This window comes from Lissotriton helveticus, chromosome 8, assembly GCF_964261635.1.
Source record: "Lissotriton helveticus chromosome 8, aLisHel1.1, whole genome shotgun sequence".
Classification (NCBI taxonomy): Eukaryota; Metazoa; Chordata; class Amphibia; order Caudata; family Salamandridae; genus Lissotriton; species Lissotriton helveticus.
The window spans coordinates 9750698-9894876 of record NC_136069.1 but is presented as its reverse complement, the minus strand read 5'-3'; the positions used below and the strand labels follow the sequence as shown (position 1 = coordinate 9894876).

Here is a 144179-nt window from a genome sequence, read left to right as displayed (position 1 = left end):
TTGGTAGAACTTTCACCTGATGTTGTAGACCAATTTTTTGCGAGTCTGTCTGATATAATGTTCTCTCCAGTCAACGAGAATAACTTTTAAAAACAATGAGCACACAGCGTTCCCTGAACTCTGAATTCGGCCTTCAATTTTGATAAACACAGCCACTGAAAACATTTGGAACTATTTTTCCCCAGAAAGCGAAATTATTTTTTTACTTCCAAAATATTTACCTTTTTCTGGCACATGTACTCTGCTTAAAGTAGAACTATTCTTAGAGAACAGAGCTTCTATTTTAGGAACTCTAGAAACAATATTTTACCTCAGCCTCTAGCACATGTACAGCATTTGTATAAATATGTGATGAAATGGTCTCGACCTTCTTTTTTGTATTCAGAGCCATTTCATGTGTAATTTTCGCAATTCATTCAGCTGATATATATATGCATTTTAACTGAATGATACCACTGCTTGAAAAGCGTACAGTACCAATACTCATTTGCGTGTATTTACCATATACCATTTCAAATGCGATTATGTATTTTGGGGTGGGTTGGAAAACACACATGCATCGTTATATGTTTACTATTGCTTAGTTTTAGTAATGATGGACATTAAATCGTGGAGTGGGTGTTGTATTTCTATCTAGGACCCTAATTCGATATTCCCGATTTATGCCCTTATATGGTTATAACAAACAATATCCTTATAAAGGCATAAGAATCATACCCATATTAAGTCATAGCTAATGCAGTCCAAATACGGCAAGGCTACTCCCATAGACTCCTAGAAAGTACAACGCGTTCTTAAACAAACCAAGACACCATAAGCCCAGGAATCCCCCCTGCTGCTGTATTGATTTGTCCTAGAACTCTTGGATTCCTGAAAGAACTGCGAGTTCTTAGTGACGTCTCATGTCCAACCTTACGTCAAACTCGGCACCTTCCACGTGTAACTATACCAGCATCTGCCGTAGCAAAACACACAGTGGTTTGGAGCAGATCGGCTATCTACTTGCCCGACGCCCTGCCGAAGCGAGTGCTGAAGGAAGCCGACCCTCCCATTGATGCACTGAGAGAGACGCTGTCTTTTCTCCTGCCGAGAAATCCAGCTCCAGTGTTTTCCGGTCACCCTCGTGGGTTGCTGGGAGATCGAGTCCTGAGAGAGAGATACAAGACCTCCTTCATTCTATAACCAAGGTACGGAGCTGATTAGACCCTTAGAGAATTCTTGATTCAGATTCTTGGCAAAAACTATCTTAACTCACCAACATCTCACTTACTCCTTCCCATGTACAAGGCTTAGGTTAGGTACACCGGGGTAGGCGTATTTTAGAAGCACCAGTTGAGTACGTTTAGTCAACTTTTATCATTGTATGTATTTTATCCGTTTTAAGTATCTTATGGCTTAGAAACCATATAAATGCTTTTACAGTATTATTTCATAATACTCCTTTTACTGTACGCACTTTACTTTATGACAAGTATTGCAATTGTGACAATTCACTTCTCTTGCATGAGAAAGAAGAGTGCTCAATAAATAACCACTTTTATTGAAAATGCCCGTTTCTCTATTTCTCTGCACTCCTGGTGAAACTAAGCATGCACGATTGACTGAGTGAAAAAGCCATCTATTGTTTCCGCAACTCTGGAGGTATACTCCTTATTCTGGAGGGAGCAAAGTTGTCATGTTTATGCGGTTGTCAGAAACTAATCCCTTCTTTTCTATTCAGGAAAGTTAACACATTGCTGTTTACTCGAGAAAGTTTCTCGTGACCTCTGAGCTAGCTGGCATTCATAATTAAGTCTAACATATTCAATAGAGACCTAGTCGACCTAAGTCCTACGTCTAAACTATCGTTTATGTTATTCCAATGCGCAGAGCCTATTGGTCATATAGGACCTACACTACAAGCTGTTGTGGCATGTTGCCAGGAAAAGCGTATCTAGTTAGTGTGTCAGCCAGGGTCACTTGTTGTATGCAAGTATTGTATCCAAAAAGTAAGACAGACAGGGAGTCGGCGTTATGGCCTTCACTGAATATCTCTTCTATACGAATTGATATTTTAAGCAGAATGAAAGCCATTCTTTTGCAAAAAACTGTGCCACTGACCTCGTCTAGAGAAACGTATGATCTGAAAGTTGCAAGGACTTCTGCAGAGATACATGCATTATTATCAACAAACTGCCCAGTACATTTTGCAGAAATGTTAGGTCAAATCTTAAACATGTCTGATACCAGCGGAATCGCACATGGATTTAAGACGATTTTTTCGGAACTGTTACCACCATTTGTAGCAGTCCTCGGCATTTTCCCAAAATTCGTGCACTTTGTGTTTGGCGGCCTGCCTCTCATTTTGGGACTCGTAGCAGGAATTCTATTTTTATTCCTTCTGCTCCGATATGGCAAGTCCAGTCACCAGCGATACCCAGACTACCATGGAAAAAGCCCTCCTAGCCATACGGTATCGTGAGAGGATTGCACAGATTCTTGGCTTGGCTCGTTTAAGAGATCTGAATACCACTTGGTTCCTTTCATTCAGACCAATCTGGCAAGATTGCATCTTACTTGTTCTACGATGCCTTCTTTGCGGAGAAGAATACGTGTTAGACATTTGTCTTACACTTCCATCAGTTCTGCCATCGGATGTTGACGCCTTGCTAGGTCTGGTACCGACTCATGCATTGTGTTGCCACCAAGGCTACCAATCCTGCTGACGGCATTTATTGATGTCTCTCCGGCAAGTCTGACTGAGGGTTAGATACGAGGAACAACAGGCACACAGGTACCATCTGATATGAGCATTGCTAATGCAGCAACTGGCGCTGACGGCGATGTTTCTCATCTGTGCACACTTGATCTACTTGATGAAGTAGTTCCACTTTCACTTACTGTGGTACACAATTTCTTTGCCAGCTTCGACGATTTGCTGTTTTCTCCCGACACCGAGAATAACTTTTGAAATTAGCACACAGCGTTCTCTGAACTCTGAATTCGGCCTTCACGTTTCAATAACAGAGCTTCTAACTTTGGAACTCTATTTTACAATACAATTTGAACTTTTTCCAAAATAAGAACTTTTTATGGCACAGAGTATTCTGCTTAAAGTAGAACTATTCTTAGAGAACAAGAATTATTTTGAAGACTTCCTTTAGACAATACTTGGCCTTGTCCTCAAAACCAAAAAAGTTTATATATTCTGCTATGGAATGGTCTCGATTTTTTTCTTCTGTACTTATGAACCATTTCATAAATGTAATATTTCGTGATTCATTAGGTTAGCATTAATCATTTCATGCTATATATATCATATATGTACAAACTTTTCTCAAATGCGTACAGTTTATACTCATTTCATGTACAGCCTTTTTCAAATGCAAATTTTTTATTTTGGGTGGGACTGTAAACACATGCTTTAGATATGTTTCAGTACTTATAATTTAGTAATGTTGAACTTAATAAAGTGGAGTGAGGCTTGTATATGAATTTAGGACCCTAGTGTAATTTTCCCGATTCATGCCCATATATAGGTATAAATCACCCTATCCTTATATAGGCATAGAAATCATAACCATATTTAGACTTAGCCTATGCAGTCCAAATATGGCATGGATACTTGAACTAGTTCCGAGAATCCACAACGATTTCTTGGAAAAACCCACCTTCAGCAGTCAGGGACTTCCCCTTGCTTGAATATTGATTTATCTATGAACTGAAGGAGTTTTCAGAGAACAGAGCACCAGTTGAGTACTTTTAGTCTTTATATATTAATGTATGTATTTCATGTTATTTTATATGGCTTAGAAACCATACCATGCTTTTACAGTATTATTTTATAATACTCTTCATACTGTACGCATTGTACTTTGCAACCAGTATTATGATTGTGGAAGTTCATTTCTTATGCTTGAGAATGAAGACTGTTGAATAAATATTTTTTATTGAAAATGCCCATCTCTCTATTTCTTAGCACCTCTGGTGAAACGAAGCATGCACGATTGACTGAGTGAAATAACTATCTATTGTTTCCGCGACTAGAGATTGATTTCTTATTCTTGGGAAACAAAGTTGTCATGTATATGCGGTTGTCAGAAACTAGTCCCTTCTTGTGAATTCGTGAAAGTTTCTAGTGACCTCTGAGCAAGCTGGCACTCACAATTAAGTCTAATATATGCGATAGAGACCTAATCGACCTCAGTCCTACGTCTAAACTATAGTATATGTTAGTCCAATGCGCACAGCCTATTGGGAATATAGGAACTACACTACATGGCGCCCAACGTTTGGTAAGGCGATAATTTAACGCTAGATACTAGAGTAACTCAGTCGTGCTTTTCACACAGAACCCTTTTTCCCTATAAAAACTCCACGTCAGGTGTGGGTGAAAGGATAATATCCGCCAAAACTGAGTAGGACGAAAAATCCTATGTATTGTTTTTGGTTTGTTCAACGTTGAAGGATACAGTGTTCCAAAATATTGTGCACCTAATCTTTGTTTCCTTGAAACTTGCTCTGCACACTTTCATTAAACAATGTTGGTTAACGGCGACAACAACGCAACCGGTGGAGCTGCGGTAAATGCAAACTAACCGGGTTTAGACGTTACAGGGTTTAATGAAGACGACGATCATGCTATAATCATCCCGGATAACTTAAGGAAAACTATGACTTACAAACTCATAAATAATGGGGTATCATCGAGAGGTTGTAAAGTAATCTTTGTTATAGAGGCACATGAATATCGGCAGACAGAGGTATTCTATTCATGGATTCAGTTTCCTGCAGCAAATGTAGTAACACATGAGTTCCACTACTACAGAGAAGAGGAACCTCCAGTGGAATACGTTCCTTTCAAGGACATTGAAATTACATTAACTTACCAAGAGCATCAGCTCTGGTTTAAAGGCGCCCTACAACATCAAAATCACATTACCAGGCTCGGCCCACTAGGTAGACCAGGAGCAACATGGCCGGTACTAGCCAGCTATACACCACATCCTGACATTGAAAGAATGACAGGTGCAGAACTGTTAGCTCAGCTGAAACAGTTAATTAAAATTCATAGACAGTTGGTCCAATATGTCATGCGGACTTTAACAGTCCAACCAACTGTAAGAACACAAACAAAATTACACCACAGACTATACAATCAGTCATTGGTAAATTGCCCGCAAAAAGGGAACAAATTCCGTTCTGGTTAGCTCAAAAAATTACTCAAATAGAGGCAGTATTTCCTGATAGTACACCTCATGAGAAACACAGAATTCTGACAATCTGTTTACCAATGGGGATTGCACCACACATGGAGGACTGTGAAACTTGAGGTACAGTCTTTGCTTCAATCTACACAAAAACACATGGTGTTCCGTCAATGGCGGTAATACCAGACGTCCTAAGACAGATTCAAAATGAATATGGACCTGAACCTGCTTTAAATCTTGGTATGAAATTACTAAAAGATTTCAAACGGGTCTCGGCTATACTATTAGCTAACATAAAAGGTGAAGCGGAGTCCATGGCAATCCGCCCAAAATTAAAAGAAACTGATATAACAGAGCAGCCATATGAACTTGCAAGAATTATTGAAAAATCTTATGAAGAACTAGGAAGAGATAGTTTGGGAGGGAAACCATTAAAACCCCAACTAACAGAAAATCCTGAAAAAGCTTTTATTAAAAATAATCTCACTACTCCTAAAAAGAAGTGGGAAAACACTAAACAAACATTTCCTAAAGAGAAATATTCTCAGTCGAGAGGAAGATCTCCCCAACGGGAGCCCTCTGAAAAGAGGTATAACCTCAGAAATAGGGATAATTTGAGAAAACCTGATATATATCAAGATACTGATACACGTTTCTCTAGAACCTTTCAGACTTCCTCGCCGAAATCAGAAAGAAGAGGACGATCAGAGCAGAAAGAAGAACGCGTGAAGTCCTAAAAACAAGAAAACTCAATTCACCAAGAAGAAGGTAACAAGCGTAAAGATCAGACATGCCGAGGATCTTGAGGACACAACTCAAGAATGGGGAGTGGGCCCAGACAATGCTGGACAGCGCAGCAGAAGTAGCCATAGCTCGCAAGATCTTGAAGGATCATCTGGAGACAGTGGACTTGAATGAATGCATTAAAGTTGAAACTGCCGACACCAGGGTTAGTGTACCCCATAAGTTATATGAAGTAACACTCCGGATGGAGGGGGACATACATGAAAAATAAAAGCATTCTTTTGGGAGAAGCTACCTAAGGGTTATGACATTCTTCTAGCTGAACAAGACTGGCCACCTGAATTTGTTAGGGAGTGCCCACATGGCGAAGAGATAATTATGCCAGCTTTCTCTGTCATGTATTCCTATAGGTTCTGAATCGATCCCCCTATTCCTGACCCTATTCTGGTTAAACTAACTATCAAGTTAACTAACAGTCAGCCCATGAGGCAAGAAAAGCCCCCATGATGCAGATACCGTTATCTGACGCAGTCACACTACGGCACAGGAACGTGTTATCTGATTAGGTCATAACGCTTGAGATCTAATTAGACAAGCGACATTCCTCCAGCCCCTGATAAGGCATACGACGTTCTCATAACAAATCAAACCTATGACAACCTGGAAAATCCGTGCGGCCATTGTTTTGATTTCACAGAGAACTTCAGTAAAAGAATGTGCTAACGAGCAAGTCGTATGACATCTTTATTGACGTATCTATGTCCATCCTTACGTCAATCTCGGCACCTTTAAGGTATAAATATTGCCGATCTTGCCCTATGCAAACACACGCGTGGTGACGAGACGGAGCAGCCATACTTGCCGAAGCCCAGAAGCAGAGCAGACCCCGCAGGCAGCAGCCCCGCCTTCCTGACGCGCTGAGAGACGCGCTGCTATCTCTTGCCGAGAGACCCAGCACCGGCGCTTTCGGGCGGCCCTCGCAGGCAGCCTGGAATATCGAGAGCAGAGAAAGAGATACCATTCCTCATTCATCCTAACTTCCAGGTACAGAACTGAATAACCCCTCACAGAGAATTCTTTAGTTATTCACTTGGCAAAAACAAACTTAACTTAAACTGTAACTTTCTATTCCCGCCCACGCATTAGACTTAGGTCAGGTACACGGGGTAGGCGTATTTAGAAACACCAGTTGAGTACGTTTAGTCAAATGTATATGTGTATGTAAATATATTTTAATCATTTTAAACATCATATGGCTCAGAAACCATATCAATGTTTTTACAGTATTATTTTATACTATTGCTTTTAATGTATGCACTTTACTTAACTATAAGTATTGCAATAATATCGATCCATTTCTCTTGTACGAGAAAAGAGACTGATCAATAAATAACACCTTTTTATTGAACACGCCCGTCTCTTCCTTTTCTCTACAATCTGATGAGACTAAGAATGCACGTACTGACTGAGTAAAATAATTGCCTTGTGCTCACACGACTCTGGAGATACACTCTTGATTAGGGGAGAGCAAAGTTGTCATGTTCTATGGTTGTCAGAAACTAAATCCCTTCTTGTCTAATCAGGGGAGTTAATTATTTCCTGAACATTCGAGAAAGTTTCTAGCGAACTCTGAGCTACGCTGGCAAACCCAAAACTTAAGTCTAGTATCAACAGTAGTAGACCTAGTTAACGTCTGGCCTAGGCCTTTACTGCTGTAGGTATTATTCCAATGCGCAGAGCCTATTGGGAAGATAGGAACTACACTACATGGCGCCCAACGCGTTTGGAAAGGGCGATAAAACTAACGTAAGACATTTAGAGTAACTCAGTCGTGCTTTCTCACTCAGACCCCTTTTCCCAAATACTCCAAAGACGTCTGGAGTGGGTGAAAGGTAATATCCTCCAAAACCTCGCAGGAGGGAACTCCTATGTAAGGTTCTTGGTTTAGTCAACGTTGAAGGATACACTGTTCCAAAATATTGTGCATCTAATCTTTGTTCCATAAGAAACCTGATCTGCAAACAAACATAATACCATCCTGTCGGTAAAATGGGAGACAGTGATGAAGAAGGAGAGGCAGTTAGATTAGCAACTGAACTCGCAGATGCTGATGCTACCATGCAAGCAGCAGACGCGGATATAATACTCATTCCGGTCATCAAAAGGAAATCTATAACCTTAAAACTTATAGAAAATGGACTGACACCTAGAGGTGGCACAGTCATATTCGTAATTGAGGCACACGAATATCGGCAGACAGAGGTATACTATTCATGGATACATTTTCCAGCAGCAAATGCTGTAACAAAGTACTTCCACTATTACAAAATAGAGGAACCTCCTGAAATGTACACTCCTTTCGAGGAGGTGGAAGTACCACTCAAATTCCAAGAGCATTTGCTCTTATTTAATGGCGCCCTAAAACACAATAATCACATCACCAGGCTCGGTCCTTTAGGTAGACCAGGAGCAACGTGGCCGGTCTTAGCCGGATACACACCACACCCAGACATCGAAGGGATGTCTACAGGAGAGCTGTTAATACAGCTAAAACAGTTACTAAAAATTCATAGACAATTAGTCCAGTATGTAATGCGGACTTCAACAATTCAGCCAGCGATTAAACTTCCACAGCTGACCCCTCACCAGGGGAACACAAATAAAATCACACCACAGAACATCCAATCCTGCCTAGGTAAAGTTCCGGCTAAACGGGAACAAATACCATTCTGGTTGGCACAGAAAATCACTCAAATAGAGGCGGTGTTTCCTGACACCACCCCGCTAGAAAAACACAGGATTCTGACTATATGTCTCCCAATGGGAATCGCACCACACATAGAGGACTGTGACACTTGGGGTACAGTCTTTGCTTCAATCTACACAAAAACGCACGGTGTTCCATCCATTTCGGTAATACCAGATGTGCTAAAACAAATTCAAGATGAATACGGTCCAGAACCAGCTTTAACTCTTGGTATGAAATTACTGAAAGACTTCAAGCAGGTCTCGGCTATATTATTAGCCAATATAAAAGGTGAAGCAGCAAACGTGGCGATCCGCCAGAGGTTAAAAGAGACAGATATAGCAGACCAACCAGCTGAAATTGCCAGGATCATAGAAAAATCTTATGAAGAACTAGGTAGAGATAGTTTAGGTGGAATACCAGTAAAACCGCAACTGACTGAAAGTCCAGAAAAAATATTTTTTAATAATTCACCAAAAAAGAACTGGGATGGAAACAAACAATCCAATCCAAAAGAAAAGAAATTCCAGTCCCGAGGAAGGTCTCCTAGGCGAAGGGAGAAATCTCCGAACCAGAGACACAGGTCACCCCAGAGTGACCCCTCTGGGAAAAGATATAACCTTAGAAATAGGGATAATATTAAAAAACCTGATAGATATCAAGACATTGATACACGTCCCTCTCAATCTTTTCAGACTTCCTCGCAGAAATCGGAAAGAAGAGGACGATCAGAACAAAGAGAAGAGCACGCCAAGTCCAAAGACAAGGAACCTGCTCAACAAAAAAAGAAATTACAATTTCCAAAAAAGAAGGTAGCCAGTATCAAGGTAGTTAACAACGCCGAGAATACTGAGGACACAACTGAAAAACGGAGAGTGGGCTCAGACAATGCTAGACAGCGCAGCAGAAGTGAGCATAGCTCGCAAAGTCCTTATGAATCATCTGGAGACAGTGGACACGAATGAATATCTTCAAGTGGAAACTGCAGACACCAGAGTTAGCAAACCCCACAAGATATACGAGATAACATTACGTATAGAGGGAGATAAGACTAGGAAAATAAGGGGACTATTTTGGGATAACCTCTCCAAGGGTTATGACATCCTTCTAGCTGAAAAAGACTGGCCACCAGAGTTTGTCAGGGAGTGCCCTCATGGCGAAGAAGTAATTATGCCTGCCTTCTCGAATCAAATCCCGATTCATAAAAAATACACACTTGCTAGAAAGTGGGCAGTGGCCTTAGCACCTGCTTTATATAAAAATCATGTAGGATGGGATGAGGATTCTCCTCCTCACAAAATCCAGTTAAAATCACAACCAACTGCACAAAGGCAGTACCCAATTATGCAAGAAGCTAAAAAACAGGTAAATGAAATACTAGATCAGCTAGAATACCAGGGGGTGATTGAAACTTGCACCTCACAAATGAACAATCCTTTGTTTCCGGTCTCCAAACCAGACAATTCATATCGTCTAGTTTTGGATTACCGACACCTTAACACATGTTGCAAAACCTTTGCAGTGCAAAACTCACACAGTGCTGCACTAATGAATAACATAGTGCGCAAAAAATACAAAACAACCTTGGACATCTCCAATGGATTCTTTTGTCAAAATATAGCACCAGAGAGCAGATATTTAACTGAATTCTCAGTAAATGGCACTCAAAAACAATTCTGTCGGTTAGCCCAGGGGTACAAGAACAGCCCGGGGGTATTCTCAGCGAGAGTAACAGAATTACTACAACTATATGATGATGAAGCATTATCTTATGTCGATGACATTTACTTAACAGATGATGACTTGGATACTCACTTGAAAAGAGTGAACACCATAATACTTGGGTTCGCAGCAGAGGGTTACAAATTCAACTTTAAAAAGTCCAGAATTGCCCATCTGACAGTCCTGTTCTTAGGATATGAGTTATCAAGTGAAGGTAAAAGCCTGGCAGACAATTTCCTAGAGAAATGTGCCGTAATCCAAGCTCCTAAAACACTAAAAAACCTACAGTCAATTCTAGGCTTCCTAAATTTCGGAAGAACATACATTGCAAATTACGCAGAAAGGGTCAAACCCCTTTATGATCTAATTAAACCAGACTTTAAAAGATCCAATTGGACTCAAACACACACAGAAATTTTGAGATCCTTACAGACAGACATGCTAATTAAAACAAAATTAGAAACACGTGATAACACACGCAATCTTGTGATTCGAGTCATCCCAGGGAGATGCGGATTCACATACCTGACCTCTAATGAGGAAGAAAAGGTACCAATTGCATTCAAATCACACTTGTACACTAAGGCTGAAATGAAATTTAGCCCAACAGAAAAAATTCTTACAGCAACACAGACAGCTATAGCAAAAGAACGAGCCCTGGCACAAGGTAAACGAATAGTAATCTTGACACCAATACCAGCCTTAGAGGCGGTAACAAAGGCAAGCATTCCAAATGCTAAAGCACTCCATCCAAGATGGATACAATGGGCTAACTCTCTTGCTGCAACAGACGTGGTGTACGAATTTGATCCTTACTTAAAAACACAAGAATTTCTCCAATATGAATTTGAATGTCCTCCGCCAACCGAAATTCTGCCTCTAGATCGCTACGGCTGTATAATATATACAGACGGATCAGCACAACCCGCAGTAGGGGGTAAACAAGCTTACAGTGCTGCGTGCGCGATTGTTAAAGGTCGTTGGCACGAAGGGAAATTTAAACCAACCCTCACTAAAACACAATCCCTAGGAGATTGTACAGCTCAGCGAGCCGAACTACTAGCATTCAAGATGGCGCTTGAAAATACCGATCAAGAATTCCCCACACTCATAGTGTGCGATTCGTATTATTGCGTTCAGTCTTATAATGAATACTTGCAGATCTGGCTTCAGAACGGTTTCAAGGATGCGAAAGGTGGCACAATAAAGCATAAAATGCTCTGGGAACAAGTAGCTCTTTTACAAAAAGAACTACCAAAGACTCACGTGATACATACACTGAGTCATCAACGTGATGGCGTTCACGTTGCAGGGAATTAATTGGCTGATGAGGCCGCGAAGGCAGCTGTGCAAACGGCTTCCGTAGCTGCCGTCACCCGGTCAAAACCAAAAATAGACAGCGAAATATTACAAGCTGTCAGCGCTTCAGAAAAGGTTTCGATAGAACCACTCCCTAAAGGCTTTCCAGTAAAATACTCATACATAACTGATGCAAACAATGTTCCTTTTGCTCGAATCCCTGGAGTGGGGGATAGGGCAATTCCAAACATGGAACATAGGTTAGGACTAATCATAGCGGCACACGAAGGGCTTGCTTCTATCCATGCTGGCGTCTCAGCCACAGTATCATTATTAAAACAGAGATACTGGTGGCCACAAATGAGAAGACAAACAAGGAACTATGTTCTAGCATGTGAAATATGTCAAAAAATGAAAGTATCAACGGTGAGACGTCCAGCGCAGACGCCCCTTCTAATCTCGGATAAACCATTAGCCTGTGTTTATCTAGACCACTGCGGTCCCTTACAAAGGGATGGTAACTATAAATATATCTTGGTCGCAGTGGATTCATGCACGAGATTCATATGGATGTGGCCCCAGCGAACGGCTGACGCCAGAACTGTTATAAAAGATTTGCGAGTCTTTATCGGCACATACGCAATTGGCATGCTGCATTCGGACAATGGTCCTGCTTTTAGCTCTCGGGCTTATAAAGAGGCCATGGTCAGCATGGGCGTGCAATTGCGGTACTCTTGTCCATTTCACCCTGAGGGGAACGGAATTGTTGAAAGAAAAAACCGTGACATAAAGCAATCTATAACGGCAAAGGTATTAGGTTCGGGAGCTGGGTGGGTCAAACATCTAATAAGTGTCCAACGTAGTCTAAATAACTTGCCAAGAAATTCTCTGAAGGGATTCAGTCCGTACGAATTATTATTTGGAACTAGAATGATTATCTCTGACCTCGACAGTCAGACTTCAGTGGTTAAAGAAAAAAGCTTTGATGTCAAAGACCGTTTGGCTATTTTGCAGGACTTAAACAAAACAAGAAAAGACCTGAGCAACATACAGTTGAAACAACAGCCAACAACCACTGAAGAATCACCACCTGTCCCAGCAAGACCTGTCTGGATTCCAAAAGTCGGGGATCTAGTCAGGGAGAAGATCGCGGTAAAGAAGGAATTTGGGCCTTCTTACAGAAAAGCAGTTCCTGTCTTGTCTGTCAACGGGACAAGATCAGTTGTACTACCGCCACTTGCTGGTAAAAAGGAGAACCGAGTTGTATCCATCGACCTGGTAAAACCACAACATGTGGCCGATAACAAACAGTAGGCCAAGTGGACTCCCAATAAGTAGCAGAACACCAAGGTTTGCTACCAGTACAGAGGTCCTAACGAAGAGGCTCATCACATTCGAAACGCCTACAGAAGAACAACAAGGACTATGCAACAATGCAATAGAACTCAGACCTCTGAAAACCTAAATAAAAACATTTAGCAGAGACACACCAATCTACAATGAAGTACCAAGTGAAAATGCAAGAAACAAAAATCCTGAAGCAATTGGAACAATTGACAGAACTGCATCCGGCTACTTCATAAACTTCGATGATTCCTCTGAAAGCCTCAGTGAATCAAAGACACAGCCATCATCAAAAACCTTTAAAGACAAAGCTAAAGAACTTTTGAACCAACTGAAAGAAACATATCTGATTTCTCCATGGATTGAATTTTGGGTGGGTTTTGGTGCATTTATCCTCATACTTTGGCTCATCATGGTATTAACTTTGGGACGCTTCATCGAGGGAAAATATGCTAAAATGGACACAGCAAGTCAGAACATCAACTTGATCCTCAAACCACACACATCTTCACACGTCGAGAAAAGAGAACTTTCTTCAGCCAACTTCACAGCCAATCCTATACCTGGTGGGGTAGCCTGGGACAACACTGACTATGAAATTTATGGTCCGGTCGAGATCCTGAAATATCCACACCAAATTAAGATCTCATTGAGTGACTTTGTAAAACCAAACTCATTTGCTGATGATTGGGACTTCGAAAGCATTAATAACATGATGTCTGACTTAGTAATGTCTGCTAAATTTACAAAACATGATTATTTGCAAGGTTCTACAAATTATGATAGTATGTATTGCTATAACCACTATGGTAACCATTTTTTACATAAATCTGCACAACCTAGAAATGTTTTAAATTATAATCAATGGGAACATTGTGCAACACCTCCAAAAGGGAGCTCAAGAACTGTTTACGACAAATATTCATATTTTTCAGGTTTTAACACAAGTAATGCTGAAACATTTTATTATAAATTGTCAAACAAGACAGGGATGAAAACCATGATAACCAACACAAAATTGATATATTCAGATTCATTCTTCGAAAAAATGAATACCTTTGGATTTGATTATTGGGACAAAAATGTTGATTTGAAAAGTGTTTGGGGTACAAAAGAATGGCAAGTACAGGGTATAGAAGCTTTGTTTAGAGCCTGCATGATCCCAGAACAAATGATATTTTTAAATGACACTGTTCAACAAACCACCTGTCTTGGCCTAGCCAAAATCAAAGATTTAAATAAACCGTCTATTCCAAAGCCAACAATGTTTAGCAATAGCTCTGATACAGATGAAGAGATAGACGTAAACCATATATTATACCAAAACAGAACACATCCTGATTGGAAACGATGGTTGATCTGGCCCACAGATACAAATAACTGTCAAGACAGATTCCTGAATAAAACACAGGGTTTCAAAATGACCAGGCCAGACCCTAGATATCCCCAAAGACATCACCCAGGGATAATAACAACCTACAGTGTGGGCAAATTATGCCTTCAATGGCTACAAACTTCCACACTGCCTGAAATTAAGCAACACCTATCTTTACTTACTGATGGTGCTGACTTGCGTGATTTCATAATGGGACCACGCAAACAGCGTCAAAAGCGTTTCATAGCAGCCTCTCTATATGCAGCATACAATGAGGCCTGGAAGGTTAATCAAATTGAAACAGCAGAGAGAATACGGGAAATTGACCGTATTAATTTGGAAAAATCACTTTCTGTAGTGGACAATGGGTTAATGACTCTGTCCTCCAGAATTTTTTCATTGGACAGCATTGTGTCTTCAGCAATCGATATATTATCGCAAGACTTACTGTTATTACAACATGGTCAGTCACAATTGCGTTCTATTGTACAGCTTGGCTGGACGTTACAAAATCTGCGTTCAGGCTATGTGCCTTGGCGTTTAATCAACACAACGTCACTATTCCAAATCTTTAACCTTACTGATAGACAAATCGGTATGGCGCAAAAGGGTGCTGATTATACAATCTTGAGCATTGAAAAACTAGAAAGATTACCAATGACAATGTCAGAACGACCTGTCAGTGAATGGATAATCCACGGAATCATAAATATTCCAATCTCAACCTTCAGGTTTCAATACTGCCAAAAATATATACAGGCTGGCATGTACGAGAAATTGGGAAAGGGGTACCTTAAAACAACTTGGAACCTGCCCTATTCACATGCATGTGTCAGTAATAAAGGACAGAAAGTGTTTCTTAGTGGCAACAATTGTGCTATGTCACTAAGCGGCACGCTTCTGTGTAACGGAATTAGTTTGCATGGAGCCTGTGAAGGGAATTCATACAACCTTTCATGTCACCCGCAAGGCGCACCTGCAACCGAAATAGAACCATTCTTTCAAAGACTCTATAATGGGAGTTACATTCTTATTGTAGACCGCAAATGTTGTAGTCTTATGCCCGGGACTCCTTATCTAGTCACTACGACTGCGAAGGTCAAGTGCTGTGGACGTTCTTTGTTCCCCAGCTCCTTCCCAGACAGGGAGGCAAGGGCATGGCCCAGTTTGAAAATTACTTCTATTCGAATAGATACTTTAAGCAGAATGAAAACAGTGCTTCTTCAGACGCCTACAAGGCTCTCGTCATCAAAAGAAACGTATGATCTACAAGTCGCAAGGACGACTGCAGAGATACATACATTATTATCAACTAATTCCCCCGTACATTTCGCGGAAATCCTGAGCGAAATCTTAAATATTTCTGATACCACTGGGGTCTCAAAGGTATTTAAGACAGTATTTTCGATGGCATTAACACCATTCAAAGCCATACTGGGTATTTTTCCAGATTTCGTCCATTCGATTTTTGGCGGACTTCCCCTGATACTGGGACTAATTGCAGGAATCCTATTCTTAGTCCTTATTTTTCGTTATGGCAACCCATGTCACAGATCAAACTCTCGCGACAATGGAAGATACAATCCTAGCCATTGGATACCGGGACCGGATATCAAAAATCCTGGGACTATCCCGACTTAGAGACCTGAACATGACTTGGTTTCTATCATTTCGACCAATGTGGCAAAGATGTGTTTTACCTGTATTGAGATGTCTGCTATGCGGAGAAGAATGCGTGTTAGACACCTGTCTGACGCTACAATCGGATGCGCCAGTGGATGCAGATACATTGTTGGTTCCTACCAAGGTTCACGCTTTGTGCTGCCCTCAAAGGCTGCCAATCCTGATGACGGCATTCGTGGAGTCTTCACCACTACGATTGAAGAGTAGTGAAGTTCAAGATGAAAGCAGCATTAATCAGGTACGACCTTCTGTCAGCAATGCGAATCAGAATGTCAATGGAGACAATCATGCGCACGAATGCATGGTTACACCTATTTCCGACTTAGTGGAACTTTCCCATGAAGCTGTTGACAGTTTTTTCGAAAGCCTTAATGATATGATGTTCTCTCCAGAACAGCAATAGAGACTTTTGAGCAAGCTCGCACACGGCGTTCCCTGAATTCGGCCTTCAACTTTAAAAATAAAGTCACATGAACAATTTTTCCCACCAGTTCACGGACAACAATTTTTTAGCAGCCCCAAATTATTTTTGACTAAATTTTCGGGACACTTATCTTCTGCTTAAAGTAAGAAACTATTCCTAGAGAACTAAGATTTCTATTTTTAGATACTTTATAAACTTTAGTTGCCCGCTGGTATGTTCACAAATATTTTATTATGTGATGAAATGGTCTCGAACTTTCTTTCTGTATAGCCATATTAAGAGCCATTTCATGTGTATTTCTCATATACCAAATAAGCAATAATGTCTACAAATGCGTGTTTACTGTAGCGTTTAATTCATAGCTTAAGTGCATACAATATATATGACTGCAATTTTTCAGTATATTTGAAAATTTCAAAATGCATTTATGTATTTTGGGGTGGTAAGGTATACACTATACTCTATAGTATGTTGTACTATGTTATACTATGCATAGATTAGTAAATATGACCATAGTTAGCGTGGAGTGGGTGTCATGTATTCCTATAGGTTCTGAATCGATCCCCCTATTCCTGACCCTATTCTGGTTAAACTAACTATCAAGTTAACTAACAGTCAGCCCATGAGGCAAGAAAAGCCCCCATGATGCAGATACCGTTATCTGACGCAGTCACACTACGGCACAGGAACGTTTTATCTGATTAGGTCATAACGCTTGAGATCTAATTAGACAAGCGACATTCCTCCAGCCCCTGATAAGGCATACGACGTTCTCATAACAAATCAAACCTATGACAACCTGGAAAATCCGTGCGGCCATTGTTTTGATTTCACAGAGAACTTCAGTAAAAGAATGTGCTAACGAGCAAGTCGTATGACATCTTTATTGACGTATCTATGTCCATCCTTACGTCAATCTCGGCACCTTTAAGGTATAAATATTGCCGATCTTGCCCTATGCAAACACACGCGTGGTGATGAGACGGAGCAGCCATACTTGCCGAAGCCCAGAAGCAGAGCAGACCCCGCAGGCAGCAGCCCCGCCTTCCTGACGCGCTGAGAGACGCGCTGCTATCTCTTGCCGAGAGACCCAGCACCGGCGCTTTCGGGCGGCCCTCGCAGGCAGCCTGGAATATCGAGAGCAGAGAAAGAGATACCATTCCTCATTCATCCTAACTTCCAGGTACAGAACTGAATAACCCCTCACAGAGAATTCTTTAGTTATTCACTTGGCAAAAACAAACTTAACTTAAACTGTAACTTTCTATTCCCGCCCACGCATTAGACTTAGGTCAGGTACACGGGGTAGGCGTATTTAGAAACACCAGTTGAGTACGTTTAGTCAAATGTATATGTGTATGTAAATATATTTTAATCATTTTAAACATCATATGGCTCAGAAACCATATCAATGTTTTTACAGTATTATTTTATACTATTGCTTTTAATGTATGCACTTTACTTAACTATAAGTATTGCAATAATATCGATCCATTTCTCTTGTACGAGAAAAGAGACTGATCAATAAATAACACCTTTTTATTGAACACGCCCGTCTCTTCCTTTTCTCTACAATCTGATGAGACTAAGAATGCACGTACTGACTGAGTAAAATAATTGCCTTGTGCTCACACGACTCTGGAGATACACTCTTGATTAGGGGAGAGCAAAGTTGTCATGTTCTATGATTGTCAGAAACTAAATCCCTTCTTGTCTAATCAGGGGAGTTAATTCTTTCCTGAACATTCGAGAAAGTTTCTAGCGAACTCTGAGCTACGCTGGCAAACCCAAAACTTAAGTCTAGTATCGACAGTAGTAGACCTAGTTAACGTCTGGCCTAGGCCTTTACTGCTGTAGGTATTATTCCAATGCGCAGAGCCTATTGGGAAGATAGGAACTACACTATTCCACACATTCCACACATTCCAATTCATAAAAAATACACCTAAGCCAGGAAATGGGCTGTAGCCCAGGCCCCAGCATTATACAAAAATCACTTAGGATGGGATGAGGGTTCTCCTCACCATAAAATCCAGTTAAAAAACAACCTACAATGCAAAGACAATATCCTGTAAAACAGGAAGCTAAAAAACAGGTCAGGGAGATCTTAGATCAACTTCAATACCAAGGGGTGATTGAAACATGCACCTCATCTATGAACAATCCTTTGTTTCCTGAATCCAAACCAGACAATACATATCGTCTAGTTTTGGATTACAGACACCTCAACTCTTGTTGCAAAACTTTTGCAGTACAAAATGCACACAGTGCGGCACTGATGAATAACATTTTGCGCAAAAAATATAAAACCACATTAGACATTTCTAATGTTTTTTTCTGTCAAAACATTGCACCAGAAAGTAGGTATTTGACCGCTTTCTCAATAATGGGGACACAACGACAATTTTGCCGTCTCCCCCAGTGATTCAAGAATAGTCCAGGGTTATTTTCAGCCAGAGTAACAGGGTTACTACAAATGTACGATGATGAGGCATTATCTTATGTCGATGACATCTATCTTACAGACGATGATTTGGACATGCACTTGAAAAGAGTAAACATCATAATACTTGGTTTCGCTTCTGAAGGGTACAAATTAAATTTTAAGAAATCACGAATTGCCCACCTCAACGTCCTATTCCTAGGATACAAACTTTCAAGTGAAGGCAAAAGCCTGGCAGCAAACTTTCTAGAGAAATGTGCGCTGCTCCAACCTCCAAACACGCTGAAAAACTTACAGTCAATTCTAGGTTTCCTGAATTTTGGAAGAACTTATGTTCTAAACTACGCAGAAAGGGTTAAACCTCTCTACGAACTAATCAAACCTGATTTCAAACCAACTAATTGGACTCAAGAACACACAGAAATTTTGCGTTCAGTGCAAACAGACATGTTAACAAAAACACAGTTAGAGACACGCGACAATGTGCGCAATCTTGTGATCCGAATCATCTTAGGGAGATGCGGATCCACATACCTGACCTTTAATGAAGGTGAAAAGGTGCCAATAGCATATAAATCACACGTGTACACACAAGCTGAAATGAAATTCACTTCTACAGAAAAAATTCTGACAGCAGTCCAAACTGCAGAAGCCAAAGAGAGAGCCCTCGCTCAGGGTAAACACATAATGATCGTTACACCTGTACCAGCCTTAGAAGCAGTGACAAAAGCAAGCATTCCTAATGCTAAGGCTTTACATCCAAGATGGATGCAATGGGTTAATTCTCTTGCTGCAACAGACGTTGAAACGTTTTGACCCCTACTTGAAAACACAAGAATTCCTACAATACGAACACGAATGTCCTCTGCCGACCGAGATTCTGCCACTAGAACATTACGGCTGTATAATTTATACAGCTGGATCAGCAGAGCCCGCAATTGGGGGTAAACAAGCCTATAGTGCTGCATGCGCGATTGTTAAAGGTGGCTGGCACGAAGGTAAATTCAGACCAATGGTCACTAAAACTCAATCACTAGCAGACTGTACAGCTCAGCGAGCTGAACTACAAGCTTTCAAGATGGCGCTTGAGAATACCGATCGCGAATTCCCCACACTCATAGTGTGCGATTCGTATTACTGCGTCCAGTCTTACAATAAATATCTGCAGAACTGGGTTCAAAACTGTTTCAAAGACGTAAAAGGTGGCACAATTAAGCATAAAATGCTTTGGGAACAAGTAGTTCTTTTGCAAAAAGAACTACAAAAGACTCATGTGATTCATACACTGAATCACCAGCGTTATGGCGTTCACGTTGCAGGGAATTCATTGGTTGATAAGGCCTCGAAGGCAGAGCTGCAAATGGCTACCGTAGCTACAATCACTCGTTCAAAAAGAGTAATAGACGGTGAAACATTGCTAGCAGTAAAAGCCTCAATGAAAGGTAGCTATGCAGCATTACCTCTAAACTATCCACTCAAGTATACATACATAATTGATGCAAACTCCGTTCCTTTTGCTCGAATCCCTGGAGTGGGGGACAGAGTAATTCCAAAGAGGAACCGGAGAGATGCCTTGGTTCAAGAAGCACATATGGGAGAGGGTCTGACACATCATGAGATCTTAAAATCTCTAATAGAATTAGAAGAGATGTATTGGTGGCCAGGAATGAGCGTCCAAGTTTACGAATTTGGACTCAACTGTGATACCTGTTACGGATATCATAGCTTTGAAAACCACCAGATACCAGACTACAGTGTAGCCAGCCCATTTCAGACACCATTGTTAGACAGCATTAGACTATCTACACGCAGACGTCACCATGGACGTATGCGGTTCCACAACTACTAGGACAAGATTTATTTAGATGTGGCCCCAGCGCTCAGCTGACGCTCGAACTGTTATAAAAGATTTGCGAGTCTTTATTGCCTAATACGCAATCGGCAGGCTACATTCTGACCAGGGTCCTGCGTTTAGCTCTCGGGCATACAAGGAGGCCATGGTTAGCTTGGGCGTTGTATTGCAGTACTCAAGTCTATTCCATCCTGAGGGTAATGGGGTAGTAGAAAGAAAAAACGTGACATAAAGCAATCTATAACAGCTAGGGTATTAGGTTCGGGTGATGGGTGGGTCAAACATCTAATAAGCGTCCAACGTAGTCTTAACAATCTGCCAAGAAATTCTCTGGGTGGAATCACTCCATATGAATTACTGTTTGGTACTAGAATGATAATCAAAGACCTCGATTGTCAAACTTCAGTGGTGGAACAAAAACCCTTTGATGTCAAAGATCGTTTGGCTGTTTTATAGGACTTAAATGAAACAAGAAGTCTGAGTAACATGATACAGAAGCCAACGACCACTGAAGAAAAACCACCTGTCCCAGCGAGACTTGTCTGGATTCCAAAGATTGGGGATCTAGTCAGGGAAAAGATTGCGGTAAAGAAGGAATTGGGCCTTCTTACAGAAAAGCAGTACCTGTCTTAGCTATCCACGGAACAAGATCAGTGTTACTACCGCCCATTGCTGGTAAAAGGGAGAATAGAGTTGTCAAACCACATCATGTGGCCGATAATAAGTAGTAGGCCCAGTGGACTCCCAAGATGTAGCAGACTACCAAATTTTGCTACAATCCAAGAGGTTCAAACTGAAAGACTTATCACCTTTGATAAACCTGCAGTTAGAAAAGAAGGACTATGCAATGAATCCATGGAACTTGTGCGTCTTGAGACCCAAATTACAGTTCGTCAAGAAACTCCTGTCAACAATGATATAGCCTCGGACTATACAAATATGACAAAGGAAGAAGCAGCTACAGCAATTCCAAACAATCCGGATGCAATTCCAACAATTGATAGAACTGCGTCTGGGTATTTCATCAACTTTTATACATTTTCTGAGGATCCCAGTGAACCTGAAAATAAGCCAGCAAATAAAAATGTCAAAGAAAAAATAACAGAACTCTTTCATAAACTTGAAAATACATATCTGGTTTCACCATGGGTTGAATTTTGGATTGTGTTAGGTGTACTCTTTCTCCTACTTTGGCTTATTCTTGTTTTAAGCTTGGGAAAAATGATAGATGGAAAATACAGTACAGTGGACACAGCAAGTAAGAACATCAACTTGCTCCTGAAACCTCACAAATCATCTCATCGTGAACGAAGAGACCTGTCATCAGTAAACATCACTGCCGTTCCTATTTCTGGTGGTATAGCATGGGATACAGCTGATTATGACATTCATGGCCCGGTGGAACTATTGAAGATTCTACACCAGTTTAAGGTTTCTTTGAGTGACTTTGTTGCACCCAGCACATTTTCTGATGATTGGGACTTTGAAACTGTTAATAACATGATGACAGATTTAGAAATGTCAGCTAAATTCACAAAACATGAATACTTAGAAGGTTCATCAGATTATGAACAAATGTATTGTTTTAATCATTATGATCACCATTATTTGTACAAATCTGCAAACCCTAGAAATGTTTTTACTTATAATCAATGGGAACATTGTCCAACGCCGCCAAAAGGCAGCTCAAAAACATTTTATGAAAAGTTTCCATTCTTCTCAGGGTTTAATCTCACAAATCCAGAAACATTTCATTTAAAAAATGTGAATAAGACAGGATTGAAAAACATGTTGACCAATACTAAACAAATTTATTCAGCAAACTTTTATGCTCAGCTGTCTACATTAGATTTTAACTTTTGGAAAGACAACATTGAGACAAAAACTGTTTGGGGCACAAAAGACTGGTAGGTACAAGGTTTAGAAGCCTTATTCAGAACCTGCATTATCCCATAACAAATAATGTTTTTAAATGACACTGTTCAACAAACATCTTGTCTTGGCTTGGCTAAGATAAAAGATTTAAACAAACCGTCCATACCTAAGCCCACGCCTGACAGTAATAGCACTGCATATGAGGAGGTAGACCTAAAACAGATTTTACAACAGAACAGAACTAATCCTGATTGGAAAAAAATGGTTAATCTGGACCACAAACACTAATAACTGTCAAGATAGATTCATGAACAAAACACAAGGGTTCACAGTGAATAGGCCAGATCCAAGATATTCCCAGAGACAACATCCAGGGATAGTAACAACTTACAGTGTAGGAAAACTATGCCTTGAATGGCTACAGAAATCCACACTTCCAGAAATTAAACAACACTTATCTTTACTTAACCCCTTCAGTGCTAATGACAAGGGTAACTCGTCATGGAGTTTCCATTGATTTCAATGGAAATTCAATGGTCCTCCTAGCACACCCCTTAGCATCCAAGTGGTTAAAGAAGGCGTTGATTTACGAGACTTCTTAGTTGGACCTCGTAAGCCACGTCAAAAACATTTCATATACGCTGGTATATACGCTGCTTACAGCGAAACATGGAAAATCACACAAATGGAAACTGCGGAAAGTATACGAGAAATTGATCGTATTAATTTAGAGAAAGCTCTCTCTGTAGTGGACAATGGGTTAACGACTCTGTCCTCCAGAATTTATTCTTTGGACAGCATTGTATCATCTGCCATTGACATAATAGAGCAGGACTTGCTAATGTTACAACATGGCCAGTCTCAATTACGTTCTATAATGCTGCTAGGCTGGACGTTACAAAATCTCCGTTCAGGCTACGTGCCATGGCGTCTAATCAACACCACGTCATTTTTTACTGTATTTAACCTTACAGACAGACAAATCTATTTGGCACAAAGAGGAGCAGACTATACGGTGCTGAGCATTGAAAAACTGGAAAGATTACCATTAACTGTTTCTGAGAAACCGGTCGTAGAATGGATAATACATGGCACCATCACAAAACCAGTGACGATTTTCCAATTTCAGTATTGTCTACAGCGCATACCAGCAGGCATGTACGAAAGGTTGGGTAAAGAATACATTAAGTCGACCTGGAATTTACCATAAGCACACAAATATTGGAGTGGGGGAAAGTAAGTATTTCTTAGTGGTAAAAATTGTAAGAACTAACTAAGCGGTACACTTTTGTGCCAAGGTATTAATTTACACGGAGCCTGCGAAGGTTCTTCAAATAACCTTTCTTGCCACCTGCACAGTTCACCAACTACAGTGATAAAACCAATTTTCAGGCAGATTTCCAATGGCAGCTACGTTATGCTCAATGATCACGGCTGTTGTGGCATGTTGTCAGGAAAAGCGTATCTAGTTAGTGTGTCAGCCAGGGCCACTTGTTGTGTGCAAGTATTGTATCCAAAAAGTAAGACAGAAAGGGAGTTGGCGCAAAGGCCTTCACTGAATATCTCTTCTATACGAATTGATACTTTAAGCAGAATGAAAGCCATATTTCTGCAAAAAACGGTGCCACTGACCTCATCTAGAGAAACGTATGATCTGCAAGTTGCAAGGACTTCTGCAGAGATACATGCATTATTATCAACAAACTGCTCAGTACTTTTCGCAGAAATGTTAGGGCAAAATTAAACATGTCTGATACCAGCGAAATCGTACATGTATTTAAGACGATTTTTTCGGGACTGTTAGCACCATTTGAAGCAGTCCTCTGCATTTTTCCAAATTATGTGCACTCTGTGTTTGGCGGCCTGCCTCTCATTTTGGGACTCGTAGCAGGAATTCTATTTTTATTACTTTTGCTCCGATATGGCAAGTCCCGTCACCAGCGATATCCATACTACCATGGAACAAGCCCTCCTAGCAATGCGGTATCGTGAAAGGATTACACAGATTCTTGACATGGCTTGTTTAAGAGATCTGAATACCACTTGGTTCCTTTCATTCAGACCAATCTGGCAAGATTGCATCTTACTTGTTCTACGATGCCTGCTTTGGGGAGAAGAATGCATGTTAAACATTTGTCTTACACTTCCATCAGTTCTGCCATCGGATGTTGATGCCTTGCTAGGTCCGGTAACGACTCATGCATCGTGTTGCCACCAATGGCTACCAATCCTGCTGACGGCATTTATTGATGTCTCACCCGCAAGTCTGACTGAGGGTGAGATACGAGGAACAACAGGCACACTGGTACCATCTGATATGAGCATTGCTAATGCGGCAACTGACGCTGACGGCGTTGTTTCACCTACTGTGGTAGACGATTTCTTTGCCAGCTTTGACGATTTGATGTTTTCTCCCGGCACCGAGAATAACTTTTGAAATTAGCACACAGCGTTCTCTGAACTCTGAATTCGGCCTTCACGTCTCAATAACAGAGGGCCCGATTCACAGAACTAACTTAAGACAAAATCCTAAACTTACTACTTTTGGTATTCACAGAAGTTAGGATTTTGTCTTAAGACAGACTTAAGACCGACTTAAGACAGTTTTAAGTTAGGATTCTGTCTTAAGTCTGTCTTAAGACAAAATCCTAACTTCTGTGAATACCAAAAGTAGTAAGATTAGGATTTTGTCTTAAGTTAGTTCTGTGAATCAGCCCCACCGCTTCTAACTTTGGAACTCTATTTTTCAATACAATTTGAATTTTTTCCAAAATGAGAACTTTTTATGGCACATAGTAATCTGCTTAAAGTAGAACTATTCTTAGAGAACAAGAATTATTTTGAACACTTCCTAGAGACAATACTTGGCGTTGTCCTCGAAACTAAAAACGTTTATATATTCTGCTATGGAATGGTCTAGAATTTTTTTTTCTGTACTTAACAACCATTTCATAAATGTAATATTTTGTGATTCATTAGGTTAGCATTAATCATTTCATGCTATATATCATATATGTACACACTTTTCTCCAATGGGAACAGTTTATACTCATTTCATGTACAGCCTTTTTCAAATGCAAATTTTGTGTTTTGGGTGGGTCTGTAAACACATTCTTTAGATATATTTCAGTACTTATAATTTAGTAATGTTGAATTTAATAAAGTCGATTGGGGGTTGTATATGAATTTAGGACCCTAGTGTAATTTTCCTGATTCATGCCCATATATAGGTATAAATCACCCTATCCTTATATAGGCATAGAAATCATAACCATATTTAGACTTAGCCTAGCCAGTCCAAATGCGGCATGGCTACTTGAACTAGTTCCGAGAATCCACAACGATTTCTTGGAAAAACCTGCCTTCAGCAGTCAGGGACTTCCCCTTGTTTGAATATTGATTTATGCCAGAACTGAAGGAGTTTTCAAAGAACAGAGTCTCTGATGATGTTATTATGTCCAAACTTACTCAAACTCGGCACCTTCAAGGTATAAATATGCCCACATTTGCCCAGGCAAACAAACAGTGGTTTGGAGCAGTTCGACTATCTACTTGCCTGACACCCTGCTACAGCAAGTGCCGAAGGAAGCCGACCATCCAGCAGATGCACTGAGAGAGACGCTGTCTTTTCTCCTGCCGAGAAATCCAGCTCCAGTGTTTCCAGGCTACCCTTGCGGGTGGCTGGGAAATCGATTCCTGAGAGAGAGAGATACAAGACCTCCTTCATTCTAAACCAAGGTACGGAGATGATTAGACCCTTAGAGAATTCTTGGAGAGATTCTTGGCAAAGAATAGCAAACTTAAGCTACGCCTCACTTACTTCTTCCCTCGTACTAGATCTAGGTTACGTACACCGGGGTAGGCGTATTTTAGAAGCACCAGTTGAGCACTTTTAGTCTTTATTTATTAATGTATGTATTTCATGTTATTTTATATGGCTTAGAAACCATACCATGCTTTTACAGTATTATTTTATAATACTCTTCATACTGTACGCATTGTACTTTGCAACCAGTATTACGATTGTGGCAGTTCATTTCTTATGCTTGAGAAAGAAGACTGTTCTATAAATACTTTTTATTGAAAACGCCCGTCTCTCTATTTCTCAGCACCTCTGGTGAAAAGAAGCATGCACGATTGACTGAGTGAAATAACTATCTATTGTTTCGGCTACAAGCAAAGGCAGCGGTGCAGTGTTACCTAAAGGGTTTCCACTCAAATACTCTTACATAACTGATACAAACAATGTTCCATTTGCTCGAATCCCTGGAGTGGGGGATAGGATGATTCCAAACATGAAACCTAGATTAGGACTAATCCTAGCAGCATATGAAGGGCTCGCCTCTGCTCATGCAGGTGTTTCATCCAAGTATCGTTATGAAAACAGAGATACTGGTGACCAGGCATTAGGAAACATACCAGAAACTTTGTTTTGGACTGTGAAATATGTCAGAAGATGAAAGTCTCTACTGTGAAACGTCCTGCGCAGACGCCTCTGTTAATCTCAAATAAACCATTAGTGTGTGTTTACCTGGACCACTGCGGTCCCTTACAAAGGGATGGTAACTACAAATATATCATGGTCGCAGTGGATTCGTGTTCTAGGTTCCTTTGGATGTGGCATCAGGACTCGGCTGACGCTCAAACTGTTATAAAAGATTTTAAAGGCTTTATCGGCACATACGCAATTGGCATGCTACATATTGACCAGGGTCCTGCGTTTAGCTCTTGAGCTTATAAAGATGCCATGGCCAGTTTGGGCGTTGCATTGTGGTACTCTTCTCCATTCCATCCTGAGGGAAATTCGGTTGTGGAAAGAAAAAAACGGGACATAAAACAATCTATAACAGCTAGGGTATTAGGCTCGGGTGACGGGTTGGTCAAACATCTTTATGGGGTCCAACGTAGTCTTAACAACTTGCCAAGAAGTTCTCTTGAGGGTGTCACTCCATATGAGGTCCTATTTGGGACAAGAATGTTGGCTCCGGACCTTGATTGTCACACAACAGTGGTGGGTAATAAGAAATTTGATATCAAAGATCGTTTGGCTGTTTTATAGGACTTAAATGAACTAAGAAAGAAACAAAGGAACGTGTTCCTGAGCCAACCACCACTAGGGAAAAACCAACTGTCCCAGCAAGGCCTGTCTGGATCCCAAAGCTTGGTGATCCAGTCAGAGAAAAGATCCACAGACAAGAAGGAATTTGGGCCTTCTTACAGACAACCAGTACCTGTCCTAGCAATCCACGGAACAAGAACAGTGATACTGCCACCCCTTGCTGGTAAAAAGGAGAACAGGTTTGTGTCTAGCGACCTGATCACACCACCCTATGTGGCCGATACTAAGCCGCAGGCCAAGTAGACTCCGCCAATGTAGCAGACGCACTCCTCCAGCTACAATCCAAAGGTACAAACTGAGAGACTCATCACCATTGAGAATCTACAGTGAGAAAAGCAGGACTAAGCAACAAAGCTATGGAACTTGTACCTCTTGAGACCCAAATACCAGTTCGTCATAAAACATCTGTCTACAATAAAGTAACACCTATCTACAACGAAGTAACGAGTGATCAAGTGGTTCCAGCGATTTCAACAAATCCAGATGCAATCCCAACCATTGACAGAACTGCCTCTGGCTATTTCATTAACTTTGATACGTTTTCTGAGGATCCCAGCGAACCTGAAACAACACCAGCAAAATGAACTTTCAATGAACAAGCAACTGACTTTTTTCATCACCTGGAAAAAACTTATCTGGTTTCACCATGGAATGAACTTTGGATTGTGTTGGGAATATTTTTTCTTCTACTTTGGTTAGTAATAACTCTGGGTATGCTGATACATGGAAGATATGTAAAAATGGACACAGCAAGTAAGAAAGTCAACTTACTCCTCAAGCCACACAAATCATCCCATCGTGAACAAAGAGACTTGTCAGCAGTGAACATCACAGCCGTTCCTATGCCCGATGGTATAGCTTGGGACAAAACAGAATATGACATTTTTGGCCCGTCTGAGCTGTTGAAGATTCCACACTTATTCAAGATTTCATTAAGTGACTTTATTACCTCTAGTACCTTTTCTTGGGATTGGGACTTCGAGACTGTTAATAATATGATGTCTGATCTAGAGATGTCTGTAGTCTTCACAAATCATGAATATTTAGAGGGTTCATCAGACTATGAACAAATGTATTGTTATAACCATTATGGTCATCTTTCTTGCACAAATCTGCAATGCCTAGAAATGTATATATGTATAACCAATTGGGACATTGTCCTACACCTCCAAAAGGTAGCTCAACAACATTTGCAAATAAGTTTCCATATTTTTGAGGGTTCAATGTATCAAATGCAGAAACATTTTATTTAAAAATGTGAACAGAACAGGAATGAAAATTATGTTAACCAATAACAAACAGATGTATTCTGCAGCCTTTTATGCTCAACTGTCTAGACAGGGTTTCGACTTTTGGAAAGACATCATTGAGACAAAAACTGTCCGGGGTTCAAAGGTTTTGCAAGTGCAGGGGGTAGAAGCTTTGTTTAGAGCCTGTATCATCCCTGACCAAATTATATTTTGAAGGACACTGTCCAACAAATGTCTTGCCTTGGGTTAGCCAAGATCAAGGACATGAACACACCGACCATACCTATACCTGTGAGTAATACCTCTACACGGGGGAAGGTCTACGTACATAATATTTTACATCACAACTGATAAAATCCAGATTGGAAAAAATGGTTGCTCTGGCCCATAGACACAAATAACTGTCAAGATCGATTCCTGAACAAAACTCAAGGTTTCAAAGTCAATAGGGGGACCCAAGATATGTCCAAAGACAGCATCCTGGGGTAATAACAACATACAGTGTAGAGAAGCTATGCCTTGATTGGCTACAGAAAGCTACACTACAGGATGTAAAACAACACTTTCCTTTACTTAAAGATGGTGCAGACCTTAGGGAATTCTTGTTAGGACCAAGAAAACTGCATCAAAAACGTTTCATATATGCCGGTATATATGCTGCATATAACGAAATATGGAAGATTACGCAACCAGAGACTGCAGAACGAATACAAGAAATTGATCGTATTAATTTAGAGAAATCTCTCTCTGTCGTAGACAATGGGTTAATGACTCTGTCGTCCAGGATATATTCATTGGACAGCATTGTGTCTTCTGCCATAGACATCATGGAACAAGACTTGGTCATGTTGCAACATGGTCAGTCTCACCTACGTTCTATTAGGCTATTAGGTTGGACGCTCCAAAACTTGTGTTCATGCTATGTGCCTTGGCGTTTAACCAATACAACGTCACTGTTTTCAGAATTCAATCTCACTGATAAAGAGATCGAACTGGCACAAAGGGGTGCAGACTATACGGTGCTAAGCATTGAAAAACTGGAAAGATTACCATTCACTGTGGCAGAAAAACCAGCTACTGAATAGATAATACATGGAACAATCACTCTGCTGATTATAATTTTCCATTTTCAGTATTGCCTAAAACACATACCAGCAGGCAAATATGAAAGGGTGGGTAAAGAATACATCAAGACATCCTGGGATTTACCATAAGTTCAAGTTCAGGCATTTATAAAGCGCACTACTCACCCAGAGGGTCTCAAGGCGCTAGGGGGAGGGGATCACTGTTTATCGAATAGCCAAGTTTTCAGTTCTTTTCTGAAGGAGATGTGATTCTGAGTAAGGCGGAGGTGGGTGGGGAGTGAGTTCCAGGTCTTGGCAGCCAGGAAGGAGAAGGATCTGCCACCCATGGTGGTTTTTCGGATGCGCGGGACTGCGGCGAGGGCTTGATTGAATGATCTTAGTTGGCGGGTGGGATAGTAGAAGGATAGTCGGGTGTTGAGGCATTCGGGTCCTAGATTATAAAGGGCCTTGTGTGCGTGGGTAAGAAGGCGGAAAGTGATTCTTTTGTTGACGGGAAGCCAGTGGAGGTTTTTTAAGTGACCGGTGATGTGTTCTTGGCGAGGGATGTCTAATATGAGTCTCGCTGATGCGTTTTGAATGCGTTGGAGCTTTTTCTGCAATTTTGTTGTAATTCCGGCGTAGAGTGTGTTGCCATAGTCCAGTCGACTTGTGACCAGTGCATGGGTGACAGTCTTTCTTGTTTCGAGGGGGATCCAGCGGAAGATCTTTTTGAGAATGCGAAGGACGTTGAAGCAGGAGGACGATACAGCGTTGACTTGTCTGGACATTGAGAGAGAGGAGTCTAGAATGAAGCCAAGGTTACGTGCATGGTCTGTGGGTGTGGGCGCTGATCCCAAAGCGGAAGGCCACCAGGAGTCGTCCCAAGCTGAGGGGGAGGATCCAAGGATGAGCACCTCCGTTTTGTCTGAGTTGAGTTTTAAGCGGCTCTGTTTCATCCATTCGGCTACTTCTTTCATACCTTCGTGAAGGTTGTTTTTGGCGGTGTTGGGGTCTTTGGTGAGGGAAAGGATTAGCTGGGTGTCGTCGGCGTAGGAGATGATGTTGAGGTTATGTTGACGTGCGATGGAGGCGAGGGGACTCATGTAGACGTTGAAGAGGGTGGGACTGAGTGAGGAGCCTTGGGGTACGCCGCAGATGACTTCGGTGGACTCGGAGTAGAAAGGGGGGAGTCGGACTCTCTGGGTTCTTCCTGCTAGGAACGAGATGATCCAGTCCAAGGCTTTTCCTTGTATGCCGATGTTGTAGAGGCGTTGTATGAGGGTGTTGTGACAGACAGTGTCGAAGGCGGCGGAGAGGTCGAGTAGAATGAGGGCCACTGTTTCACCGTTGTCCAGGAGTGCTCGGATGTCGTCTGTCGCCGCAATGAGGGCGGTTTCGGTGCTGTGTTTGGCTCGGAAGCCGTTTTGTGAGGGATCCAGGGAGTTGTTGGATTCGAGGAAGGCTGCGAGTTGGCTGTTGACGGCTTTCTCGATGACTTTGGCCGGGAAAGGGAGGAGGGAAATGGGTCGGTAGTTTTTCAGTTCTGAGGGGTCTGCTGTTGGTTTTTTCAGAAGGGCGCTGAGTTCGGCGTGTTTCCATATTTCTGGAAAGGAGGCGGAGTTGAAGGAGCAGTTGATGACATCGCGGAGTTGGGGGGCGATGATGGAGTCAGCTTTGTTGAAGATGTAGTGGATCCGAGGGTGAGCCAGAGTGGATTGAGTTCATGAGGCGAATGGTATCTTCAATGGTGATTGGGTTCCAGGACTTGAGGTAGTTAGTTGGAGGGGTGGGAACAGAAGGGGGTGGGGTGAGTTGGTCATTGGGAGTATTCATGAAGCTGTTGTGGATGTCGGCGATTTTGTTGTAGAAGAAGGAGGATAGCGCATCGCAGAGGCCTTGGGAGTTAGTGATGTCGTTGGATGCTGAGGGAGGGTTGGTGAATTCTTTGACGATATTGAAGAGTTCCTTGCTGTTATGAGAGTTGTTGTTGAGACGGTCCTTAAATGCTGATTTCTTGGCGGATCGAATCAGTTGGTGGTGTTTGCGGGTGGCTGTCTTGAGGGAGGCCATGTTGTCTGAGGTTGGTTCTTTTCTCCAGTTCTTCTCCAGGGTGCGGCATGTCTTACCATACACACACAGATGTTGGAGTGGGGGGCATGAAGTGTTTCTTATCGGTTCAAACTGTGAAAACGCTCTAAGTGGTTATCTCCTTTGTCAGGGTATTAATGTACATGGGGCCTGGGATGGTTCCTCTAACAACTTATCCTGTCACCTGCAAGGTTCACCAGCTACAGTGATTGATCCAATTTTTGGACAACTTTCAAATGGAAGTTACCTCATGTTGAACGATCACAGCTGCTGTGGCACGTTGCCAGGTATTCCATATCTAGTAACTGTGATATCCAGGGTCACTTGCTGTATGCAAGTATTGTTTCCACAAGCCAAGACAGCCAGGGAGTCGCTTTTATGGTCTTCACTGAACATCTCTTCTATAAGAATTGATACTCTAAGCAGAATGAAAGCTATTCTTTTGCAAAAAACTGTGCCACTGACCTCGGCCAAAGAGACCTATGATCTACAAGTCGCAAGGACTTCTGCCGAGATACATGCCCTCTTGAATACAAACTGCCCTATACATTTCTCAGAAATGTTAGGTCGTTTCTTAAATATGTCTGAAACGAGCGGTGTTGTACATGTATTTAAGACTGTGTTTTCCGGACTGTTAGCACCTTTTTAGGCAGTCCTCGGAATCATTCCAAACTTCGTGTTTGGCAGACGTCCCCTACTTTTGGGACTCGTTGTAGGGATATTATTTTTGCTCCTACTGCTGCGATATGGCAAGGCAAATCCCCAGCGACACCCAATTCACCACGGAGAGAGCTCTGCAGGAGATGAAGTGTCATGAGCGCATCGTCCAAATTTTGAATTGACCTCATCTACGATAATTAAATACCACATGGTTTCTGTCATTCAGACCTATCTGGCAAGATTGCATCTTACCTGTTCTACCTTGCCTGCTATGCGGAGAAGAATGCATGCTAGACATCTGTCTAACACTCCCATCAGTCATGCCAACATATCTTGATACTTTGCTAGACCCTGTAACGGCCCATGCTGTGTGTTGTCACGAGCAGCTAACAATTCTGATGATGGCATTCATTGAGATCTTCCAGACGCAAAATCCAACGGCTGAGGTACGAGAGGAAACAACAGGCACACAGGTAACATACGATACGAACATTGCTGATGCGACCAATGCTGAAGGCGATGCTTCTCGTCCATGTGCGGTTAATCTTCTAAACGAGGTAATGCAACTTTCGCCTACAATGATAGATGACTTTTTGTCTCCAGACATAGAAGATTTCATGTTTTCTCCAAGCCCTAACACTGACTTTTGATTTTGGCACACAGTGTTCTGAGAGACTTTGAATTTAACCTTCATTTTTCGAAAACAAGGGACTAACTTTGGAACTTTTTCCTATGAATAATTATTTTTTTCTCAAATTGGTATTGTTCATTTTTTGGCACAAATAATCTGCTTATAGTAAAACTATTCATTGAGAACAAGACTTCTTTGAATACTTCCAGTAACAATATATGACCTTGTCGACAACCAAATGATTATGTAATCTGAAATTAAATGGTTTCGACCTTTTTTCTTCTGTATTTACGAGCCATTTCATAAATGAATATTTTCATGATTCATTCAATTTCAATTTTGGATGTAAACATATGCTTAGAATGAGACATTGCTTTAATGTGTACAGCACCAATGCATGTTTGTGCTTACAACCAGTTCTAATGCATTTTCAATGTATTTTGGACATGTTTTTAGCACTTCATGTGTAGATATATTTTAGATATGTTTAACATGTTTAGAATTTAGTAACGTCGTACATACGAAAGTGGAGTGGGTGTTGTGTATCGATTTAGATGCCATATGAATTTTCCGATTCATGCCCTTAAATAGGTGCATTTCACATTGCCCTTATATAGGCATAGAAATCCAGTCCTTATTTAGGCATGGTCCATGCTAACCAAATACAGGCATGGCTATTTACATCTGTTCATCTACATCACAACGAGTTCCTGGAAAACCAGACTCTTAAGCTTTAAGGACTTCCCCTTGACTGGATATTGATTTCTCCAAGAACTCATTTATTATGCATGAACATCTATTCCTTAGGGGTTCATTCATGACGTACTTATGCCCGACTTGTACGTCAATACTGGCATTCCTAAACACCTTCAAGGTAAAAATATACTTTCACTTGCTATGGCAAGGCACGGTGCGATCCTCCTTGCCGAGAATCCAGCTCCAATGTTTCTGACTCCCCTTGAGGGGTGTTAGACAATAGAGTCCTGGAAAGCAATACCAACCTCTCTCATTCTACGGTATGGAGCTGATTAGAACCTAGAGAAACTTTTGGCAATTCTTGGCAAAACTAAAGTAAACTAAACTATAGCTAAAACAGGCTTTTGTGGCTCACGCATCCAGGAAAACGACAGATCTGTATACATCAAGATTTCCCTATATCCATCAGGATCTCCTTAACTGTTGTTAGCCCCTGAAAACATTACCAAGACCCATGGAACAAACCTAACATCTCCATGTTGTAAATATTAGGAACCTCGCCATGTTGTAAATACTAGGATTATATTAGGGAATGAAAGCTGTATGTAAGAATGTGGGAATGAGCATAATGACAGGAATGAATGTCAAAGAATGAATGCTGTATAAACACTTTGCTGGGTAGGACCGGTCACAGGTTTAGAATTCTGTTTCTCCATTTTATCTTTTCCTTTTTATCATGTATATTTGATGATGTATATACTATGTGTATTCAAAAAAAATGTAAGTTGCTTTTTGTACATTGCCCTTTCGATACATAAAATCAAAATAAACTAATAAATAATATACATACTAAAAAGTCTAAACTCTCCTGATGTATATGTACATTGACTTGCCCTATATTCTGTGCAGTTCTGGTTCCTAGATACACCACTCCTCCAGTATTAGTTGGATCCCACCTGGGACCTTAATATATCAAGGGCAGGGTTGTTCTTTTGTTTTCTCTCTAAGTTATAGCTAAAACAGTACCTACTTCGTCCCTCGTACTAGACTTAGGTTAGGTACACTGGGGTAGGATTATTTTAGAAGCACCAGTTGAGTATTTTAGCCTGTGTTATTTATGTATGTATTTTTATATATGTCATAGCTACAGACCATGCTATTACAGTGTTATTTAATATTACTGTTTACACTGTACGCATTATACTTCGCATTCTGTCTTACGATTGTAGCAGTTCATTTCTCTTGCAGAGAAATAAGACTGTTCAATAAACCCTTTTATTGAAACGTCCATCTCTATATTTCTGTGCAACTCTGTAGAAACGAAGCATGCATGATTGACTGAGTGAAACTGTAATCTATTGTCTCCACGACTCTGAAGATATTGTTCTGACTCTAAAGGAAACAAAGTTGTCATGTTTATGCGGTGTCAGAAACTAATCCCTTCTTGTTCATTCGAGAAAGTTTCTAGTGACTTCTGAGTTAGCTGGCACCCACAAGTAATTAAGTTTAATGCACTCGATAGAGACATACTGACCTCAGTCCTATGTCAAATCTATCGTGTATATTATTCCAATGTGCAGAGCCTATCAGGGATATAGGAACTACACTACACTACTTCTTACCATGTTCTACACTTGGGTTAGGAACACTGGGGTAGAACTTGTTAGAGAAGCATCTTATGAGTACTCGCATTTTTAGCTTATGTTATTTATGTATATGCATATATGTGTCATAGCTAAAAGATAATGCTAGAGCAGTATTATTTCTTTCTGCTGCTTATGCTGTACATAATATATCTCGCATACTGTCTTACGATTGTAACAGCTTATATCTCTTACACGAGAAACAAGACTGTTCAATAAACCCTTTTATTGAAACGCCCATCTATTTTTTCTATGGAACTCTGAAGAAACTAAGCATGCACGATTAGCTGAGTGAAACTGTTATCTGTTGTTTCCACGATTCTGAGAGGGTTCCGATTCTAAAGGGAAACAAAGTTGTCATGTTTATGCGGTTGCCAGAAACGACTCCCTTCTTGTTTACAATGAGTTTCTAGTGGCCTCTGAGTTATCTGGCACAAAGTAATTAAGTTTAATATACTCAATAGGGGCATACTGACCTCAGTCCTATGCCAAATCTATAGGGTATATTATTCCAATGCGCAGAACCTATGAGGGAAATAGGAACTACACTACACCTGAATGCTACTAGTCTGGTAAACCATTTCCCCAAAGCTGGGGTCAAGTGCTCCTCCTGTACCCCCGTTGTCACATGATTCTATACATACTAAAGGATTATTAATTAAAGTGGGCAAAGAGTCCTCTCCATGCATTTCTTAAATAATTAACACTTATTCAGCAACCATACTTTACTAATCTCAGGGTTAAATTGCTCCTCTCTTGCTTTAGGGCACTGCACTGGCCTGGTTGGTCTTTCATTCATCATGTTCAAGCCTACCTTCAAGACACAACTGTTTAAAGAGTACCTCTGCTTGCTTCCAGTAGGCCTGTTCATTCATCCAATCAGAAACATCCAATGCAGCCTATCAGAACACACCACACACACACGCCATGACTCCCGCCCCAGTCTCTGGTGTACATCCCTTTGTGCTAGAACTTCTTCAATTGCTCAAATCTCTTTTGGCGCATTCACCATCACCACCACCAAGCTGATCTGGCGATTGTTGTGCCACAAGTCTGTGCAATGTGTCTGAAGAATAGGGCTTCATGTTGTAGGCAGCTCACAATTGACTGTCCACTTTCCCAAATTATTTGTGACAAGTTCTTTGATTGTCACCTAAGATGTTGGATGCATCTCAAGTCTTTGGCACTCTAAGGTATTAAGTCACCATTTACCCAACACACACTCCTTAGGTGGAAGTAGCAAAGGTGAGGACTGTCCTCGCCACATCGAATGTTTTGGACAAGGGCTTCTCCCAAGAACTCTGCCATATATCCAGAAGTCTCGTGATCAAGAGGAGTCAGACAAAGGAATACTAGAGGACGGAGTTTCACTCCTTAGAAGGAGCATCAGGTCTGTGAATAGGTAGTCTGTGGTGAACCGAGTCAAACATGCAGGTTATGCAAAGGGGAGGTGACAAAGAGAGTGTTGTATGAGTGTCACAGTGGACGGGTTCCGCCTTTTCAGGCACATGTCCTTGGGCTTGTCTTATAGCTTTAGGTGGCTGATCCTTATGTGATGTTGCCCCTTTCAGAAGTTCTCAGAATGAAATGTCTTGTTACCCTCCTGAAAGAGGTTATGGATGCAGCTTGGCGTTTCAATGGAGCTAGCGTCCACCCTGAGGAATAACACATGAATCAAAAATATAGCGTGCTTGGTTCACCAGAAGCAGAGTGTAGAGTAGTAGGCCCAGCGTGTGTCGTTTACGTCGCCATGGGCGACTCGTAGACTTTAACGTTGCTTTTTTTGCTTTAGAATCTCCCTGCGTAGTGGGACCTGGGCTGCCATCCAGTTGGCTGTCATCCGCTTGGCGTCATCCCAGCTATAGCGGGGTTTGTAACTAAAGTCCTTTTGGGCTTTCTTGTAGGAGAAGGTGAACGGGGTGTTGAGCAAGGTGAGCAGATGGCGGTTGGTCGGTGGCACAAATTTCACGAAAGGGCTCAACAAGAGGCTTACCACCTCCATCACAAACGCAAAGGCGTAGAGGAGCGAGAGGGGCATGCAGAGCTTGGGCTCCACCCCAAAGCCGAACTCCTTGCCCAGCTCATGGTTTAAGTCTGAGTAGCTCATGTGCGGCGTGTCGTCTGAGATGTAATAGAACTGGCCAGCGATCCCAGACACGCGCTCTGGGTCCCTCATAGCTTTGGCGGCCTGAAGGTGTGCCCATGCCACATTCCCCACGTAGGCTGGGTTTACAGCAGCCTCCTTCCGGGAGAACCTCTGGAAGACATCTCTGTTCATGATGGCTCCATCCAGGTGCAGCTGCAAGAACTGACTTTCTTCTCCAAAGATGTACATGCAGCGTAAGGCGCAGGTCACCAGGCTGGTGCCGTTGCTCAGTTGTTGTCCGTTGGCCTGCAGCACACACTGCTCAGCGATGCGCTTGCTCTGGCTGTACGGGAAACTGTCGTTACTGTCATACACGAGGTCTTCGCTGCCATTGATGATAGGGTCCCCTCTCATGTTCGGACCGATCGCCTCCACACTGCTAGTATAGACGAAGTACTTCACGTTGTTCTCCGCGCAGGCGTCCAACAGCAGCTGGGTACCTTGAAAGGAAGAGACTGTGGTTATTGGGCTGTGAAAGGCAGCTTCAAATTAACAAAACTTTCTGAGAGTTTCTAGTAAGAGCATAACTTTCACTACCACAAAGTACAGAAGGTTGACATTTGCTCAGCCAATTAGAATGCTCAGATTACTTACCGGTATCTTCATTACTTTCAGCCCTACTCTTCCTTATACAATCAAAACTGTGAGTTGGATCACATCTCCGAGACAGTATTACATGCTGAGGCCACACCTCACCCACCCTACCCAGAACAGCCGTCCAGTATCCAAGCCTCCATCAACGGCTGAACACTGCCCAGGACGCCACGACTGTGCAGCCAACAAGCCATAAAATGTAAGCATAGTGGGCCCGATTCACAGAACTAACTTAAGACAAAATCCTAAACTTCCTACTTTTGGTATTCACAGAAGCTAGGAGTTTGTCTTAAGTTTATCTTAAGACAGACTTAAGACAAAATCCTAACTTAAGTCTGTCTTATGTCTGTCTTAAGACAAACTTAAGACAAAATCCTAACTTCTGTGAATACCAAAAGTAGTAAGTTTATGATTTTGTCTTAGGTTAGTTCTGTGAATCGGGCCCAGTGTGAACAGATGCACACTGGCAGAAATAAACCAGTGGTTTTTGGGATGTGAGAATGCTTCACTTAAGAATGCACTCCACAGCCAACTCCCTTAGTAGCAACAAAGGTCCAGTCAACAGCCCACTACACCCAGAAGGTCAGAGGCAGCACCGCCCTACAGAAGAGAGTCACCTGAATACAGAGGAACCACATTCTGCATCTACCACCAGCGCCTCCACAGAGGCTGACCAGCTCAAGGCCTTCAACCATGCCATTCTCCAAGGAAGGGAGGCTGAGTACCACTGGAGGGGACCCCACTAGCAGCAGTGTGGATAAAAAGATGCCTGAGCAGGGCAGGTAAGCCAACTGAAGATCACAGAAGAGATTATCTGGTGAGGAAACATGAAAATAAGGAGGTGACACCCTCATCCCATGAGAAGTAGAAAGAGGGAATGCATGTGTCACAAGGAGATCAAAAGGTACCTGATCCACCCACTTACCACACCAAGAAGTAGACAGGATCCACCGAGCATAATAAGGGACAGCAGGAAACAGAAACCACTACTGTCAGTCCATTGTTCCCTAAGCACCTTCAAATTCCAGAGACCAACATATGTGCATATGTGCTACTGAGGACCCCACTCAGAACAAGGAGCTGGCAGCACACACATGCAGAACAGCAACTGACCAATGAGCAAACTCAGCTCAGGAGAAAGAGACCTCCTCCACTCCAGCCCACCTCAGCATGAACCAAGGGATGCAACCCAGGGTGACGCAGCACCACTGGCGCCCAGCAGCATGGCCCAGCAGAGCCCGAAGGACTGCACCAATGCCCAAGGAACTCCCTTATAGCGCCACCAAAGGCAGCAGAAATCAATTTCTGAGTCGTTAAAGGGCTACTGTCCATTAAGAACAGTCCTTTCGTGGTCGCAGAGCCCCATGATTTTGCAAATTGCAGGGTTCACAACTTCAAAAGGGCTTTGCATATCATGCTCTATATTATATAAATTATGTTACTAAAATAAAAAGGTCTTGGCTAAGGCCAGACCTAGTAAGTATATGTATAATTTTAATAAAATCAAAAGGTCTTGGCTAACCCTAACTCCAGACCTAAAAATCCAAATGAAGGGAACACATCAATGGCTTGAAGTACATCAAGAAGAGGGGATTTCCCTTCTAGGAGCTAGTATATTTGCTTACCCCTACTTATTTTCCAGGCACTACTTTTTCATTTTGGTTTTAAGACTCCATGAGAGTGAATGTCTTTTCCAGCTGTCTCCCTCGTGTCCCTTTCTTATCCCCCCACTGTGCTCTGCATTGCTTTTTCACACCCATTTCCTGCTCCATGGGCCCCTCGGTGTTGGGCTCACCCTCATGTGCTTCTCCTCCGTTTGTTGCTTTCTTATTCGCTTTCATTTCCCATTTGTCCACTCCCTCCTAACCTTCTGTCTTTTTTATTTATTCATTTATTTATTTATTGACCGTGGGCTGCCAGCCCATCCACCTTAAAAACGTTTTTGCGCCACTACTATTTATTTTCATATTTACTAATCTATGTTGGAAATAGAAAAAAATCAGGCACATGGGGCGTAAGCACAGGTACATGGCATCTATCCACTATTTTCAGGGGGTGGACACCGTCCCCCCTGCCAAGACATTGGGCCCCACAGAAATTATGCTGAACTTGCCCCATTGTAATTTTCAGACACCGAGACATGTTCGGCAGCACCTGTACGCTGTCGGCTTTCCATTCCCAGCAGCTTTTTTTGGTCTTGCCTAGGCAGCACTTGCGCTGTCGCTTTAAGACATGCTGTATTCAGGATATGGGCACGAAGCTCCGCCCACTTTCCCCCATCTTTTTAATTGCCTCCTATCCCTGTCCTTTGTAAATGCTGGCTTTTCATTGGTCAATAAGCTTAGTAGTCCCTCCTTAGTGCCACCTTGCCTCTTCTTGTAACCTTCCATGAGGACACCCCCTGTTACATGTGTTGTTACTCCCTAGGTTTTAATTACAGCCTCAAGGCACTATTTTCTGAAAAGGCTTCAGGCAAAAGACACACTTGGTCCTAAGCAGGGCTGGCAGTGGTTACTTCACTCACTAGAACATCTCACATTTACATGAGACCGTCTATAAATTTCCCTTCATCAGCTGAACACAGAGTACAACCTAATCCGAAATTGATGTAATAATTATTTTGTCACATTTCAAATCTACTAATTGTATATATGGACATAGCTATTTGAATGTATTCGTAATATTGTCTTGCATGCAATGCAATGCATTATGGGTAGGGTGGATTTACTTTATCTTCTGCAGGGTGCAGTACCATATGTGGCCAAAAGAGGTCCCCGGGACAGCTTTTGGCCACATATGGTACTGCACCATGTAACACGGCTAGATAAAAAACATTGCCATTTATAATGCCAATAACTCCAACTGTTTAGACTTGCAGTGCTGGTGCCTTGCCCACTGGGGACCTCTAGGAGAAGCTTGTGGCACTGCACCTAGACATGCATCGCTGGTGCCTTGCTCACTAGGGACCTCTAGGAACAGCTTGCTCTACTACACCTAGACATGCAGTGCTGGGGCCTTGCTCACTGGGGACCTCTAGGAGCAGCTTGTGGTACTGCACCAAGACATGCAGTGCTGGTGCCTTGTTCAAGGGACCTCTAGGAGCAGCTTGTGGTACTGCACCTAGACATGCAGTGCTGGTGCCTTGCTCACTAGGGACCTCTATGAGCAGCTTGCGGTGCTCCACTGAGACATGCAGTGCTGGTGCCTTGCTCACTAGGGACCTCTAGGAGCAGCTTGCTCTACTACACCTAGACATGCAGTGCTGGTGCCTTGTTCAAGGGACCTCTAGGAGCAGCTTGCGGTGCTCCACTGAGACATGCAGTGCTGGTGCCTTGCTCACTAGGGACCTCTATGAGCAGCTTGCGGTGCTCCACTGAGACATGCATCGCTGGTGCCTTGCTCACTAGACACCACTAGGAGCAGCTCGCGGTACTGCACCGAGACATGCACTGCTGGTGCCTTGCTCACTAGGGACCTCTAGGAGCAGCTTGCGGTACTGACAGTGCTGGTGCCTTGCTCACTAGGGACCTCTGGGAGCAGCTTGCGGTACTGCACCGAGACATGCAGTGCTGGCGCCTTACTCACTAGGGACCTCTAGGAGCAGCTTGCGGTACTGCACCGAGACATGCAGTGCTGGCGCCTTACTCACTAGGGACCTCTAGGAGCAGCTTGCGGTACTGCACCTAGACATGCAGTGCTGGTGCCTTGCTCACTAGGGACCTCTAGGAGCAGCTTGCGGTACTGCACCAAGACATGCAGTGCTGGTGCCTTGCTCTCTAGAGACCTCTAGGAGCAGCTTGCGGTACTGCACCTAGACATGCAGTGCTGGTGCCTTGCTCACTAGGGACCTCTAGGAGCAGCTTACGGTACTGCACCTAGACATGCAGTGCTGGTGCCTTGCTCACTAGGGACCTCTAGGAGCAGCTTGCGGTACTGCACCTAGACATGCAGTGCTGGTGCCTTGCTCCCTAGGGACCTCTAGGAGCAGCTTGTGGTACTGCACCAAGACATGCAGTGCTGGTGCCTTGCTCACTAGGGACCTCTAGGAGCAGCTTACGGTACTGCACCTAGACATGCAGTGCTGGTGCCTTGCTCACTAGGGACCTCTAGGAGCAGCTTACGGTACTGCACCGAAACATGCAGTGCTGGTGCATTTGCTCACTTGGGAACTCTAGGAAGGAGCTTGCGGTACTGCACCTAGACATGCAGTGCTGGTGCCTTGCTCACTAGGGACCTCTAGGAGCAGCTTGCGGTACTGCACCTAGACATGCAGTGCTGGTGCCTTGCTCACTAGGGACCTCTAGGAGCAGCTTGCGGTACTGCACCTAGACATGCATCGCAGGTGCCTTGCTCACTAGGGACCTCTAGGAGCAGCTTGCGGTACTGCACCTAGACATGCAGTGCTGGTGCCTTGCTCACTAGGGACCTCTAGGAGCAGCTTGCGGTACTGCACCTAGACATGCATCGCAGGTGCCTTGCTCACTAGGGACCTCTAGGAGCAGCTTGCGGTACTGCACCTAGACATGCAGTGCTGGTGCCTTGCTCACTAGGGACCTCTAGGAGCAGCTTGCAGTACTGCACCTAGACATGCATCGCAGGTGCCTTGCTCACTAGGGACCTTTAGGAGCAGCTTGCGGTACTGCACCTAGACATGCAGTGCTGGTGCCTTGCTCACTAGGGACCTCTAGGAGCAGCTTGCGGTACTGCACCTAGACATGCAGTGCTGGTGTCTTGCTCACTAGGGACCTCTACGAGCAGCTTGCGGTACTGCACTGAGACATGCAGTGCTGGTGCCTTGCTCACTAGGGACCTCCAGGAGCAGCTTGTGGTACTGCACCTAGACATGCAGTGCTGGTGTCTTGCTCACTTGGGACCTCTAGGAACAGCTTGCGGTACTGCACCTAGACATGCAGTGCTGGTGCCTTGCTCACTAGGGACCTCCAGGAGCAGCTCGCGGTACTGCACTGAGACATGCAGTGCTGGTGTCTTGCTCACTTGGGACCTCTAGGAACAGCTTGCGGTACTGCACCTAGACATGCAGTGCTGGTGCCTTGCTCACTAGGGACCTCCAGGAGCAGCTCGCGGTACTGCACTGAGACATGCATCGCAGGTGCCTTGCTCACTAGGGACCTCTAGGAGCAGCTTGCGGTACTGCACCTAGACATGCAGCGCTGGTGCCTTGCTCACTAGGGACCTCTAGGAGCATCTTGTGGTACTGCACCGACACAAGCAGTGCTGATGCCTTGCTCACTAGAGACCTCTAGGAGCAGCTTGCGGTACTGCACTGAGACAAGCAGTGCTGGTGCTTTGTTCACTAGGGACCTCTAGGAGCAGCTTGCAGTACTGCACCGAGACATGCAGTGCTGGTGCCTTTGCTCACTTGGGAACTCTAGGAAGGAGCTTGCGGTACTGCACCTAGACAAGCAGTGCTGATGCCTAGCTCACTAGGGACCTCTAGGAGCAGCTTGCGGTACTGCACCGAGACATGCAGTGCTGGTGCCTTGCTCACTTGGGACCTCTAGGAAGGAGCTTGCGGTACTGCACCTAGACATGCATCGCTGGTGCCTTGCTCACTAGGGACCTTTAGGAGCAGCTTGCGGTACTGCACCGAGACATGCAGTGCTGGCGCCTTGCTCACTAGGGACCTCTGGGAGCAGTTTGCGGTTCTGCACCGAGACATGCAGTGCTGGTGTCTTGCTCACTAGGGACCTCTCGGAGCAGCTTGCGGTACTGCACCTAGACATGCAGTGCTGATGCCTAGCTCACTAGGGACCTCTAGGAGCAGCTTGCGGTACTGCACCTAGACATGCAATGCTGGTGCCTTGCTCACTAGGGACCTCTAGGATCAGCATGTGGTACTGTACCGAGACATGCAGTGCTAGTGCCTTGCTCACTAGGGACCTCTAGGAGCAGCTTGTGGTACTGCACCGACACAAGCAGTGCTGATGGCTAGCTCACTAGGGACCTCTAGGAGCTGCTTGCGGTACTGCACCTAGACATGCATCGCAGGTGCCTTGCTCACCAGGGACCTCTCGGAGCAGCTTGCGGTACTGCACCTAGACATGCAGTGCTGGTGCCTTGCTCACTAGGGACCTCTAGGAGCAGCTTGCGGTACTGCACCTAGACATGCACTGCTGGTGCCTTGCTCAATAGAGACATCTAGGAGCAGCTTGCGGTACTGCACCTAGACAAGCAATGCTGATTCCTAGTTCACTAGGGACCTCTAGGAGCAGCTTGCGGTACTGCACCGAGACATGCACTGCTGGTGCCTTGCTCAATAGAGACATCTAGGAGCAGCTTGCGGTACTGCACCTAGACAAGCAATGCTGATTCCTAGTTCACTAGGGACCTCTAGGAGCAGCTTGCGGTACTGCACCGAGACATGCACTGCTGGTGCCTTGCTCAATAGAGACATCTAGGAGCAGCTTGCGGTACTGCACCTAGACATGCAGTGCTGGTGCCTTGCTCACTAGGGACCTCTAGGAGCAGCTTGCGGTACTGCACCTAGACATGCATCGCAGGTGCCTTGCTCACTAGGGACCTCTAGGAGCAGCTTGCGGTACTGCACCTAGACATGCAGTGCTGGTGCCTTGCTCACTAGGGACCTCTAGGAGCAGCTTGCGGTACTGCACCTAGACATGCATCGCAGGTGCCTTGCTCACTAGGGACCTCTAGGAGCAGCTTGCGGTACTGCACCTAGACATGCAGTGCTGGTGCCTTGCTCACTAGGGACCTCTAGGAGCAGCTTGCAGTACTGCACCTAGACATGCATTGCAGGTGCCTTGCTCACTAGGGACCTTTAGGAGCAGCTTGCGGTACTGCACCTAGACATGCAGTGCTGGTGCCTTGCTCACTAGGGACCTCTAGGAGCAGCTTGCGGTACTGCACTGAGACATGCAGTGCTGGTGCCTTGCTCACTAGGGACCTCTAGGAGCAGCTTGCGGTACTGCACTGAGACATGCAGTGCTGGTGCCTTGCTCAATAGGGACCTCTAGGAGCAGCTTGCGGTACTGCACCTAGACATGCAGTGCTGGTGTCTTGCTCACTAGGGACCTCTACGAGCAGCTTGCGGTACTGCACTGAGACATGCAGTGCTGGTGCCTTGCTCACTAGGGACCTCCAGGAGCAGCTTGTGGTACTGCACCTAGACATGCAGTGCTGGTGTCTTGCTCACTTGGGACCTCTAGGAACAGCTTGCGGTACTGCACCTAGACATGCAGTGCTGGTGCCTTGCTCACTAGGGACCTCTAGGAGGAGCTTGTGGTACTGCACCTAGACATGCAGTGCTGGTGCCTTGCTCACTAGGGACCTCCAGGAGCAGCTCGCGGTACTGCTCTGAGACATGCAGTGCTGGTGTCTTGCTCACTTGGGACCTCTAGGAGCAGCTTGCTGTACTGCACCTAGACATGCAGTACTAGTGCCTTGCTCACTAGGGACCTCTAGGAGCAGCTTGTGGTACTGCACCGAGACATGCAGTGCTGGTGCCTTGCTCACTAGGGACCTCTAGGAGGAGCTTGTGGTACTGCACCTAGACATGCAGTGCTGGTGCCTTGCTCACTAGGGACCTCCAGGAGCAGCTCGCGGTACTGCTCTGAGACATGCAGTGCTGGTGTCTTGCTCACTTGGGACCTCTAGGAGCAGCTTGCTGTACTGCACCTAGACATGCAGTGCTGGTGCCTTGCTCACTAGGGACCTCTAGGAGCAGCTTGCTGTACTGCACCTAGACATGCAGTACTAGTGCCTTGCTCACTAGGGACCTCTAGGAGCAGCTTGTGGTACTGCACCGAGACATGCAGTGCTGGTGCCTTGCTCCCTAGGGACCTCTAGGAAGCAGCTTGTGGTACGGCACCGAGACATGCAGTGCTGGTGCCTTGCTCACTAGGGACCTCTAGGAACAGCTTGCTGTACTGCACCGAGACAAGCAGTGCTGATGCCTAGCTCACTAGGGACCTCTAGGAGCAGCTTGCGGTACTGCACCTAGACATGCAGTGCTGGTGTCTTGTTCACTAGAGACCTCTAGGAGCAGCTTGCGGTACTGCACCTAGACATGCATCGCTGGTGCCTTGCTCACTAGGGACCTTTAGGAGCAGCTTGCGGTACTGCACCGAGACATGCATCGCTGGTGTCTTGCTCACTAGGGACCTTTAGGAGCAGCTTGTCGTACTGCACCAAGACATGCAGTGCTGGTGCCTTGCTCACTAGACACCACTAGGAGCAGCTTGCGGTACTGCACCGAGACATGCAGTGCTGGTGCCTTGCTCACTTGGGACCTCTAGGAAGGAGCTTGCGGTACTGCACCGAGACATGCAGTGCTGGTGCCTTGCTCACTTGGGACCTCTAGGAAGGAGCTTGCGGTACTGCACCGAGACATGCAGTGCTGGTGCCTTGCTCACTTGGGACCTCTAGGAGCAGCTTGCGGTACTGCACCGAGACATGCAGTGTTGGTGCCTTGCTCACTTGGGACCTCTAGGAGCAGCTTGCGGTACTGCACCGAGACATGCAGTGTTGGTGCCTTGCTCACTTGGGACCTCTAGAAAGGAGCTTGTGGTACTGTACCGAGACAAGCAGTGCTGATTCCTAGTTCACTAGGGACCTCTAGGAGCAGCTTGCGGTACTGCACCTAGACAAGCAGTGCTGATTCTTAGTTCACTAGGGACCTCTAGGAGCAGCTTGTCGTACTGCACCAAGACATGCAGTGCTGGTGCCTTGCTCACTAGACACCACTAGGAGCAGCTTGCGGTACTGCACCGAGACATGCAGTGCTGGTGCCTTGCTCACTTGGGACCTCTAGGAGCAGCTTGCGGTACTGCACCGAGACATGCAGTGCTGGTGCCTTGCTCACTAGGGACCTCTAGGATGAGCTTGCGGTACTGCACCAAGACATGCAGTGCTGGTGCCTTGCTCACTAGACACCACTAGGAGCAGCTTGCGGTACTGCACCGAGACATGCAGTGCTGGTGCCTTGCTCACTTGGGACCTCTAGGAAGGAGCTTGCGGTACTGCACCGAGACATGCAGTGCTGGTGCCTTGCTCACTAGGGACCTCTAGGATGAGCTTGCGGTACTGCACCAAGACATGCAGTGCTGGTGCCTTGCTCACTAGACACCACTAGGAGCAGCTTGCGGTACTGCACCGAGACATGCAGTGCTGGTGCCTTGCTCACTAGGGACCTCTAGGAGGAGCTTGCAGTACTGCACCGAGACATGCAGTGCTGGTGCCTTTGCTCACTTGGGAACTCTAGGAAGCAGCTTGCGGTACTGCACAGAGACAAGCAGTGCTGGTTCTTTGCTCACTATGGACCTCTAGGATCAGCATGTGGTACTGTACCGAGACATGCAGTGCTAGTGCCTTGCTCACTAGGGACCTCTAGGAGCAGCTTGTGGTACTGCACCGACACAAGCAGTGCTGATGCCTAGCTCACTAGGGACCTCTAGGAGCAGTTTGCGGTACAGCACCTAGACATGCATCGCTGGTGACTTGCTCACTAGGGACCTTTAGGAGCAGCTTGCGGTACTGCACCTAGACATGCATCGCTGGTGCCTTGCTCACTAGGGACCTCTAGGAGCAGCTTGCGGTACTGCACCTAGACATGCAGTGCTGGTGTCTTGTTCACTAGAGACCTCTAGGAGCAGCTTGCGGTACTGCACCTAGACATGCATCGCTGGTGCCTTGCTCACTTGGGACCTCTAGGAGCAGCTTGCGGTACTGCACCGAGGCATGCAGTGCTGGTGCCTTGCTCACTTGGGACCTCTAGGAGCAGCTTGCGGTACTGCACCGAGACATGCAGTGTTGGTGCCTTGCTCACTTGGGACCTCTAGAAAGGAGCTTGTGGTACTGCACCGAGACATGCATCGCTGGTGTCTTGCTCACTAGGGACCTTTAGGAGCAGCTTGTGGTACTGCACCGAGGCAAGCAGTGCTGGTGCCTTGCTCACTTGGGACCTCTAGGAGCAGCTTGCGGTACTGCACCGAGACATGCAGTGTTGGTGCCTTGCTCACTTGGGACCTCTAGGAGCAGCTTGCGGTACTGCACCGAGACAAGCAGTGCTGATTCCTAGTTCACTAGGGACCTCTAGGAGCAGCTTGCGGTACTGCACCTAGACAAGCAGTGCTGATTCCTAGTTCACTAGGGACCTCTAGGAGCAGCTTGTCGTACTGCACCAAGACATGCAGTGCTGGTGCCTTGCTCACTAGACACCACTAGGAGCAGCTTGCGGTACTGCACCGAGACATGCAGTGCTGGTGCCTTGCTCACTAGACACCACTAGGAGCAACTTGCGGTACTGCACCTAGCCATGCAGCGCTGGTGCCTTGCTCGCTAGGGACCTCTAGGAGCAGCTTGTGGTACTGCACCTAGACATGCAGTGCTGGTGCCTTGCTCACTTGGGACCTCTAGGAAGGAGCTTGCGGTACTGCACCGAGACATGCAGTGCTGGTGCCTTGCTCACTAGGGACCTCTGGGAGCAGTTTGCGGTTCTGCACCGAGACATGCAGTGCTGGTGCCTTGCTCACTAGGGACCTCTAGGAGCAGCTTGCGGTACTGCACCGAGACATGCAGTGTTGGTGCCTTGCTCACTTGGGACCTCTAGGAAGGAGCTTGTGGTACTGTACCTAGACAAGCAGTGCTGATTCCTAGTTCACTAGGGACCTCTAAGAGCAGCTTGCGGTACTGCACCGAGACATGCAGTGCTGGTGCCTTGCTAACTAGGGACCTCTAGGATGAGCTTGTGATACTGCACCTACACAGGCAGTGCTTGTGCCTGGATCACTAGGGACCTCTAGGAGCAGCTTATGGTACTGCACCTAGACATGCATCGCTGGTGCCTTGCTCACTAGAGACCTCTAGAAACAGCTTGCGGTACTGCACTTAGACATGCAGTGCTGGTGGCCTTGCTCATTAGACACCACTAGGAGCAGCTTGCGGTACTGCACTTAGACATGCAGTGCTGGTGCCTTGCTCACTAGACACCACTAGGAGCAACTTGCAGTACTGCACTTAGACATGCAGTGCTGGTGCCTTGCTCACTAGGGACCTCTAGGAGCAGCTTGCGGTACTGCACCGGGACATGCAGTGCTGGTGCCTTGCTCACTAGGGACCTCTAGGAGCAGCTTGCAGTACTGCAGCTAGACATGCAGTGCTAGTGTCTTGCTCACGAGGGACCTCTAGGAGCAGCTTGGGATACTGCACCGAGACTTGCAGTGCTGGTGCCTTGCTCACTTGGGACCTCTAGGAGCAGCTTGCGGTACTGCACCGAGACATGCAGTGTTGGTGCCTTGCTCACTAGGGACCTCTAGGAGCAGCTTGCGGTACTGCACCGAGACATGCAGTGTTGGTGCCTTGCTCACTTGGGACCTCTAGGAAGGAGCTTGTGGTACTATACCTAGACAAGCAGTGCTGATTCCTAGTTCACTAGGGACCTCTAAGAGCAGCTTGCGGTACTGCACCTGGACAAGCAGTGCTGATTCTTAGTTCACTAGGGACCTCTAAGAGCAGCTTGCGGTACTGCACCTAGACATGCATCACTAGTGTCTTGCTCACTAGGGACCTCTAGGAGCAGCTTGCGGTACTGCACCGAGACATGCAGTGCTGGTGCCTTGCTCACTAGGGACCTCTAGGATGAGCTTGCGGTACTGCACCTAGACAAGCAGTGCTGGTGCCTTGCTCACTAGGGACCTCTAGGAGGAGCTTGCGGTACTGCACCTAGACAAACAGTGCTGATGCGTTCCTCACTAGGGTCCTCTAGGAGCAGCTTGCGGTACTGCACCAAGACAAGCAGTGCTGGTGCCTTGCTCCCTAGGGACCTCTAGGAGCAGCTTGTGGTACTGCACTGAGACAAGCAGTGCTGGTGCCTTGCTCCCTAGGGACCTCTAGGAGCAGCTTGTGGTACTGCACTGAGACATGCAGTGCTGGTGCCTTGCTCACTTGGGACCTCTAGGAACAGCTTGTGGTACTGCACTGAGACAAGCAGTGCTGGTGCCTTGCTCCCTAGGGACCTCTAGGAGCAGCTTGTGGTACTGCACTGAGACATGCAGTGCTGGTGCCTTGCTCACTGGAGACCTCTAGAAGCAGCTTACGGTACTGCACCGAGACATGCAGTGCTGGTGCCTTGCTCCCTAGGGACCTCTAGGAGCAGCTTGTGGTACTGCACTGAGACATGCAGTGCTGGTGCCTTGCTCACTTGGGACCTCTAGGAACAGCTTGCGGTACTGCACCTAGACAAGCAGTGCTGATTCCTAGTTCACTAGGGACCTCTAGGAGCAGCTTGTGGTACTGCACCGACACAAGCAGTGCTGATGCCTAGCTCACTAGGGACCTCTAGGAGGAGCTTGCGGTACTGCGGTGAGACATGCAGTGCTGGTGTCTTACTCACTAGGGACCTCTAGGAGCAGCTTGTGGTACTGCACCTAGACATGCAGTGCTGGTGCCTTGCTCACTAGAGACCTCTAGGAGCAGCTTGCGGTACTGCACCTAGACATGCAGTGCTGGTGCCTTGCTCACTTGGGAACTCTAGGAGCAGCTTGCGGTACTGCACCGAGACATGCAGTGTTGGTGCCTTGCTCACTTGGGACCTCTAGGAAGGAGCTTGTGGTACTGTACCTAGACAAGCAGTGCTGATTCCTAGTTCACTAGGGACCTCTAAGAGCAGCTTGCGGTACTGCACCTGGACAAGCAGTGCTGATTCTTAGTTCACTAGGGACCTCTAAGAGCAGCTTGCGGTACTGCACCTAGACATGCATCACTAGTGTCTTGCTCACTAGGGACCTCTAGGAGGAGCTTGCGGTACTGCACCTAGACAAACAGTGCTGGTGCCTTGCTCACTAGGGACCTCTAGGATGAGCTTGCGGTACTGCACCTAGACAAGCAGTGCTGGTGCCTTGCTCACTAGGGACCTCTAGGAGGAGCTTGCGGTACTGCACCTAGACAAACAGTGCTGATGCGTTCCTCACTAGGGTCCTCTAGGAGCAGCTTGCGGTACTGCACCAAGACAAGCAGTGCTGGTGCCTTGCTCCCTAGGGACCTCTAGGAGCAGCTTGCGATACTGCACCGAGACTTGCAGTGCTGGTGCCTTGCTCACTTGGGACCTCTAGGAGCAGCTTGCGGTACTGCACCGAGACATGCAGTGTTGGTGCCTTGCTCACTAGGGACCTCTAGGAGCAGCTTGTGGTACTGCGGTGAGACATGCAGTGCTGGTGCCTTGCTCACTTGGGAACTCTAGGAGCAGCTTGCGGTACTGCACCGAGACATGCAGTGTTGGTGCCTTGCTCACTTGGGACCTCTAGGAAGGAGCTTGTGGTACTGTACCTAGACAAGCAGTGCTGATTCCTAGTTCACTAGGGACCTCTAAGAGCAGCTTGCGGTACTGCACCTGGACAAGCAGTGCTGATTCTTAGTTCACTAGGGACCTCTAAGAGCAGCTTGCGGTACTGCACCTAGACATGCATCACTAGTGTCTTGCTCACTAGGGACCTCTAGGAGCAGCTTGCGGTACTGCACCTACACAGGCAGTGCTTGTGCCTGGATCACTAGGGACCTCTAGGAGGAGCTTGCGGTACTGCACCTAGACAAACAGTGCTGGTGCCTTGCTCACTAGGGACCTCTAGGATGAGCTTGCGGTACTGCACCTAGACAAGCAGTGCTGGTGCCTTGCTCACTAGGGACCTCTAGGAGGAGCTTGCGGTACTGCACCTAGACAAACAGTGCTGATGCGTTCCTCACTAGGGTCCTCTAGGAGCAGCTTGCGGTACTGCACCAAGACAAGCAGTGCTGGTGCCTTGCTCCCTAGGGACCTCTAGGAGCAGCTTGTGGTACTGCACTGAGACATGCAGTGCTGGTGCCTTGCTCACTTGGGACCTCTAGGAACAGCTTGTGGTACTGCACTGAGACAAGCAGTGCTGGTGCCTTGCTCCCTAGGGACCTCTAGGAGCAGCTTGTGGTACTGCACTGAGACATGCAGTGCTGGTGCCTTGCTCACTGGAGACCTCTAGAAGCAGCTTACGGTACTGCACCGAGACATGCAGTGCTGCTGCCTTGCTCCCTAGGGACCTCTAGGAGCAGCTTGTGGTACTGCACTGAGACATGCAGTGCTGGTGCCTTGCTCACTTGGGACCTCTAGGAACAGCTTGCGGTACTGCACCTAGACAAGCAGTGCTGATTCCTAGTTCACTAGGGACCTCTAGAAGCAGCTTGTGGTACTGCACCGACACAAGCAGTGCTGATGCCTTGCTCACTAGGGACCTCTAGGAGCAGCTTGTGGTACTGCACCTAGACATGCAGTGCTGGTGCCTTGCTCACTAGGGACCTCTAGGAGCAGCTTGTGGTACTGCACCTAGACATGCAGTGCTGGTGCCTCGCTCACTTGGGACCTCTTGGAGCAGCTTGTGGTACTGCACCTAGACATGCAGTGCTGGTGTCTTGCTCACTAGGGACCTCTAGGAGCAGCTTGCGGTACTGCACCTAGACATGCAGTGCTGGTGCCTTGCTCACTAGGGACCTCTAGGAGCAGCTTGTGGTACTGCACCTAGACATGCAGTGCTGGTGCCTCGCTCACTTGGGACCTCTTGGAGCAGCTTGTGGTACTGCACCTAGACATGCAGTGCTGGTGTCTTGCTCACTAGGGACCTCTAGGAGCAGCTTGTGGTACTGCACCTAGACATGCAGTGCTGGTTCCTTGCTCACTAGGGACCTTTAGGAGCAGCTTGCGGTACTGCACCTAGACAGGCAGTGCTGGTGCCTGGATCACTTGGGACCTCTTGGAGCAGCTTGCGGTACTGCAGCTAGACATGCAGTGCTGGTGCCTTGCTCACTAGGGACCTCTAGGAGCAGCTTGTGGTACTGCACTGAGACATGCAGTTCCGGTGCCTTGCTCACTAGGGACCTCTAGGAGCAGCTTGCGGTACTGCACCTAGACAAGCAGTGCTGATTCCTAGTTCACTAGGGACCTCTAGAAGCAGCTTGTGGTACTGCACCGACACAAGCAGTGCTGATGCCTAGCTCACTACGGACCTCTAGGAGCAGCTTGCGGTACTGCACCTAGACATGCAGTGCTGGTGCCTTGCTCACTAGGGACCTCTAGGAGCAGCTTGTGGTACTGCACCTAGACATGCAGTGCTGGTGCCTCGCTCACTTGGGACCTCTTGGAGCAGCTTGTGGTACTGCACCTAGACATGCAGTGCTGGTTCCTTGCTCACTAGGGACCTTTAGGAGCAGCTTGCGGTACTGCACCTAGACAGGCAGTGCTGGTGCCTGGATCACTTGGGACCTCTTGGAGCAGCTTGCGGTACTGCACCGAGACATGCAGTGCTGGTGCCTTTGCTCACTTGGGAACTCTAGGAGCAGCTTGCGGTACTGCACCTAGACAAGCAGTGCTGATGCCTTGCTCGCTAGGGACCTCAAGGAGCAGCTTGCGGTACTGCACCGAAACATGCAGTGCTGGTTCTTTGCTCACTAGGGACCTCTAGGAGCAGCTTGCGGTACTGCACAGAGGCATGCAGTGCTGGTGCCTCGCTCACTAGGGACCTCAAGGTGCAGCTTGCGGTACTGTACCTAGACATGCAGTGCTGGTGCCTTGTTCAAGGGACCTCTAGGAGCAGCTTGTGGTACTGCACCTAGACATGCAGTGCTGGTGCCTTGCTCACTAGGGACCTCTAGGAGCAGCTTGCGGTACTGCACCTAGACATGCAGTTCTGGTGCCTTGCTCACTAGGGACCTCTAGGAGCAGCTTGCGGTACTGCACCTAGACATGCAGTGCTGGTGCCTTGCTCACTAGGGACCTCTAGGAGCAGCTTGCGGTACTGCACCTAGACATGCATCGCTGGTGCCTTGCTCACTAGGGACCTTTAGGAGCAGCTTGCGGTACTGCACCTAGACATGCATCGCTGGTGCCTTGCTCACTAGAGACCTCTAGGAGCAGCTTGCGGTACTGCACTTAGACATGCAGTGCTGGTGCCTTGCTCATTAGACACCACTAGGAGCAGCTTGCGGTACTGCACGTAGACATGCAGTGCTGGTGCCTTGCTCACTAGACACCACTAGGAGCAACTTGCAGTACTGCACTTAGACATGCAGTGCTGGTGCCTTGCTCACTTGGGAACTCTAGGAGCAACTTGCGGTACTGCACCGAGACATGCAGTGCTGGTGCCTTGCTCACTTGGGAACTCTAGGAGCAGCTTGCGGTACTGCACCTAGACATGCATCACTAGTGTCTTGCTCACTAGGGACCTCTAGGAGCAGCTTGCGGTACTGCACCGAGACATGCAGTGCTGGTGCCATGCTCACTTGGGACCTCTAGGAGCAGCTTGCGGTACTGCACCGAGACATGCAGTGTTGGTGCCTTGCTCACTTGGGACCTCTAGGAAGGAGCTTGTGGTACTGCACCTAGACATGCAGTGCTGATGCCTTGCTCACTAGACACCACTAGGAGCAGCTTGCGGTACTGCACCGAGACATGCAGTGCTGGTGCCTTGCTCACTTGGGACCTCTAGGAAGGAGCTTGCGGTACTGCACCGAGACATGCAGTGTTGGTGCCTTGCTAACTAGGGACCTCTAGGATGAGCTTGTGGTACTGCACCTAGACAAACAGTGCTGGTGCCTTGCTCACTAGACACCACTAGGAGCAGCTTGCGGTACTGCACCGAGACATGCAGTGCTGGTGCCTTGCTCACTTGGGACCTCTAGGAAGGAGCTTGCGGTACTGCACCGAGACATGCAGTGCTGGTGCCTTGCTAACGAGGGACCTCTAGGATGAGCTTGTGGTACTGCACCTAGACATGCAGTGCTGGTGCCTTGCTCACTAGACACCACTAGGAACAGCTTGTGGCACTGGACCTAGACAAACAGTGCTGATGCCTTCCTCACTAGGGACCTCTAGGAGCAGCTTGTGGCACTGGACCTAGACAAACAGTGCTGGTGCCTTGCTCCCTAGGGACCTCTAGGAGCAGCTTGTGGTACTGCACCGATACATGCAGTGCTGGGGCCTTGCTCACTAGGGACCTCGGAGCAGTTTGCGGTACTGCACCTAGACATGCAGTTCTGGTGCCTTGCTCACTAGGGACCTCTAGGATGAGCTTGCGGTACTGCACCTAGACAAGCAGTGCTGGTGCCTTGCTCACTAGGGACCTCTAGGAGGAGCTTGCGGTACTGCACCTAGACAAACAGTGCTGATGCCTTCCTCACTAGGGACCTCTAGGAGCAGCTTGTGGCACTGGACCTAGACAAACAGTGCTGGTGCCTTGCTCCCTAGGGACCTCTAGGAGCAGCTTGTGGTACTGCACCGATACATGCAGTGCTGGTGCCTTGCTCACTAGACACCACTAGGAACAGCTCGCGGTACTGCACTGAGACATGCAGTGCTGGTGCCTTGCTCACTAGGGACCTCCAGGAGCAGCTCGCGGTACTGCACTGAGACATGCAGTGCTGGTGCCTTGCTCACTAGGGACCTCTAGGAGCAGCTTATGGTACTGCACCTAGACAAGCAGTGCTGGTGCCTTGATCACTAGGGACCTCTAGGAGCAGCTAGCGGTACTGCACCTAGACGTGCAGTGCTGGTGCCTTGCTCACTAGGGACCTCTAGGAGCAGCTTGCGGTACTGCACCGAGACATGCAGTGCTGGTGCCTTGATCACTAGGGACCTCTAGGAGCAGCTTGTGGTGCTGCACCCAGACATGCAGTGCTGGAGCCTTGCTCACTAGAGACCTCTAGGAACAGCTTGCGGTACTGCACCTAGACATGCATCGCTGGTGCCTTGCTCACTAGGGACCTTTAGGAGCAGCTTGCGGTACTGCACCTAGACAAGCAGTGCTGATTCCTAGTTCACTACGGACCTCTAGGAGCAGCTTGCGGTACTGCACCTAGACATGCATCGCAGGTGCCTTGCTCACTTGTGACCTCTTGGAGCAGCTTGCAGTACTGCACCGAAACATGCAGTGCTGGTGCCTTTGCTCACTTGGGACCTCTAGGAACAGCTTGTGGTACTGCACCTAGACAAGCAGTGCTGATGCCTAGCTCACTAGGGACCTCTAGGAGCAGCTTGCAGTACTGCACCGAAACATGCAGTGCTGGTGCCTTTGCTCACTAGGGACCTCTAGGAGCAGCTTGCGGTACTGCACCTAGACATGCAGTGCTGGTGCCTTGCTCACTAGGGACCTTTAGGAGCAGCTTGCGGTACTGCACCTAGACATGCAGTGCTGGTGCTCTGCTCACTAGGGACCTCTAGGAGCAGCTTGCGGTGCTCCACTGAGACATGCAGTGCTGGCGCCTTGCTCACTAGGGACCTCTGGGAGCAGCTTGCGGTACTGCACCGAGACATGCAGTGCTGGTGCCTTGCTCACTTGGGACCTCTAGGAAGGAGCTTGCGGTACTGCACCTAGACATGCATCGCTGGTGCCTTGCTCACTAGGGACCTTTAGGAGCAGCTTGCGGTACTGCACCGAGACATGCAGTGCTGGTGCCTTGCTCACTAGGGACCTCTAGGAGCAGCTTGCGGTGCTCCACTGAGACATGCAGTTCTGGCGCCTTGCTCACTAGGGACCTCTGGGAGCAGTTTGCGGTTCTGCACCGAGACATGCAGTGCTGGTGTCTTGCTCACTAGGGACCTCTAGGAGCAGCTTGTGGTACTGCACCGAAACATGCAGTGCTGGTTCTTTGCTCACCAGCGACCTCTAGGAGCAGCTTGCGGTACTGTACCGAGACATGCAGTGCTAGTGCCTTGCTCACTAGGGACCTCTAGGAGCAGCTTGTGGTACTGCACCGACACAAGCAGTGCTGATGGCTAGCTCACTAGGGACCTCTAGGAGCTGCTTGCGGTACTGCACCTAGACATGCATCGCAGGTGCCTTGCTCACCAGGGACCTCTCGGAGCAGCTTGCTGTACTGCACCTAGACATGCATCGCAGGTGCCTTGTTCACTAGGGACCTCTAGGAGCAGCTTGCGGTACTGCACCGAGACATGCACTGCTGGTGCCTTGCTCAATAGAGACATCTAGGAGCAGCTTGCGGTACTGCACCTAGACATGCAGTGCTGGTGCCTTGTTCACTAGGGACCTTTAGGAGCAGCTTGCGGTACTGCACCGAGACATGCAGTGCTGGTGCCTTGCTCACTAGGGACCTCTAGGAGCAGCTTGCGGTACTGCACCTAGACATGCATCGCAGGTGCCTTGCTCACTAGGGACCTCTAGGAGCAGCTTGCGGTACTGCACCTAGACATGCATCGCAGGTGCCTTGCTCACTAGGGACCTCTAGGAGCAGCTTGCGGTACTGCACCTAGACATGCATCGCAGGTGCCTTGCTCACTAGGGACCTCTAGGAGCAGCTTGCGGTACTGCACCTAGACATGCATCGCAGGTGCCTTGCTCACTAGGGACCTCTAGGAGCAGCTTGCAGTACTGCACCTAGACATGCAGTGCTGGTGCCTTGCTCACTAGGGACCTCTAGGAGCAGCTTGCGGTACTGCACCTAGACAAGCAGTGCTGGTGCCTTGCTCACTAGGGACCTCTAGGAGCAGCTTGTGGTACTGCACCGATACATGCAGTGCTGGTGCCTTGCTCACTAGACACCACTAGGAACAGCTCGCGGTACTGCACTGAGACATGCAGTGCTGGTGCCTTGCTCACTAGGGACCTCCAGGAGCAGCTCGCGGTACTGCACTGAGACATGCAGTGCTGGTGTCTTGCTCACTTGGGACCTCTAGGAACAGCTTGCGGTACTGCACCTAGACAAGCAGTGCTGATGCCTAGCTCACTAGGGACCTCTAGGAGCAGCTTGCAGTACTGCACCTAGACAAGCAGTGCTGATGCCTTGCTCACTAGAGACCTCTAGGAGCAGCTTGCGGTACTGCACCTAGACATGCATCGCTGGTGCCTTGCTCACTAGGGACCTCTAGGAGCAGCTTGCGGTACTGCACCGAGACATGCAGTGCTGGTGCCTTGCTCACTAGGGACCTCTAGGAGCAGCTTGCGGTGCTCCACTGAGACATGCAGTGCTGGCGCCTTGCTCACTAGGGACCTCTGGGAGCAGTTTGCGGTTCTGCACCGAGACATGCAGTGCTGGTGTCTTGCTCACTAGGGACCTCTAGGAGCAGTTTGCGGTACTGCACCTAGACATGCAGTGCTGGTGCCTTGCTCACTAGGGACCTCTTGGAGCAGCTTGTGGTACTGCACCGAAACATGCAGTGCTGGTTCTTTGCTCACTAGGGACCTCTAGGATCAGCATGTGGTACTGTACCGAGACATGCAGTGCTAGTGCCTTGCTCACTAGGGACCTCTAGGAGCAGCTTGTGGTACTGCACCGACACAAGCAGTGCTGATGGCTAGCTCACTAGGGACCTCTAGGAGCTGCTTGCGGTACTGCACCTAGACATGCAGTGCTGGTGCCTTGCTCACAGGGGACCTCTAGGAGCAGCTTGCGGTACTGCACCTAGACAAGCAGTGCTGATTCCTAGTTCACTAGGGACCTCTAGGAGCAGCTTGTGGTACTGCACCGACACAAGCAGTGCTGATGGCTAGCTCACTAGGGACCTCTAGGAGCTGCTTGCGGTACTGCACCTAGACATGCATCGCAGGTGCCTTGCTCACTAGGGACCTTTAGGAGCAGCTTGCTGTACTGCACCTAGACAAGCAATGCTGATTCCTAGTTCACTAGGGACCTCTAGGAGCAGCTTGCGGTACTGCACCGAGACATGCACTGCTGGTGCCTTGCTCAATAGAGACATCTAGGAGCAGCTTGCGGTACTGCACCTAGACATGCAGTGCTGGTGCCTTGCTCACTAGGGACCTCTAGGACCAGCTTGCGGTACTGCACCTAGACATGCAGTGCTGGTGCCTTGCTCACTAGGGACCTCTAGGACCAGCTTGCGGTACTGCACCTAGACATGCAGTGCTGGTGCCTTGCTCACCAGGGACCTCTCGGAGCAGCTTGCTGTACTGCACCTAGACATGCATCGCAGGTGCCTTGTTCACTAGGGACCTCTAGGAGCAGCTTGCGGTACTGCACCGAGACATGCACTGCTGGTGCCTTGCTCAATAGAGACATCTAGGAGCAGCTTGCGGTACTGCACCTAGACATGCAGTGCTGGTGCCTTGTTCACTAGGGACCTTTAGGAGCAGCTTGCGGTACTGCACCGAGACATGCAGTGCTGGTGCCTTGCTCACTAGGGACCTCTAGGAGCAGCTTGCGGTACTGCACCTAGACATGCATCGCAGGTGCCTTGCTCACTAGGGACCTCTAGGAGCAGCTTGCGGTACTGCACCTAGACATGCATCGCAGGTGCCTTGCTCACTAGGGACCTCTAGGAGCAGCTTGCAGTACTGCACCTAGACATGCAGTGCTGGTGCCTTGCTCACTAGGGACCTCTAGGAGCAGCTTGTGGTACTGCACCGATACATGCAGTGCTGGTGCCTTGCTCACTAGACACCACTAGGAACAGCTCGCGGTACTGCACTGAGACATGCAGTGCTGGTGCCTTGCTCACTAGGGACCTCCAGGAGCAGCTCGCGGTACTGCACTGAGACATGCAGTGCTGGTGTCTTGCTCACTTGGGACCTCTAGGAACAGCTTGCGGTACTGCACCTAGACAAGCAGTGCTGATGCCTAGCTCACTAGGGACCTCTAGGAGCAGCTTGCAGTACTGCACCTAGACAAGCAGTGCTGATGCCTTGCTCACTAGAGACCTTTAGGAGCAGCTTGCGGTACTGCACCTAGACATGCATCGCTGGTGCCTTGCTCACTAGGGACCTCTAGGAGCAGCTTGCGGTACTGCACCGAGACATGCAGTGCTGGTGCCTTGCTCACTAGGGACCTCTAGGAGCAGCTTGCGGTGCTCCACTGAGACATGCAGTGCTGGCGCCTTGCTCACTAGGGACCTCTGGGAGCAGTTTGCGGTTCTGCACCGAGACATGCAGTGCTGGTGTCTTGCTCACTAGGGACCTCTAGGAGCAGTTTGCGGTACTGCACCTAGACATGCAGTGCTGGTGCCTTGCTCACTAGGGACCTCTTGGAGCAGCTTGTGGTACTGCACCGAAACATGCAGTGCTGGTTCTTTGCTCACTAGGGACCTCTAGGATCAGCATGTGGTACTGTACCGAGACATGCAGTGCTAGTGCCTTGCTCACTAGGGACCTCTAGGAGCAGCTTGTGGTACTGCACCGACACAAGCAGTGCTGATGGCTAGCTCACTAGGGACCTCTAGGAGCTGCTTGCGGTACTGCACCTAGACATGCAGTGCTGGTGCCTTGCTCACTGGGGACCTCTAGGAGCAGCTTGCGGTACTGCACCTAGACAAGCAGTGCTGATTCCTAGTTCACTAGGGACCTCTAGGAGCAGCTTGTGGTACTGCACCGACACAAGCAGTGCTGATGGCTAGCTCACTAGGGACCTCTAGGAGCTGCTTGCGGTACTGCACCTAGACATGCATCGCAGGTGCCTTGCTCACTAGGGACCTTTAGGAGCAGCTTGCTGTACTGCACCTAGACAAGCAATGCTGATTCCTAGTTCACTAGGGACCTCTAGGAGCAGCTTGCGGTACTGCACCGAGACATGCACTGCTGGTGCCTTGCTCAATAGAGACATCTAGGAGCAGCTTGCGGTACTGCACCTAGACATGCAGTGCTGGTGCCTTGCTCACTAGGGACCTCTAGGACCAGCTTGCGGTACTGCACCTAGACATGCAGTGCTGGTGTCTTGCTCACTAGGGACCTCTAGGCTCAGCTTGCGGTACTGCACCTAGACATGCATCGCAGGTGCCTTGCTCACTAGGGACCTTTAGGAGCAGCTTGCGGTACTGCACCGAGACATGCACTGCTGGTGCCTTGCTCACTAGGAACCTCTAGGAGCAGCTTGTGGTACTGCACCGTCACAAGCAGTGCTGATGCCTAGTTCACTAGGGACCTCTAGGAGCAGCTTGCGGTACTGCACCGACACAAGCAGTGCTGGTGCCTTGCTCACTAGGGACCTCTAGGAGCAGCTTGTGGTACTGCACCAAGACATGCAGTGCTGGTGCCTTGCTCACTAGGGACCTCTAGGAGCAGCTTGCGGTACTGCACCTAGACATGCAGTGCTGGTGCCTTGCTCACTAGAGACCTCTAGGAGCAGCTTGCGGTACTGCACCTAGACATGCATCGCTGGTGCCTTGCTCCCTAGGGACCTCTAGGCTCAGCTTGCGGTACTGCACCTAGACATGCATCGCAGGTGCCTTGCTCACTAGGGACCTTTAGGAGCAGCTTGCGGTACTGCACCGAGACATGCACTGCTGGTGCCTTGCTCACTAGGAACCTCTAGGAGCAGCTTGTGGTACTGCACCGTCACAAGCAGTGCTGATGCCTAGTTCACTAGGGACCTCTAGGAGCAGCTTGCGGTACTGCACCGACACAAGCAGTGCTGGTGCCTTGCTCACTAGGGACCTCTAGGAGCAGCTTGTGGTACTGCACCAAGACATGCAGTGCTGGTGCCTTGCTCACTAGGGACCTCTAGGAGCAGCTTGCGGTACTGCACCTAGACATGCAGTGCTGGTGCCTTGCTCACTAGAGACCTCTAGGAGCAGCTTGCGGTACTGCACCTAGACATGCATCGCAGGTGCCTTGCTCACTAGGGACCTTTAGGAGCAGCTTGCGGTACTGCACCTAGACATGCAGTGCTGGTGCCTTGCTCACTAGGGACCTCTAGGAGCAGCTTGCTGTACTGCACCTAGACATACAGTGCTGGTGCCTTGCTCACTAGGGACCTCTAGGAGCAGCTTGCGGTACTGCACCTAGACATGCATCGCAGGTGCCTTGCTCACTAGGGACCTTTAGGAGCAGCTTGCGGTACTGCACCTAGACATGCAGTGCTGGTGCCTTGCTCACTAGGGACCTCTAGGAGCAGCTTGCTGTACTGCACCTAGACATGCAGTGCTGGTGCCTTGCTCACTAGGGACCTTTAGGAGCAGCTTGCGGTACTGCACCTAGACATGCATCGCAGGTGCCTTGCTCACTAGGGACCTCTAGGAGCAGCTTGCGGTACTGCACCTAGACATGCATCGCAGGTGCCTTGCTCACTAGGGACCTCTAGGAGCAGCTTGCGGTACTGCACCTAGACATGCATCGCAGGTGCCTTGCTCACTAGGGACCTCTAGGAGCAGCTTGCGGTACTGCACCTAGACATGCAGTGCTGGTGCCTTGCTCATTAGGGACCTTTAGGAGCAGCTTGTGGTACGGCACCGAGACATGCAGTGCTGGTGTCTTGCTCACTAGGGACCTCGGGGAGCTGCTTGTGGTACTGCACCTAGACATGCAGTGCTGGTGTCTTGCTCACTAGGGACCTCGGGGAGCTGCTTGTGGTACTGCACCTAGACATACAGTGCTGGTGCCTTGCTCCCTAGGGACCTCTAGGCTCAGCTTGCGGTACTGCACCGTCACAAGCAGTGCTGATGCCTAGTTCACTAGGGACCTCTAGGAGCAGCTTGCGGTGCTGCACCAAGACATGCAGTGCTAGTGCCTTGCTCACTAGGGACCTCAAGGTGCAGCTTGCGGTACTGTACCTAGACATGCAGTGCTGGTGCCTTGTTCAAGGGACCTCTAGGAGCAGCTTGTGGTACTGCACCAAGACATGCAGTGCTGGTGCCTTGCTCACTAGGGACCTCTAGGAGCAGCTTGTGGTACTGCACCTAGACATGCAGTGCTGGTGCCTTGCTCACTAGGGACCTTTAGGAGCAGCTTGCTGTACTGCACCTAGACATGCAGTGCTGGTGCCTTGCTCACTAGGGACCTCTAGGAGCAGCTTGCGGTACTGCACCTAGACATGCATCGCAGGTGCCTTGCTCACTAGGGACCTTTAGGAGCAGCTTGCGGTACTGCACCGAGACATGCAGTGCTGGTGCCTTGCTCACTAGGAACCTCTAGGAGCAGCTTGTGGTACTGCACCGTCACAAGCAGTGCTGATGCCTAGTTCACTAGGGACCTCTAGGAGCAGCTTGCGGTACTGTACCTAGACATGCAGTGCTGGTGCCTTGCTCACTAGGGACCTCTAGGAGCAGCTTGCTGTACTGCACCTAGACATGCAGTACTAGTGCCTTGCTCACTAGGGACCTCTAGGAGCAGCTTGTGGTACTGCACCGAGACATGCAGTGCTGGTGCCTTGCTCACTAGGGACCTCTAGGAGCAGCTTGCTGTACTGCACCTAGACATGCAGTGCTGGTGCCTTGCTCACTAGGGACCTCTAGGAGCAGCTTGCTGTACTGCACCTAGACATGCAGTGCTGGTGCCTTGCTCACTAGGGACCTCTAGGAGCAGCTTGCTGTACTGCACCTAGACATGCAGTACTAGTGCCTTGCTCACTAGGGACCTCTAGGAGCAGCTTGTGGTACTGCACCGAGACATGCAGTGCTGGTGCCTTGCTCCCTAGGGACCTCTAGGAAGCAGCTTGTGGTACGGCACCGAGACATGCAGTGCTGGTGCCTTGCTCACTAGGGACCTCTAGGAACAGCTTGCTGTACTGCACCGAGACAAGCAATGCTGATTCCTAGTTCACTAGGGACCTCTAGGAGCAGCTTGTGGTACTGCACCTAGACATGCAGTGCTGGTGCCTTGCTCACTTGGGACCTCTTGGAGCAGCTTGCGGTACTGCACCTAGACATGGAGTGCTGGTGCCTTGCTCACTAGGGACCTCTAGGAGGAGCTTGCAGTACTGCACCGAGACATGCAGTGCTGGTGCCTTTGCTCACTTGGGAACTCTAGGAAGCAGCTTGCGGTACTGCACAGAGACAAGCAGTGCTGGTTCTTTGCTCACTATGGACCTCTAGGATCAGCATGTGGTACTGCACCGAGACATGCAGTGCTAGTGCCTTGCTCACTAGGGACCTTTAGGAGCAGCTTGCGGTACTGCACCGTCACAAGCAGTGCTGATGCCTAGCTCACTAGGGACCTCTAGGAGCAGCTTGCGGTACTGCACCTAGACATGCAGTGCTGGTGTCTTGTTCACTAGAGACCTCTAGGAGCAGCTTGCGGTACTGCACCTAGACATGCATCGCTGGTGCCTTGCTCACTAGGGACCTTTAGGAGCAGCTTGCGGTACTGCACCGAGACATGCATCGCTGGTGTCTTGCTCACTAGGGACCTTTAGGAGCAGCTTGTCGTACTGCACCAAGACATGCAGTGCTGGTGCCTTGCTCACTAGACACCACTAGGAGCAGCTTGCGGTACTGCACCGAGACATGCAGTGCTGGTGCCTTGCTCACTTGGGACCTCTAGGAAGGAGCTTGCGGTACTGCACCGAGACATGCAGTGCTGGTGCCTTGCTCACTTGGGACCTCTAGGAAGGAGCTTGCGGTACTGCACCGAGACATGCAGTGCTGGTGCCTTGCTCACTTGGGACCTCTAGGAGCAGCTTGCGGTACTGCACCGAGACATGCAGTGTTGGTGCCTTGCCCACTTGGGACCTCTAGGAGCAGCTTGCGGTACTGCACCGAGACATGCAGTGTTGGTGCCTTGCTCACTTGGGACCTCTAGAAAGGAGCTTGTGGTACTGTACCGAGACAAGCAGTGCTGATTCCTAGTTCACTAGGGACCTCTAGGAGCAGCTTGCGGTACTGCACCTAGACAAGCAGTGCTGATTCTTAGTTCACTAGGGACCTCTAGGAGCAGCTTGTCGTACTGCACCAAGACATGCAGTGCTGGTGCCTTGCTCACTAGACACCACTAGGAGCAGCTTGCGGTACTGCACCGAGACATGCAGTGCTGGTGCCTTGCTCACTTGGGACCTCTAGGAAGGAGCTTGCGGTACTGCACCGAGACATGCAGTGCTGGTGCCTTGCTCACTTGGGACCTCTAGGAAGGAGCCTGCGGTACTGCACCGAGACATGCAGTGCTGGTGCCTTGCTCACTAGGGACCTCTAGGAGGAGCTTGCAGTACTGCACCGAGACATGCAGTGCTGGTGCCTTTGCTCACTTGGGAACTCTAGGAAGCAGCTTGCGGTACTGCACAGAGACAAGCAGTGCTGGTTCTTTGCTCACTATGGACCTCTAGGATCAGCATGTGGTACTGTACCGAGACATGCAGTGCTAGTGCCTTGCTCACTAGGGACCTCTAGGAGCAGCTTGTGGTACTGCACCGACACAAGCAGTGCTGATGCCTAGCTCACTAGGGACCTCTAGGAGCAGTTTGCGGTACAGCACCTAGACATGCATCGCTGGTGACTTGCTCACTAGGGACCTTTAGGAGCAGCTTGCGGTACTGCACCGTCACAAGCAGTGCTGATGCCTAGCTCACTAGGGACCTCTAGGAGCAGCTTGCGGTACTGCACCGAGACATGCAGTGCTGGTGCCTTGTTCAAGGGACCTCTAGGAAGCAGCTTGTGGTACTGCACCTAGACATGCAGTGCTGGTGCCTTGCTCACTAGGGACCTCTGGGAGCAGCTTGCGGTACTGCACCTAGACATGCAGTGCTGGTGCCTTGCTCACTAGGGACCTCTAGGAGCAGCTTGCGGTACTGCACCGAGACTTGCAGTGCTGGTGCCTTGCTCACTAGAGACCTCAAGGAGCAGCTTGTGGTACTGCACCTAGACTTGCAGTGCTGGTGCCTTGCTCACTAGAGACCTCTAGGAGCAGCTTGCGGTACTGCACCGAGACATGCAGTGCTGGAGCCTTGCTCACTGGAGACCTCTAGGAGCAGCTTGCGGTACTGCACCTAGACTTATAATAAATCATGTACACGTGTAAATCAATGTACGAGATGAGTGACACGAGACTGGGTTACAAGGTGTAGGAGTCATATGTCCCTATCCCACTGTGCTATTTTAGAAGAATTAAAATTTATGAACTGCAAGAAACAAAAGGATCTCTGTGTTAAAAGCAGTAACCCGCTTACCTATCTACATAATATTAAAATCTGTCTCCTGCATGTTATGTGATGTGCTTCGCAGGAGACACACATTAACCGTATACTACTTTGATTCAAATCTGGGACTTCACAAACAAGAGATCTCTCAAACGAACACGTTTAACTCCAAAGTTATCTCACCATTACTTCTATTCCCTCCGATTTACTGGGCACGTTCACAGCAGATGCCTGAACCCAATCAAACATTTTAAAATGTACACTTTGCAACCAATTAAGCATAACAGATCTACTACCATGTTTCTCCTTGTTGCCAATATCTTTGTGGCAGGGTTTAAAAAAATGTAATGTATTAGTTGAGACCCAGATTTTGGGTAAGGATTGCGCCACTTTTTTTGGCACAACCTCACCGCGAAATCGTATTTGTTAAATCTCATAATGCGCTTAAATGTACTCATAATACACCTGATAAAATATCTGATGTCAATTCTTGTTATGTCACTTCCTGTGATGTCACGTGCAATGTCACGCGTTGTGACATCATGCGCTGTGATTGCACGCGTCATGCTTTCACTTTCATACTACCTAACTAGGTTAGACCCCCTTCTTTATTTTTTAGAACTTGTGCCCTCAAAATAATGAAACCCTCTTTGGTGCCATCGAGCTTGTGAGCACCAACAAAGTGACACAGCCGCAGGGCTGCATCATCATTCTTTTTTAAAAAAACTTACCGATGCTCTACAGCATTGCTAAAAGGCATTGGAAAACACAATAGGTCTCAAAGGCATAACCGCTAAGCTTTGCCAATGCTTGTTTGAAGTTGATATTTAGAGACCGTTTTAATGTAAAATTCCGTATACAAATTCTACAAGTCAATATGACAATTGTGAAAGTACAGTTAAAAAAGATGAGGTTTAAGCAGAGAGATGGCAGCAGAAAAGATATGAACAGCTGACAGCGCCACAAACTGCTGTTGTTGCTGTGCATTCGCTGTAATTTTTACAGCGAATGGCGCAACTCGCTGTAACGCCATCTAACATAAGGTGTATTTGTAAAGCGCACGTTCATCCAGAAGGGTATCTTGATGCTGAAGAACAGATGTTGATTATTACCCAATGGTACTTATGTTATCGGCCTCAGCAGGAGGAAAGGCTGAGTGGTCCCGCTGGGATTTGAACCTGTGACCATGGGATCAAACACAGGCCCTTATAGAGGACACTTCAGTTCACTAAGTCACCAGACCTGGCCTATAATCACACTAAATGGCGTATTGCTGTCATTTTTGAGATTTCGCACAAAGTAATACAGAATTCGCAAAATGACGTGAATTATGCCAATGTAAATTAGATTTTACTAAGGAATATTCCTATTCTGTGCCCATCCACAGTCAAACCCTACTGTACTGTTACTTGTTTTTATCAATTTTACAGTTATTTCACTATTTGCAGATCTAGGCTGCAGACAGCTTCAGCCGCCTGTAGTTAGAACCATTGTTTTACATTCACAGCATATACTTAATCTGGGCGGTGGGTGCATGATTGGATGGCTATGCTGTCTATCTCCGATGCCTGCCCTTGATTGGATGGCTTTGCTGTCTATCTCTGGTGCCTGCCCTTGATTGGATGGCTTTGCAGTCTATCTCCGGTGCCTGCACTTGATTGGATGGCTTTGCTGTCTATCTCAGGTGCATGCTCTTCATTGGCTGGCTTTGCTGTCTATCTCAGCGCCTGCTCTTGATTGGATGGCTTTCTTGTCTATCTCAGTGCCTGCTCCTGATTGGATGTCTTTGGTGTCTATCTCAGGTGCCTGCTCTTGATTGGATGACTTTGTTGTCTATCTCAGGTGCCTGCTCTTGATTGGATGGCTTTTTTGTCTATCTAGGGTGCCTGTTCTTGATTAGACGGCTTTTTTTCCAACCAGAGCAGTTGAGCTCTGCAGTGTCCTGATTGGCTGAGTTGCTCTCTCCTCCGCTTGTTTTCCTGCTCATACTGTCCTTGTTCATATCCCCCTCCCCTGCTTCTCAATGCTCCACAGTTCCACTCCCCATTTTAAATGTTTTTTTTTGTTTTTTACAAGAGCCCAATGGCTGCAATATGCCGCCAATGGCGTGTGCAAGTTGGTGTTTTTGTTCAGGTGGTGTCTGTGGTGTGTTCTGGATGGGGCTGGTTGGTGGGCTGGTGCATATGCTGTAGAAGCTGTAGTGGCAGTGTGTGCAGGTGAAAGGTCCTACCCTGGAGTGAGGGTCGGTACGGTGGCAGAGTATGTTGCGGCTTCTGTGGTCGAGGGTGTAGAGCTCGTTGATGGTGTATCGTTGGGGGTTGGAAGGGTCAGGGGTATGGCACAGGGCATGGTCCAGGCACGGACGGGCAAAGACAGACTTACATTCGGCATACCTTTAGCGCACCTGCAGTGTTTTCATCGCACACATCTGCTGCACGGTCACGCTGCAGCCGGCATTAAGTAGGTCATGGGATTTGGCCTTCTATTGACGGGAAGAACTGTGAGTGGGAAAATCTAGTCCACTGTGGTGTCATCAGATCAGTCTAGAAACAACAAAAACTGGAGGCCACATGCATGGGACAGGTTAGATATCCAGGGGCCCACTCCATGGAAAGTGACCCATATTGTGGAGAAGTGTGGCTCACTGGTTAGAGCGGCAGACTCTGAAGCAGAGATCAGGCACGGGACCAGGGTTCAAGTCCCGACGCGGCGGGTCTTGGGCTCAATGTCGGCAGACTCGATAATTCTCGCATCGGCGACTACTCTAATCACGGGTCCCACTCTGCAACTCTGGGCAATAGCTTGCTTAATCTCCACAACGGCCCCAACAGCGCTGGGGATGCCTGGCTTCACCTTGGGGGTGCCCAGGAGAGGCATCTCACAGGGAGAGCCAGGAGGGTTCCACAGCGTTATACAGCGCCGGGACGCCCCGTTGGGGCAGCTGTGCGCTTTACAAAATACACTACATTTACATTTACATATAGATTAATTATATGTAAGTATGTCTTGTGATTTGGACATCTAGGCCTGATTGTGGACTCCTCTAGTGCAGAAGCAACTTTGCAGTTTCAGGGCCACTGCAATGAAACTCTGCCTCACAAAGACATCAGATGGTTTGATCAATTGATGACGATAAAAGGTTTGATCAATTGATGATGACAGAAGGATTCTCAACTGTAAAGATAATTGACACACACACAGGATTTAGGCTCTAGTCATTAGACAGCCACAAGAAGAGATGGACAGATGTGATAATGAAGAGTGCAGAGTGATGAAATATATATCTGTGGAAAATTGAATATTAAGAACTTATTATTGTACATTTTACTGATCGCTATGAAGAAACAACAAAGAAAACTATGAGAGTTAAGAAAGTGCCTACAGCAATCCCAAAACTACCTTTGACCCAAACTGTAACAACATCTCAAATCTTACATTTAAACAAAGGTCTAATTCCAACTCCCTGACTAGCTAGTGCCCAGATCCTAAATATAGTCACAAACTAAACACAAACAAAAGCACAAAACTAACTCCAGTCTTAGCACTAACCAATTACCCTAGCACTCACAATAGTCCTAATCAGAACCCTAAATGTATCAGAAGCACAACAGTAACTGCACTCTTAACGCTAAATCTAACCATAACACCAACACTGACCTTAACACTCATAAGAGCCTAATCCTAAATCTATCAGAAGCACAGGACTAAGTCCAGTTTTAGCCCTCAACCTAATCATAACCCTAGCATTTACCGCAGCCCACACAACAGTCCCAATCACAACCCTACATCTATCAGAATCACGGCACTAACTCTAGTCTTAGTACTAACCATAATCTTAACACTTACCTAGTGCTCACAACATTGTAATCCAAGTTTTATCAGAAGCACAACACAAAGTCCAGTCTTAGCAGTCAACCTAACCATAGGGTAGATGTATCAAGCTTTTTTCTAGTCGCAAACGCTGCGATTCGCAAAATAGCAGCGTCTGCGACAAGAAAAATGGGAAATGAGATGTATCATGCAAAAAGTTTGCAATATTAAGGAATCGCAAATTTTACGATTCCTTAACATTGCGCAAGCATTTAAAAAATCGCAAATTGCAATTTCTTAAATGCTATGAATGGAACATTTCATTTTAGCGAATTTTGGCTAAGAAATCGCAAATTACCACCAACTTGTAGTTGGTGGTAATTTGCGAATTCTTTTACAAATGCACTTTATGCAATTTGTAAAGGTGCCATGTGACGCTCATACATGCCCTTAGGGCATGTATGTGCGCCATATGCGCACACATGTCGTTTTCAGGGGTGCAGCAGGGTGTCCTTGAGACACCCCTGCACCCTTGAAATTATTCTCAATTTGCGATTAGCAAATTGCGAATCGCAAATTGAGAATAATTTCACATTCATTCCTATGGGCCTCCAGGCCCATAGAAATGAATGGGAAATGATTCCTTATTTGCGATTAGCAATTTGCTAATCGCAAACAAGGAATTTTAAGAAATCGCTAAAAAATAGCGAATTTCTACATAGATGCCATTTTGCAATTCCCAAATAGCGATTCCTTAAAAATCGCTATTTGGAAATCGCAAAAGGGTATGTTGATACATCTAGCCCCATAACCTTAACTCTTACCCTAGCACTCACAACAGACCTAATCCAACCTCTAAATCTATCCGAAGCACAACACTCACTCCAGTCTTAGCACTAACCACCTTAACACTTAGCCTAGCACTCACATAGTCCTAATCCCAGCTCTGAATCTAACAGAAGCGCATTACTAACTCCAGTTTTAGCACTCAACCTAACCGTAACCCTAACACTTACCCTGACCCTCACAACAGTCCGACTCCAAATCCTAAATGTATCAGAAGCACAACACAAACGTCACTCTTAACACTCAACCTAACCATAACCCTAACACTTACCCTGACCCTCACAACAGTCCGATTCCAAATCCTAAATGTCTCAGAAGCACAAAAGAAACGTCACTCTTAACACTCAACCTGACCATAACCTTAACACTTACCCTGGCACCCACAATGGTCCTAATCAACCAATCAATCAAATGCTTGTAAAGCGTGGCTACGCACCCTTAAGGGTCTCAAGGCTTTGGGGGAGGGGTATGGGGACCGGGAGGTCTGTAGATCAGGGTGCCGCATAGGGTGATGTTGGGGTTGGTCTGGATCTGGAAGTGGAGGTGATCCATGCTGGTCACTGGGTCGTATGAGTGGGTGGTCAGGTGGAGCGTGTTTTTTTTTGTTGAACGATGGCGATGCCTCCCCTTGGTTGGCTGGTGCGGTCCTTGCGAATGACCTTGTAGCCGCCTGGGATGGTGGTGGGCATGTCCGGGGCTGAGCTGGGGTTTGTCCAAGTTTCCGTGAGGAAGGCGATGCCGGGGGGATGGAGTTGAGTAGATCCCAGCTAACAAGTGTTAGCTGAGGCAGTCGGGTTCGTTGTTGGTCGGTCGAGTGGTGGAAGTTGCTGTAGTGCGGTGGTGGATGAAGGTGCAGTGGAAGTTGTAGCAGGAGAAGGGGCAATGGGTGTCATTCGGCATCGCAAGGCAACAGGCAGTGGGGCATCCAGGGCTGAGGGCTTGGAGGGTGCTGGTGTCATAAGTGGTGGAGGGCCCGAGGATTTGGGTCCATGGTGCTGGGTGCGGTCCAGGCACAGACGGTGGCCGACAGGCTTGCCTTTGGCAGATTCGGAGTTCCAGCAGTTTAGTGGTGCAGCAGCCATCATTAAGTACTGTGCAGGGGAATGCTGGACAAGTGGAAAATGCTGGGAGCAGGAACGTGGCACTGGAGGGGAGCGGGCCGTAGGGGATTGCAGTTGCGGGGAACAACAGAGAAGAAAATGCCCATGTGTGGCAAAAGTGGCAAGAAGGCAGAGTAAAAAGGTGAAAAAAGGACAGTGACATGGAGGAAGAGAGAGAGGAAGCAGAAAGAAGGCATCAGAGAGACAGAGGGCAGTGAGGCAGCAGAGCATTGAAGCTCTACCACTGGACCACCGGGGATGAGGCTCAGGCGGGAGCCTGTGGGTGGAGGAGGGCCTCGAACCACTGACCAGAGGGTAAACAGCAGCTACAGAGGAGCAGCTACAGAGGAGCAGCTACAGAGGCGGCAGCAGCTACAGAGGCGCAGCAGCTACAGAGGAGCAGCTACAGAGGCGGCAGCAGCTACAGAGGAGCAGCTACAGAGGCGGCAGCAGCTACAGAGGAGCAGCTACAGAGGAGCAGCTACAGAGGAGCAGCTACAGAGGCGGCAGCAGCTACAGAGGCGGCAGCAGCTACAGAGGCGGCAGCAGCTACAGAGGAGCAGCTACAGAGGCGGCAGCAGCTACAGAGGCGGCAGCAGCTACAGAGGAGCAGCTACAGAGGCGGCAGCAGCTACAGAGGAGCAGCTACAGAGGAGCAGCTACAGAGGCGGCAGCAGCTACAGAGGAGCAGCTACAGAGGCGGCAGCAGCTACAGAGGCGGCAGCAGCTACAGAGGCGGCAGCAGCTACAGAGGAGCAGCTACAGAGGAGCAGCTACAGAGGCGGCAGCAGCTACAGAGGAGCAGCTACAGAGGCGGCAGCAGCTACAGAGGAGCAGCTACAGAGGCGGCAGCAGCTACAGAGGAGCAGCTACAGAGGCGGCAGCAGCTACAGAGGCGGCAGCAGCTACAGAGGAGCAGCTACAGAGGCGGCAGCAGCTACAGAGGAGCAGCTACAGAGGCGGCAGCAGCTACAGAGGCGGCAGCAGCGACCGAGGAGCAGCTACAGAGGCGGCAGCAGCTACAGAGGAGCAGCTACAGAGGAGCAGCTACAGAAGAGCAGCTACAGAGGCGGCAGCAGCTACAGAGGAGCAGCTACAGAGGCGGCAGCAGCTACAGAGGCGGCAGCAGCTACAGAGGAGCAGCTACAGAGGCGGCAGCAGCTACAGAGGAGCAGCTACAGAGGAGCAGCTACAGAGGAGCAGCTACAGAGGCGGCAGCAGCTACAGAGGAGCAGCTACAGAGGCGGCAGCAGCTACAGAGGCGGCAGCAGCTACAGAGGAGCAGCTACAGAGGCGGCAGCAGCTACAGAGGAGCAGCTACAGAGGCGGCAGCAGCTACAGAGGCGGCAGCAGCGACCGAGGAGCAGCTACAGAGGCGGCAGCAGCTACAGAGGAGCAGCTACAGAGGCGGCAGCGGCTACAGAGGCGGCAGCAGCGACCGAGGAGCAGCTACAGAGGCGGCAGCAGCTACAGAGGAGCAGCTACAGAGGAGCAGCTACAGAGGAGCAGCTACAGAGGCGGCAGCAGCTACAGAGGCGGCAGCAGCGACCGAGGAGCAGCTACAGAGGCGGCAGCAGCTACCAGGCGGTGCTGCGAGGGAAGGATCCACTGACAGTGTGTTCGTGTGGTTGGAGTGTTTGCCTTTTATTGCAGTATTATCCTTGTACCTGTGTTTGAATCTCTTTTGTAACCTGCACACGCCACTTTTCTCTTGTAACACACTGTATGCTACCTCTCACATTTTGTTTGCTTTTGATACTTGCACAAGTGCCACCTTTGCCTACATAACGTTTGTTCTTGTGCCTGAGTGTCTAGCATATATTGCAGTATACTACCTCTAAATGTACTATGTTTTCTCTGGTAACCTGCACACTTGTCACTCTCTCCTCCTGTATTGCACTGTTTGCTACCTCATGTATTTTGTTTGCTCACAATTGTCACTTTTACCTCATGTAACTTATCGTCTGCTTTTGTAATTTGTTCATTTATAATTTTCTGTTCCTATTGTGAAGCGCTCTGACGCCTTCGGGTAAAGTCTGCGCTATATAAAAACGCATAAATAAATAAATAAACAAGATCGAAACCCTAAATTCAACAGAAGTACAACACTAACTCCAGTCTTAACGTGAAACATAACCATAACCCTAACACTTACCCTGGCCCTCACTACGGTCCTAATTCAAACCCTAAATCTAACAGAAGCACAACTATATATTTGTAGAATAATGAATATGCTACTTACCAGTATGCATCTGTTCTTGGCATGTAGGGCTGCTAACATTCATATCTTAGCATTAGATCGCCGCCTAGTGTTGGGTCCGGATGATCGCACATTGTTGTCCTGGAAGAGTCTTCGAAGTATCCTGAGATAGGTGGCTCCTCCCCTGGACTACAGTGCGCATGGGCATCGGCTCCATCCCCAGATTGTTTTTCGCCATTGTGGCAGAAGATGGAGTGAAAAGTGTAAAGGATGTCCATGCTAATGATTGAATACAATAGTGTATCTGCAGCTGCGACAGGCACCGGGGAGGAGGGTGGGCGATATGAATGTTAGCAGCCCTACATGCCAAGAACAGATGCATACTGGTAAGTAGCATATTCAGTTCGAGGCATGTGGGCTGCTAAATTCATATCTTAGCATAGAATACATAGCAGTCCCTCCATCAGCGGCGGTTGCCCGTGCCAGCTGCAGAAACCTGAAAAAGTGTCTTGAGAACAGCTTGTCCTACAGCAGCTTGCTGCTTTGAATGCACATCAACACAGTAGTGTTTTGTAAAGGTATGTGGTGTAACCCACGTGGCTGCTCTGCAAATGTCCTCTAAAGGAATGTTCCCTAGGAAAGCCATGGATGCCCGCAATTTGCGCGTGGAGTGCGCCCTTGGGGGTATTGTTAAAGTGCGCTTGGCCTTTTGATAACAGATTTGGATGCACTTAACAATCCACCTGGCTATTCCTGCTTTGGAAATAGGGTTGCCTTTGTGTTGTGGTGCGAAGGCAACAAAAAGTTGTTTTGTCTTTCTAAAGGGTTGTGTCCTGTCTATGTAGTACATCAGCGCCCTCCGTACATCTAAGGTATGGAGCATTCTTTCCGCCACCGTTTGTGGGTTTTGAAAGAATGCCGGCAAGTCAATAGTTTGGTTGAGATGAAACTGTGACACCACCTTCGGAAGGAATTTGGGGTTAGTGCGTAGCACTACCCTATTTGGATGAATCTGAATGAATGGCTCTTGGATTGTGAGCGCTTGTAGCTCACTAACCCTGCTCAGTGACGTAATAGCTATTAGGAAAGCTACTTTCCACGTTAGGAACTGGAGTTCACACGAGTGCAGTAGCTCGAAAGGTGGTCCCATCAGTCTGGTGAGGACCACATTGAGGTTCCACACCGGAGCTGGCGGTGTTCTTGGGGGAATGACTCGTTTCAGACCTTCAAGGAAGGCCTTAATGGCAGGCACTCTGAAGACAGAGAGATGTTGCCTGTTCTGAAGATAAGCTGCTATGGCGGATAGATGTATCCGAATGGAAGTATAGGCTAGATTGCACTTGTACAGATGTAACAGGTAGCAAATGATGTTAGGGATAGACGCATCTAGCGGGTTGATGTAATTGGCTGTACAGTAAATGACAAAACGCTTCCATTTCGCAGCATAGCATGCTCTGGTAGTAGGTTTCCTCGCCTCTTTAATGATGTTCATGCATTCTGGAGGCAGGTTAAGGTATCCAAACTCTAGGACTTCAGGAGCTAGATCGCCAGGTTGAGCTGTTGCGGATCTGGATGCTGAATTTCTCCATGGTTCTGCGTCAAAAGTCTGGGCGTGAGGCGCAGTCTTTGATGCGGCACCACCGAGAGTTCGAGGAACGTGGTGTACCATGCTTGGCGCGCCCACGTTGGAGCAACCAGGATGAGAGTCATCGCGTGCTGCCTTAGCTTTCTTGCCACCAGCGGTATCAGAGGGGCTGGTGGAAAAGCGTACGCAAATTTGCCTGACCAGTTCATCCATATCGCATTCCCCTGCGACTGTGGGTGAGGGAACCTGGCGGCAAAGTGTTGGCATTTTGCGTTTTCGCTTGTGGCAAACAGGTCTATCTCCGGATGACCCCACTGCTGGAAGTACGGGTGGAGTACTGATGGATGTAACTCCCACTCGTGCATTTGATGGCTGTATCTGCTGAGCAGATCCGCCATCTGATTGTCCTTGCCCGGGAGGTCTTCTGCCATGAGGAAAATGTTCCTCTGAATGGCCCACTTCCACATGCTCTGAGCCAGATGAGACAGCTGTGGCGAGTGGGTGCCCCCCTGCTTTTGAATGTAGTACATCGCGGTCATGTTGTCCGTCCGGACTAACACTACCTTGTTGCACAGATGTACAATGAAGGACTTGAGCGCCATGAAGATTGCCATCAGTTCCAGATAGTTGATGTGCATCTTCTGTTGCTGCGTCGTCCATAGTCCCTGCACTGTGTAAGTGAGCAGATGAGCTCCCCATCCCTGGAGAGATGCGTCCGTCGTCAGGATAATCTGTGGCACTGGCTCCTGGAACAGTCGGCCCTTGCAAAGGTTGTGTGGAGTCCACCAATGCAGAGAGTCGTATGCCCGACTGGTAACCAACACTAGGTCTGTCAATTGCCCACGAGCCTGTGTCCACTGATTCGCTAAGCACTCCTGGAGCGGGCGCATATGTAGCCGTGCGTGAGGGACTATGAAGATGCAGGAGGCCATCATGCCTATCAACTGCATGAACACTCTCGCTGGAAGCGAGTGTTGTGGTCTGAACTTCTGGATCAGAGACTGCATGCTGTCTATCCTGACTTGGTTTGGTTGAGCCATGGCCGTCAGGGTATTGATCGTCGCACCTAGAAACTGCCGGACATGTGCCGGCTGAAGATGCGACTTTGGGTAGTTCAACGAGAAACCTAGATTGTGTAGGAGGTGAATGGTAGTTGACATGTCTGCGGCGCACTGTTGTTCCGACTTGGCTTGAACGAGCCAGTCGTCCAGGTAGGGGTAGACATGGATGTTCTGCCTCCTGAGGTGCGCTGCTACTGTCGCCAGACACTTGGTAAACACCCTTGGGGCTGTGGTGACTCCGAAGGGTAGGACCTTGAATTGGTAATGCTTGCCTTGGATAGTGAACCTGAGGTATTTCCTGTGGGACGGGTGTAGTGGAATGTGGAAATAAGCATCCTTGAGATCTAAGGTTGCTAAGAAGTCCCCTTGGTTTAACAAGGGAAGAATCTGTTGCAGTGTAAGCATATGGAAATGTTCTGACAGTATGTACAGGTTGAGGGGACGTAGATCTAGAATGGGTCTGAGAGATCCGTCCTTCTTTGGAATAAGGAAGTACAGGGAATATACCCCTGTGCCTTCCTCTCCCACTGGCACGAGCTCGATTGCGTCTTTTTGCAGCATCGCCACTACTTCCTGCTGCAATAAGTGCAAGTGCTCTGCGGACATAGGCCTTTGCCTTGGCGGGATGTTGGGTGGAGTGGATTTCAACTCTAGGCAATAACCATACTGGACTAGTTGTCGCACCCACCTGTCTGTGGTGATGTTTCTCCAGACGGGCAGGAACTGCTGCAGTCTCCCCCCGACAGGTGTTAAGTGGTCGGGGGGCAGTGACAGAGAGTCACTGTTTGCTTGGGGTAGAGGAGCGGGAGTTGTTGTTTCCTCTGCCGCGACCTCTGTTGTTGTTATTTCTGTAACCTCCCTTGTTCTGTTTTGTGAACGAGAATTGTGCTCCACCCCTTGAGAATTGAGATTGTTGACCCATTTGTCCTCTGGTGACTCCACGTGCACCTGAGCGACGAAAATTATTGCCACGAAACTGTTGTGATTGCAGGGCCCCCATGGACTTAGCAGTTTCTGTGTCCTTCTTTATCTTTTCGAGGGTGGTGTCAACATCTGGACCAAACAGTCTATCAGGATTGACTGGCTGATTAAGTATTGTTGTCTGAATATCAGGTTTAAACCCAGATATGCGGAGCCAAGCTTGTCGTCTCAGCATGACGCTAGTGTTGATAGCCCTAGCTGCTGTGTCTGCGGCGTCAAGTGCACACTTGATGGCTGCGTTGGAGATCAGTTTACCTTCCTCTATAAGCAGTTTGGTGCCCTCTTGAAACTGTGGAGGCAGGTGTTGTACAATTTGCTCTAGGGTGTCGTAATGCACCCTATCGTAACGTGCTAAGAGTGCTTGTGTATTCGCAATACGCCAAAAGTTGGCAGCCTGTGCCGCCACTCTTTTGCCCCCTGCCTCTAGCACTTTGGACTCCTTGTCAGGGGGAGGAGCTTCACCCGTTGTCTGGGAGTTGGCCCGTTTTCTGGCATTTGCGACCACAAGAGAGTCTAGAGGCAACTGTCCCCGAATGTATGCAGGGTCCGCAGGTGCAGGCCTGTACTTCTTTTCGATACGTGGATTGACCACTCTCGCTCTGGTAGGTTCTTTAAAGATGTCAGCTGCATGCTTGAGGACTCCCTTGAGCATAGGCAGCGTTTTCACAGTTCTTTCAGAGACTGAAAAAGTGTCAAAGAGAAAGTCCTCTTCCACTGGGTCAGCATGCATGTCCACATCATGATTAGCAGCTGCCCTCTCAATGAGTGCATGAAAACCTGCAGAATCCTCTGTTGGGGATGCACGTGCACTGAAAGGCTGTGGGTCTTGCCCCACACCTTGGGTGCCTTGGTCACCAATGTCATCATATGCATCTGGATGTGCATCTGGTTCATTGACGGGGAAGGTGTATTGGTCATCCTCATCATATCCCTCACCTTCAGAATGTTCTGGTGAGGGAGTAGGGCTTCTTCTTGGAGGAGGCTGGATAGGCTCTATGAGGTTAGAAGCGTCCTGAGGAACCCTTTTCTTCTTTAGTGGGATAACATAGGAGTCCAGAGGCTCTGAAGTGATCCTCCTTTTGTATAGTGTTAATTTGCCTGTGTTGGCGTCGATGAAGTGCTCAGAATCGTCCTCTGATTCGAGTTCTCGACCTGAAGGTACCCCTGCCGTAGAAGAATCCGACTTCTTTGGCGTCGATTTCGTAGAAAAGGCCTTCGGAGCCTCCTTCGGCGGCAGAAGGAAGAGAAGCTTGCTCTTAGGCTTGGCCGGAGCATCCTTCAGCGTCTGAGGCGACGGTAACGGAGCCGACGTAGCAGCGGCCTTGTCCCTGATTCTCTGTAGCGAAGCGACGATGGGAGACGCTTCACCCACAGTGGCTTTTGGCGCTGACGAGGATGTCTTGACCTTCCCCTCGGATCCGACGTGATGGTGGCCTTTCTGAGGTTTGGACGCCGATGCAGTTGTCGCCGACCCAGAGTCCTTGGATCGATGCGCAGATGTGCCAGCCGTCGATCCGTGCGCTTCTGTCGGTTCCGTCTCCACTACGCGACCGACTAACGGAGTCCCAGGCGTAACCGGAGCCGTGCCGCTGGCCTTGGCGTGCTTAGACGGTGTCGCAGCGGTTGATCCGTGCCGACCACCCTTTTTAGAGGATCCCTCCTCCGGCGCCGATTTTGACCCTGTGGAATCGACCGACTTCTTCGACTTCTGCGGACCGGAGGTCGACGGAGCCGATGCGGCGGCGGGTGCAGTAGTTCTCTGTGGTCCGGCCGCCATTTTAGGGACGCTCGAGTCCATAAGTTTCGGTTTCGTTTTCGGGTCGGCCATTTTAGGTGTAGTCGACACCGTAGGTTTCGGTTTCGGTTTCGATCCGGCCTGCCCAGCAAGTATGTCCGTGGCCGGGCCTGATGGCGGGGCCGTGGCTTGCGGCACGGGGTCTTGGGTAAGGCCAACTGGCGATCCCGTGACCCGATCGTGATCTTCGAAACCTTCGGGCATAGCTCGTCCCCAGAGCTATCTGCCGCGGCCCCATAAATCTCTTCGACGTCCCCTACCTCGTCGACGTATTCAAGGTCTTGACCCGCGACTCCGTCGTCGTCCACCGGATCCGCCTCGACCTCCGTTTCGGGTGGGGATATTTGGAGATGATGACCCTGTTCATCTTCTTCTTGGTCGCCGAAGATGTTTTCTGGATCCGGGGCCGCTTGTCTGGCCTCCAGGCGCACCGCGCGCCGGAGCTTGAGAGTCTTTTTGGACCTGAATTGAGCGCAAGCCTTGCACTTGCCGTCGTCATGGTCCGGTGAAAGGCATTTGTTACAGACCGGGTGGAGGTCTATATGTGGGTACTTGGACCCACAGAGCGGACAGTACTTAAACGGGCTCCGCTCCATGCTGGAAAGTTGTAGTCGTGTCGCGATGAGAAGGCCTCGATGTCCGAAGAGTGAAAACTCCGCTGAATCCGACTCCAAGAGTTGGAAGAACCCGAGACCGTGCGCGAACAATACCGACGCTATAAATACAAGGCCTTTTGGCCTTAAAAAGTTAGTTTTTCTCGGTTCCGACAGAGAGAAGTCGAGACCGCATCCGAACCCAATGGCGGAAAAAAACAATCTGGGGATGGAGCCGATGCCCATGCGCACTGTAGTCCAGGGGAGGAGCCACCTATCTCAGGATACTTCGAAGACTCTTCCAGGACAACAATGTGCGATCATCCGGACCCAACACTAGGCGGCGATCTAATGCTAAGATATGAATTTAGCAGCCCACATGCCTCGAACATGAGGTGTATCTCTTGCCACATTGGATTTCAGAAAGCCTCAGAAAAATATATATATATCTAATATCGGATGATGTAAAACAGAGAATGCTAACTAGATCAATATTTATACCTTGATGTGACTGATTCTCTTGGAGTCGAATGGTGTATCTACAAATGTTATTTTATCATAACTGTTGATAAGCTTTTATATGTGTTTAATAAATAATGCATCTTAGTACATCTTTTCAGTGTGTAATAAGTTTTTGTACGCTTACATTTGTTTTTTAATGTGATCGGGGGATTCTTTACTGGTTGTCTCTCTTTGTGACTCTATCTCCTTGGCTTTAAAGCAGTTCCTCTGTATTTTATGGTCTGGCTTGGCAGCATGGGTGTCATCAGAAAATGATGTGAGCATCACTAGAGAGGGGCTTTGACTCCGCCCACATGTTGGGAGTCAGGAGTACATGTTTTGATTGGGTAGAGGTTGTGTGCTTCCACAAAAAAAGTGCTTGCCTCCACTGCACTGGTATTTTATTTATCCAGTTGGTTAAAGTGTAACTTTTCGGAGGACACACATGACATTATGTTTATGTTTCTCTGGCAGCAGCTCAAATGGATGTTGCCAGGCAATAGCCTACAGAGAATTTTAGGTCTGGCTTGAAAGTACAACAGTCACCTAACTTTTTAACCTATACCAATATTATTCAATAGGTCCTTGCTTCCACACAATACATATCTAATCCCATGCTATTTATTCACATTACCATTCAAAAGCAAAAGGAACAAATGATGGACGGAATGCTGAACAATTCAAACATTCACCCCCAGTTACAAAAATCTGGGATTAATCCATAATTCTTTTGCTCACCACACCACCCCAGTATGGACACAGCCATATGCAAATCAGTCTTGACCCTGTGCCTCATGGGAACAGTCCAGCCCAGACTGCAAAGCCAGTTCATCCGTGGACCAGAAACAAACATCCTAGGACCAGTTTCGGGTTATCACCCCTCATCAGCCAGGCTAGCTTGAATCCAGTGGCACAGTGACCCCGGGACTCGCATCTGGAAATACCAGGCGCACTTAGGGCAACGAAGCAAAAGACACATAGGTGATGGACAGAATGCAGAGTAAATCAAACATTCACCCCAGTCACAAAGACTTGGATTTAATCCATCAATCGTTTGCTCACCATGCCCCCAGATATTTCTGACTGGGGATGAATGTTTGGTTTGTTTAGCACTCTGTCCATCATTTATTCCTTTTGCTTTTTCACATTACCATTCAACATTCCTTTAAAGCCAGACTTATTGGCATTGCCAATGCTTGTTGTTTCTGTTTTTAACACTCATCCTAAATATAACTCTAATGCGTAAACTTAAGTCTAACCTTCGCATAGCGCTAATAATTCTAACCCTAACCCCTACCTTCCACTGCTGGAATCATCAATAATGAAAAACTATGTTCCAGCGTTTCATAGGTTTTCTTTTCTGTCACCTAAAAGGGAAATTCTTCTTTGGATGCTGTGTTTAGAAATAACTTATGAGTTTAAGAGCACCTGCTGCAGAGTTCCTTGTGTATAAAGCAGTTTTCAGCAGCAATAAAATGTCAATATAACTCTAGTGATTGATGTTACTGCTGGAGAGAGATCAGAGTTTTATCTAGGGGCAGTTTCCACTCATGATAAAGCAGCACAGAGGGTTAATATGCCTGCTGCAAAGAACCTGTGCAATGCAAGTCACAGACCTGTATTTTCTGTGGATAGCTCAGTGGGTTGCTACTTCTCTCACAGGGATCCTTTTGTTACTCACAGTTCATACGTTTAATCCTAGTATAGAGCATGGACCTGTGAACTGTCATCAAAAAGCTGCGGGCAAACTGCATAGTATAGGTTAGGGCATAATGCTTTTTCCTTAGTCTTTCATTATCTTTTCCCAATGTTGCTGAAAATGTTTCATTTGGGTAGATATGCATTCTTTTTGGTAAGCCAACCCCAACCAGTGCTTTAACACAAATGAAATGTTTGTGAGAGAGGAGCTATGGAGAAATGAGTGGCACTGGTGGAGGGTGGGAGTGAGGGAATCTGAGGAGGAGGTCATGAGGGGGAGGGGCTACGGAGAGATGAGGGGCACTGGGGGAGGGTGGGAGTGAGGGATCCGAGGAGGAGGTCCCGAGGGGGAGGGGCTACGGAGAGATGAGGGGCACCGGGGGAGGGTGGGAGTGAGGGATCCGAGGAGGAGGTCATGAGGGGGAGGGGCTACGGAGAGATGAGTGGCACTGGTGGAGGGTGGGAGTGAGGGAATCCAAGGAGGAGGTCATGAGGGGGAGGGGCTACGGAGAGATGAGGGGCACTGGTGGAGGGTGGGAGTGAGGGAATCTGAGGAGGAGGTCATGAGGGGGAGGGGCTATGGAGAGATGAGTGGCACTGGGGGAGGGTGGGAGTGAGGGAATCCAAGGAGGAGGTCATGAGGGGGAGGGGCTACGGAGAGATGAGTGGCACTGGGGGAGGGTGGGAGTGAGGGAATCCAAGGAGGAGGTCATGAGGGGGAGGGGCTACGGAGAGATGAGGGGCACTGGTGGAGGGTGGGAGTGAGGGAATCTGAGGAGGAGGTCATGAGGGGGAGGGGCTATGGAGAGATGAGTGGCACTGGGGGAGGGTGGGAGTGAGGGAATCCAAGGAGGAGGTCATGAGGGGGAGGGGCTACGGAGAGATGAGTGGCACTGGGGGAGGGTGGGAGTGAGGGAATCTGAGGAGGAGGTCATGAGGGGGAGGGGCTATGGAGAGATGAGGGGCACTGGGGGAGGGTGGGAGTGAGGGATCCGAGGAGGAGGTCCCGAGGGGGAGGGGCTACGGAGAGATGAGGGGCACTGGGGGAGGGTGGGAGTGAGGGATCCGAGGAGGAGGTCATGAGGGGGGGGGCTACTAGAGATGACGGGCACTGGTGGAGGGTGGCAGTGAGGGACTCCGAGGATTAGGGGGAGGGGCTATGGAGAGATGAGGGGTACTGGGGGAGGGTGGCAGTGAGGGAATCCGAGGAGCACGTCAGTACTGGGAGGTGCCACAGAGAGATGAGGGGCACTGGGGGAGGGTGGCAGTAAGGGATCCGAGGAGGAGGTCATGAGGGGGAGGGGCTACGGAGAGATGAGGGGCACTGGGGGAGGGTGGGAGTGAGGGATCCGAGGAGGAGGTCCCGAGGGGGAGGGGCTACGGAGAGACGAGGGGCACTGGGGGAGGGTGGGAGTGAGGGATCCGAGGAGGAGGTCATGAGGGGGAGGGGCTACAGAGAGATGAGGGGCGCTGGTGGAGGGCTGTAGTGAGGGAGTCCATGGAGAAGGAGCTCATTGGGGTGTCAAACACGATTGTTGCACGGGGCGCCACCAGCGCTAAAGCCGGCTCTGAGGCTTGTTGAACTCATGGTTAATGTGGACGTGAGCGGGAGGGTGCAGTTGTACTTCCGGGTCATCGCCTGATGGAGCATCCGCCTCTTAGAGCTCTGACCCCTGGTGCTGACTCTACTATCAGCACCCATGAGATAGGCATGGAGACCCCCCAAGACTCATGGGCACCTACCTCTCACGTTGACCCCCATGACCTTCTCGGCGGGGACCGTCCCCAGGGTGTCGATGATGGCCGCCGTGTGGATGACCAGCGACAGGCCCTGGCAGGCCCTGAGCAGCAGCTCGGCGTCCTGGATGTCCCCCTTCATCAGCTGCAGCTTGGTCTTACCCTGGTACTCTGTAGAAACAGAAGAAGGACACCAGGGTCGGTGTGGAGGCTTCAGAGACCTGGGGTCAGCACACCTCAGACATGCATCACTAGGGAGGCAATGACCAGGCCATGTGCCAATATCAGCAACACTCCCCATCCCGCAAACAGCAACCTCCTGATGAAATAAACAGACAAGACACCTTTATCACTGAGGAGGCGATGACCAGGCAGTGTGCACGGACAAAGAAGGCACTGGCCGTGCAGTGTTTTATTACACACACAATGTTACACAACTAAACATGCAGAGCACATTATAACATACTGTGGCACATGAGACAAAGGCACAGCACAGCTTGGCACACAGCACAACATAAAATGCCAGCTTGACTAAGGTGAACATCACAGGAAAGGGATGGTCTGAAACATACCACAGCCACACATGTCCAACAAGACATTCAAGCCACACACACATATGATAGAATAGTCTCCATGGGTGAGGCAGCGGGAACACCGCACATCCCAGAGGCATTAAATAGATAAAGATGTCCTGCAGCATAATATTCTTACACAAAATACCCCACAAGCATCACTCTCCATCAGACACATCCTACTCATCAACCATCCACCTGTAGTTTTTTAGGTCTCGGCTGGCGGAAGCAGCGCGCATGCGCTGACTCGGCATCCGAGAGCTTCTTGAAATCGATACGGATTCCGAAGCCGTGTCTCAGCTCCGCCTGCAAATTCGATTGGCATGTGTCGTTTGTCGTCACTTATTATTCCGATATGACTTTCCTGATTGTCCTGGACGGTTGTAGCCCCTCCTGGTGGCCACCATGTCCTTTTAGGCCACACCCAGCGGGATTGGATCTTTTACTGGCGGCGTAACACTCTCTCCTTCATTAGTCAGTGTAGGCACTATTTATTTTCTTCAAAAAGAAAGGCTTTCCGCAATAGCAACAGCTTGTTTCCACAATGGCGACAGCTTTTTGTTTAGAGTTGATGGGTATCAATTGTGAATTTCTCTAAATCTAAACGATTAACGATGGATGGTTTTGGTTTTATTGAACAATTGTGTGAATACATTATTTATGGACTAATATGATTTATCAGCGCAGCGCTCGTTTCACGAGCGCCGCATTGGTTTCGCTTTTACTGTTGGGTTACTATTATGATTTATCAGCGCGGCACCCGCTTCTCGAGCACTGCATTGGTTTGCTTTCACTGTTGGGTTCTTTTAACATCTCCAGAGCAGAGCCGGCAGGCGGTCAAGACAGATGGCAGTGCTGCTTGCCTCAGAGCAGGGGGCACTGCTGTTTGGGCCTGCCCTGCTCCTCGCAGCTTCCCCGGCCATGGATTGGCTCTGATCTCCCTGAACAACTCGAGGTTTGAGCTCTATCAGCACGCTCTGTGCTGGTTATGCTTTCGTTGTGTCCCTTTCCTTGCTCCTCCACCCACTCTCTCTGCTCTCACTGCCCCTCCTCCCTTGCAGTCAGTTAACGGGCTCCAGCTTTTATGCTGTGTTTGCCAAGACCGTTCCTGTTTTAATTGTCTCATACCCGCTGCAGTTTTAATGGATTGTTTTGATTGCTTTCTGCCGTCCCGCAATCAGATGAAAGCACACTGTTAGACTCTAAGGGGCATATTATCAAGGACTGGTGTTAAAATTATCGCCGTTTTATCTGCAGGAAACTGCTGATAAAACGGCGGCAATGTGCTTGATAATACACCCTTGTTAATTCCAATAGAAGCCCATGTTAACATCAGAACATGGGCTTCTATGGGAATTAATAAGGGCTTATTATCAAGCCCATTATTGCCGTTTTATCAGCAGTTTCCTGCCGATAAAACGGCGATAATTTTAACACCGGTCCTTGATAATATGCCCCTAAGTTACTTTTTTTCACACAGTATTTTATGTGTTTGGAGATGCACAGGTCTACACTGAAGGGTGGAAAAATTGCAAATTATTTAATGATGGAATAAGGAAGTGGGTTTGGGTTTGGATTGTGCACATCCCTCTACGCATAGATCTGCGTGATAATCAGTATTCGTGCAAGTGAGTGCCGGCTGCTAGTGCGTGTACAGTTTGCTGCTTCCCTACCATGGCTATACAGAGACCCTACAGAGTGTCAGCAAGTGTGGTCAGAGGAATGTGCATGGCTTACGCATCACTCTTACTATTAAGAGAGTAGGTACACAGACAGAAATGCACCAAACAGAGCTCTTTAGTGGAACACTAGAGGCAGGAAACAACCACTCCAGACTGAAGTGTCTGCAGCCTAAGCTGAAAACCTCGCGGTACAAAAGGGGGTGGTGATGGACGGAGCATCCGAATCAATCAAAGACTCACACCCAGTCAAAAGATCTGGGTTTAATCCATTACTGTTCTTTAGCCCACTCTGCCACCCCAGTTCAGACATGGCTATATGCAAATCAGTCTGACCCTGTGCCTCATGGGAACAGTCCAGCCCGAACTGCCAAGCCATGTCTTCCCTGGACCGGAAACAAGCTTCCAAGGACCGGTTTCTGGCATTCCAGCCGTCTTCAGCCCGGCTTGCTTGAATCCAGTGGCAAAGTGAGCAAGGGACTCACGTCTGAGCATACCCTGCCACACTTATGGCGGCCAAAAGCGGTACAAAAGGGGGTGGTGATGGACAGAGCATCCGAATCAATCAAAGACTCACACCCAGTCAAAAAATCTGGGTTTGATCCATCACCGTTCTTTAGCCCACTCTGCCACCCCAGTTCAGACATGGCTATATGCAAATCAGTCTGACCCTGTGCCTCATGGGAACAGTCCAGCCCGAACTGCCAAGCCATGTGTTCCCTGGACCGGAAACAAGCTTCCAAGGACAGGTTTCTGGCATTCCAGCCGTATTCAGCCCGGCTTGCTTGAATCCAGTGGCAAAGTGAGCAAGGGACTCACGTCTGAGCATACCCTGCCACACTTATGGCAGCCAAAAGCGGTACAAAAGGGGGTGGTGATGGACGGAGCATCCGAATCAATCAAACATTCACACCCAGTCAAAAGATCTGGGTTTAATCCATCACTGTTCTCTAGCCCACTCTGCCACCCCAGTTCAGACATGGCTATATGCAAATCAGTCTGACCCTGTGCCTCATGGGAACAGTCCAGCCCGAACTGCCAAGCCATGTCTTCCCTGGACCGGAAACAAGCTTCCAAGGACCGGTTTCTGGCATTCCAGCCGTCTTCAGCCCGGCTTGCTTGAATCCAGTGGCAAAGTGAGCAAGGGACTCACGTCTGAGCATACCCTGCCACACTTATGGCGGCCAAAAGCGGTACAAAAGGGGGTGGTGATGGACGGAGCATCCGAATCAATCAAACACTCACACCCAGTCAAAAGATCTGGGTTTAATCCATCACCGTTCTTTAGCCCACTCTACCACCCCAGTTCAAACATGGCTATATGCAAATCAGTCTGACCCTGTGCCTCACGGGAACAGTCCAGCCCGAACTGCCAAGCCATGTCTTCCTTGGACCGGAAACAAGCTTCCAAGGACTGGTTTCTGGCATTCCAGCCGTCTTCAGCCCGGCTTGCTTGAATCCAGTGGCAAAGTGAGCAAGGGACTCACGTCTGAGCATACCCTGCCACACTTATGGCAGCCAAAAGCGGTACAAAAGGGGGTGGTGATGGACAGAGCATCCGAATCAATCAAACACTCACACCCAGTCAAAAGATCTGGGTTTGATCCATCACCGTTCTTTAGCCCACTCTGCCACCCCAGTTCAGACATGGCTATATGCAAATCAGTCTGACCCTGTGCCTCATGGGAACAGTCCAGCCCGAACTGCCAAGCCATGTGTTCCCTGGACCGGAAACAAGCTTCCAAGGACAGGTTTCTGGCATTCCAGCCGTATTCAGCCCGGCTTGCTTGAATCCAGTGGCAAAGTGAGCAAGGGACTCACGTCTGAGCATACCCTGCCACACTTATGGCGGCCAAAAGCGGTACAAAAGGGGGTGGTGATGGACGGAGCATCCGAATCAATCAAACACTCACACCCAGTCAAAAGATCTGGGTTTAATCCATTACCGTTCTTTAGCCCACTCTGCCACCCCAGTTCAGACATGGCTATATGCAAATCAGTCTGACCCTGTGCCTCATGGGAACAGTCCAGCCCGAACTGCCAAGCCATGTCTTCCCTGGGCCGGAAACAAGCTTCCAAAGACCGGTTTCTGGCATTCCAGCCGTCTTCAGCCCGGCTTGCTTGAATCCAGTGGCAAAGTGAGCAAGGGACTCACGTCTGAGCATACCCTGCCACACTTATGGCGGCCAAAAGCGGTACAAAAGGGGGTGGTGATGGACGGAGCATCCGAATCAATCAAACACTCACACCCAGTCAAAAGATCTGGGTTTAATCCATCACCGTTCTTTAGCCCACTCTGCCACCCCAGTTCAGACATGGCTATATGCAAATCAGTCTGACCCTGTGCCTCATGGGAACAGTCCAGCCCGAACTGCCAAGCCATGTCTTCCCTGGACCGGAAACAAGCTTCCAAGGACCGGTTTCTGGCATTCCAGCCGTCTTCAGCCCGGCTTGCTTTAATCCAGTGGCAAAGTGAGCAAGGGACTCACGTCTGAGCATACCCTGCCACACTTATGGCGGCCAAAAGCGGTACAAAAGGGGGTGGTGATGGACGGAGCATCCGAATCAATCAAACACTCACACCCAGTCAAAAGATCTGGGTTTAATCCATCACCGTTCTTTAGCCCACTCTACCACCCCAGTTCAAACATGGCTATATGCAAATCAGTCTGACCCTATGCCTCACGGGAACAGTCCAGCCCGAACTGCCAAGCCATGTCTTCCCTGGACCGGAAACAAGATTCCAAGGACCGGTTTCTGGCATTCCAGCCGTCTTCAGCCCGGCTTGCTTGAATCCAGTTGCAAAGTGAGCAAGGGATTCACGTCTGAGCATACCCTGCCACACTTATGGTGGCCAAAAGCGGTACAAAAGGGGGTGGTGATGGACGGAGCATCCGAATCAATCAAACACTCACACCCAGTCAAAAGATCTGGGTTTAATCCATCACCGTTCTTTAGCCCACTCTACCACCCCAGTTCAAACATGGCTATATGCAAATCAGTCTGACCCTGTGCCTCACGGGAACAGTCCAGCCCGAACTGCCAAGCCATGTCTTCCCTGGACCGGAAACAAGCTTCCAAGGACCAGTTTCTGGCATTCCAGCCGTCTTCAGCCCGGCTTGCTTGAATCCGGTGGCAAAGTGAGCAAGGGACTCACGTCTGAGCATACCCTGCCACACTTATGGCGGCCAAAAGCGGTACAAAAGGGGGTGGTGATGGACAGAGCATCCGAATCAATCAAACACTCACACCCAGTCAAAAGATCTGGGTTTGATCCATCACCGTTCTTTAGCCCACTCTGCCACCCCAGTTCAGACATGGCTATATGCAAATCAGTCTGACCCTGTGCCTCATGGGAACAGTCCAGCCCGAACTGCCAAGCCATGTGTTCCCTGGACCGGAAACAAGCTTCCAAGGACAGGTTTCTGGCATTCCAGCCGTATTCAGCCCGGCTTGCTTGAATCCAGTGGCAAAGTGAGCAAGGGACTCACGTCTGAGCATACCCTGCCACACTTATGGCAGCCAAAAGCGGTACAAAAGGGGGTGGTGATGGACGGAGCATCCGAATCAATCAAACATTCACACCCAGTCAAAAGATCTGGGTTTAATCCATCACTGTTCTCTAGCCCACTCTGCCACCCCAGTTCAGACATGGCTATATGCAAATCAGTCTGACCCTGTGCCTCATGGGAACAGTCCAGCCCGAACTGCCAAGCCATGTCTTCCCTGGACCGGAAACAAGCTTCCAAGGACCGGTTTCTGGCATTCCAGCCGTCTTCAGCCCGGCTTGCTTGAATCCAGTGGCAAAGTGAGCAAGGGACTCACGTCTGAGCATACCCTGCCACACTTATGGCGGCCAAAAGCGGTACAAAAGGGGGTGGTGATGGACGGAGCATCCGAATCAATCAAACACTCACACCCAGTCAAAAGATCTGGGTTTAATCCATCACCGTTCTTTAGCCCACTCTACCACCCCAGTTCAAACATGGCTATATGCAAATCAGTCTGACCCTGTGCCTCACGGGAACAGTCCAGCCCGAACTGCCAAGCCATGTCTTCCTTGGACCGGAAACAAGCTTCCAAGGACTGGTTTCTGGCATTCCAGCCGTCTTCAGCCCGGCTTGCTTGAATCCAGTGGCAAAGTGAGCAAGGGACTCACGTCTGAGCATACCCTGCCACACTTATGGCGGCCAAAAGCGGTACAAAAGGGGGTGGTGATGGACGGAGCATCCGAATCAATCAAACACTCACACGCAGTCAAAAGATCTGGGTTTAATCCATTACCGTTCTTTAGCCCACTCTGCCACCCCAGTTCAGACATGGCTATATGCAAACCAGTCTGACCCTGTGCCTCATGGGAACAGTCCAGCCCGAACTGCCAAGCCATGTCTTCCCTGGACCGGAAACAAGCTTCCAAGGACCGGTTTCTGGCATTCCAGCCGTCTTCAGCCCGGCTTGCTTGAATCCAGTGGCAAAGTGAGCAATGGACTCTCATCTGAGCATACCCTGCCACACTTATGGCGGCCAAAAGCGGTACAAAAGGGGGTGGTGATGGACGGAGCATCCGAATCAATCAAACACTCACACCCAGTCAAAAGATCTGGGTTTAATCTATCACCGTTCTTTAGCCCACTCTGCCACCCCAGTTCAGACATGGCTATATGCAAATCAGTCTGACCCTGTGCCTTATGGGAACAGTCTAGCCCGAACTGCCAACCCATGTCTTCCCTGGACCGGAAACAAGCTTCCAAGGACCGGTTTCTGGCATTCCAGCCGTCTTCAGCCCGGCTTGTTTGAATCCAGTGGCAAAGTGAGCAAGGGACTCACGTCTGAGCATACCCTGCCACACTTATGGCGGCCAAAAGCGGTACAAAAGGGGGTGGTGATGGACGGAGCATCCGAATCAATCAAACACTCACACCCAGTCAAAAGATCTGGGTTTAATCCATCACCGTTCTTTAGCCCACTCTACCACCCCAGTTCAAACATGGCTATATGCAAATCAGTCTGACCCTGTGCCTCATGGGAACAGTCCAGCCCGAACTGCCAAGCCATGTCTTCCCTGGACCGGAAACAAGCTTCCAAGGACCGGTTTCTGGCATTCCAGCCGTCTTTAGCCTGGCTTGCTTGAATCCAGTGGCAAAGTGAGCAAGGGACTCACGTCTGAGCATACCCTGCCACACTTATGGCGGCCAAAAGTGGTACAAAAGGGAGTGGTGATGGACGGAGCATCCGAATCAATCAAACACTCACACCCAGTCAAAAGATCTGGGTTTGATCCATCACCGTTCTTTAGCCCACTCTGCCACCCCAGTTCAGACATGGCTATATGCAAATCAGTCTGACCCTGTGCCTCATGGGAACAGTCCAGCCCGAACTGCCAAGCCATGTCTTCCCTGGACCGGAAACAAGCTTCCAAGGACCGGTTTCTGGCATTCCAGCCGTATTCAGCCCGGCTTGCTTGAATCCAGTGGCAAAGTGAGCAAGGGACTCACGTCTGAGCATACCCTGCCACACTTATGGCGGCCAAAAGCGGTACAAAAGGGGGTGGTGATGGACGGAGCATCCGAATCAATCAATCAAACATTCACACCCAGTCAAAAGATCTGGGTTTAATCCATCACCGTTCTTTAGCCCACTCTGCCACCCCAGTTCAGACATGGCTATATGCAAATCAGTCTGACCCTGTGCCTCATGGGAACAGTCCAGCCCGAACTGCCAAGCCATGTCTTCCCTGGACCGGAAACAAGCTTCCAAGGACCGGTTTCTGGCATTCCAGCCGTCTTCAGCCCGGCTTGCTTGAATCCAGTGGCAAAGTGAGCAATGGACTCTCATCTGAGCATACCCTGCCACACTTATGGCGGCCAAAAGCGGTACAAAAGGGGGTGGTGATGGACGGAGCATCCGAATCAATCAAACACTCACACCCAGTCAAAAGATCTGGGTTTAATCTATCACCGTTCTTTAGCCCACTCTGCCACCCCAGTTCAGACATGGCTATATGCAAATCAGTCTGACCCTGTGCCTTATGGGAACAGTCTAGCCCGAACTGCCAACCCATGTCTTCCCTGGACCGGAAACAAGCTTCCAAGGACCGGTTTCTGGCATTCCAGCCGTCTTCAGCCCGGCTTGTTTGAATCCAGTGGCAAAGTGAGCAAGGGACTCACGTCTGAGCATACCCTGCCACACTTATGGCGGCCAAAAGCGGTACAAAAGGGGGTGGTGATGGACGGAGCATCCGAATCAATCAAACACTCACACCCAGTCAAAAGATCTGGGTTTAATCCATCACCGTTCTTTAGCCCACTCTACCACCCCAGTTCAAACATGGCTATATGCAAATCAGTCTGACCCTGTGCCTCATGGGAACAGTCCAGCCCGAACTGCCAAGCCATGTCTTCCCTGGACCGGAAACAAGCTTCCAAGGACCGGTTTCTGGCATTCCAGCCGTCTTTAGCCTGGCTTGCTTGAATCCAGTGGCAAAGTGAGCAAGGGACTCACGTCTGAGCATACCCTGCCACACTTATGGCGGCCAAAAGTGGTACAAAAGGGAGTGGTGATGGACGGAGCATCCGAATCAATCAAACACTCACACCCAGTCAAAAGATCTGGGTTTGATCCATCACCGTTCTTTAGCCCACTCTGCCACCCCAGTTCAGACATGGCTATATGCAAATCAGTCTGACCCTGTGCCTCATGGGAACAGTCCAGCCCGAACTGCCAAGCCATGTCTTCCCTGGACCGGAAACAAGCTTCCAAGGACCGGTTTCTGGCATTCCAGCCGTATTCAGCCCGGCTTGCTTGAATCCAGTGGCAAAGTGAGCAAGGGACTCACGTCTGAGCATACCCTGCCACACTTATGGCGGCCAAAAGCGGTACAAAAGGGGGTGGTGATGGACGGAGCATCCGAATCAATCAATCAAACATTCACACCCAGTCAAAAGATCTGGGTTTAATCCATCACCGTTCTTTAGCCCACTCTGCCACCCCAGTTCAGACATGGCTATATGCAAATCAGTCTGACCCTGTGCCTCATGGGAACAGTCCAGCCCGAACTGCCAAGCCATGTCTTCCCTGGACCGGAAACAAGCTTCCAAGGACCGGTTTCTGGCATTCCAGCCGTCTTCAGCCCGGCTTGCTTGAATCCAGTGGCAAAGTGAGCAAGGGACTCACGTCTGAGCATACCCTGCCACACTTATGGCGGCCAAAAGCGGTACAAAAGGGGGTGGTGATGGACGGAGCATCCGAATCAATCAAACACTCACACCCAGTCAAAAGATCTGGTTTTAATCCATCACCGTTCTTTAGCCCACTCTACCACCCCAGTTCAAACATGGCTATATGCAAATCAGTCTGACCCTGTGCCTCACGGGAACAGTCCAGCCCGAACTGCCAAGCCATGTCTTCCCTGGACCGGAAACAAGTTTACAAGGACCGGTTTCTGGCATTCCAGCCGTCTTCAGCCCGGCTTGCTTGAATCCAGTGGCAAAGTGAGCAAGGAACTCACGTCTGAGCATACCCTGCCACACTTATGGCGGCCAAAAGCGGTACAAAAGGGGGTGGTGATGGATGGAGCATCCGAATCAATCAAACACTCACACCCAGTCAAAAGATCTGGGTTTAATCCATCACCGTTCTTTAGCCCACTCTGCCACCCCAGTTCAGACATGGCTATATGCAAATCAGTCTGACCCTGTGCCTCATGGGAACAGTCCAGCCCGAACTGCCAAGCCATGTCTTCCCTGGACCGGAAACAAGCTTCCAAGGACCGGTTTCTGGCATTCCAGCCGTCTTCAGCCCGGCTTGCTTGAATCCAGTGGCAAAGTGATCAAGGAACTCACGTCTGAGCGCCCTGCCACACTTATGGCGGCCAAAAGCGGTACAAAAGGGGGTGGTGATGGACGGAGCATCTGAATCAATCAAACACTCACACCCAGTCAAAAGATCTGGGTTTAATCCATCACCGTTCTTTAGCCCAGGTGGCAGAGTGGGCTAAAGAACGGTGATGGATTAAGCCCAGATCTTTTGACTGGGTGTGAGTGTTTGATTGATTCAGATGCTCCGTCCATCACCACCCATTTTTGTACCGCTCTATAAGCTGAAAACCTGGCCTCCAATCCCAGTCTTCCTAACTTGGCTACCAAGTATTAAAAATGCAATAGGTCTTTCATTAAGTTAAATCCAATTACTTTGCTATACAATACCATTGGCAAAGCAAATGGCTTTAACTTAATCAAAGGCAAGACCTATTGCATTCTCAAAGCTTCTTTTAACCCCTTGCATGCTGCCGCGATTCTGCGCCTGTGCGGCACAATCCAATCGCGGTGCGGTCATGACGGCCCTCAGCCGTCATCAGCACACGAGCACCGTAGTACATGACGGCTGGGGGCCATCATCAGCATGCAATGGGTTAAACCTGTGTTTATAAAATAGGATACTAGGGATAGGGGACAATCAATCAAACTATTGGTTGAAATGAGATTCCTAGATATGACATGTGCCCTGAGGGGATTTTTATTGTCTTTTGTCAGGTTTTTACAGTCAATCTGAGCTAAATTAATATACTCGAGGGGAGTCCTCATTTAATCCACTCGTGTTTGAGATTGTAATTATTTTATCGTAAATGAATTGCATATTATTGTACTTCATACTTTGTGCTGTGTGTCATCTTATCATGATACTATAATTTACATATGGTTTATTAAGACTAGGTCTAAATAAACATCACATTTTACTACTACTTACTACAGTTACTCCAGACATCCTACTCATCCATCAACAAGTAAAAACATTACTAAACAATACTCTGGAGAGAGAGATCTTCAGTAACCAGACTCAGTGACTCCAGACATCCTACTCATCCATCAACAAGTACAAACATTACTAAACAATACTCTGGGGAGAGAGATCTTCACTAACCAGACTCAGTGACTCCAGACATCACTACTCATCCATCAACAAGTACAAACATTACTAAACAATACTCTTGAGAGAGAGAGCTCTTCACTAACCAGACTCAGAGACTCCAGACATAACTACTCATCCATCAACAAGTACAAACATTACTAACCAATACTCTGGAGAGAAAGAGCTCTTCACTAACCAGACTCAGAGACTACAGACATCACTACTCATCCATCAACAAGTACAAACATTACTAAACAATACTCTGGAGAGAGAGAGCTCTTCAGTAACCAGACTCAGTGACTCAAGACATCCTACTCATCCATCAACAAGTACAAACATTACTAAACAATACTCTGGAGAGAGAGATCTTCAGTAGCCAGACTCAGTGACTCCAGACATCCTACTCATCCATCAACAAGTACAAACATTACTAAACAATACTCTGGAGAGAGCTCTTCACTAACCAGACTCAGTGACTACAGACATCACTACTCATCCATCAACGAGTACAAACATTACAAAACAATACTCTGAGGGGAGAGAGCTCTTCACTAACCAGACTCAGTGACTCCAGACATCACTACTCGTGCATCAACAAGTACAAACATTACTAAACAATACTCTGGAGAGAGAGAGCTCTTCACTAACCAGACTCAGAGACTCCAGACATCACTACTCATCCATCAACAAGTACAAACATTACTAAACAATTCTCTGGAGAGAGAGCTCTTCACTAACCAGACTCAGTGACTCAAGACATCACTACTCATGCATCAACAAGTACAAAGATTACTAAACAATACTCTGGAGAAAGAGATCTTCACTAACCAGACTCAGTGACTCCAGACATCACTACTCATGCATCAACAAGTACACACATTACTAAACAATACTCTGGAGAGAGAGAGCTCTTCACTAACCAGACTCAGTGACTCCAGACATCACTACTCATCAATCAACAAGTACAAACATTACTAAACAATACTCTTGAGAGAGAGAGCTCTTCACTAACCAGACTCAGAGACTCCAGACATAACTACTCATCCATCAACAAGTACAAACATTACTAAACAATACTCTGGAAAGAGAGAGCTCTACACTAACCAGACTCAGGGACTCCAGACATAGCTACTCATCCATCAACAAGTACAAACATTACTAAACAATACTCTAGAGAGAGAGAGCTCTTCACTAACCAGACCCAGTGACTCCAGACATCACTACTCATCCATCAACAAGTACAAACATTACTAAACAATACTCTGGAGAAAGAGATCTTCACTAACCAGACTCAGTGACTCCAGACATCACTACTCATCCATCAACAAGTACAAACATTACTAAACAATACTCTGAGAAAGAGATCTTCACTAACCAGACTCAGTGACTCCAGACATCACTACTCATCCATCAACAAGTACAAACATTACTAAACAATACTCTGGAGAGAGATCTTCACTAACCAGACTCAGTGACTCCAGACATCACTACTCATGCATCAACGAGTACAAACATTACTAAACAATACTCTGGAGAGAGAGCTCTTCACTAACCAGACTCAGTGACTCCAGACATCACTACTCATCCATCAACAAGTACAAACATTACTAAACAATACTCTGGAGCGAGAGAGCTCTTCACTAACCAGACTCAGAGACTCCAGACATAACTACTCATCCATCAACAAGTACAAACATTACTAAACAATACTCTGGAGAAAGAGATCTTCACTAACCAGACTCGGTGACTACAGACATCACTACTCATCCATCAACAAGTACAAACATTACTAAACAATACTCTGGGAAGAGAGCTCTTCACTAACCAGACTCAGGGACTCAAGACATCACTACTCATGCATCAACAAGTACAAACATTACTAAACAATACTCTGGAGAGAGAGATCTTCAGTAACCAGACTCAGTGACTCCAGACATCACTACTCGTGCATCAACAAGTACAAACATTACTAAACAATACTCTGGAGAGAGAGCTCTTCACTAACCAGACTCAGTGACTCCAGACATCACTACTCATCAATCAACAAGTACAAACATTACTAAACAATACTCTGGAGAGAGAGAGCTCTTCACTAACCAGACTCAGTGACTCCAGACATCACTACTCATCCATCAACAAGTACAAACATTACTAAACAATACTCTGGGGAGAGAGCTCCTCACTAACCAGACTCAGTGTCTCCAGACGTCACTACTCATTCATCAACAAGTACAAACATTACTAAACAATACTCTGGAGAGAGAGAGCTCCTCACTAACCAGACTCAGTGACTCCAGACATCACTACTCATCCATCAACAAGTACAAACATTACTAAACAATACTCTGGAGAGAGAGAGCTCTTCACTAACCAGACTCAGTGACTCCAGACATCCTACTCATCCTTCAACAAGTACAAACATTACTAAACGATACTCTGGAGAGAGATCTCTTCACTAACCAGACTCAGTGACTCCAAACATCCTTCTCATCCATCAACAAGTACAAACATTACTAAACAATACTCTAGAGAGAGAGCTCTTCACTAACCAGACTCAGTGACTCCAGACATCCCTTCTCATGCATCAACAAGTACAAACATTACTAAACAATACTCTAGAGAGAGAGAGCTCTTCACTAACCAGACTCAGTGACTCCAGACATCACTACTCATGCATCAACAAGTACAAACATTACTAAACAATACTCTGGAGAGAGAGAGCTCTTCACTAACCATACTCAGAGACTCCAGACATAACTAACCATCCATCAACAAGTGCAAACATTACTAAACAATACTCTGGAGAAAGAGCTCTTCACTAACCAGACTCAGTGGCTCCAGACATCACTACTCATGCATCAACAAGTACAAACATTACTAAACAATACTCTAGAGAGAGAGAGCTCTTCACTAACCAGACTCAGTGACTCCAGACATCACTACTCATCCTTCAACAAGTACAAACATTACTAAACAATACTCTGGAGAGAGAGAGCTCTTCACTAACCAGACTCAGTGACTCCAGACATCACTACTCATGCATCAACAAGTACAAACATTACTAAACAATACTCTGGGGAGAGAGAGCTCTTCACTAACCAGACTCAGAGACTCCAGACATAACTACTCATCCATCAACAAGTACAAACATTACTAAACAATACTCTAGAGAGTGAGAGCTCTTCACTAACCAGACTCAGTGACTCCAGACATCACTACTCATGCATCAACAATTACAAACATTACTAAACAATACTCTGGAGAAAGAGCTCTTCACTAACCAGACCCGGTGACTCCAGACATCACTACTCATGCATCAACAAGTACAAACATTACTAAACAATACTCTAGAGAGAGAGAGCTCTTCACTAACCAGACTCAGTGACTCTAGACATCACTACTCAACCATTAACAAGTACAAACATTACTAAACAATACTCTGGAGAGAGAGCTCTTCACTAACCTCACTCAGTGACTCCAGACATCACTACTCATGCATCAACGAGTACAAACATTACTAAACAATACTCTAGAGAGAGAGAGCTCTTCACTAACCAGACTCAGTGACTCCAGACATCACTACTCATGCATCAACAAGTACAAACATTACTAACCAATACTCTGGAGAGAGAGATCTTCACTAACCAGACTCAGTGACTCCAGACATCACTACTCATCCATCAACAAGTACAAACATTACTAAACAATACTCTGGAGAGAGAGCTCTTCACTAACCAGACTCAGTGACTCCAGACATCACTACTCATCCATCAACAAGTACACACATTACTAAACAATACTCTAGAGAGAGAGAGCTCTTCACTAACCAGACTCAGATACTCCAGACATCACTACTCACCCATCAACAAGTACAAACATTACTAAACAATACTCTAGAGAGAGAGAGCTGTTCACTAACCAGACTCAGTGACTCCAAACATACTTCTCATCCATCAACAAGTACAAACATTACTAAACAATACTCTGGAGAGAGAGCTCTTCACTAACCAGACTCAGTGACTCCAGACATCACTACTCCAGCATCAACAAGTACACACATTACTAAACAATACTCTGGAGAGAGAGAGAGCTCTTCACTAACCAGACTCAGTGACTCCAGACATCACTACTCATGCATCAACAAGTACACACATTACTAAACAATACTCTAGAGAGAGAGAGAGCTCTTCACTAACCAGACTCAGTGACTCCAGACATCACTACTCATGCATCAACAAGTACACACATTACTAAACAATACCCTGGAGAGAGAGAGCTCTTCACTAACCAGACTCAGAGACTCCAGATATCACTACTCATGCATCAACAAGTACAAACATTACTAAACAATACTCTAGAGAGAGAGAGCTCTTCACTAACCAGACTCAGTGACTCCAGACATCACTACTCATGCATCAACATGTACACACATTACTAAACAATACTCTGGAGAGAGAGAGCTCTTCACTAACCATTCAGAGACTCCAGACATATCTACTCATCCATCAACAAGTACAAACATTACTAAACAATACTCTAGAGAGAGAGAGAGCTCTTCACTAACCAGACCCAGTGACTCCAGACATCACTACTCATCCATCAACAAGTACAAAAATTACTAAACAATACTCTGGAGAAATAGCTCTTCACTAACCAGACTCAGTGACTCCAGACATCACTACTCGAGCATCGAGTACAAACATTACTAAACAATACTCTGGAGAGAGAGAGCTCTTCACTAACCAGACTCAGTGACTCCAGACATCCTTCTCATCCATCAACAAGTACAAACATTACTAAACAATACTCTGGAGAGAGAGCTCTTCACTAACCAGACTCAGTGACTCCAGACATCACTACTCCTGCATCAACAAGTACACACATTACTAAACAATACTCTAAAGAGAGAGAGCTCTTCACTAACCAGACTCAGTGACTCCAGATATCACTACTCATCCATCAACAAGTACAAACATTACTAAACAATACTCTGGAGAAAGAGATCGTCACTAACCAGACTCAATGACTCCAGACATCACTACTCATCCATCAACAAGTACAAACATTACTAAACAATACTCTGGAGAAGAAAGATCTTCACTAACCAGACTCAGTGACTCCAGACATCACTACTCATCCATCAACAAGTACAAACATTACTAAACAATACTCTGGAGAGAGAGAGCTCTTCACTAACCAGACTCAGTAACTCCAGACATCACTACTCATCCATCAACAAGTACAAACATTACTAAACAATACTCTAGAGAGAGAGAGCTCTTCACTAACCAGACTCAGTGACTCCAGACATCACTACTCATCCATCAACAAGTACAAACATTACTAAACAATACTCTGGGGAGAGAGAGCTCTTCACTAACCAGAATCAGAGACTCCAGACATAACTACTCATCCATCAACAAGTACAAACATTACTAAACAATACTCTGGAGAAAGAGATCTTCACTAACCAGACTCAGTGACTCCAGACATCACTACTCATCCATCAACGAGTACAAACATTACTAAACAATACTCTAGAGAGAGAGAGCTCTTCACTAACCAGACTCAGTAACTCCAGACATCACTACTCATCCATCAACAAGTACAAACATTACTAAACAATACTCTAGAGAGAGAGAGCTCTTCACTAACCAGACTCAGTGACTCCAGACATCACTACTCATCCATCAACAAGTACAAACATTACTAAACAATACTCTGGGGAGAGAGAGCTCTTCACTAACCAGACTCAGAGACTCCAGGCAAAACTACTCATCCATCAACAAGTACAAACATTACTAAACAATACTCTGGAGAGAGATCTCTTCACTAACCAGACTCAGTGACTCCAGACATCACTACTCATCCATCAACAAGTACAAACATTACTAAACAATACTCTGGAGAGAGAGAGCTCTTCACTAACCAGACTCAGTGACTCCAGACATCACTACTCATCCATCAACAAGTACAAACATTACTAAACAATACTCCGGAGAGAGAAAGTTCATCACTAACCAGACTCAGTGACTCCAGATATCACTACTCATCCATCAACAAGTACAAACATTACTAAACAATACTCTGGAGAAAGAGATCTTCACTAACCAGACTCAATGACTCCAGACATCACTCCTCATCTATCAACAATTACAAACATTAATAAACAATACTCTGGAGAAAGAGATCTTCACTAACCAGACTCAGTGACTCCAGACATCACTACTCATCCATCAACAAGTACAAACATTACTAAAGAATACTCTGGAGAGAGAGAGCTCTTCACTAACCAGACTCAGAGACTCCAGGCAAAACTACTCATCCATCAACAAGTACAAACATTACTAAACAATACTCTGGAGAGAGAGAGCTCTTCACTAACCAGACTCAGAGACTCCAGACATAACTACTCATCCATCAACAAGTACAAACATTACTAAACAATACTCTGGAGAGAGAGAGCTCTTCACTAACCATTCAGAGACTCCAGACATATCTACTCATCCATCAACAAGTACAAACATTACTAAACAATACTCTAGAGAGAGAGAGAGCTCTTCACTAACCAGACCCAGTGACTCCAGACATCACTACTCATCCATCAACAAGTACAAAAATTACTAAACAATACTCTGGAGAAATAGCTCTTCACTAACCAGACTCAGTGACTCCAGACATCACTACTCGAGCATCGAGTACAAACATTACTAAACAATACTCTGGAGAGAGAGAGCTCTTCACTAACCAGACTCAGTGACTCCAGACATCCTTCTCATCCATCAACAAGTACAAACATTACTAAACAATACTCTGGAGAGAGAGCTCTTCACTAACCAGACTCAGTGACTCCAGACATCACTACTCCTGCATCAACAAGTACACACATTACTAAACAATACTCTAAAGAGAGAGAGCTCTTCACTAACCAGACTCAGTGACTCCAGATATCACTACTCATCCATCAACAAGTACAAACATTACTAAACAATACTCTGGAGAAAGAGATCTTCACTAACCAGACTCAATGACTCCAGACATCACTACTCATCCATCAACAAGTACAAACATTACTAAACAATACTCTGGAGAAAGAGATCTTCACTAACCAGACTCAGTGACTCCAGACATCACTACTCATCCATCAACAAGTACAAACATTACTAAACAATACTCTGGAGAGAGAGAGCTCTTCACTAACCAGACTCAGTAACTCCAGACATCACTACTCATCCATCAACAAGTACAAACATTACTAAACAATACTCTAGAGAGAGAGAGCTCTTCACTAACCAGACTCAGTGACTCCAGACATCACTACTCATCCATCAACAAGTACAAACATTACTAAACAATACTCTGGGGAGAGAGAGCTCTTCAATAACCAGAATCAGAGACTCCAGACATAACTACTCATCCATCAACAAGTACAAACATTACTAAACAATACTCTGGAGAAAGAGATCTTCACTAACCAGACTCAGTGACTCCAGACATCACTACTCATCCATCAACGAGTACAAACATTACTAAACAATACTCTAGAGAGAGAGAGCTCTTCACTAACCAGACTCAGTAACTCCAGACATCACTACTCATCCATCAACAAGTACAAACATTACTAAACAATACTCTAGAGAGAGAGAGCTCTTCACTAACCAGACTCAGTGACTCCAGACATCACTACTCATCCATCAACAAGTACAAACATTACTAAACAATACTCTGGGGAGAGAGAGCTCTTCACTAACCAGACTCAGAGACTCCAGGCAAAACTACTCATCCATCAACAAGTACAAACATTACTAAACAATACTCTGGAGAGAGATCTCTTCACTAACCAGACTCAGTGACTCCAGACATCACTACTCATCCATCAACAAGTACAAACATTACTAAACAATACTCTGGAGAGAGAGAGCTCTTCACTAACCAGACTCAGTGACTCCAGACATCACTACTCATCCATCAACAAGTACAAACATTACTAAACAATACTCCGGAGAGAGAAAGTTCATCACTAACCAGACTCAGTGACTCCAGATATCACTACTCATCCATCAACAAGTACAAACATTACTAAACAATACTCTGGAGAAAGAGATCTTCACTAACCAGACTCAATGACTCCAGACATCACTCCTCATCCATCAACAATTACAAACATTAATAAACAATACTCTGGAGAAAGAGATCTTCACTAACCAGACTCAGTGACTCCAGACATCACTACTCATCCATCAACAAGTACAAACATTACTAAAGAATACTCTGGAGAGAGAGAGCTCTTCACTAACCAGACTCAGAGACTCCAGGCAAAACTACTCATCCATCAACAAGTACAAACATTACTAAACAATACTCTAGAGAGAGAGAGCTCTTCACTAACCAGACCCAGTGACTCCAGACATAACTACTCATCCATCAACAAGTACAAACATTACTAAACAATACTCTGGAGAGAGAGCTCTTCACTAACCAGACTCAGTGACTCCAGACATCACTACTCATGCATCAACGAGTACAAACATTACTAAACAATACTCTAGAGAGAGAGATCTTCACTAACCAGACTCAGAGACTCCAGACGTCACTACTCATCCATCAACAAGTACAAACATTACTAAGCAATACTCTGGAGAAAGAGATCTTCACTAACCAGGCTCAGTGACTACAGACATCACTACTCATCCATCAACAAGTACAAACATTACTAAACAATACTCTGGAGAGAGAGAGCTCTTCACTAACCAGACTCAGTAACTCCAGACATCACTACTCATACATCAACAAGTACAAACATTACTAAACAATACTCTGGAGAGAGAGATCTTCCCTAACCAGACTCAGTAACTCCAGACATTACTACTCATCCATCAACAAGTACAAACATTACTAAACAATACTCTGGAGAGAGAGAGCTCTTCACTAACCAGACTCAGTGACTCCAGACATCACTACTCATCCATCAACAAGTACAAACATTACTAAACAATACTCTTGAGAGAGAGAGCTCTTCACTAACCAGACTCAGAGACTCCAGACATCTATACTCATCCATTAACAAGTACAAACATTACTAAACAATACTCTGGAGAGAGAGCTCTTCACTAACTGGACTCCGTGACTCCGGATATCACTATTCATGCATCAACAAGTACAAACATTACTAAACAATACTCTGGAGAGAGAGAGCTCTTCACTAACCATACACAGAGACTCCAGACATAACTAACCATCCATCAACAAGTGCAAACATTACTAAACAATACTCTGGAGAAAGAGCTCTTCACTAACCAGACTCAGTGGCTCCAGACATCACTACTCATGCATCAACAAGTACAAACATTACTAAACAATACTCTAGAGAGAGAGAGCTCTTCACTAACCAGACTCAGTGACTCCAGACATCACTACTCATCCTTCAACAAGTACAAACATTACTAAACAATACTCTGGAGAGAGAGAGCTCTTCACTAACCAGACTCAGTGACTCCAGACATCACTACTCATGCATCAACAAGTACAAACATTACTAAACAATACTCTGGGGAGAGAGAGCTCTTCACTAACCAGACTCAGAGACTCCAGACATAACTACTCATCCATCAACAAGTACAAACATTACTAAACAATACTCTAGAGAGAGAGAGCTCTTCACTAACCAGACTCAGTGACTCCAGACATCACTACTCATGCATCAACAATTACAAACATTACTAAACAATACTCTGGAGAAAGAGCTCTTCACTAACCAGACCCGGTGACTCCAGACATCACTACTCATGCATCAACAAGTACAAACATTACTAAACAATACTCTAGAGAGAGAGAGCTCTTCACTAACCAGACCCAGTGACTCCAGACATCACTACTCATCCATCAACAAGTACAAACATTACTAAACAATACTCTGGAGAGAGAGGTCTTCACTAACCAGACTCAGTGACTCCAGATATCACTACTCACCCATCTACAAGTACAAACATTACTAAACAATACTCTGGAGAGAGAGAGCTCTTCACTAACCAGACTCAGTAACTCCAGACATCACTACTCATCCATCAACAAGTACAAACATTACTAACCAATGCTCCGGAGAGAGAGCTCTTCACTAACCAGACTCAGTTACTCCAGACATCACTACTCATCCATCAACAAGTACAAACAATACTAAACAATACTCTCTCTCTCTCTCTCTCTCTCTCTCTCTCTCTCTCTCTCTCTCTCTCTTTCTCTCATTCTCTCTCTCTCTCTCTCTCTCTCTCTCTCTCTCTCTCGAGAGAGAGAGAGAGAGAGAGAGAGAGAGCTCTTCACTAACCAGACTCAGTGACTCCAGACATCACTACTCATGCATCAACGAGTACAAACATTACTAAACAATACTCTAGAGAGAGAGAGCTCTTCACTAACCAGACTCAGTGACTCCAGACATCACTACTCATGCATCAACAAGTACAAACATTACTAAACAATACTCTGGAGAGAGAGAGCTCTTCATTAACCAGACTCAGTGACTCCAGACATCACTACTCATCCATCAACAAGTACAAACATTACTAAACAATACTCTGGAGAAAGAGATCTTTACTAACCAGACTCAGTGACTCCAGACATCACTACTCATCCTTCAACAAGTACAAACATTACTAAACAATACTCTGGAGAGAGAGATCTTCACTAACCAGACTCAGAGACTCCAGACGTCACTACTCATCCATCAACAAGTACAAACATTACTAAGCAATACTCTGGAGAAAGAGATCTTCACTAACCAGGCTCAGTGACTACAGACATCACTACTCATCCATCAACAAGTACAAACATTACTAAACAATACTCTGGAGAGAGAGAGCTCTTCACTAACCAGACTCAGTAACTCCAGACATCACTACTCATCCATCAACAAGTACAAACATTACTAAACAATACTCTGGAGAGAGAGATCTTCCCTAACCAGACTCAGTAACTCCAGACATTACTACTCATCCATCAACAAGTACAAACATTACTAAACAATACTCTGGAGAGAGAGAGCTCTTCACTAACCAGACTCAGTGACTCCAGACATCACTACTCATCCATCAACAAGTACAAACATTACTAAACAATACTCTTGAGAGAGAGAGCTCTTCACTAACCAGACTCAGAGACTCCAGACATCTATACTCATCCATTAACAAGTACAAACATTACTAAACAATACTCTGGAGAGAGAGCTCTTCACTAACTGGACTCCGTGACTCCGGATATCACTATTCATGCATCAACAAGTACAAACATTACTAAACAATACTCTGGAGAGAGAGCTCTTCACTAAAAAGACTCAGTGACTCCAGACATCACTACTCATCCATCAACAAGTACACACATTACTAAACAATACTCTGGAGAGAGAGAGCTCTTCACTAACCAGACTCAGTGACTCCAGACATCACTACTCATCCATCAACAAGTACACACATTACTAAACAATACTCTGGAGAGAGAGAGGTCTTCACTAACCAGACTCAGTGACTCCAGACATCACTACTCATGCATCAACAAGTACAAACATTACTAAACAATACTCTGGAGAGAGAGCTCTTCACTAACCAGACTCAGTGACTCCAGACATCACTACTCATCCATCAACAAGTACAAACATTACTAAACAATACTCTGGAGAGAGAGAGAGCTCCTCGCTAACCAGACTCAGTGACTCCAAACATCACTACTCATGCATCAACGAGTACAAACATTACTAAACAATACTCTAGAGAGAGAGAGCTCTTCACTAACCAGACTCAGTGACTCCAGACATCACTACTCATGCATCAACGAGTACAAACATTACTAAACAATACTCTAGAGAGAGAGAGCTCTTCACTAACCAGACTCAGTGACTCCAGACATCACTACTCATGCATCAACAAGTACAAACATTACTAAACAATACTCTCTCTCTCTCTCTCTCTCTCTCTCTAGAGAGAGAGAGAGAGAGAGAGAGAGAGAGAGAGCTCTTCACTAACCAGACTCAGTGACTCCAGACATCACTACTCAACCATTAACAAGTACAAACATTACTAAACAATACTCTGGAGAGAGAGCTCTTCACTAACCAGACTCAGTGACTCCAGACATCACTACTCATCCATCAACAAGTACACACATTACTAAACAATACTCTGGAGAGAGAGAGCTCTTCACTAACCAGACTCAGTGACTCCAGACATCACTACTCATCCATCAACAAGTACACACATTACTAAACAATACTCTGGAGAGAGAGAGGTCTTCACTAACCAGACTCAGTGACTCCAGACATCACTACTCATGCATCAACGAGTACAAACATTACTAAACAATACTCTAGAGAGAGAGAGCTCTTCACTAACCAGACTCAGTGACTCCAGACATCACTACTCATGCATCAACAAGTACAAACATTACTAAACAATACTCTGGAGAGAGAGATCTTCACTAACCAAACTCAGTGACTCCAGACATCACTACTCATCCATCAACAAGTACAAACATTACTAAACAATACTCTGGAGAGAGAGCTCTTCACTAAAAAGACTCAGTGACTCCAGACATCACTACTCTTCCATCAACAAGTACACACATTACTAAACAATTCTCTGGAGAGAGAGAGCTCTTCACTAACCAGACTCAGAGACTCCAGACATCACTACTCATCCATCAACAAGTACAAACATTACTAAACAATACTCTAGAGAGAGAGAGCTGTTCACTAACCAGACTCAGTGACTCCAAACATCCTTCTCATCCATCAACAAGTACAAACATTACTAATCAATACTGTGGAGAGAGAGCTCTTCACTAACCAGACTCAGTGACTCCAGACATGCTACTCATCCATCAACAAGTACAAACATTACTAAACAATACTCTGGGGAGAGAGCTCTTAACTAACCAGACTCAGTGACTCCAGACATCACTACTCAACCATCAACAAGTACAAACATTACTAAACAATACTCTGGAGAGAGAGAGCTGTTCCCTAACCAGACTCAGTGACCCAGACATCACTACTCATGCATCAACAAGTACAAACATTACTAAACAATACTCTGGAGAGAGAGAGCTGTTCCCTAACCAGACTCAGTGACTCCAGACATCACTACTCATGCATCAACAAGTACAAACATTACTAAACAATAATCTGGAGAGAGATCTTCACTAACCAGACTCGGTGACTCCAGACATCACTACTCCTGCATCAACAAGTACACACATTACTAAACAATACTCTGGAGAGAGAGAGCTCTTCACTAACCAGACTCAGTGACTCCAGACATCACTACTCATGCATCAACAAGTACACACATTACTAAACAATACTCTAGAGAGAGAGAGCTCTTCACTAACCAGACTCAGAGACTCCAGACATCACTACTCATCCATCAACAAGTACAAACATTACTAAACAATACTCTAGAGAGAGAGAGCTGTTCACTAACCAGACTCAGTGACTCCAAACATCCTTCTCATCCATCAACAAGTACAACCATTACTAATCAATACTGTGGAGAGAGAGCTCTTCACTAACCAGACTCAGTGACTCCAGACATGCTACTCATCCATCAACAAGTACAAACATTACTAAACAATACTCTGGGGAGAGAGCTCTTAACTAACCAGACTCAGTGACTCCAGACATCACTACTCAACCATCAACAAGTACAAACATTACTAAACAATACTCTGGAGAGAGAGAGCTGTTCCCTAACCAGACTCAGTGACCCAGACATCACTACTCATGCATCAACAAGTACAAACATTACTAAACAATACTCTGGAGAGAGAGAGCTGTTCCCTAACCAGACTCAGTGACTCCAGACATCACTACTCATGCATCAACAAGTACAAACATTACTAAACAATAATCTGGAGAGAGATCTTCACTAACCAGACTCGGTGACTCCAGACATCACTACTCCTGCATCAACAAGTACACACATTACTAAACAATACTCTGGAGAGAGAGAGCTCTTCACTAACCAGACTCAGTGACTCCAGACATCACTACTCATGCATCAACAAGTACACACATTACTAAACAATACTCTAGAGAGAGAGAGCTCTTCACTAACCAGACTCAGTGACTCCAGACATCACTACTCATGCATCAACAAGTACACACATTACTAAACAATACTCTGGAGAGAGAGAGAGCTCTTCACTAACCAGACTCAGAGACTCCAGACATCACTACTCATGCATCAACAAGTACAAACATTACTAAACAATACTCTAGAGAGAGAGAGCTCTTCACTAACCAGACTCAGTGACTCCAGACATCACTACTCATGCATCAACAAGTACACACATTACTAAACAATACTCTGGAGAAAGAGCTCTTCACTAACCAGACTCAGTGACTCCAGACATCACTACTCATCCATCAACAAGTACAAACATTACTAAACAATACTCTGGAGAAAGAGATCTTCACTAACCAGACTCAGTGACTACAGACATCACTACTCATCCATCAACAAGTACAAACATTACTAAACAATACTCTGGATAGAGAAAGCTCTTCACTAACCAGACTCAGTGACTCCAGACATCATACTCATCCATCAACAAGTAAAACATTACTAAACAATACTCTGGAGAGAGAGATCTTCACTAACCAGACTCAGTGACTCCAGATATCACTACTCATGCATCAACAAGTACAAACATTACTAAACAATACTCTGGGGAGAGAGATCTTCACTAACCAGACTCAGTAACTCCAGACATCACTACTCATCCATCAACAAGTACAAACATTAATAAACAATTCTCTGGAGAGAGAGCGATCTTCACTAACCAGACTCAGTGACTCCAGACATCACTACTCATCCATCAACAAGTACAAACATTACTAAACAATTCTCTGGAAAGAGAGAGCTCTTCACTAACCAGACTCAGTGACTCCAGACATCACTACTCATCCTTCAACAAGTACAAACATTACTAAACAATACTCTGGAGAGAGAGATCTTCACTAACCAGACTCGGAGACTCCAGACGTCACTACTCATCCATCAACAAGTACAAACATTACTAAACAATACTCTGGAGAAAGAGATCTTCACTAACCAGACTCAGTGACTACAGACATCACTACTCATCCATCAAAAAGTACAAACATTGCTAAACAATACTCTGGAGAGAGAGAGCTCTTCACTAACCAGACTCAGTAACTCCAGACATCACTACTCATCCATCAACAAGTACAAACATTACTAAACAATACTCTGGAGAGAGAGATCTTCACTAACCGAACTCAGTAACTCCAGACATCACTACTCATCCATCAACAAGTACAAACATTACTAAACAATACTCTGGAGAGAGAGAGCTCTTCACTAACCAGACTCAGTGACTCCAGACATCACTACTCATCCATCAACAAGTACAAACATTACTAAACAATACTCTTGAGAGAGAGAGCTCTTCACTAAGCAGACTCAGGGACTCCAGACATCTATACTCATCCATTAACAAGTACAAACATTACTAAACAATACTCTGGAGAGAGAGCTCTTCACTAACTGGACTCAGTGACTCCAGATATCACTATTCATGCATCAACAAGTACAAACATTACTAAACAATACTCTGGAGAGAGATCTCTTCACTAACCAGACTCAGTGACTCCAGACATCACTACTCATCCATCAACAAGTACAAACATTACTAAACAATACTCCGGAGAGAGAAAGTTCATCACTAACCAGACTCAGTGACTCCAGATATCACTACTCATCCATCAACAAGTACAAACATTACTAAACAATACTCTGGAGAAAGAGATCTTCACTAACCTGACTCAATGACTCCAGACATCACTACTCATCCATCAACAATTACAAACATTAATAAACAATACTCTGGAGAAAGCGATCTTCACTAACCAGACTCAGTGACTCCAGACATCACTACTCATCCATCAACAAGTACAAACATTACTAAACAATACTCTGGAGAGAGAGAGCTCTTCACTAACCAGACTCAGAGACTCCAGGCAAAACTACTCATCCATCAACAAGTACAAACATTACTAAACAATACTCTGGAGAGAGAGAGCTCTTCACTAACCAGACTCAGAGACTCCAGACATAACTACTCATCCATCAACAAGTACAAACATTACTAAACAATACTCTAGAGAGAGAGCTCTTCACTAACCAGACCCAGTGACTCCAGACATAACTACTCAACCATCAACAAGTACAAACATTACTAAACAATACTCTGGAGAGAGAGCTCTTCACTAACCAGACTCAGTGACTCCAGACATCACTACTCATGCATCAACGAGTACAAACATTACTAAACAATACTCTAGAGAGAGAGAGCTCTTCACTAACCAGACTCAGTGACTCCAGACATCACTACTCATGCATCAACAAGTACAAACATTACTAAACAATACTCTGGAGAGAGAGAGGTCTTCATTAACCAGACTCAGTGACTCCAGACATCACTACTCATCCATCAACAAGTACAAACATTACTAAACAATTCTCTGGAGAAAGAGATCTTCACTAACCAGACTCAGTGACTCCAGACATCACTACTCATCCATCAACAAGTACAAACATTACTAAACAATACTCTGGAGAGAAAGAGCTCTTCACTAACCAGACTCAGTAACTCCAGACATCGCTACTCATCCATCAACAAGTACAAACATTACTAAACAATACTCTAGAGAGAGAGAGCTCTTCACTAACCAGACTCAGTGACTCCAGACATCACTACTCATCCATCAACAAGTACAAACATTACTAAACAATACTCTAGAGAGAGAGAGCTCTTCACTAACCAGACTCAGTGACTCCAGACATCACTACTCATCCATCAACAAGTACAAACATTACTAAACAATACTCTGGGGAGAGAGCTCTTCACTAACCAGAATCAGAGACTCCAGACATAACTACTCATCCATCAACAAGTACAAACATCACTAAACAATACTCTAGAGAGAGAGAGCTCTTCACTAACCAGACTCAGTGACTCCAGACATCACTACTCATGCATCAACAAGTACAAACATTACTAAACAATACTCTGGAGAGAGAGAGCTCTTCACTAACCAGACTCAGTAACTCCAGACATCACTACTCATCCATCAACAAGTACAAACATTACTAAACAATACTCTTGAGAGAGAGCTCTTCACTAACCAGACTCAGTGACTCCAGACATCCCTACTCATGCATCAACAAGTACAAACATTACTAAACAATACTCTCGAGAGAGAGATCTTCACTAAGCAGACGCAGTGACTCCAGACATCACTACTCATCCATTAACAAGTACAAACATTACTAAACAATACTCTGGAGAGAGAGCTCTTCACTAACTGGACTCAGTGACTCCGGATATCACTATTCATGCATCAACAAGTACAAACATTACTAAACAATACTCTGGAGAGAGATCTCTTCACTAACCAGACTCAGTGACTCCAGACATCACTACTCATCCATCAACAAGTACAAACATTACTAAACAATACTCTGGAGAGAGAGAGCTCTTCACTAACCATACTCAGAGACTCCAGACATAACTAACGATCCATCAACAAGTGCAAACATTACTAAACAATACTCCAGAGAGAGAAAGTTCATCACTAACCAGACTCAGTGACTCCAGATATCACTACTCATCCATCAACAAGTACAAACATTACTAAACAATACTCTGGAGAAAGAGATCTTCACTAACCAGACTCAATGACTCCAGACATCACTACTCATCCATCAACAATTTCAAACATTAATAAACAAAACTCTGGAGAAAGAGATCTTCACTAACCAGACTCAGTGACTCCAGACATCACTACTCATCCATCAACAAGTACAAACATTACTAAACAATACTCTGGAGAGAGAGATCTCTTCACTAACCAGACTCAGAGACTCCAGGCAAAACTACTCATCCATCAACAAGTACAAACATTACTAAACAATACTCTGGAGAGAGAGAGCTCTTCACTAACCAGACTCAGAGACTCCAGACATAACTACTCATCCATCAACAAGTACAAACATTACTAAACAATACTCTGGAGAGAGAGAGCTCTTCACTAACCAGACTCAGAGACTCCAGACATCACTACTCATCCATCAACAAGTACAAACATTACGAACAATACTCTAGAGAGAGAGAGCTGTTTACTAACCAGACTCAGTGACTCCAAACATCCTTCTCATCCATCAACAAGTACAAACATTACTAATCAATACTGTGGAGAGAGAGCTCTTCACTAACCAGACTCAGTGACTCCAGACATGCTACTCATCCATCAACAAGTACAAACATTACTAAACAATACTCTGGGGAGAGAGCTCTTAACTAACCAGACTCAGTGACTCCAGACATCACTACTCAACCATCAACAAGTACAAACATTACTAAACAATATTCTGGAGAGAGAGAGCTGTTCCCTAACCAGACTCAGTCACTCTAGACATCACTACTCATGCATCAACAAGTACAAACATTACTAAACAATACTCTGGAGAGAGAGAGCTGTTCCCTAACCAGACTCAGTGACTCCAGACATCACTACTCATGCATCAACAAGTACAAACATTACTAAACAATAATCTGGAGAGAGATCTTCACTAACCAGACTCAGTGACTCCAGACATCACTACTCCTGCATCAACAAGTACACACATTACTAAACAATACTCTGGAGAGAGAGAGCTCTTCACTAACCAGACTCAGTGACTCCAGACATCACTACTCATGCATCAACGAGTACAAACATTACTAAACAATACTCTAGAGAGAGAGAGCTCTTCACTAACCAGACTCAGTGACTCCAGACATCACTACTCATGCATCAACAAGTACAAACATTACTAAACAATACTCTGGAGAGAGAGAGGTCTTCATTAACCAGACTCAGTGACTCCAGACATCACTACTCATCCATCAACAAGTACAAACATTACTAAACAATTCTCTGGAGAAAGAGATCTTCACTAACCAGACTCAGTGACTCCAGACATCACTACTCATCCATCAACAAGTACAAACATTACTAAACAATACTCTGGAGAGAAAGAGCTCTTCACTAACCAGACTCAGTAACTCCAGACATCGCTACTCATCCATCAACAAGTACAAACATTACTAAACAATACTCTAGAGAGAGAGAGAGCTCTTCACTAACCAGACTCAGTGACTCCAGACATCACTACTCATCCATCAACAAGTACAAACATTACTAAACAATACTCTAGAGAGAGAGAGCTCTTCCCTAACCAGACTCAGTGACTCCAGACATCACTACTCATCCATCAACAAGTACAAACATTACTAAACAATACTCTGGGGAGAGAGCTCTTCACTAACCAGAATCAGAGACTCCAGACATAACTACTCATCCATCAACAAGTACAAACATCACTAAACAATACTCTAGAGAGAGAGAGCTCTTCACTAACCAGACTCAGTGACTCCAGACATCACTACTCATGCATCAACAAGTACAAACATTACTAAACAATACTCTGGAGAGAGAGAGCTCTTCACTAACCAGACTCAGTAACTCCAGACATCACTACTCATCCATCAACAAGTACAAACATTACTAAACAATACTCTTGAGAGAGAGCTCTTCACTAACCAGACTCAGTGACTCCAGACATCCCTACTCATGCATCAACAAGTACAAACATTACTAAACAATACTCTCGAGAGAGAGATCTTCACTAAGCAGACGCAGTGACTCCAGACATCACTACTCATCCATTAACAAGTACAAACATTACTAAACAATACTCTGGAGAGAGAGCTCTTCACTAACTGGACTCAGTGACTCCGGATATCACTATTCATGCATCAACAAGTACAAACATTACTAAACAATACTCTGGAGAGAGATCTCTTCACTAACCAGACTCAGTGACTCCAGACATCACTACTCATCCATCAACAAGTACAAACATTACTAAACAATACTCTGGAGAGAGAGAGCTCTTCACTAACCATACTCAGAGACTCCAGACATAACTAACGATCCATCAACAAGTGCAAACATTACTAAACAATACTCCAGAGAGAGAAAGTTCATCACTAACCAGACTCAGTGACTCCAGATATCACTACTCATCCATCAACAATTTCAAACATTAATAAACAAAACTCTGGAGAAAGAGATCTTCACTAACCAGACTCAGTGACTCCAGACATCACTACTCATCCATCAACAAGTACAAACATTACTAAACAATACTCTGGAGAGAGAGATCTCTTCACTAACCAGACTCAGAGACTCCAGGCAAAACTACTCATCCATCAACAAGTACAAACATTACTAAACAATACTCTGGAGAGAGAGAGCTCTTCACTAACCAGACTCAGAGACTCCAGACATAACTACTCATCCATCAACAAGTACAAACATTACTAAACAATACTCTGGAGAGAGAGAGCTCTTCACTAACCAGACTCAGAGACTCCAGACATCACTACTCATCCATCAACAAGTACAAACATTACGAACAATACTCTAGAGAGAGAGAGCTGTTTACTAACCAGACTCAGTGACTCCAAACATCCTTCTCATCCATCAACAAGTACAAACATTACTAATCAATACTGTGGAGAGAGAGCTCTTCACTAACCAGACTCAGTGACTCCAGACATGCTACTCATCCATCAACAAGTACAAACATTACTAAACAATACTCTGGGGAGAGAGCTCTTAACTAACCAGACTCAGTGACTCCAGACATCACTACTCAACCATCAACAAGTACAAACATTACTAAACAATATTCTGGAGAGAGAGAGCTGTTCCCTAACCAGACTCAGTGACTCCAGACATCACTACTCATGCATCAACAAGTACAAACATTACTAAACAATACTCTGGAGAGAGAGAGCTGTTCCCTAACCAGACTCAGTGACTCCAGACATCACTACTCATGCATCAACAAGTACAAACATTACTAAACAATAATCTGGAGAGAGATCTTCACTAACCAGACTCAGTGACTCCAGACATCACTACTCCTGCATCAACAAGTACACACATTACTAAACAATACTCTGGAGAGAGAGAGCTCTTCACTAACCAGACTCAGTGACTCCAGACATCACTACTCATGCATCAACAAGTACACACATTACTAAACAATACTCTAGAGAGAGAGAGCTCTTCACTAACCAGACTCAGTGACTCCAGACATCACTACTCATGCATCAACAAGTACACACATTACTAAACAATACTCTGGAGAGAGAGAGAGCTCTTCACTAACCAGACTCAGAGACTCCAGACATCACTACTCATGCATCAACAAGTACACACATTACTAAACAATACTCTAGAGAGAGAGAGCTCTTCACTAACCAGACTCAGTGACTCCAGACATCACTACTCATGCATCAACAAGTACATACATTACTAAACAATACTCTGGAGAGAGAGAGCTCTTCACTAACCAGACTCAGAGACTCCAGACATAACTACTCATCCATCAACAAGTACAAACATTACTAAACAATACTCTAGAGAGAGAGAGCTCTTCACTAACCAGACCCAGTGACTCCAGGCATCACTACTCATCCATCAACAAGTACAAACATTACTAAACAATACTCTGGAGAAAGAGATCTTCACTAACCAGACCCAGTGACTCCAGACATCACTACTCGTGCATCAACGAGTACAAACATTACTAAACAATACTCTGGAGAGAGGGAGCTCTTCGCTAACCTGACTCAGTGACTACAGACATCACTACTCATGCATCAACAAGTACAAACATTACTAAACAATACTCTGGAGAAAGAGCTCTTCACTAACCAGACTCAGTGACTCCAGACATCACTACTCATCCATCAACAAGTACAAACATTACTAAACAATACTCTGGAGAAAGAGATCTTCACTAACCAGACTCAGTGACTACAGACATCACTACTCATCCATAAACAAGTACAAACATTACTAAACAATTCTCTGGAAAGAGAGAGCTCTTCACTAACCAGACTTAGTGACTCCAGACATCACTACTCATCCTTCAACAAATACAAACATTACTAAACAATACTCTGGAGAGAGAGATCTTCACTAACCAGACTCGGAGCCTCCAGACGTCACTACTCATCCATCAACAAGTACAAACATTACTAAACAATACTCTGGAGAAAGAGATCTTCACTAACCAGACTCAGTGACTACAGACATCACTACTCATCCATCAAAAAGTACAAACATTACTAAACAATACTCTGGAGAGAGAGAGCTCTTCACTAACCAGACTCAGTAACTCCAGACATCACTACTCATCCATCAACAAGTACAAACATTACTAAACAATACTCTGGAGAGAGAGATCTTCACTAACCAGACTCAGTAACTCCAGACATCACTACTCATCCATCAACAAGTACAAACATTACTAAACAATACTCTGGAGAGAGAGAGCTCTTCACTAACCAGACTCAGTGACTCCAGACATCACTGCTCATGCATCAACAAGTACACACATTACTAAACAATACTCTAGAGAGAGAGAGCTCTTCACTAACCAGACTCAGTGACTCCAGACATCACTACTCATGCATCAACAAGTACACACATTACTAAACAATACTCTGGAGAGAGAGAGAGCTCTTCACTAACCAGACTCAGAGACTCCAGACATCACTACTCATGCATCAACAAGTACACACATTACTAAACAATACTCTAGAGAGAGAGAGCTCTTCACTAACCAGACTCAGTGACTCCAGACATCACTACTCATGCATCAACAAGTACATACATTACTAAACAATACTCTGGAGAGAGAGAGCTCTTCACTAACCAGACTCAGAGACTCCAGACATAACTACTCAACCATCAACAAGTACAAACATTACTAAACAATACTCTAGAGAGAGAGAGCTCTTCACTAACCAGACCCAGTGACTCCAGACATCACTACTCATCCATCAACAAGTACAAACATTACTAAACAATACTCTGGAGAAAGAGATCTTCACTAACCAGACCCAGTGACTCCAGACATCACTACTCGTGCATCAACGAGTACAAACATTACTAAACAATACTCTGGAGAGAGGGAGCTCTTCACTAACCTGACTCAGTGACTACAGACATCACTACTCATGCATCAACAAGTACAAACATTACTAAACAATACTCTGGAGAAAGAGCTCTTCACTAACCAGACTCAGTGACTCCAGACATCACTACTCATCCATCAACAAGTACAAACATTACTAAACAATACTCTGGAGAAAGAGATCTTCACTAACCAGACTCAGTGACTACAGACATCACTACTCATCCATCAACAAGTACAAACATTACTAAACAATTCTCTGGAAAGAGAGAGCTCTTCACTAACCAGACTCAGTGACTCCAGACATCACTACTCATCCTTCAACAAATACAAACATTACTAAACAATACTCTGGAGAGAGAGATCTTCACTAACCAGACTCGGAGACTCCAGACGTCACTACTCATCCATCAACAAGTACAAACATTACTAAACAATACTCTGGAGAAAGAGATCTTCACTAACCAGACTCAGTGACTACAGACATCACTACTCATCCATCAAAAAGTACAAACATTACTAAACAATACTCTGGAGAGAGAGAGCTCTTCACTAACCAGACTCAGTAACTCCAGACATCACTACTCATCCATCAACAAGTACAAACATTACTAAACAATACTCTGGAGAGAGAGATCTTCACTAACCAGACTCAGTAACTCCAGACATCACTACTCATCCATCAACAAGTACAAACATTACTAAACAATACTCTGGAGAGAGAGAGCTCTTCACTAACCAGACTCAGTGACACCAGACATCACTACTCATCCATCAACAAGTACAAACATTACTAAACAATACTCTTGAGAGAGAGAGCTCTTCACTAAGCAGCCTCAGTGACTCCAGACATCTATACTCATCCATTAACAAGTACAAACATTACTAAACAATACTCTGGAGAGAGAGAGAGCTCTTCACTAACTGGACTCAGTGACTCCAGATATCACTATTCATGCATCAACAAGTACAAACATTACTAAACAATACTCTGGAGAGAGATCTCTTCACTAACCAGACTCAGTGACTCCAGACATCACTACTCATCCATCAACAAGTACAAACATTACTAAACAATACTCTGGAGAGAGAGAGCTCTTCACTAACCAGACTCAGTGACTCCAGACATCACTGCTCATCCATCAACAAGTACACACATTACTAAACAATACTCTAGAGAGAGAGAGCTCTTCACTAACCAGACTCAGTGACTCCAGACATCACTACTCATGCATCAACAAGTACACACATTACTAAACAATACTCTGGAGAGAGAGAGAGCTCTTCACTAACCAGACTCAGAGACTCCAGACATCACTACTCATGCATCAACAAGTACACACATTACTAAACAATACTCTAGAGAGAGAGAGCTCTTCACTAACCAGACTCAGTGACTCCAGACATCACTACTCATGCATCAACAAGTACATACATTACTAAACAATACTCTGGAGAGAGAGAGCTCTTCACTAACCAGACTCAGAGACTCCAGACATAACTACTCAACCATCAACAAGTACAAACATTACTAAACAATACTCTAGAGAGAGAGAGCTCTTCACTAACCAGACCCAGTGACTCCAGACATCACTACTCATCCATCAACAAGTACAAACATTACTAAACAATACTCTGGAGAAAGAGATCTTCACTAACCAGACCCAGTGACTCCAGACATCACTACTCGTGCATCAACGAGTACAAACATAACTAAACAATACTCTGGAGAGAGGGAGCTCTTCACTAACCTGACTCAGTGACTACAGACATCACTACTCATGCATCAACAAGTACAAACATTACTAAACAATACTCTGGAGAAAGAGCTCTTCACTAACCAGACTCAGTGACTCCAGACATCACTACTCATCCATCAACAAGTACAAACATTACTAAACAATACTCTGGAGAAAGAGATCTTCACTAACCAGACTCAGTGACTACAGACATCACTACTCATCCATCAACAAGTACAAACATTACTAAACAATTCTCTGGAAAGAGAGAGCTCTTCACAAACCAGACTCAGTGACTCCAGACATCACTACTCATCCTTCAACAAATACAAACATTACTAAACAATACTCTGGAGAGAGAGATCTTCACTAACCAGACTCGGAGACTCCAGACGTCACTACTCATCCATCAACAAGTACAAACATTACTAAACAATACTCTGGAGAAAGAGATCTTCACTAACCAGACTCAGTGACTACAGACATCACTACTCATCCATCAAAAAGTACAAACATTACTAAACAATACTCTGGAGAGAGAGAGCTCTTCACTAACCAGACTCAGTAACTCCAGACATCACTACTCATCCATCAACAAGTACAAACATTACTAAACAATACTCTGGAGAGAGAGATCTTCACTAACCAGACTCAGTAACTCCAGACATCACTACTCATCCATCAACAAGTACAAACATTACTAAACAATACTCTGGAGAGAGAGAGCTCTTCACTAACCAGACTCAGTGACACCAGACATCACTACTCATCCATCAACAAGTACAAACATTACTAAACAATACTCTTGAGAGAGAGAGCTCTTCACTAAGCAGCCTCAGTGACTCCAGACATCTATACTCATCCATTAACAAGTACAAACATTACTAAACAATACTCTGGAGAGAGAGCTCTTCACTAACTGGACTCAGTGACTCCAGATATCACTATTCATGCATCAACAAGTACAAACATTACTAAACAATACTCTGGAGAGAGATCTCTTCACTAACCAGACTCAGTGACTCCAGACATCACTACTCATCCATCAACAAGTACAAACATTACTAAACAATACTCTGGAGAGAGAGAGCTCTTCACTAACCAGACTCAGTGACTCCAGACATCACTACTCATCCATCAACAAGTACAAACATTACTAAACAATACTCTGGAGAGAGAGATCTTCACTAACCAGACTCAGTATCTCCAGACATCACTACTCATCCATCAACAAGTACAAACATTACTAAACAATACTCTGGAGAGAGAGAGCTCTTCACTAAGCAGACTCAGTAACTCCAGACATCTATACTCATCCATTAACAAGTACAAACATTACTAAACAATACTCTGGAGAGAGAGCTCTTCACTAACTGGACTCGGTGACTCCAGATATCACTATTCATGCATCAACAAGTACAAACATTACTAAACAATACTCTGGAGAGAGATCTCTTCACTAACCAGACTCAGTGACTCCAGACATCACTACTCATCCATCAACAAGTACAAACATTACTAAACAATACTCTGGAGAGATAGAGCTCTTCACTAACCAGACTCAGTGACTCCAGACATCACTACTCATCCATCAACAAGTACAAACATTACTAAACAATACTCCGGAGAGAGAAAGTTCATCACTAACCAGACTCAGTGACTCCAGATATCACTACTCATCCATCAACAAGTACAAACATTACTAAACAATACTCTGGAGAAAGAGATCTTCACTAACCAGACTCAATGAATCCAGACATCACTACTCATCCATCAACAATTACAAACATTAATAAACAATACTCTGGAGAAAGAGATCTTCACTAACCAGACTCAGTGACTCCAGACATCACTACTCATCCATCAACAAGTACAAACATTACTAAACAATACTCTGGAGAGAGAGAGCTCTTCACTAACCAGACTCAGAGACTCCAGGCAAAACTACTCATCCATCAACAAGTACAAACATTACTAAACAATACTCTGGAGAGAGAGAGCTCTTCACTAACCAGACTCAGAGACTCCAGACATAACTACTCATCCATCAACAAGTACAAACATTACTAAACAATACTCTAGAGAGAGAGAGAGAGCTCTTCACTAACCAGACCCAGTGACTCCAGACATAACTACTCAACCATCAACAAGTACAAACATTACTAAACAATACTCTGGAGAGAGAGCTCTTCACTAACCAGACTCAGTGACTCCAGACATCACTTCTCATGCATCAACGAGTACAAACATTACTAAACAATACTCTAGAGAGAGAGAGCTCTTCACTAACCAGACTCAGTGACTCCAGACATCACTACTCATGCATCAACAAGTACAAACATTACTAAACAATACTCTGGAGAGAGAGAGCTCTTCATTAACCAGACTCAGTGACTCCAGACATCACTACTCATCCATCAACAAGTACAAACATTACTAAACAATACTCTGGAGAAAGAGATCTTCACTAACCAGACTCAGTGACTCCAGACATCATGTCACGGCTCGCGGCGTTGCCACGGCCGGCCATCCCCGCAGATACACACGAGAGGCCGGAATAATCACTTCCATTGACATGGTGGTGAAAATGAACTTCCGACTACAGGAAAGAAAGACCGACAGGGGAAAAGGTAACGACAACCGTCTCTTGCCCATTGGGGACAAGGGTGTCGAGAAAGCCAAAGAGGAATCTGCTCCCCAGGGAGAAGCGTCCGAACCCATGCAGATTGGTGGCATAAGAGGACCCCTGACCAGTCAAGAACGGGAAAAAAGGAGGAAGCAGAACCAGTGCCTATATTGCGGCAAAAGCGGCCACTTCGTACGGGAATGCCCTGCTAAGCCCTCAAGACCACGAGGCAGAAGGCCGTTCGTGTTGCCCATCAGCAAGGGAGACAAGACGGGAAACGAGACAACCCAGTAGACACAGGGGTCCGTCTTCTGGGTTCTTCGTCTTGCACATCTGCGATCCCTGTGGTATACGACGGTAGTCATCACGTCGGCATGGACGTGTCCTTACGGAATCTGGCGGGCAGAACCTGGGTGGTGACCGCCATGTTGGATTCTGGGGCGACAGGCTGCTTCATCGATACAGCGTTTTCCCGCGCCTTGGGTATCGACACAGTGACGAAGGCCCAACCTGAACCCGTCAAGGCCGTTGACGGAACGGACCTTACTTCCGGCCCCATTCGACACCGAACAGAAACCTTGACGATGGTCTTCTCAAACAACCACACCGAGTCCATAAGTTTCGACGTCATAGACGCCCCTCAGTTCAAGGTGATCTTGGGTTTGCCGTGGTTGGTGAAGCACAATCCCCGCATTGATTGGGTGACCAGAACCATCCACCTAGAATCGGAGCACTGCAGTAGCACCTGCTACGCAGAGGACAACCCGGCAGGTCCTCGTTCCATACAGGCACACTCGTTGCCTGTAGTAGGTATGGGAATGGTTTCCCAAGGAACCATTCTGAAAGAGTATAAGGACCTAGCGGAGGTGTTCGATAAGAAGGGAGCCAACACCTTGCCACCCCATCGATCTTTTGACTGCCGCATAGACCTGATTCCCGGCTCCACGTTGCCATGCAGCAGGATCTACTCGCTCACAGAAAAAGAGAACATCCACCTCCGCTCCTATCTGGACGAATACCTAGACAACGGCTTCATACGTCACTCCAGATCTCCGGTTTCCTCTCCTCTTTTCTTCGTGTCAAAGAAGGAAGGGGATCTAAGGACCTGCATCGACTTTCGTGCGATGAATACCATCACGGTTAAAAAACGGTACCCGCTACCGTTGAAAACCAACCTCTTGGACCAGGTCCAAAAAGCCACCATTTACACTAAACTGGACCTTCGGGGGCTTACCATCTTGTCAGAGTCCGGAAGGGTGACGAATGGAAGACCGCCTTCCGGACGAAGTTCGGCCTGTTCGAATACCAGGTCATGCCTTTCGGACTCTGCAACGCCCCCGCCGCATTCCAGTTTTTTATTGATGAGGTGTTGAGAGACTTCATCGACGTCTTTTGTATCGTCTACATCGACGACATTCTGATTTATTCACAAACCAACGAAGAGCACGTCCATCACGTACGTTCAGTCCTACAGCAACTGGAGAAACACCGTCTGTACGTGAAGTTAGAAAAAAGCCTGTTTCACGTCACATCGGTTGAGTTCCTGGGGCACATCATCACACCGGCAGGCATTCAAATGGACAACAAAAAAGTGGAAGCCATCCTGTCTTGGCCTACACCAGAGTCTGTGAAGGGCGTCCAACGGTTCCTCGGCTTTTCCAACTATTATCGTCGTTTTATCACAGGCTTCTCTGAGATGGTGGCACCCATTACGCGCTTGCTGCGCAAGGGAGTTCGTTTTGATTGGGACCAAAAAGCAGACGACGCCTTCCAGGAACTAAAGAGACGGTTTACCGTGGCCCCGGTTCTGGTGCACCCCGACACCGAGCAGCCTTTCATTGTAGAGGCTGATGCTTCTAAGGACGCCATAGGCGGTGTGCTCTCACAACGGAACTGCGAGACGGGCCGACTGCATCCCGTGGCCTTTTACTCCAAAAAACTCCAACCCGCCGAGCGCAACTACACCGTGTCTGATCGGGAATTACTAGCCATCAAGACCGCGTTTGAGGAATGGCGACACTTCCTGAAGGACTCGAAACATAAAGTGACCATCTATACAGACCACAGGAACCTACAGTTCCTACGATCAGCACGTGCCCTCACAGCCCGACAGCTCCGATGGACCCTATTCTTCAATGAGTATGACTTCGTGATTACGTTCCGGCCAGGGAAAGACAACGCCAAAGCAGATGCGCTGTCGCGGCTGGCCGAAACGGAAGAAGATGCTGAAGACCATGAACCTGTCTCCATCTTACCGGAGAAGCACTTCCAGGGCATCATCGCTCCTGTTCGTTCCGGCGGCCAGGCAGAACCAGACAACAGACGGTCCGATTCCGTTGTCCCGACAGGGGACGTAGAAGGAGGGACAAGAGACCAAACACATCTACCCGGGGTACCCGAACAGAAGAAGGCCCTTTACTCGTGTCACGATCATGTTCTCTCCGGCCATCCTGGGTACCACAAAACGCTCGATCTCGTGCGGAGGCAGTACTGGTGGACATCAATGGTGACGGATACAAAGGCACACGTGACGAACTGCACCGTTTGCCTGCTTGGAAAGAACAGATCCGAACCATCGGTTGGTCGTTTACAGGCCATTCCTGTGCCTCCTTCTCCATGGCATACCATCTCCATGGATTTCGTGGTTGAGCTCCCGCTCACCAAAACAGGATACACCACGGTTCTCACTATCGTGGACCACCTCACCAAGATGGCACATTTCGTTCCCTTGACGAAGCTACCTACGGCGGCCGAACTGGCCTTGATCTTCGCACGAGAGGTGGTTCGTCTCCATGGCATCCCGTCTGTGATCATAACGGATAGGGGATCGCAATTCGTGTCCCGTTTCTGGAAGGAGACATGCAGGATACTCGAAATGGACTTACGTCTCTCCTCAGCATACCACCCCCAGACCGACGGGCAGGCCGAAAGAACGAACCACACCATGGAACAATATCTCCGTTGTCTACTGCTTACAGTCGAAAAGGAATGGTCCGAAGTGCTATGGATGGCAGAGTATGCGTACAACAACAGCAAGCATTCGGCCATCGGCATGTCCCCTTTCTTTTGCCTCCATGGACGCCATCCCCGCACATCGGCATGGGAAGAGCCTCATGACAGCCACCTGCCCACCGTGCGTTCCTACCATGAGACACTTCGCAACATCTGGCAACAGGCACGGTTCGAGCTGGCCGAGGCAAAAGACATCTACAAAGAGCATGCTGATACTCGCAGACAAAAGGAACCCGCATATCGCATAGGAGATAGCGTGTGGTTGTCTATTCGACACCTGAATGTGCATGGGCCCAAAAAACTGTTGCCACGTTTTGTAGGTCCCTTTCTTGTAGAGAAGGTGATCAACCCTGTGGCCATGAAGCTGTCCCTGCCTCCGCACATGAAAATCCATCCAGTCTTCCATGTCTCCCTGCTTCGGGCGGTCCAGTCAGGCGGCTCTCTTCCGTCTCTCCCTTCTCCGGTGGTGGTGGAGGGCCATGTTGAGTATGAGGTCAGGGCTATTTTGGGGTCCCGTCGTACCAAGGGCAAGCTGTTCTACCTTGTGGACTGGAAGGGGTACGGTCCCGATGAACGGTCCTGGGAGCCCTTGTCCCATGTCCGCCACGCTCCTGTTCTGGTCCGTGCTTTCCATCTGAGTCATCCCCTGTGTCTTCGCCCTGTCTCTCTTTTCTGACCTCGGGGAGGCTTGGGGGGGGTTCTGTTCTGGGGGGGGGTACTGTCACGGCTCGCGGCGTTGCCACGGCCGGCCATCCCCGCAGATACACACGGGAGGCCGGAATACTCACTTCCGGCCGGAAGTCGAGTACCCGGTCTAGTCCCGGGCAGCAAGCACAGAAGCACTTCCGGGGGAAAACGCTTAACTCTCGCGTTTCCCGCCGGCTTGGTGCTTTGGATTCTGATTCCTCGCTGGAGCCTCATCGTGGGGAACCTGTCGTTCCTGCCTGGAGACACGCGCCGTGTCAAGCTCTACTTAGCTGCTGGAAACCGCGCCCGCCTGGAGCTTTCTGACTACACTCGTGCAAACTCTGTAACCCTTAAACGCGAAGGAGCGCTTTTGAGGGTCCTTTATGACACACGGTTGGGTGAGAGTAGAAAGTGGACCGGAGGTGTCACGCGCACGGAGCCCTTTTTAGAAGGGAAGTCCAGCCTGCAGATAGGGTCTGAAAACTACTGATTATTGCCGTTTACGCGCAGAAGCGCTTTTCTTTCATTTACGCTGGGGTGCAAACGCGCAGGAGCGCTTTCATTTGTTATAGCTTTTTGCAAACGCGCAGGAGCGTTTTAATTTGTTATAGCTTGTACAAACGCGCAGGAGCGCTTTCTTTAGTAACACTCGTGCAAAGCGCAGGAGCGCCTTCATTTGTTTGGACTCAGGGAATACGCATTCAGAGGGACTTCCTCTTGCCTACCTCGTCGGAGCTGTACATCATCCGGAGACCTGCCTTCCTGGAAGAAGCGGTGAGTCCACAGAGGGTTGCACGGTCCGTGTGTGCTGGTAGGGGGTGGTTTCATTTCGGTCTGTTCTTGATCTTGCCTTTTTCTTGGTTTCCCGTAGAACCCGCAACGCCCCACCAACTCCACGCTTTCCCTGCTCTACACCCTGATTCCCATCCCTGCGTCCATCTCATCCCTGCTGGGTCTCTCCATTCCACGAGGGTCAGGTGGGTACAGGGACGGGTGCTCTTGTCGTCTCTGCGGAATCGCTTCACAAGCAAGGGTAAGACTTGTGGGGCACACGACACATCACTACTCATCCATCAACAAGTACAAACATTACTAAACAATACTCTGGAGAGAGAGAGCTCTTCACTAACCAGACTCAGTAACTCCAGACATCACTACTCATCCATCAACAAGTACAAACATTACTAAACAATACTCTAGAGAGAGAGAGCTCTTCACTAACCAGACTCAGTGACTCCAGACATCACTACTCATGCATCAACAAGTACAAACATTACTAAACAATACACTGGAGAGAGAGAGCTCTTCACTAACCAGACTCAGTAACTCCAGACATCACTACTCATCCATCAACAAGTACAAACATTACTAAACAATACTCTGGAGAGAGAGATCTTCACTAACCAGACTCAGTAACTCCAGACATCACTACTCATCCATCAACAAGTACAAACATTACTAAACAATACTCTGGAGAGAGAGAGCTCTTCACTAACCAGACTCAGTGACTCCAGACATCACTACTCATCCATCAACAAGTACAAACATTACTAAACAATACTCTGGAGAGAGAGAGCTCTTCACTAACCAGAATCAGAGACTCCAGACATCACTACTCATCCATCAACAAGTACAAACATTACTAAACAATACTCTGGAGAGAGAGATCTTCACTAACCAGACGCAGTGACTCCAGACATCACTACTCATCCATTAACAAGTACAAACATTACTAAACAATACTCTGGAGAGAGAGCTCTTCACTAACTGGACTCAGTGAATCCAGATATCACTATTCATGCATCAACAAGTACAAACATTACTAAACAATACTCCGGAGAGAGAAAGTTAATCACTAACCAGACTCAGTGACTCCAGATATCACTACTCATCCATCAACAAGTACAAACATTACTAAACAATACTCTGGAGAAAGAGATCTTCACTAACCAGACTCAATGACTCCAGACATCACTACTCATCCATCAACAATTACAAACATTAATAAACAACACTCTGGAGAAAGAGATCTTCACTAACCAGACTCAGTGACTCCAGACATCACTACTCATCCATCAACAAGTACAAACATTACTAAACAATACTCTGGAGAGAGAGAGCTCTTCACTAACCAGACTCAGAGACTCCAGGCAAAACTACTCATCCATCAACAAGTACAAACATTACTAAACAATACTCTAGAGAGAGAGAGCTCTTCACTAACCAGACTCAGAGACTCCAGACATAACTACTCATCCATCAACAAGTACAAACATTACTAAACAATACTCTGGAGAGAGAGAGCTCTTCACTAACCAGACTCAGAGACTCCAGACATCACTACTCATGCATCAACAAGTACAAACATTACTAAACAATACTCTGGCGAGAAAGAGCTCTTCACTAACCAGACTCAGTGACTCCAGACATCACTGCTCATCCATCAACAAGTACAAACATTACTAAACAATACTCTGGAGAGAGAGATCTTCACTGACCAGACTAAGTGACTCCAGACATCACTGCTCATCCATCAACAAGTACAAACATTACTAAACAATACTCTAGAGAGAGAGAGCTCTTCACTAACCAGACTCAGTGACTCCAGACATCACTACTCATGCATCAACAAGTACAAACATTACTAAACAATACTCTGGAGAGAGAGAGCTCTTCACTAACCAGACTCAGTGACTCCAGCCCTCACTACTCATGCATCAAGAAGTACAAACATTACTAAACAATACTCTGGAGAGAGAGAGCTCTTCACTAACCAGACTCAGTGACTCCAGACATCACTACTCATGCATCAACGAGTACAAACATTACTAAACAATACTCTGGAGAGAGAGATCTTCGCTAACCAGACTCAGTGACTCCAGACATCACTACTCATGCATCAACAAGTACAAACATTACTAAACAATACTCTGGAGAGAGAGATCTTCACTGACCAGACTCAGTGACTCCAGACATCACTACTCATCCATCAACAAGTAAAAACATTACTAAACAATACTCTAGAGAGAGAGAGCTCTTCACTAACCAGACTCAGTGACTCCAGACATCACTACTCATGCATCAACAAGTACAAACATTACTAAACAATATTCTGGAGAGAGAGAGCTCTTCACTAACCAGACTCAGTGACTCCAGACATCACTACTCATGCATCAACAAGTACAAACATTACTAAACAATACTCTGGAGAGAGAGATCTTCACTGACCAGACTCAGTGACTCCAGACATCACTACTCATCCATCAACAAGTACAAACATTACTAAACAATACTCTAGAGAGAGAGAGCTCTTCACTAACCAGACTCAGTGACTCCAGACATCACTACTCATGCATCAACAAGTACAAACATTACTAAACAATACTCTGGAGAGAGAGAGCTCTTCACTAACCAGACTCAGTGACTCCAGCCCTCACTACTCATGCATCAAGAAGTACAAACATTACTAAACAATACTCTGGAGAGAGAGAGCTCTTCACTAACCAGACTCAGTGACTCCAGACATCACTACTCATGCATCAACGAGTACAAACATTACTAAACAATACTCTGGAGAGAGAGATCTTCGCTAACCAGACTCAGTGACTCCAGACATCACTACTCATGCATCAACAAGTACAAACATTACTAAACAATACTCTGGAGAGAGAGATCTTCACTGACCAGACTCAGTGACTCCAGACATCACTACTCATCCATCAACAAGTACAAACATTATTAAACAATACTCTAGAGAGAGAGAGCTCTTCACTAACCAGACTCAGTGACTCCAGCCCTCACTACTCATGCATCAACAAGTACAAACATTACTAAACAATACTCTGGAGAGAAAGAGCTCTTCACTAACCAGACTCAGTGACTCCAGACATCACTGCTCATCCATCAACAAGTACAAACATTACTAAACAATACTCTGGAGAGAGAGATCTTCACTGACCAGACTCAGTGACTCCAGACATCACTGCTCATCCATCAACAAGTACAAACATTACTAAACAATACTCTAGAGAGAGAGAGCTCTTCACTAACCAGACTCAGTGACTCCAGACATCACTACTCATGCATCAACAAGTACAAACATTACTAAACAATACTCTGGAGAGAGAGAGCTCTTCACTAACCAGACTCAGTGACTCCAGCCCTCACTACTCATGCATCAAGAAGTACAAACATTACTAAACAATACTCTGGAGAGAGAGAGCTCTTCACTAACCAGACTCAGTGACTCCAGACATCACTACTCATGCATCAACGAGTACAAACATTACTAAACAATACTCTGGAGAGAGAGATCTTCGCTAACCAGACTCAGTGACTCCAGACATCACTACTCATGCATCAACAAGTACAAACATTACTAAACAATACTCTGGAGAGAGAGATCTTCACTGACCAGACTCAGTGACTCCAGACATCACTACTCATCCATCAACAAGTACAAACATTACTAAACAATACTCTAGAGAGAGAGAGCTCTTCACTAACCAGACTCAGTGACTCCAGACATCACTACTCATGCATCAACAAGTACAAACATTACTAAACAATATTCTGGAGAGAGAGAGCTCTTCACTAACCAGACTCAGTGACTCCAGACATCACTACTCATGCATCAACAAGTACAAATATTACTAAACAATACTCTGGAGAGAGAGATCTTCACTGACCAGACTCAGTGACTCCAGACATCACTACTTATCCATCAACAAGTACAAACATTACTAAACAATACTCTAGAGAGAGAGAGCTCTTCACTAACCAGACTCAGTGACTCCAGACATCACTACCCATGCATCAACAAGTACAAACATTACTAAACAATACTCTGGAGAGAGAGACCTCTTCACTAACCAGACTCAGTGACTCCAGCCCTCACTACTCATGCATCAAGAAGTACAAACATTACTAAACAATACTCTGGAGAGAGAGAGAGCTCTTCACTAACCAGACTCAGTGACTCCAGACATCACTACTCATGCATCAACGAGTACAAACATTACTAAACAATACTCTGGAGAGAGAGATCTTCGCTAACCAGACTCAGTGACTCCAGACATCACTACTCATGCATCAACAAGTACAAACATTACTAAACAATACTCTGGAGAGAGAGATCTTCACTGACCAGACTCAGTGACTCCAGACATCACTACTCATCCATCAACAAGTACACACATTATTAAACAATACTCTAGAGAGAGAGAGCTCTTCACTAACCAGACTCAGTGACTCCAGACATCACTACTCATGCATCAACAAGTACAAACATTACTAAACAATATTCTGGAGAGAGAGAGAGCTCTTCACTAACCAGACTCAGTGACTCCAGCCCTCACTACTCATGCATCAAGAAGTACAAACATTACTAAACAATACTCTGGAGAGAGAGAGCTCTTCACTAACCAGACTCAGTGACTCCAGACATCACTACTCATGCATCAACGAGTACAAACATTACTAAACAATACTCTGGAGAGAGAGATCTTCGCTAACCAGACTCAGTGACTCCAGACATCACTACTCATGCATCAACAAGTACAAACATTACTAAACAATACTCTGGAGAGAGAGGTCTTCACTAACCAGACTCAGAGACTCCAGACATCACTACTCATCCATCAACGAGTACAAACATTACTAAACAATACTCTAGAGAGAGAGAGCTCTTCACTAACCAGACTCAGAGACTCCAGACATCACTACTCATCCATCAACGAGTACACACATTACTAAACAATACTCTAGAGAGAGAGAGCTCTTCACTAACCAGACTCATTGACTCCAGACATCACTACTCATGCATCAACGAGTACAAACATTACTAAACAATACTCTGGAGAGAGAGATCTTCGCTAACCAGACTCAGTGACTCCAGACATCACTACTCATGCATCAACAAGTACAAACATTACTAAACAATACTCTAGAGAGAGAGAGCTCTTCACTACGCAGACTCAGTGACTCCAGACATCACTACTAATGCATCAACGAGTACAAACATTACTAAACAATACTCTAGAGAGAGAGCTCTTCACTAACCAGACTCAGTGACTCCAGACATCACTACTCATCCATCAACAAGTACAAACATTACTAAACAATACTCTAGAGAGAGAGATCTCTTCACTAACCAGACCCAGTGACTCCAGACATCACTACTCATCCATCAACAAGTACAAACATTACTAAACAATACTCTGGAGAGAGAGATCTTCACTAACCAGACTCAGTGACTCCAGACATCACTACTCATCCATCAACAAGTACAAACATTACTAAACAATACTCTGGAGAGAGAGATCTTCGCTAACCAGACTCAGTGACTCCAGACATCACTACTCATGCATCAACAAGTACACACATTACTAAACAATACTCTGGAGAGAGAGAGCTCTTCACTAAGCAGACTCAGTGACTCCAGACATCACTACTCATGCATCAACGAGTACAAACATTACTAAACAATACTCTAGAGAGAGAGAGCTCTTCACTAACCAGACCCAGTGACTCCAGACATCACTACTCAACCATCAACAAGTACAAACATTACTAAACAATACTCTGGAGAGAGAGAGCTCTTCACTAACCAGACTCAGTGACTCCAGACATCACTACTCATCCATCAACAAGTACAAACATTACTAAACAATACTCTGGAGAGAGAGATCTTCGCTAACCAGACTCAGTGACTCCAGACATCACTACTCATCCATCAACAAGTACAAACATTACTAAACAATACTCTGGAGAGAGAGATCTTCGCTAACCAGACTCAGTGACTCCAGACATCACTACTCATCCATCAACAAGTACAAACATTACTAAACAATACTCCGGAGAGAGAAAGTTCATCACTAACCAGACTCAGTGACTCCAGACATCACTACTCATCCATCAACAAGTACAAACATTACTAAACAATACTCTAGAGAGAGAGAGCTCTTCACTAACCAGACTCAGTGACTCCAGACATCACTACTCATCCATCAACAAGTACAAACATTACTAAACAATATTCTGGAGAGAGAGATCTTCGCTAACCAGACTCAGTGACTCCAGACATCACTACTCATCCATCAACAAGTACAAACATTACTAAACAATACTCTGGAGAGAGAGCTCTTCACTAACCAGACTCAGTGACTCCAGACATCACTACTCATCCATCAACAAGTACACACATTACTAAACAATACTCTGGAGAGAGAGAGGTCTTCACTAACCAGACTCAGTGACTCCAGACATCACTACTCATCCATCAACAAGTACAAACATTACTAAACAATACTCTGGAGAGAGAGATCTTCACTAACCAGACTCAGTGACTCCAGACATCACTACTCATGTATCAACAAGTACAAACATTACTAAACAATACTCTGGAGAGAGAGAGCTCTTCACTAACCAGACTCAGAGACTCCAGACATAACTACTCATCCATCAACAAGTACAAACATTACTAAACAATACTCTGGAGAGAGAGCTCTTCACTAACCAGACTCAGTGACTCCAGATATCACTACTCATGCATCAACAAGTACAAACATTACTAAACAATACTCTGCAGAGAGAGATCTTCGCTAACCAGACTCAGTGACTCCAGACATCACTACTCATGCATCAACGAGTACAAACATTACTAAACAATACTCTAGAGAGAGAGAGCTCTTCACTAACCAGACCCAGTGACTCCAGACATCACTACTCATCCATTAACAAGTACAAACATTACTAAACAATACTCTGGAGAGAGAGATCTTCACTAACCAGACTCAGTGACTCCAGACATCACTACTCAACCATTAACAAGTACAAACATTACTAAACAATACTCTGGAGAAAGAGATCTTCACTAACCAGACTCAGTGACTCCAGACACACTACTCATCCATCAACAAGTACAAACATTACTAAACAATACTCTAGAGAGAGAGAGCTCTTCACTAACCAGACTCAGTGACTCCAGACATCACTACTCATGCATCAACAAGTACAAACATTACTAAACAATACTCTGGAGAGAGAGAGCTCTTCATTAACCAGACTCAGTGACTCCAGACATCACTACTCATCCATCAACAAGTACAAACATTACTAAACAATACTCTGGAGAAAGAGATCTTCACTAACCAGACTCAGTGACTCCAGACACACTACTCATCCATTAACAAGTACAAACATTACTAAACAATACTCTGGAGAGAGAGATCTTCACTAACCAGACTCAGTGACTCCAGACATCACTACTCAACCATTAACAAGTACAAACATTACTAAACAATACTCTGGAGAAAGAGATCTTCACTAACCAGACTCAGTGACTCCAGACACACTACTCATCCATCAACAAGTACAAACATTACTAAACAATACTCTGGAGAAAGAGATCTTCACTAACCAGACTCAGTGACTCCAGACACACTACTCATCCATCAACAAGTACAAACATTACTAAACAATACTCTGCAGAGAGAGATCTTCGCTAACCAGACTCAGTGACTCCAGACATCACTACTCATCCATCAACAAGTACAAACATTACTAAACAATACTCTGGGGAGAGAGAGCTCTTCACTAACCAGACTCAGAGACTCCAGACATAACTACTCATCCATCAACAAGTACAAACATTACTAAACAATACTCTGTAGAGAGAGATCTTCACTAACCAGACTCAGTGACTCCAGACATCACTACTCATCCATTAACAAGTACAAACATTACTAAACAATACTCTGGAGAGAGAGATCTTCACTAACCAGACTCAGTGACTCCAGACATCACTACTCATCCATTAACAAGTACAAACATTACTAAACAATACTCTGTAGAGAGAGATCTTCACTAACCAGACTCAGTGACTCCAGACATCACTACTCATCCATCAACAAGTACAAACATTACTAAACAATACTCTGGCGAGAAAGAGCTCATCACTAACCAGACTCAGTGACTCCAGACACACTACTCATCCATCAACAAGTACAAACATTACTAAACAATACTCTAGAGAGAGAGAGCTCTTCGCTAACCAGACTCAGTGACTCCAGACACACTACTCATCCATCAACAAGTACAAACATTACTAAACAATACTCTGGAGAGAGAGATCTTCGCTAACCAGACTCAGTGACTCCAGACATCACTACTCATCCATCAACAAGTACAAACATTACTAAACAATACTCTGGAGAGAGAGATCTTCACTAACCAGACTCAGTGACTCCAGACATCACTACTCATGCATCAACGAGTACAAACATTACTAAACAATACTCTGCAGAGAGAGATCTTCGCTAACCAGACTCAGTGACTCCAGACATCACTACTCATCCATCAACAAGTACAAACATTACTAAACAATACTCTGCAGAGAGAGATCTTCGCTAACCAGACTCAGTGACTCCAGACATCACTACTCATCCATCAACAAGTACAAACATTACTAAACAATACTCTGGAGAGAGAGAGCTCTTCACTAACCAGACTCAGAGACTCCAGACATCACTACTCATCCATCAACAAGTACAAACATTACTAAACAATACTCTGGAGAGAGAGAGCTCTTCACTAACCAGACTCAGTGACTCCAGACATCACTACTCATCCATTAACAAGTACAAACATTACTAAACAATACTCTGTAGAGAGAGATCTTCACTAACCAGACTCAGTGACTCCAGACATCACTACTCATCCATCAACAAGTACAAACATTACTAAACAATACTCTGGGGAGAGAGAGCTCTTCACTAACCAGACTCAGTGACTCCAGACACACTACTCATCCATCAACAAGTACAAACATTACTAAACAATACTCTAGAGAGAGAGAGCTCTTCGCTAACCAGACTCAGTGACTCCAGACACACTACTCATCCATCAACAAGTACAAACATTACTAAACAATACTCTAGAGAGAGAGAGCTCTTCGCTAACCAGACCCAGTGACTCCAGACATCACTACTCATGCATCAACAAGTACAAACATTACTAAACAATACTCTAGAGAGAGAGAGCTCTTCACTAACCAGACCCAGTGACTCCAGACATCACTACTCATCCATCAACAAGTACAAACATTACTAAACAATACTCTGGAGAAAGAGATCTTCACTAACCAGACTCAGTGACTCCAGACATCACTACTCATCCATCAACAAGTACAAACATTACTAAACAATACTCTGGAGAAAGAGATCTTCACTAACCAGACTCAGTGACTCCAGACATCACTACTCATCCATCAACAAGTACAAACATTACTAAACAATACTCTGGAGAGAGAGAGATCTTCGCTAACCAGACTCAGTGACTCCAGACATCACTACTCATCCATCAACAAGTACAAACATTACTAAACAATACTCTGGAGAAAGAGATCTTCACTAACCAGACTCAGTGACTCCAGACATCACTACTCATCCATCAACAAGTACAAACATTACTAAACAATACTCTGGAGAGAGAGATCTTCGCTAACCAGACTCAGTGACTCCAGATATCACTACTCATCCATCAACAAGTACAAACATTACTAAACAATACTCTGGAGAAAGAGATCTTCACTAACCAGACTCAGAGACTCCAGACATCACTACTCATCCATCAACAAGTACAAACATTACTAAACAATACTCTGGAGAGAGAGATCTTCGCTAACCAGACTCAGTGACTCCAGATATCACTACTCAACCATTAACAAGTACAAACATTACTAAACAATACTCTGGAGAGAGAGAGCTGTTCACTAACCAGACTCAGTAACTCCAGACATCACTACTCATCTATCAACAAGTACAAACATTACTAAACAATACTCTGGAGAGAGAGTGTGAGAAGTTAGCCTGGCATATGATCTCCACTATTCTATTGGGCACCTTGCACCAGTCCAATCGACCCTTATTGATGGTAGGTTTAAAGTCCACCTTATAGACCAGCTATCCTAGTGGTACCTGTGGAGCGCAGACCTCAGGCTAAGACTTAGAAACGAGTTAAGAATTTTTTTTTACCAGTCTATAATCTCTTGAATGATCAAATGAAAGCACACAAGGTATATATATCAAATATATATATGTATTTAATCTAAACACAACCCCATTCTGTTCACACCATCGAGCCTCCCTCCAGCTCTCACAGTGCACCTTAGTCCTGACCCGAAACACCCCATTGTATCGAAGCATAGCGCTTAGAGCCCCACCTGCGGCGCTCAGACTGCTGCGCGTGCCATAAGCGCCTAGAGGTCATTCCGTTCAAACGCTGCCCCTGAAGCCAGCCACCCCTCGATACCCCGAGGCCCCCCATTCTATCCAAGCATAGCGCTTAGAAGGAACCCCTCCTGCGGGGCTCAGACCGCTGCACGTGTCCATAAGCGCCTAGAGGTCATTGCATCCGCACTAAGCGCTACACAAAACAATTGCGCTCACAAAGAACACAAGAAGTACATTTGGGCTTAAAGAGTGGCAGGTCAAAGGTCACTCACGGTCGCAGACCCTCAGCAGGGTGGGGCTGAAGGCGAGGTCCATCATCCGCAGCTCGGCCGGACCCTCCTCCTCCTCCAGCAGCGCCTGCACGATCCGCTGCCCCAGGAAGCCCCCGGCCCCGGTCACCAGGCACCGCACCCCTGCCAGGGAGGGGGGCATGACGGCTGCTGGGCCCCCACCGGACCACGACACCCCGGGGACTCCTGTCGAGAGGCCTGAGGGCTGCTGCACCCGAGCAGAGGCTTCAAGGCGCTGCTCTGAGGCGTCAAGGCGCTGCTCTGAGGCTTCAAAGCGCTGCTCTGAGGCTTCAAGGCGCTGCTCTAACTTTGATGGACCAGCAGGGCTCCCAGGGAGAGGCTTCAAGGTGCTGCTCTGAGGCTTCAAGGCGCTGCTCTGCCTTTGATGGATCAGCAGGGCTCCGAGGGAGAGGCTTCAAGGTGCTGCTCTGAGGCTTCAAGGCGCTGCTCTGCCTCTGATGGACAAGCAGGGCTCCCAGGGAGAGGCTTCAAGGCGCTGCTCTACCCTTGATGGACCAACAGGGCTCCCAGGGAGAGGCTTTAAGGCGCTGCTCTACCTTTGATGGACCAGCAGGGCTCCCAGGGAGAGGCTTCAAGGTGCTGCTCTGAGGCTTCAAGGCGCTGCTCTAAGTCTGATGGACCAGCAGGGCTCCGAGGAGAGGCTTCAAGGCGCTGCTCTACCTTTGATGGACCAGCAGGGCTCAGAGGAGAGGCTTCAAGGCGCTGCTCTACCTTTGATGGACCAACAGGGCTCCCAGGGAGAGGCTTCAAGGCGCTGCTCTACCTCTGATGGACCAGCAGGGCTCCCAGGGAGAGGCTTCAAGGCGCTGCTCTGAGGCTTCAAGGCGCTGCTCTGAGGCTTCAAGGCGCTGCTCTAAGTCTGATGGACCAGCAGGGCTCCGAGGAGAGGCTTCAAGGCGCTGCTCTACCTTTGATGGAATTGCAGGGCTCCGAGGAGAGGCTTCAAGGCGCTGCTCTACCTCTGATGGACCAGCAGGGCTCCGAGGAGAGGCTTCAAGGCGCTGCTCTACCTTTGATGGACCAGCAGGGCTCCGAGGAGAGGCTTCAAGGCGCTGCTCTACCTGTGATGGACAGCAGGGCTCCAGGAGGAGGCTTCAAGGCGCTCCTCTACCTCTGATGGACAAGCAGGGCTCCCAGGGAGAGGCTTCAAGGCGCTGCTCTACCTTTGATGGATCAGCAGGGCTCCCAGGGGGAGGCTTCAAGGCGCTGCTCTGAGGCTTCAAGGCGCTGCTCTACCTCTGATGGACCAGCAGGGCTTCCAGGGAGAGGCTTCAAGGCGCTGCTCTACCTCTGATGGACCAGCAGGGCTCCCAGGGAGAGGCTTCAAGGCGCTGCTCTACCTTTGATGGATCAGCAGGGCTCCCAGGGAGAGGCTTCAAGGCGCTCCTCTACCTTTGATGGACCAGCAGGGCTCCCAGGGAGAGTCTTCAAGGCGCTGCTCTACCTCTGATGGACCAGCGGGGCTCCCAGGGAGAGGCTTCAAGGCGCTGCTCTACCTCTGATGGACCAGCAGGGCTCCGAGGAGAGGCTTCAAGGCGCTGCTCTACCTTTGATGGACCAGCAGGGCTCCCAGGGAGAGGCTTCAAGGCGCTGCTCTACCTCTGATGGACCAGCAGGGCTCCGAGGAGAGGCTTCAAGGCGCTGCTCTACCTCTGATGGACCAGCAGGGCTCCGAGGAGAGGCTTCAAGGCGCTGCTCTACCTCTGATGGACCAGCAGGGCTCCCAGGGAGAGGCTTCAAGGCGCTGCTCTACCTCTGATGGACCAGCAGGGCTCCCAGGAAGAGGCTTTAAGGCGCTGCTCTACCTTTGATGGACCAGCATGGCTCCCAGGGAGAGGCTTCAAGGCGCTGCTCTGAGGCTACAAGGCGCTGGTCTCCCTTCCGTAGGGCGGGGTCTTTGTACATTCGAGCCGGCAGCCGTGAGTTCATATTTCGAGTAGTTGTTCTGGTCAGAGGTGCAGTATTTATGCCCTGTGTGCCTGGCACCTCCTACGTCACTGCTGCTCACTCACTCCCATCACCCCCCGGGGCCTCCCTTCTCCCTCCCCGGCACCTTGTCTCCTGCTCCATCCACCCTTACCCCCCACGCCCCCTCGACGCCTCCCAGCAGAAGACGTGGCTTCGGGCCCAGGGCCGCCTTGAGGCGCTATCACTCTCGGTCAGGTCAAGGACAGCGCTTTGAAGCGATGGTCACTGTCGAGGCGATTGTGCCAGCTCAAAGGCGGCGCTTTGGACCGAGGACCGTGCTTCAGGCGCTATCCCTCTTTGTCATGTCAATCAAGCCGCCCCTTGGCAGCTCACGGACAGCGCTTCGCAGCGGCGGCCATGGATTCGAGGAGCTAATACTGTGGCATTTTAAACAACTAAAAATCCAAACAGATAAAACCACTTTACAAAGTAAATCAGAATATAATGTCAGACTGTAATGTTGCTCTATAATAATCTCGGCTTCATAAGGGTTTACGTGACAACTGTCTCGCCTTTTACTTTGTTCACTAATGTTTAATGTTAAAAAAATATCACTTTTAATAAGTCTAGTAGATTGAAACTTGTGATAGTACAGTATATTATCAGGTTGTAATTATGTATTTCTTTTATATGTATTTTATTTTTTTAGAAATTACGTGGCTGCTCCAGAAGAAGGCGCTGGCCGCCGAAACGCGCGTAGAGATTCATTGTGCCACTTATTTTGTAAATTCTTTATGTATATGTAGGATTCTGTTATATATTGTTATTGGTGATTACACCGCACATGATTTTAATTCTGCTAATCCTGTTATTTTTGTCAATACTTTGATGTATATGAACTGAAACTTGTGAATTATGTCTGAAGGTTTTAATTTTTAAACATTAATAAAAACGACCCTACTTTTTAGTAATTTTTCAGTCTAGTGTTCCTTTATATCATTATATGTATTCACTTAAATCATAAGCTGCCTAGGTTGTTTTCTGTCAATTGCTCCTTTCCCTGACCTAGGAACTTTTGTATCTACGTACTCAGGGGGTCCTTGTTAAATATACATCAATCCTCATGGGAACAGTCCAGCCCGAACTGCCAAGCCATGCCTTCCCTGGACCGGAAACAAGCTTCCAAGGACCGGTTTCTGGCATTCCAGCCGTCTTCAGCCCTTTTGCTATAAATTAATACATCTCCCCATGTGGTTTAGTTCCGATATCACCCTTTCATGCGGGACCTACGCTCTTTTCGGATAACATATACTGTGGGTCTGGTGGCAAACTGCCTCTGTACACCCCCACCGAATATGTCTGCCTATGTTTTCGCATTAGTTAGCTTGCAGTGCCACTAGAATCTCCTGTTATCAAAAAGATTAGTTTCTGGCAACCTCAGAACATAATAACTTCAGACTCTTGGAAACAATAGACTACTTTTCACCCAGTCACTCGTGCTTGCTTGTTTTGCTCTCAGAGAGATACACAAAAGAAACAGCTGAGCGTGTTTACAATAGGAATTTATTGTACCGTTGTCCAAGAATCCCACTAGGATTCCATACCTGAATAGTGAGAGTGTGGGACCTCGTCCTGGACTTGAGTTGGACACCCGGCAAGGGATCGTCAGACCACTGTCAGCTGGAGCGATGGCATGTTGGAGCCGCAGCGTCTCTGGTCGGTGTGTCGGCCTTGAAGTCTCGATTCCCTCCTGCTTACTGATAGCAAGAGGTGCTGTATTTATGCAGTCTATGTGCGTATGTTCCACATTGTTCAGTATGAGGATGACGTCGGGGATTAAACCTTGTGCGTCGATGGTAGAGGTGAAGTGTACTTCCTGGAGAGTGCACTCATAAGTTATTCATATGTGCTAAGGATGACGTCTTAGCAATATCATTTGGGAAAAACCCACCCTCGGCCTGGAACTAGGTGAAAGGTTTAGTCCATAAAAGGCTACAGTCCTTATAAGGCGTGATGTCCATACGAGGCAGTCTGTCCTTATTTGGGATTATGTCCTTATAAGGCTCGTTCATATGAAATGACGGGAGATGATGTAGGGAAAGTGTACGATGTTCCCTGGACCTAAATGAGGGTACCGATATGAAATGTAACACCCCTGGACCGCCCAGCACAAGTGCTGGTAAATCTTCTGGGGTCAGTCTGAAGATACAACGCACACACAACGCCACCACCAACAGTGCAAAGATACAACTTACCCAATCACAAATAATGTAAAACTGAAGTGCTGCATATAGCGCCTGTTTGCCATCAGTATGGATTTTAGCACAGTGAAGCCCTTGATCAGCCGGGCATGCCAGCAGTGACCCTTTGAACTGCGTAAGGACTGGCTGTCCAGGGTCAGCACCTTGTAGGTGGACGTCTGTGAAGGCCTCACCAGAAATTCCTGACCAGCAGCAGGAGTTTGGGAGTTGCTGTTTACCTCAGAAGGCTTTGACCATGCCAAGGCCACTCCAGAGGCCATGTTGCTGCACCCTGCTGTGAAAAGTGGAGCTAGTCTGACTGAGACATAGAATAGCAACCTGACCCTGGGCCTTTGTTGTCTGGACCCCATCTGGATCCTGCCTGACCCTGGGCTGAGGCCTACGCTGCCTGGACACTGTCTGGATCATGGCTGACCCTGGGCTGAGGCCTACACTACCCGGCCACCATCTAGATCCTGCCTGACCCTCAGCCTAGGCCTAGACTGCCTGTACCCTGTCTGGATCGTGCATGACCCTGAGCTCAGGCCTAGGAGGCTTGGACCCCGCCTGCTCGCTACCTGTCTCTGGACTGAGTCCTAGGCTGCCTGGACCCTGTCTAGATCCTATCTGACCCTGGGCGAAGGCCTAGGTTATCCAGACCCTGTCTGGATCCTGTCTGACCCTGGGCGAGGCCTTTGTTGTCTGGACCCCATCTGGATCCTGCCTGACCCTGGGCTGAGGCCTACGCTGCCTGGACACTGTCTGGATCATGGCTGACCCTGGGCTGAGGCCTAGGCTGTCTGAACCCCGTCTGGATCCTGCCTGACCCTGGGCTGAGGCCTACGCTGCCTGGACACTGTCTCGATCCTGTCTGACCCTGGGCTGAGGCCTTGGCTGTCTGGACACCGTCTGGATCCTGCCTGACACTGGGTCTAGGCATAGGCTGCTTGGACCCCACCTTGATGCTGCCTGACCATGGGCTAAGGCCTTTTTTGTCTGGACCCCATCTGGATGCTGACTTACCCTGGGCTTAGTCCTAGGCTGCCTGGACCCCACCTGAGTCTTGCCTGACCCTGGGTTGAGGCCTAGGCTATATGGACCCCGCCTGGATCCTGCCTGACGCTGGGCTGAGGCCTAGGCTGCCTGGACACCGTCTTGATCCTGCCGGACCCTGGGCGGAGGCCTAGACTGCCTGTACCACGTCTGGATCCTGCCTGACGCTGGGCTGAGGCCTAGGCTGCCTGGACACCGTCTTGATCCTGCCGGACCCTGGGCGGAGGCCTAGACTGCCTGTACCACGTCTGGATCCTGCCTGACGCTGGGCTGAGGCCTAGGCTGCCTGTACTGCGTCTGGATCCTGCCTGACACTCGGTCTAGGCTGCCTGGACCCTGTCTGGATCCTGCCTGACGCTGGGCTGAGGCCTAGGCTGCCTGTACCACGTCTGGATCCTGCCTGACCCTGGGCTGAGGCCTAGGCTGCCTGTACCCCATCTGGATCTTGCCTGACCCTCAGCAGAGGCCCAGGCTGCCTGTACCACGTCTGGATCCTGCCTGACCCTCCAGGGCCATAAAAATTCCAGAGATAGTGGGGGAAATCGCCGCTTTGCAGGGAACATCGCTGGTTTTCCAGCGATGTTCCCTGCGGAAGGGCGATAACCTTGCTGATACGACCCTGTGGTCGTATCAGCAAAATCCACCCCCAATGTTAGGGATGGTTAAGTCTGCATTTTAGCAGACTTTAGGTTTTGGAGAAAACAGCGGTTTTCTCCAAAATCTAACGTGTGCTAAAATGCTGGGGCAGCCTTGTAAATATCGTAATGTGCACATCAGCGATATTTGCAAGGTTGTACTGCCCAGTGACGCCCAC

The 144179-nt window shown here is 46.6% G+C and overlaps 1 protein-coding gene across 1 annotated transcript; it reads right to left on the bottom strand.

Moving 5' to 3' along the window:
- Window positions 1-25384: 25384 nt before the first annotated feature.
- Window positions 25385-140082, bottom strand: LOC144772216 (3 beta-hydroxysteroid dehydrogenase/Delta 5-->4-isomerase-like). The gene is made up of 3 exons (XM_078656362.1): window positions 138126-140082; window positions 84299-84463; window positions 25385-38433 (listed from the first exon to the last, which is right to left on the bottom strand). The coding sequence occupies exons 1-3, from the start codon at window positions 138283-138285 to the stop codon at window positions 37616-37618; spliced, it is 1143 nt and encodes a 380-aa protein (XP_078512488.1). The 5' UTR covers window positions 138286-140082; the 3' UTR covers window positions 25385-37615.
- Between the last annotated feature and the right edge of the window lie 4097 nt (window positions 140083-144179).

What these genes read in the sequence shown, in the direction of transcription:
- LOC144772216 (XM_078656362.1), bottom strand. Translation starts at nt 138,285, where the DNA reads ATGCCCCCCTCCCTGGCAGGGGTGCGGTGCCTGGTGACCGGGGCCGGG. An exon ending in CCTGCTGAGGGTCTGCGACC is followed by an intron (nt 84,464 to 138,125) that starts GTGAGTGACCTT and finishes CTGTTTCTACAG; the next exon opens with AGTACCAGGGTAAGACCAAG. An exon ending in CATGGGGGTCAACGTGAGAG is followed by an intron (nt 38,434 to 84,298) that starts GTAGGTGCCCAT and finishes CTTCCTTTCAAG; the next exon opens with GTACCCAGCTGCTGTTGGAC.